Source organism: Monodelphis domestica, chromosome 2 (genome assembly GCF_027887165.1).
Source record: "Monodelphis domestica isolate mMonDom1 chromosome 2, mMonDom1.pri, whole genome shotgun sequence".
NCBI classification, from domain to species: domain Eukaryota; kingdom Metazoa; phylum Chordata; class Mammalia; order Didelphimorphia; family Didelphidae; genus Monodelphis; species Monodelphis domestica.
The window spans coordinates 43480299-43624477 of NC_077228.1; the positions used below are offsets into that span (position 1 = coordinate 43480299).

The 144179-nt window shown below is 38.2% G+C and overlaps 1 protein-coding gene across 2 annotated transcripts; it reads left to right on the forward strand.

The window, feature by feature from the left end:
• The first annotated feature begins 404 nt into the window (after positions 1-404).
• LOC100009852 (calcium-activated chloride channel regulator 1-like) lies at positions 405-52451 on the forward strand. Of its 2 annotated transcripts, XM_007480565.3 has the most exons (15): positions 405-515; positions 848-1071; positions 14799-14939; positions 15122-15269; positions 16387-16492; positions 18788-18965; positions 22335-22556; positions 23322-23555; positions 28060-28234; positions 32445-32551; positions 40299-40514; positions 41232-41493; positions 48998-49162; positions 50854-51186; positions 52016-52451. In XM_007480565.3, exons 2-15 carry the CDS (start codon positions 913-915, stop codon positions 52402-52404), a joined length of 2835 nt encoding a protein of 944 aa, XP_007480627.2. In that variant the 5' UTR covers positions 405-515; positions 848-912; the 3' UTR covers positions 52405-52451. The 2 variants fall into 2 exon arrangements, with proteins under 2 accessions (XP_007480627.2, XP_056671373.1); XM_056815395.1 differs by lacking the exons at positions 405-515; positions 848-1071 and having other exon boundaries at positions 14805-14939; positions 15126-15269.
• Positions 52452-144179: the final 91728 nt, after the last annotated feature.

The window sequence follows — 144179 nt, forward strand, 5'->3', positions numbered from 1 at the left end:
AAGACTGGATTCATAGTTTATTCAGGTTAGATCTTTCTTTCAACATCTGGGAATGTAAGGAATGCAAGTGACTAAAAAGTATATCAACAAAATGAATATTTGCTTTGTACTCTTTTTGTTCAAGATGGTCAGGGTTGGAGGCAAGTATTTTTAAAGTACCATTAAACTTATTTCTGATTCACAACAAGGAAGAAGTTGTATATTTTTAAAGGCATGGCCCAAGTCCAGGGAAAGTTGAGGTGGATAATTTGAAGAGCACATAAATAGTAGCAGAAGGGGCAGGTTTTCTAGACAAGCCTTTGGCCTACTGTGAGGAAGAGATTGTAACACCAGTATGATTGGCAAACAAATTCAAGGAAATGGAAGCTTGAAGGAACTGTCAATCAAGGAGAAAAGGAAGGAAGATTCCAAAGAAGAATCTTGTCAAGGAGGCAGTTAAAAAAGCCAGCATCTGAAACTGGTCACTTCTCTTGGGCTCTGGATTCCTGGCTCGGGACTTCACCCTAAAAAGATTGGTACATAGCTCTGAAGAACCTTTTCGGTCCTCAACAATATCCCTTCAGGGACAAAGTAACTGTAGTTCCCAGTATTGAATCTCATAGAAGATTAGGGAGCCCCTAAATTCCCTCTTTCCTTCTCCCACCTCCCTAACTTCCCTTCTTGAAGAATAACCCCCTTTTCAGAAAGAGCCACGGTGTGAGAGTAGTCTTTTGGAAATTTCTGATAATCCTCACATTGATTAGAGCCCTTAGGGCCATCTGAGAGAGAGAGACAGGAAGTGTGTGGGGGGGAAGGGGGGAGAATCCTAACTGTCCCTCTAACCTAGTTCTTGGTGTCATCTCTCCAGCACTTTTCAGCTACCTGAAATATCGTAGTGAGGGTTCTTCTATGAAGAACTGGACATAGAGAATCATGGTGCCATTTAAGATGCCCATTTTGGTCCTTACCCTGTACCTGCTTCAGGGTACAGGTGCATCCCTCATTAAGCTGAATGGCAATGGCTATGAAAACGTGGTCATTGCAATTGACCCAAATGTACCAGAGGATGAAAAACTTATTCAGCAAATAGAGGTAAGAGAGGTTTTAAATGTTTGCTTTTCAGTTTTATTTGTATTTTGGAATGTTTGAGTGTGTGAGTGTGTGTGTGTGGTGTGTGTGTGTGTGTGTGTGTGTGTGTGTGTGTGTGTGTGTGTGTGTGTGTGTTTTAAGGGAGAATCTTTTATCACTATTTTTTAATGGTAATAGATCTGGAGATTCAGTTGGCTTGCAAGTTTCATATGAATTCACCATATGATGTAGTAAGCAAGAAAACTAATACAATCTTTAAAAAAAATTTATTGATGTTTTTTGGTTTTATATTAATTAAATCAGATCTTTTCTCAGGAATAATTAAGTATTATTAATGGTAAATTCTGAGTCCCCAGATGGCCCAGAAGACAAAGACAGAGCCATTTGGAAGAGTTTGGGGAGAGGTCTTGCCATCACTACCAGAAAGAATTGCCAATCCCTTCGTATTCCCATTCCTAGTTTGGGGATCTCACAACCCACAGAATGGGTGGTTCTTTGGTCCCTGTTAGAAGTCACCGTTATCATAGTTGCACTGGACAAGGCAAAGGGAATTCTGCTTTTACCTGGCAGGTGACTGGGGAATTCCATATTCTTCTCCACCCATGACAGAAACTGAAATGACTCCTCATGCTTGTTTTGTAGTTACTCATCTGTGTTCACTTTTCCCATGGCAGACAGAGTTCTTTCCGGACACAAACTGTTTGCCTTGTGCCTTTGGCTCCCCTGTGCCTAAGACAGTGCTTGACACATAAGTGATGCTTCAGAAATGCCTGTCCCCTAATGTAGGCATTTGAGATGACATTTATAGACCATTCTAAGGGTAGCTAGGGGATCCAGGGGATACAGTTCAGGGTCCAGATTCAGAAGGATTTGGGTTCAAATCCAGCTAGATATATGATACTAGCTTGCTTCGGCTTCTCACCTGTCAAAGGACCCAGAAAAGAAAATGGCAATCCATGCCAGTATCAATGCTAAGAAGACACTACATGGGGTTATGAAGAGTCAGACATGAATGAACAACTACAATAATCCTACTGGAAGTGGTCAGGTAGAAAGAGCAAGCATCAAACCTTCATTTTACAAATAAGGAAACAGAACCAGAAAGGCTAAGTGACTTCCCTCAGATAACACAGCTAATGGCAATCAAGCATTCCTTCACTGACACAGTGACACTTCTCAGGAGTCCAGGCTTCTTGTAAGGTTTCTTGTGGGTTCCTGAATTCCTTGGCTGGCCTGGTGAAGTCTCTGGACTCCTTGGACTAATGTTTGTAAATGCATAAAAATACAGAGGATTTCTATAAAGGAAAACAAAGCTTAGTGTAAATAGGGATGTGGTGTGGTTTTTTTTCTCCTCCAAGTTCAGGGACCCTCTGAAATCTGAGCGCTCCACGTTTGAGGCTGCCATTTCTTCCAAGAGCCCCTGGGACTAAAAACAAAGAAGCAAAAAGATCCTGGGGACTGAGGAACATATTCAGAGAGATCTGACATCTTCAGAAACCTGGTTTGTTGTAGACTCAGTTCATTCTAGCTAAAAGAAGGAACTATCCAATGGCTCCAGAGCAAAAGACTGTCAGGAAGTAAAGAACATCCTGCAGCCTCCACCATTGCCACCTTCTCCACATTATCTGGATGGGCAGCATGCCCTTCTCAGAGGAGAGGGAGAGGGAGGGAGGACATTCAGAAGAGGGAAGTAGCTCCAAGAAAACAGCTGGGATCAGATTCACTCTCCCCAACCATGGCTGCAGTGGTAGAAATTATTCTGAGGCTGCAGTATAAGTAGTATAAAAGACTGTTCTGATGTTGGTGATGTGATGGGCTGCCTTCCTCTCTTTGCTGAAAATGATTTCTATAGAGCAAAAGCCCTTTGCACTCCCATAATTTATTCTAGATCCTGGACTCTGGAAAATTCATTCTTCCCACAGCAAGGATGGACTGTCTCCCTGAGTGGGCTCTATGTGCCCCTCTCCTTTCAGAAATGGACTGACTGGGGAGTAGCTGGGTAGCTTAATGAATTGAGAGCCAAGCCCAGAGATGTCAGGTCCTGGGTTCAAATCTAGCCTCAGATACTTCCTAGCTGTGTGACCCTGCGTGAGTCAATTAACCCCTATGGCCTATCACTTACCACTCTTGATTGATTCTAAGACAGAAGGTAAGGGTTTTTAAAAAAGAATTTATTGAGTCAATTTGTGCCTGTGGCTCAATGTATACATAATATATATATATATATATATATACACACACACACACTGTTGGACTTAGAACCAGGGAGAGCTAGGTTCAAATCCTGCCTAAGACACTAGCTGAGTGACCCTGGGCACGTCACTCAACCTGTCTGACTCCGTTTTCTCATTTGTAAAACATAGAAAATAATAGCAACTACTGCCCAGGGTTGGGTGAAGATCAAATGAAAGACATGACAGTCCCTGAGGACAGTCTAATGTTGAGACAACATACAAAGTATGTACAAACTATATATGGGATGGACAGGCAAAAAATAGTGAGAAGGTAAGCATGGACCCGGACTTGGGAAGATACTAGTTGTGTGACCCTAGGCTAGTCACTTAACCCCTATTTGCCCGAGTTTCTAATCTGTAAAATGAGAACACAATGGAGAAAGAAATGGCACTCCAGTAACTTTGACAGGAAAACTGTAAGGACAAGTTGAAGAGCTGGAAACAACTGAGAGAATGAATAAATGGCAACTAGAATTAGTAGAGAATTTGGACAGAATTCTTATAGAAGGTGGGAAATTACCTGGGACATGAAGGAAGCAGTCAGAAGACATAAATGAGGAAGGAGAACATCCCATAAATGAAGTATATCATGTGAACTTTAATAGATATAAAGCACTTTACAAACTTTTTTTTAAGTTTTTTTTTATTATATTTTATTTGATCATTTCCAAGCATTATTCATTAAAGACAAAGATCATTTTCTTTTCCTCCCCCAAACCCCCAGCCGATGTGTAATTCCACTGGGTATCATATGTGTCCTTGATTCGAACCCATTGCCATGTTGTTAATATTTGCATTAGAATGTTCCCTTAGAGTCTCTCCTCTGTCATGTCCCCCCAAACGCTGTAGTCAGGCAGTTGCTTTTCCTTGGTTTTTCTATTCCCATAGTTTATCCTTTCCTTATGAATGGTGTTTTTTCTCCTAGATCCCTGCAGATTGTTGAGCCTCTGTGTACAATGTTCTCCTGGTTCTGCTCCTCTCATTCTGCATCACTTCCTGGAGGTCGTTCCAGTCTCCATGGAATTCCTCCACTTTATTATTCCTTTTAGCACAATAGTATTCCATCACCAACATATACCACAATTTGTTCAGCCAATCCCCAATTGACGGGCATCCCCTCATTTTCCAATTTTTGGCCACCACAAAGAGTGCAGCTATGAATATTCTTGTACAAGTCTTTTTCCTTATTATCTCTTTGGGGTACAAACCCAGCAGTGCTATAGCTGGATCAAAGGGCAGACAGTCTTTTATCTCCCTTTGGGCATTGTTCCAAATTGCCCTCCAAAATGGTTGGATGAGTTCACAACTCCACCAGCAATGAATTAATGTCCCCAGTTTGCCACATCCCCTCCAGCATTCATTACTTTCCTTTGCTATCATGCTAGCCAGTCTGCTAGGTGTGAGGTCATACCTCAGAGTTGTTTTGATTTGCATCTCTCTGGTTATAAGAGATTTAGAGCACTTCTTCATGTGTTTATTAATAGTTTTGATTTCTTTATCTGAGAACTGCCTATACATGTCCCTTGCACATTTATCAATTGAAGAATTCCTTGGTTTTTTGTGCAATTGATTTCAGCTCTTTATAAATTTGAGTAATTAAAGCTTTGTCCGAGGTTTCTATGAAGATTTTCCCCCCAATTTGTTCTTTCTCTTCTGATTTTAGTTACATTGGTTTTGTTTGTACAAAACCTTTTTAATTTGATGTAGTCAAAATTATTTATTTTACATTGTGTAATTCTTTCTATGTCTTGCTTGGTTGTAAAGTTTTTCCCCTCCTAAAGGTCTGACATGTATACTATTCTGTGTTTACCCAATTTACTTATGGTTTCCTTCTTTATGTTTAATTCATTCACCCATTTTGAATTTATCTTGGTGTAGGGTGTGAGGTGTTGATCCATTCCTAATCGCTCCCACACTGTCTTCCAATTTTCCCAGCAGTTTTCATTGAATAATGGATTTTTGTCCCAAAAGCTGGGATCTTTGGGTTTCTCGTATACTGTCTTGCTGAGATCGCTTTCCCCCAGTCTATTCCACTGATCTTCCTTTCTGTCTCTTAGCCAGTACCAAATTGTTTTGATGACTGCTGCTTTATAATATAGTTTAAGGTCTGGGACTGCAAGGCCCCCTCATATGTGGTTTTTTTCATTATTTCCCTGGATATCCTTGATCTTTTGTTATTCCAAATGAATTTTGTTATGGTTTTTTCTAAATCAGTAAAGAAATATTTTGGGGGTTGAATGGTTATAGCACTAAATAGATAAATAAGTTTGGGTAGGATGGTCATTTTTATTATATTGGCTCATCCTATCCATGAGCAGTTAATGTTTTTCCAATTGCTCAAGTCTAAGTTTTAGATGTGTGGATAGTGTTTTGTAGTTTTGTTCATATAGTTCTTGTGTTTGTCTCGGGAGGTAGTTTCCTAGGTATTTTATTTTGTTTAAGGTGATTTTGAATGGGATTTCTCTTTCTAGTTTTTGCTGCTGAGTTGTATTGGAGATATATAGAAAAGCTGATGACTTAGGTGGGTTTATTTTGAATCCTGCAACTTTGCTAAAGTTGTTGATTATTTCAATTAGCTTTTTGGTTGAATCTCTAGGATTCTTTAAGTAGACCATCATGTCATCTGCAAAGAGCAATAGCTTAGTCTCCTCCTTGCCTATTTTGATGACTTCAATTTCTTTTTCTTCTCTAATTGCTACTGCTTGTGTTTCCAGTACAATGGTAAATAGTAGAGATGATAATGGACATCCTTGTTTCACTCCAGATCTTATTGGGAATGCACCTAGTTTATCCCCATTGCAGATGATATTAGCTGATGGTTTTAGATATATACTGTTTATTATTTTTAGGAACATCCCTTTTATTCCTTTGCTTTCTAGTGTTTTTAATAGGAATGGGTATTGTATTTTATCGAAGGCTTTTTCTGCGTCTATTGAGATAATCATGTGGTTCTTGTTGGTTTGCTTGTTGATGTAGTCAATTATATGGATGGTTTTCCTAATATTGAACCAGCCCTGCATCCCTGGTATAAATCCTACTTGATCATGGTGGATAACCCTTCTTATCACTTGCTGGAGTCTTTTTGCTAGTATCCTATTAAAGATTTTTGCATCTATATTCATTAGGGAGATTGGTCTATAGTTTTCTTTCTCTGTTTTTGACCTGCCTGGTTTTGGAATCAGTACCATGTTTGTGTCATTAAAGTAGTTTGGTAGAACTCCCTCTTTGCTTATTATGTCAAATAGTTTGTATAGTATTGGGATTAACTGTTCTCTGAATGTTTGATAGAATTCACTGGTGAATCCATCAGTCCCTGGGGATGTTTTCTTAGGAAGTTCTTTGATGGCCTGTTGGATTTCTTTTTCTGATATGGGAGTATTTATGAAAAGTATTTCTTCTTCTGTTAGTCTAGGCAACTTATATTTTTGTAAATATTCATCCATATCACCTAGGTTGGTATATTTATTTCCACATAGTTGGGTAAAGTAGTTTTTAATGATTGCCTTAATTTCCTCTTCATTGGAGGTGAGATCCCCCTTTTCCTCCTTGATGCTGTTAATATGCCTTTCTTCTTTCCTTTTTTTAATTAGATTAACCAGTACTTTGTCTATTTTGTCTGTTTTTTCAAAGTACCAGCTTCTAGTCTTGTTTATTAGCTCAATAGTTCTGTCACTTTTGATTTTATTAATTTCTCCCTTAATTTTTAGGATCTCCAGTATGGTTTTCTTCTGGGGGTTTTTAATTTGTTTGTTCTCAAGTTTTTTGATTTACATTTCCAATTCCTTGATCTCTGTCCTCCCTAATTTGTTAATATATGCACTCAGGGATATGAATTTTCCTCTAAGTACTGCCTTGGCTGCATCCCATAATGTTTGAAAGGATGTTTCGCCGTTGTCATTTACTTCAAGAAAATTATTAATTGTTTCTTTGATTTCTTCTCTAACTATCCGATTTTGGAGTATCATGTTATTTAACTTCCAATTAATTTTTGATTTGGGTCTCCATGTACCCTTGCCGATCAATATTTTAATTGCCTTGTGATCTGAAAAGGCTGCATTTATTATTTCTGCTTTTCTGCATTTGAGTGCCATGTTTCTATGACCTAGTTTTGATCTATTTTTGTGAATGTGCCATGTGGTGCTGAAAAGAACGTGTATTCTTTTTTGTCTCTATTTATTTTTCTCCATATGTCTATTAACTCTAATTTTTCTAAGATTTCATTCACCTCTTTTACCTCTTCCTTGTTTATTTTTTGGTTTGATTTATCTAAATTTGATAGTGGTTGGTTCAAGTCTCCCACTAATATGGATTTACTGTCTATTTCCTCCTTCAATTCTCCTAGTTTCTCTATTAAAAATTTGGATGCTATACCATTTGGTGCATACATGTTGATTAGTGATATTTCCTCATTGTCTATACTCCCTTTTAGCAGAATATATTTACCTTCACTATCCCTTTTGATCAGGTCTATTTGTGCTTTGGCTTTGTCAGATATCATGATTGCAACTCCTGCCTTCTTTCTATCAGTTGAGGCCCAAAAGGTCTTACTCCAACCTTTAATTCTAATCTTGTGAGTGTCAACCCGTCTCATATGTGTTTCTTTGTTATGGTAGGATTTTGGGTTCTAATCCAATCTGCTATTTGTCTACGTTTTATGGGTGAGTTCATCCCATTCACGTTCAAAGTTATGATTGTCATTTGTGGATTCGCTGGCATTTTGATATCTTCCCCTAGTTCTGACCTTTCTTCTTTAGATTTCTCCTTTTGAACCAGTGATTTACTTTAGGTCAGTCCCCCTAGTCCCCTCCCTTGAATTGCTTCCCTTTCTAGCCCCTCCCTTTTTATGCTCCCTTCCCCTCCCCCCTCTCCTTCCCTCCCTTTTTATATTCCCTCCCCCTACCCCTCCTTAATTTTACTTTCTTTCTTGTCCTAATGGATAAGATAGAATTCAGAATCTCACTGGATCTAGATGTTCTTCCCTCTCAGATTTGATTTCACTGAGAGTAAGGTTTAAGTAATTCCACTTCACGCACTCTTCCTCTCCTCATATGAGAGTTCTTCCCCTCCCCTTCCCATGTGTATCTTTATATGGGAAAGATTATTCTATCGAGTCCACCCCTATTTCTTGAAGTTAATCTTAGTATTATCGACGGTTCCCCCCTCCCTTTTCCTTTCTTTTCCCCCACTTTCCCCAAATCTTATTAATGCCCCAATCTTTCCCCATGCATGTTTCTTCTAACTACTCTTATGATGCTACAATTTATGAGAGTTACACAAACATTTTCCCCACATATTAATATATATAATTTGATGGAAATGTAGTCCTTATAGAAAAGAGATTGACTTAAAGAAAAAGATAAGATTTATCTCCTTTTCCCTTTCTTTCATATTTACCTTTTCATGTTTCTCCTGCTTTCTGTGCTTGGATATCAAACTTTCCACAGAGCTCTGGTCTTTTCTTAGCAAATGCTTGGAAATCTTCTATTTTGTTGAATGCCCATACTTTCCCCTGGAAGTATATGGTCAGTTTTGCTGGGTAGTTGATTCTTGGTTGGAGACCCAGCTCTCTTGCCTTTCTAAATATCGTGTTCCATGTTTTGTGGCCTCTTAGTGTGTTAGCCGCTAAGTCGTGTGTGATACTTATGGGAGCCCCCTTATATCTGAAGCTCCTCTTCTTGGCTTCTTGTAGGATTTTTTCCTTTTCTTAGAAGCTCTTGAATTTGGCAATTACATTCCTAGGGGTTGCCTTTTGGGGATTTAGTATAGAAGGTGTTCTATGAATCCTTTCTATTTCTATTTTGCCCCCTTGCTCCAGAATTTGGGGGCAATTTTCTTTTATGATCTCCTGTAGAATAATATCGAGTTTATTGTTTATCTCTGGTTTTTCTGGGAGACCAATAATTCGGGGGTTTTCTCTTCTCCCTCCGTTTTCAAGATCTGTGACCTTCTCAGTGAGATATTATATGTTTTCTTCTAATTCATTAATTTTTTGGGTTTGCTTTATTGATTCTTGCTGTTTTATCATCTCACTTTCTTTCATTTGCTTCATTCTGGTCTTTAGGGACTGGTATTGCTTTTCAGCTTTATCTGCCCTTCTATTGGAGGCTTCCAGCTCTTTTTCTAAATGAGCATTCTTATCTATCAGACTGCTGATCTCTTTCTCCCATTTTTCTTTCCAGGTTTCCATCTTTTGGGTGAGCTCCAGTTTGAGACCTTCCGGAGCTTGTTGATAGTTTCCATTTTGGGAGGCATGTTCTGATTTTTTTTTGGATTTCATCCTCATTCTCTTCTTTTCCTTGGGTACTTCCACCATAAAAGTTTTCAATAGTCAACTTTTTCCCCTTTCTCCCTGGAGGCTTGATTTTGGGCCATGTGAGCCATCACTTTGGTGGATTTATTCCCCTTTCCTTTTTGGTCTGGGGTCTGGGTGATATAGGCGGGTTTTCTGTGAATTTAGGTTGCCTCAGACTAGTTCTTCCCAGCCTCTGAGGTTTCTTAGAGTGCGGGGCTCCTGATCACAGCCAAGCCGCCCAGGCGTTTAGCTCCGCCCAGATAATCAGCGCCTGGTCCACCCCTGGTGTTTAGCTCTTCCCAGAGCTCAGTGCATTCACCCCAAGTACAGCTCTGGGGGTCCCTGTCATCAGTGCAGGATTCTCCTGTGAAACCACCTGAGATGTTCTTTCCTGGCAGTCCCCGGATCCCAAGAACCCTGGAGTGCCCCCCCAGACACAGACGTTCCCCTTGTCTCTCTCTCACTCACTGTCCCAATGAGTGCTCCGGTAGCTCACTCTGGTTTGGGGGGGAGGTTGAAGGGGGGGGAAGGGCAGCTCAGTTCACGTTTCTGTGCAAGCTTTCCCTCCTTCTTATTATAGTATGGAAATGTTCAAACCCCACATACCTTCACCTTTGTGGGATACTGGGGAATCCTTCTGTTCCTCCAGAGGTGATTTTTATGCTCCTTTGGTGTGGTCTATTTCATTTGGTGCCGGGGAGAGGATGCATGTGGCTTCTAGATTGCAGCCATCTTTACCCAGAAGTCCCGCTTTACAATCTTTAAAATACTATATAAATATCAGCACTTCTTAATATGTTATTACATTATTCTATTACGTTAGCCATGTAATTATTGTTTTTGTTTTGATGTTACTATATGTTTGGAGCCTAGGATAGTGTCTAGAACACACTAGTGACTTAATTAATGCTTCTGAGTAATGGATTTCTCAGGAAAGAATGGAGGCCAAAAAGTTTGGGGAACTGTTATGGTACAGTAGAGTGAGATTCCCGGCACAGGAAATTCTTGGTGAGAAATCTTCTTCTAGAAAAGTGCTCCTATTTTCTGTGAAAGAAAGGAATAATGCAATGCAGGGAAAAGGGGATGTGTGGCAGAATAAGAAAAAGCCGATTTGGCTGGGAAGGCAAGGGGCAGAATGCAGGAGGAGAATTTGAAATTCTGTTGCAGTGTTCTGACACAATTCACGTACAGCCAGGAGGACAGTGTGAGGAGGGAGATGGTCTCAGCGGTCGGACTTAGCTCTCTCTCTACTCCTGATCTCAAAGCTCCTCCTTTCGGTTATGTATCCCTGGGAGCTTCAGGCAGCAATTCCTTCATGCCAGAGACATCTTTGGACTCCTGTGAAGACTATAAACACCATCTTGACACCTTCAGGGTGCTACTTTACCTCTGCTATCATCAACCTGAACTTGTGGTGACCTGATCTGTCTGGCCACTAGTTCCTTATGCGACTACCAGATTTGTACTTCATTAAAGACTTTTTGTTGGTGGGCACAGCCTACATAGTTAGATAGAAACATTGGAAAAGAGAGAGAGAGGAAGTGAGTGTGGGTCAGAGGGATCTGGGACAGATAGATTTTAAAAGCCATGGGGATAGCTCAGTGGATTGAGGGCCAGGCCTAGAGATGGGAGGTCCTAGGTTCAAATCTGGCTTCAGACACTTCCCAGCCCTTACCACTCAGTATTGATTCAAAGACTAAAGATTTGGGGTAAAAAAAAACAAAAGCATAGGGAACTGCCTAGCCTACCATGCTTCCCAAACTCCTAATTATCCACTTTAATAAATCTACTGTTGTTTAAGAGAAGAACTCAGGTCCCATTTGTTAGAGCTCCAGGTCTCAGGGTAGTCATTTTGCCCTTAGTATAGGGAGGAGCAGCTACTACAACCTTTACAAAGCTTTTGTAAGAGTAAAAGTACCATCTTACATCTTCATTGTCCTATAACCCTTTGTTACTGTGGTAAAAACAATGGATCCCCATCTCAGATTGTTTGAATGGACAAAAATCACAGAATTACAAAGAAAATCAACTATAATTAAATTTAGTTATCAAAATATTAAAAACAAATGCACAGACCTTAGATAAAAACCCCTGATCACCCAATACAGATCAGCAATTGCTCTCACATTAAGAATTTGTTTGGGATACATAGATTAAACAACTAGAAGAAGGTCACATAAGCAAGTGTCCCCTTCTCAAGCTAGCTAGAAGGGTCAGGGCTCCCCTTTCTCAAAGTACCCTGAGTGCACTGGGCAACTCCTTGCATATATTCCATATTCCCTTATTATAATTCTTTGAAAATATAGCTCTTCCCCAACCTCTAGATTGTAAATTCCTAAATAGCAGGATCTCTATTGGATCCATCTTTCTATCCTCAGTGGTGTTTTGCAAACATTAGGTACCTCTATTATTTAACATTGTACTAGCAGTAGCAATCAGAGAAGAAAAAGAAATTGAAGGTATTAAAATTGGCAATAAGAAGACCAAGCTATCACTCTTTGCAGATGATACGATAGTCCACTTAAAGCATCCCAGAGAATCGACCAAAAAGCTAGTCAAAATAATCAACAACTTTAGCAAAGTTGCAGGATACAAAATAAACCCACATAAGTCATCAGCATTTCTATATATCTCCAATCCATCTCTGCAGCAAGAATTAGAAAGAGAAATTCCATTTAAAATCACCCTAGACAATATAAAATACTCAGGAATCTATCTGCCTAGACAAACACAGGAACTATATGAGCACAACTACAAAACACTCTCCACACAATTCAAACTAGATCTAAACAATTGGAAAAACATTGATTGCTTGTGGGTTGGACGAGCTAATATAATAGAAATGACAATCCTACCCAAATTAATTTATTCATTTAGTGCCATACCCATTGAACTACCAAAAAAACTTCTTTGTGAAATTAGAAAACAACACAACAAAGTTCATTTGGAAGAAAAAAAGATCAAGATATCCAGGTAAATCATGCAAAAAAAAAAAATGCAAAGGAAGGAGGACTTGCAATCCCAGATCTCGAACTATAGTATAAATCAGTAGTTATCAAAACAATTTGGTACTGGCTAAGGGACAGAAAGGAGGATCAGTGGAATAGACTTGGGGTAAATGACCTCAGCAAGACTGTCTATGATAAACCCAAAGATCCCAGTTTTGGAGACCAAAACCTACTTTTTGATAAAAAACTGCTGGGAAAATTGGAAGACAGTATGGGAGAGATTAGGTTTGGATCAACATCTAACACCCTACACCAAGATAAACTCAGAATGTGTGAATGACCTGAATATAAAGAAGGAAACTATAAGCATATTAGGCAAACACAGAATAATATATTTGTCAGATCTTTGGGAAAGGAAAGACTTTAAAACCAAGCAAGAGCTAGAAAAATCACAAAATGTAAAATCAATAATTTTGATTATATCAAATTAAAAAGTTTTTGTACAAACAAAATTAATGCATCCAAAATTAGAAGGGAAGCAACAAATTGGGAAACACTCTTCATTACAGAAAACCTCTGACTAAGGTATAATTACTCAAATTTATAAAGAGCTAAACCAGTTGTACAAAAAATCAAGCTATTCTCCAATTGAAAAATGGGCAAGGGACATGAATATGCAATTTTCATTTAAATTCATTAAAGAAATCAAAACTATTAATAAGCCCATGAAAAAGTGTTCTAAATCTCTTATAATCAGAGAGATGCAAATCAAAACAACTCTGAAGTATCACCTCATCCCTAGCCGATTGGCTAACATGACACCAAGAAAAGTAATGAATCCTGGAGGGGATGTGCAAAAGTGGGGACATGAATGCATTGCTGGTGGAGTTGTGAATTGATCCAGCCATTCTGGAGGGCAATTTGAAACTATGCCCAAAGGGTGATAAAAGACTGTCTGCCCTTTGATCCAACCATTGCAATGCTGGTTTGTACCCCAAAGAGATAATAAGGAAAATACTAGTACAAGAATATTCATATCTGCACTCTTTGTGGTGGCCAAAAATTGGAAAATGAGAGGATGCCCTTCAATTGGGGAATGGCTGAACAAATTGTGGTATATATTGGTGATGGAATACTATTGTTCTCAAAGGAATAATAAAGTGAAGGAATTCCATTGGAACTGCAACGACCTCCAGGAATTGATGCAGAGTGAAAGGAGCAGAACCAGGAGAACATTGTACACAGAGATCGATACCCTGTGGTACAATTGAGTGTAATGGACTGCTCCATTAATGGCAATGCAGTGATCCTGAACAATTTGGAAGAATCTATGAGAAAAAACACTATCCATGTTCAGAGGAAAAACTGGGGGAGTAGAAACACCAAAGGAAAACAACTGCTTGATTACATGGGTTGAGGGGATATGGCTGGGGATGTAGACTCTAAATGAACATCCTAGTGCAAACACCAACAACATGGAAATAGGTTCTGATCAAGGACACATGTAATACCCAGTGGAATTGTGCATCATCTGGAGGAAGGTTGGGGGGAAGGGAAGGAGGGAAAGAATATGATTCTTGTAACCAAGGAATAATGTTCTAATTTGACTAAATAACAAAATAAAACAAACAAGCAATCAAGAAATTACCTGGGGGGCAGCTGGGTGGCTCAGTGGATTGAGAGTCAGGTCTAGAGACAGGAGGTCTTAGGTTCAAATCTGGCTTCAGACACTTCCCAGCTGTGTGACCCTGGGAAAGTCACTTAACCCCCATTGCCTAGCCCTTTCCGTTCTTCTGCCTTGGAGCCAATGCACACTATTGGCTCCAAGACAGAAGGTAAGGGTTTTTAAAAAAAGAAATTACCTATAATTGACAGGGTATACCCCTGATTCTTAGTAGGTTTGTATATGGGATTAAGTCTATGTGAGTATGTATTTAACATAAGGGGATACAGTAGGGGCCAAGGTTAGACTGGAATGCTTCTTATCACCTTGGTGCTGGGTATGGATGGTTGGGGTCAGTGAAGAGGGGCATGTGTACTCTGGCTTCTTCCTAAACAACATGTATGACCAGCACACTAACAAAATAATAGTGTAAGTCAGAAGGAACAGTACAAGCATCTTCACATTTCCCCATTTTCCCTTGATTAAAATAGTATGGCCATTTTGTAGCATCAGTATTCATTGTGGAGGTAAATAACTAGTTGTTCATTTCTCCATTAGCTGTCAAGTATTCTGATGGACTTCTTTTCCCATAGGACATGATCTCAGAGGCATCAACTTACTTATATAGAGCGACAGAAAAAAGATTTTACTTCGAAAGCGTTTCCATCTTGATTCCCAAGACATGGCAGCCAAAATCAGATTATGAGAAACCAAAACATGAGACCTACAAAAATGTAAGATCCTCTAGTTCTTAATATTATTAAACCATCACTGTGACCTAAAACTTGTTTAAATAAATAATTCTCTAATATTTAATGAAAATTTTCCTGGATATTTTAATCCAAATACCAAGAGTTTTTATTATTATTATTATTACATACATATATATTTTTAAAACCTTTAAAAATATTTCTAGGCAGATATCATCATTGAAGTTCCTAATTCCCCAGGCAATGATATTCCACGAATTGACCAGTTTGGAAAATGTGGAGAGAGGGGAGAGAGAATTTATTTAACTCCTCGGATCATCCGGGGAGAAATGTTGAATGTATTTGGACCAAAAGGTATAGTTGCTAAGAGTAATATTTCATAAAATTTTCAGTATATTTAATAATCTAAATACCACAGCCTACACAGAATATGGTTCTCCTCATTTGAAAATGCTTTTTGAAATGCCCTCCCAATCTGTAAAAAAGAAATTTCGAGTATAATGCCCAAATATACATTAAATTACAAAGTCTATGTGTATATGAACATTGAGTTTTGGGATGAAGAAATCAAAGCTTTATAGAAATATATGAAAAATGCTCTAAGTGACTACAGATTAGAAAAATGTGAAGGAAGAGAGAAAAAAGGAGGAAGGAAGGAAGGAAGGAAGGAAGGAAGGAAGGAAGGAAGGAAGGAAGGAAGGAAGGCAGGAAGGAAGGCAGGAAGGAAGGCAGGAAGGAAGGCAGGAAGGAAGGAAGGAAGGAAGGAAGGAAGGAAGAAAGGAAGGAAGGAAGGAAGGAAGGAAGGAAGGAAGGAAGGAAGGAAGGAAGGAAGGAAGGAAGGAAGGAAGGAAGGAAGGAAGGAAGGAAGGAACGGAGGGAGAGAGGGAGGGATGAGAGAGAGGGAGGGAGGGAGGGAGAGAGGGAGGGAGGGAGGGAGGAATGGAGGGAGGTAGGAAGGGAGGGAGTAAGGAAGGAAGCGAGGAAGGAAAGGAGGGAGGGAGGAAAGGAGGAAGGGAGAGAGGAAGGGAGTGAGAGAGGGAGGGAGGAAGGGAGAGAGGCTGGGAGGAAGGGAGGAAGGGAGAGAGGAAGGGAGGGAGGGAGGGAGAAAGGGAGGAAGGGAGGGAGAAAGGGAGGAAGGGAGAGAGGAAGGAAGGGAATGAGAGAGGAAGGGAGGGAGGGAGGGAGGGAAGGTGAAATGTAGGCAGGGAGGAATGGAGGGAGGGATGAAGGATTGGAGGGAGGGAGGAAGGGAAGGAGGGAGAGAGGGAGACAGAGAGGGAGGGAGGAATGGAGAGAGGCCTCATCAATAACCTGTTATGAGCCAGATAATATGTGTAATCACTTAGCCAGGCTAAGTGATTTACGCATATTATTTCAGGGTCAAATGGGAGGCTTACTGAGGTGATACCCAACCAATCACTGAATTGTAGAAGTCATTATATTTTTTTTTATTTTAAATATATTCCAACAGGTAAAGTTTTAGTTCATGAATGGGCTCATTTTCGATGGGGTGTATTTGAGGAATACAATGAAGACAATCCTTTCTACCAGTTTGATGGAAAAAATGTACCAGTAAAGTATGATTATCTTCTTTTAACATTTTGTGAATGTATGACATAAGACTGAAATAATATTCTCTTTTGGGGGGATAGGTAATTTTTTAAATTTTTAAATATTTTTTAATATTTTATTTTCCCCAGTTGACATTCATTTTAAAAAATTTTAAGTTCTAAATCCTCTCCCTCTGTCCTTTCTTACTCTCCCTCCCTCTGTGAGATGACAAACAATTTGATCTAAAATATATAGGTCACTTCATTTTGAATCAGCTCACGTAAGTCTTCTCAGGTTTTTATAAAATCATTCTTCTCATCACTTCTTATAGCACAATAGTATTCGATAATAATCATACCAAAACTTGCTCAGCCAATCCCCAATTAATAGACATCCCCTCAATTTCCAATTCTTTGCCTCCACAAAAAGGACTGCCATAAATACGTTGTGCAAAAATATCCTTGTCACTTTTTTAAAAGATTTCTTTGGGATACAGACATAGGAGTGGTATTGGTGAATCACAGGGTAGCCACAGTTTTCTGGCCCTGTGGGCATAGTTCCAAATTATTCTCCAAAATGGTCGTATCATTTCACAACTCCGTCAACAGTGCATTAGTGTCCTAATTTTCTCACCAAGAGTTTTTCATTTTCTTTTCTGTCATATTAGCCAATTTGAAAGATATGAAGTGGTATCTTAAAGTTATTTTAATGTGCATTAATGATGCAGAGCATTTTTCCATAAGACTATAGATAACTTTAATTTCTCTATCTGAAAACTGCCTATTATAAACTTTGACCATTTATCAAGTAGGGAATGACTTGGAGCCTAATAATTTTAATTCAGTTGTCAATATATTTGAGAAATGAGTCTTTATCATATATTTACTGTAAAAATATTTTTCATGGCTTTCTGCTTTCCTTCTAATTTTGGCTGCACTCACTGGCCTTGCTTGTGCAAAAACTCTTCTATTTAATATAATCAAAAGTATCCATTTAACATCTTTTATTGCTCTCTATCTCAAGTGATCATAGATTCTTTCCTTAACCATCGATCTGATAGGTAAATTATTCCATGTGCTTCTGTTTTGCTTATAGTATCAGCCCCAATGTCTAAAGCATGTACCCATTTTAAATGTATTTTAGTATAGGGGCTGAGCTGTTGGTCTATGCTTAGTTTATGTCAAATTGTTTTCTAAAATTTTTTTTGTCAAATACTGAGTTCTCATCCCAAAAGCTTGGACGTTTTGAGTTTTTTAAACACTAGATTACTAGACATTTACTACTGTGTATTCTGGTCCTAATCTATTCTACAGGCTGACCACTCTATTTGCAGCCAAAACCAAATTTTTGGATACTTTCTGCTTCCCAATATAGTTGAGATTTGGTACAATAGCCTACAGTCACATTTCCCCCCATTGATTCCTTGACTATATCAAGACTTTTTGGTCTTCCATATACATTCTGTTATTTTCTTCTGGCTCTATCAAATAGTTTTTGCTGCATAAAATATGTAGCTTGATTGACATGGCAATAAAGTAAATTTAGACAGGATTTCCATTTTTATGGTATTGACTCAACTTGACCATAGGCAATTAATATTTTTCCAATTTTTAATTTTGACTTTATTTGTACTAAAACTACTTTGTAATTGTGTTCATAGAGTTTCTGGGTTTGCTTTGGCAGGTAGACTTGTAAGTATTTATTGATAGCTTTGATTACTTCATCTTTTCACATCCTTTGACCATTTACTAATCAGGGCATGGCTTGTTTCTTATATATTTGACTTATTTCTCTACAACAGAAAGCAACCTCACATTGGCTAGATGAGAGAGTTTTAAGAGACATTCTCTTGGGCACTTTTAATCTATTGAATGACTGAAATCTTATGAAGAGATCAAAGAGAAAGCAAATTGGCTTCTTAGGAAAACAGATAAAGAACTTTAGATGCCCCACTTGTTAATGGAGATGACAACACTGAGGAGCTCCAAAAGTTACTGAGAATGAGGAAGATTCCCTCTTAATTCCCCTAAAAATGACAATAAGGAGCCCGGTGCCCATCCCTTGGAGAAACAGCATTAGGGATCCCAGTAAAGCAGACCTGGCTTCCTGTAGACAGGCTAACATTGCCAACAGGGGTGCTCTGCCAAACAAAAACGGTTCTTGCTGGCTATAAGAGAAGTTTCTACTTCCTGGGTTGCTTGAAACACACTCTCTTTGATGAAGAAATGCATAGCAAGATTAACACATAGGTTGAAGTGTTTTTATGGGGAGTGACGTTAAATGGTCTAATGTTCGTAAAATCTAATCTTCATATTTTTCAGGTGTTCTGAGGGTATCACTGGTACAAATAAGGTATATACATGTTCTGGAGGAAGCTGTTCCATCAGAGATTGTTGGACAGATCCCAAAACAGGAAAGTTAAACAAAGACTGTATGTTTATACCCCATAAAGTTCAGAGTGAGAAAGCCTCCATCATGTTCATGCAAAGCATCGATTCTGTAAGTATTTGGATCATCAGTTCTGAAGTTTATAAACAGAAAATAGTCCTAATAGCTGGCATTTACTTAGTGTTAAGGTTTACAAGACACTTTGACTAGACCTTCTCTGATGCTTAGAATGACCTCATTTGCCATAACCCTCATTCCTATTTCACAGAGGAGGAAACAGACTTGCAGAAATGAAGCGAGTGGTGCCCCTGGCTAGCTCAGGGCTCTCTCTACTGCACTAGTCTGCTCCTGTAAGAAACATCTGTCCTAATGACTTAAGGCAGGCCTCTTGAGCTCAACAGCTCTCCTTAGTGAGCCAATATTTCTCTAAAAGGGAAGGCTGAGGACACTGTGATATGGAAATCACATTAAAAGACAGATATATATTAATTTAAGGTCACCAAGAAATTCAGCTATGTAATTCCTAAATGAAAACTCAAGTCAGCAGTCAACCTTTCATGGAGGTTTTAATTACAAAACAGTAGGAAGAAAGGTATGTGTGTGTGTGTGTGTGAGAGAGAGTGAGAGAGAGAGAGAGAGAGAGAGAGAGAGAGAGAGAGAGAGAGAGAGAGAGAGAGAGAGAAGGGGAGAGAAGGGAATAGGGCTTAAATACCCACTCTGCTTAGGCTGGGCCAAAGGCTCAAGGCCTTGGATAGCCGAGGCAAAGAAAAGAGATCAGTCCCTATCACTCACGTGACCAAAATGGAGAAACAGTCTGAGGGCCTCTACTCCAAGCACCAGGATCTAACCAACAACATTCTCCTCCACACAGGAAGTCGCAGCACTCCTCAGCTCTCTTCTACCTCACTTCCTGTGTATCTCCTGTGCCAATGATGGCTCTAGCTTAACCCAGTACCGCCCAGAGGTTTGTCCCCTTTGCACATGTCTGTTGAAGGTCATATTCTCAAATAATTAAATCTTGAGCTTTGCTGCAGCCCTTCCTAAATCCTTTTACCCTGAGTAGGGTAGAGATTGTAGTTTCCAAGACCTGATTCTGTCATTCCAAGTATCTCTGTTGTTATTGATCAGGAAATAGCCAAATCCCATCCTCTAATGAATGGTTTGAGGGAGAGATTAGGTTTGGATCAGCACCTCACACCCTACACCAAGATAAATTCAGAATGGGTGAATGACTTGAACATAAAGAAGGAAAATATAACTAAATTAGGTGAACACAGAATAGTATTCCTGTTAGAACTTTGGGAAGGGAAAGGTTTTACAACCAAGCAAGACTTAGAAATAGTCACAAAATGTAAAATAAATAATTTTGAATACATCAAATTAAAAAGGTTTTGTACAAACAAAACGAATGTAACTAAAATCCAAAGGGTAGCAACAAATTGGGAAACAATCTTCATAAAAACCTCTGACAAAGGTTTAATTACTCAAATTTACAAAGAGCTAAATCAATTGTACAAAAAACCAAGCCATTCTCCAATTGATAAATGGGCAAGGGACATGAACAGGCAGTTCTCAGCCAAAGAAATCAAAACTATTAGTAAGCACATGAAAAAGTGTTCTAAATTTCTTATAATTAGAGAGATGCAAATCAAAACAACTCTGTGCTATCACCTCACACAGATTGGCTAACATAACAGCTAAGGAAAGTAGTGAATACTGGAGGGGATGTGGCAAAGTAGGAACACTAATTCATTGCTGGTGGAGTTGTGAATTAATCCAGCCATTCTGGAGGGCAATTTGGAACTATACCCAAAGGGAGATAAAAGACTGTTTGCCCTTTGATCCAGCCATAGCACTACTGGGCTTGTACCCCAAAGAGATAATAAGGAAAAAGACTTGTACAAGAATATTCATAGCTGCACTCTTTGTGGTGGCCAAAAACTGGAAAATGAGGGGATGCCCTTCAATTTGGGAATGGCTGAACAAATTGTGGTATATGTTGGAGATGGAATACTATTGTGCTCAAAGGAATAATAAAGTGGAGGAATTCCATGGAGACTGGAACAACCTCCAGGAAGTGATGCAGAGTGAAAGGAGCAGAACCAGGAAAACATTGTACAAAGAGACTGATACACTGTGGTACAATCGAAGGTAATGGACTTCTCCATTAGTGGCAATGCCGTGTCCCTGAACAATCTGTAGGGATCTAAAAAACACTATCCATAAGCAGAAGATAAACTGTGGGAGTAAAAATACCGATGAAAAGCAACTGTTTGACTACAGGGGTGGAGGGGATATGACTGAGGAAAGACTCTAAATGAACACTCTAATGCAAATACCAACAAATGGAAATGGGTTTGAATCAAGAACACATGGGATACCCAGTGGAATTGCGTGTCGGCTGTGGGTGGGGGGGAGGGAAGAAAAGAAAATGATCTTTGTTTCCAATGAATAATGTTTGGAAATGACCAAATAAAAATTAAAAAGAAAAAAAAAGAATGGTTTGAACAGGGTTGAGTAGTTTTGAAATCCATAAAACAAAGTCAGAACATAAGAGAACATCACCATCCAACCTCTTATTTCCCTCTATCCCTCACACTCACATACTGTGGCCCATTTCTTTTTAGTTAGAATCTCAAAATTCGTCTAAATCTCCCATAAATCTCTAAAATACATAAGCAAATTTGGGGCTCTGGGGGGGGATTCTTTCTTGGTGTTATGGGGAGCTGTGAATCTTAAAAACTACTCAGACTATACTTAAGAAGATTTGATTTAGCTATTTCCTTATTGTAACAATGGAGATACTTGGTCTAACAAGAATCAGGAATGTCTTGGGAACTTTACATTACTCCACCCATACATAGAGATACCTTAGGGGAAGATAAAGTTGTAAACTCCTGATTGAACAATGATGGTACTTATCTCATACCTTACAGTGAAGCTAAACCTTAAACTAAGTCTATTTTTAAATCTAATACACTACCTGTAAAAGTTAAATTAATCACCCAAAGGTCAAGTAACTCACAAAAGGCAAGTTTAACAAAGAAGTGTGAAGTACTCAGAAGATATAATGTAGCCAGAGAAGGTGAGAACTAAAGAGTGGTGAGAACTAAGAATGGGCAGCCCTGTGAAAAAGTGTCTACTGTGATTGATAAGCATGAAAATTTAGGGGAGGTGATATAAGAGAAGAGTTTTTCAAATGAATAATTTTTTTTGCACTAAATGATACTGCTAGTTGGATTATTTATGTAGGTGGTTTATCAAAGACAGTTCTTTCCTTTTTTCTCTCATGAACCCATCAACAATCCGATGAAGCCTTTGGACTCATCAGAAATATGTTTTAAATGCATAAAACACTTCTGCTGACAAAGACAGTCAATAATATTTGAAATAGTTATAAAAATATCCTTTCAAAATCAAGTTCATGTACCCCAGAATAAGAAGCATGTATTTATTTATAATGCTATTGGGGCTTTTTAGGTGGTTGAATTTTGTACAGAAAAGAACCATAATAGATTTGCTCCCAATCTTCAAAACAAGATGTGCTACCTCAAGAGTACATGGGAAGTGATTCAGGATTCAGAAGACTATAAAAAATCAACTCCGATGATGGCAGCAGAACCACCCAAGTCCAGATTCTCACTGAAGCAGATAGGAGAAAGAATCCTGGTTTTAGTTATAGATACGTCTAGAAGCATGAAGGTAAGCCAAACCAGTCCCATTCTCATGGATGCTGGAAGAATATACCTGCAACATATGCTGGCCTCATAGAGTCTTGGGCTTGTCAAAAATCATATTGATCTCATGATTTAAATGAAAGTACAGAACAAGGAATCATTCACCACTCACCAAGTTTCCCTCTAAGCCTTCATATTCATACTCCTCCCTCTCCTCTTCTCACACACTTTCTCCAACTAGTGTTCATGGCCAATTAACCTTATCCCTAAATACAGATGACATTTTCATAGATAAAGAAGGTCTAAATTAAGAATTTGCTCCTTGGTTAGTTTTTCAGACTATGAATATCTATAATCCTCATTACCAAACATTCCAATCAATTTTGTATGACTTCATATTTTCCTTCTGTTTATTGATGATTTTTAAAAGGCGTCATGCACCCTACCAAAAAAATGCAGTTCACATTCCATACTTTAAAAAACCTATAGCTTCTTTAGTGTGGGCATTGTCCCCTCCATCTTACTCTCCCCACTGGTCACAATAGCTTTAGTAGTCCTCCCATAGAATTTCTTCATTAATGTAATATAGCAGATAGGGCTTTGACCTTTCAGTCAGGAAGATCTTGGTTACCTAGAATACTTCAAAGCTTGTGTTCCATTGTCCTAACCTTGGGAAGCAGAGTCTCCACAGTCCCTGGAATTCAACATCAGAGCTTAGTCCCTTCTGCTACAACTTCCTTATAAATAACAACTTGACAGCTTATGAATTTGACTTGTGTTTTTTGTTCAGGTTGGAAACCGGCTGAATCGACTAAGGCAAGCCTTGCAATTCTTCCTGCTTCAGATCATTGAAAAAGGATCATGGACTGGAATAGTCACATTTGACAGTTCAGCCACTATACAAAGTGAACTGATGCAAATAGAGTCTGACGTTCAGCGGAAGACACTCATTTCAAGGTTACCTACTGTTACTATTGCTGGAGGAGGAACACACATCTGCTCTGGACTCAGAACAGCATTTATGGTGAGAGCATCTACCCTTCACTGTCTCTATTGTAGTAGAAATTTTTAAAGTGGGATTTCTGTTCTGAATATCTCTCATATGTCTTCTGTCTAGTATAATTTGATACATCTAAAAAGTGAATATATTTCCAGGGGGAAAAGAATATTGGCAAATGATGAAATCAAGAAACTCTAGTTAAATACTGATTAAGCTTTTAGTATGTGGAAGGAGATAGTTTTATATATATATATATATATATATATATATATATATATATATAGACTCAACTTGACCATAAGCAACTATATATATATAGTAAACAGAACAATTAACTTGGAGTCAGAAAGAGCTGATTTCAAATTCTGCCTCAGAAATATACTATGTGACCCTGCACACTTAATTTGTTTAGGCTTCAGTTTCCCCATTAGTATAATGGCAGAAAAAGAACTGATGACCTTTGAGGATTCTTCTAGATCTTCTAGATCTAAATCTTCAATACCGTGACCCATACTACCTATGGGAATGTAAAACCAATGATAATGGCACCATGCACAGTATATAATAAAGTCCATGATATATAGCAGAAACTAAGGCAGTCCTAGGCCCCAAACAATGCAACAATGCAACCACCAGGACTGGTTCGATGAGAACAACACCACTATTGAAGACCTGTTGAGCAAAAACAACAAAGCCTTTATGGAGTGGCAAAATAACCCAAACTCTGCTCCTAAAAAGAACAGATTCAAATCTTTCCAAGCCACGGTGCAGCGTGAGATCAGGAAGATGCAAGACTGATGGTGAGAAAAAAAGGCAGGAGAAATCCAGCACTTTGCTGATACGAAAAACTACAAACAATTTTTCAGTGCCCTCAAGACTATCTATGGGCCATTAAAACCCACCACCACACCCTTGCTATCCTCTGACGGTGACACTCTCATAAAAGATAAAAAAGGCATCAGCAACAGGTGGAAAGAACACTTCAGTCAGCTTTTCAACCGACCCTCTTCAGTCGACCAAAGCGCCCTTGACCAGATCCCCCAAAACTACACCATTGAACAACTTGACGTCCCTCTTTCAATAGAGGAAGTCCAAAAAGAATTTAAGCAAATGAGTGCAGGCAAGGCACCTGGTAAAGACAGGATCCCAACTGAGGTGTACAAGGCCTTAAATGGAAAGGTGCTCCAGACATTCCACATAGTGCTGACCAGCATATGGGAAGAGGAAGACATGCCCCCAGAACTCAGAGATGCCTCCATCGTAGCCCTATACAAGAACAAAGGCACACAGCAGCCTGTGACAACTACAAAGGCATCTCACTACTCTCCAGTGCTGGAAAGATCCTCACCCGTGTAATACTCAACAGACTCCTGTCATCTGTTTCAGAGCAGAACCTGCCTGAATCACAATGTGGCTTCCAACCAGATCGTAGCACTATCGACATGGTCTTCACCGTGAGGCAAATGCAGGAAAAATGCCTTGAGTAGAACCTGAGTCTCTACATTGTCTTCATAGACTTGACAAAGGCTTTCAACATAGTGAACAGGACACATTGTGGGTGATTCTTAGCAAGCTCAGTTGACCAGCAAAATTCATCAAACTGATCCAGCTCTTTCCTGTCGACATGACAGGGGAAGTCCTATCTGGTGGAGAGCCTTCCGATCACTTCAACATCTCCAATGGCATGAAACAAGGCTGTGTCCTCTCTCCGGTACTCTTCAACCTATCCTTAACCCAAATATTACGACATGCTGTGATGGATCTAGACCTGGACGTCAACATCAAATATGGGCTGGATGGCTCACTATTCGACCTTCGCCGCCTGACTGCAAAACTGCAAAAACAAAGACAACAGAGAGACTCATCCTGGAAGCTCTCTTCGCAGATGACTGTGCTCTCATGGCTCACCAAGAAAATCATCTCCAAACCATTGTGGACAGGTTCTCCACAGCAACAAAACAGTATCGCCTGACTATCAGCCTCAGCAAAACAGAGGTGCTGTTCCAAGCCGCACCAGGGAGGCCAACTAAGCAGCTGTGCATAACTATCGATGGCCCGCAGCTTTCTAAGGTCAACACTTTCAAGTACCTGGGCAGCACCATCACCAACAACGAGTCCCTAGACCACGAGATCAATGCCAGGATCCAAAAGGCCAGCCAGGCACTCGGGTGCCGGAGCTCCTAAATCCTCCAATATAGAGGTGTAAGCACTGCGATGAAGCTCAAAGTGTACAACGCAGTGGTCCTCAGCTCGCTCCTGTAAGGTTGCGAGACATGGACACTGTACCAGAAGCACATGAAACAGCTGGAGCAATTCCACCAATGCTCTCTGCAGTCAATCATGAGGATCCGATGGCATGACAATATCACTAACCAGGAAGTCCTCGACAGAGCCAACTCCACCAGCATCGAAGTCATGGTCCTCAAAACCCAGCTACGATGGTCTGGACCCGTCATCTGCATGGACCCACAGCAAATACCAAGACAGGTATTCTATGGTGAACTGTCAGCTGGACTCAGGAAACAAGGCCGACTAAAGAAAAGATTCAAGGATCAGCTAAAGTCAAAGTTGAAGTGGGCTGGCATTACACCAAAGCAACTAGAACCCACTGCCTCTGACAGAAGCAGCTGGCGAACCCACATTCACCATGCCGCCACCACCTTTGAAGATGAGCGACATCGATGTCTTGCCGCTGCGCGTGAACGCCGACACCAGGCCACAACCGCACCTCCCGTAACAACTGGTGTCCCAGGCCCCATGTGCCACAAACTCTGCACCTCAGTCTTTGGTCTTCAAAGCCACATAAGGGTGCATCAATAGATGAAACTGCACAAAGACAATTGTCATTCTTGGTCACCGAGAGACTACTACTAGGCTAGCATGGCAACCAGGTAGTGCAATGATCCTGAATCTAGGCTCCATTCTGACAAAGCCAGATATTTCTGGTTCTATTAACAATGATTCCATTGAGACAAAGAGCTGGTAGTCATCCACTTACAGGATATTACCACACACAGCCAAGGGGTGATGAACTGATTGCTCTACTAGCACTCCTGGGGGCTTTCCTCCTTCTGTTGCACTAATACTGTCTAAAGACTTATCTTGAAATGAAATAAAATTATAGAACCATTTCAGTAATCATCAAGTTCAACCACCTCATTATACCAACAAGGGTCTAAAAAAGAAACAGTGAGTTGATGGATAGGAATTGGTCATACCATGCATTATATTTATATAGCTTCTCAAAAATTACATGCGAAGCCTAGAGTCAACTTTAATTTTGGATATACAGCTAAAAAAAGGTATAAACACTTAAAGTGATTCCCACATTTGTCTTCAGAGGGAATAGGAACTTTGAGTACTTAGTCTTCTCAAGGTTAATCTGAACTTTGGATTTGGATAGTCTTCATTCAGTTTTTCATGCCCTATCAATATCCTAGGGTAAAAGATAAACTTGAGACCTACAGTAAGCTGTAAACCTTGTGTCTAACCTGATGGAAGAAATTCCAAATGAGAGATGGAAGAGAGAAAATTGGAGCACCATACACATTGCTTTCGGGAGTGTCCATGCTGAGAAGGTGGAAATAGGGGAGTAGAAACAGTAAAGAATCCATCAGAGATGTAGAAGAGCAAGGTTGAAATAGTGTTATAGAAAGCCAAAAGGAGAGAAGAGTATATCAAGAAAGATGGGGGTTAAAAGGTCTAGAAGGATGAAGACTTTCAGGTCATTGATGACTGGGGAGGTACAAACTTCAAAAGAGCAGGAGCACAGATAGAACCCACTGATTGTACGGACTTGAGTGGTATCAGAGTGAAGGTTATGAAGCTTAACAATGAAGGAGAAGAAAGAGAGAGTCTGAGCCTGTGGCCCAAATATAGCATTCCATGGGACAACCTAATATTCGTAGAAATGGAGGAAGAAATTAACAGAGAGGACACCAATGATATATGAGAGGGAAAGCAAGAAGTAACAATAGAGTAGGGTGCCGGAGGAAAGGGAAAGGAAGGGATCAAGGGAAAAATGGAAGGGTTGGCTTTGCTATCACAGCACCTCTGTTTCCTCTCAAACAGGAGAGGGGAAATGGGTGAAATACCAGAAAACATGTCAAATGTTCAATTCTTTCAGCAAAATAAGAGATGATGTAATATGCTGGGGTTAGGAAATATGGATGTGAAGTTGGAGTCTCAAAAAGTTAGGAAAATTGTGGGAACAGATATTATGAAGAAGTCCTAGAGAATCAAGAAAGAGTAAATTAGACAAGTATAGGAAAAGTCTGGTTGGAATCCATATGGCTTACATTCTAAGGGAAACTGGGACTATGATCTCAAGACTGTGTACTTTCTGGCTCAGTTTCTAAAGGTCCCACATTCCCATCTGAGGACAGCAAGGCAGGAAGATCCTTATGGATTTCCTGAGCTCTTCCCTTTATTTCCTTCTTTAATTTCTGGCCTGCTCCACTCACTAAGGGCTATCTGGCAACACTAATAAGTCTATTTACCAATACCTGGAATGAATCTGTGTTTTCAGGTAGTTAAAAAGAAATTCTTAACTAATGGTTCAGAAATGGTCCTTTTGACTGATGGAGAAGACAATACAACCAACACATGTTTTGAGGAAGTGAAACAAAGTGGAGCCATTATCCACACGATTGTTTTGGGACCTTCTACAGAGAAAGGCCTGGAGAAATTGTCAGAAATGACAGGTAAATATAACCTGAAGAAAAGTTTTCTTTAGTAGGCATGGAATGATCAAACCTCCCCTCAAGTTCTCCCCTAGGATCTGCAGGTGACCCAGGGTTTCTGAAGGCTAGAGAAGTTGGGCACAAGATCTGGAAGGTCAGTTAATAAGTCAGCCAATAAATATTTAAATGTCTACTATGTGCCAGGCACTATGTTAAGTGCTTAAGATACAAAGAAATGCAAAAGTCAACCCCTGCCCTCAGAGTGCTCACGGTCTAACGGGGATATAGTAGAATGTAAAACATTTAGCAAAACTCTAAAGGGAGAGGGTAAAGGAGAGGAAGATGCCCAAAATAGAGGCATGATGAAGTCCAAAGGAATAGAGTCTGCTGGGAAATGAAGAGATGACTGGCTTGGGCACCATAATTCAATGAAAGATATAAGAGGAGCTCTCTGCTCTATACCCTTCCATATATGCCTTCCATACCCTATCTCTTCCCATCGGAGAGAAGGAATACTCCCCGGACTGATGAAGTTTGAGTTCCAGGGTAGAAGTTACCTTGCATGATGATGGGGAATTACAAAACAACAGTCTTACCAAATTGGAGATCCTCCATATGAAGTCCAAAAATAGCCTGAGGGTCTGCCATCTGAGAACATGCTGCAATACATTCAGAGAGAGGCTCATTTCTGTTTGCTCCTGATATACTCCCCCACCCCAATAAGTCTCAAAGGCTGTCTGCCCAATGAGAGAATTACAGAGTCTGATAGCTGATCTTTGAGATATATTAAAGACTATCTAGTACAACCCATACCCAAGAAAGGATTCTTCCAACCACTGTCATCCAATGTTTACTTAAAGCCATTCATATGGGAAAAATGAAATACTTCTGAAAAACCTATTCCATTTTTGACATTTCCTCATCTCAAGACAAAAATCTGTTTCTATTTATCTCCCACTCATTATTCCTAATTCTGGTCTTTGTGGCAGTAAAATAATCTAATCAAGGCAGCTAGGTGTCTCAGTGGAGAACCAAGCCTGGAGGCAGAAGGTCCTGGGTTCCATTCTGAACTCAGACCCTTCCTTGCTATGTGATTCTGGGCAAGTCACTTATCTCCAACTGCCTAGCCCTTACCACTCTTCTGCCTTGGTAACAATAATGTGTATTGACTCTAAGACAGAAAGGTTTCAAAATAATAATAACCAAATCTCTGTTCTAATTGGTAGCCCATAAATATTATCCACGTCAATCACCCAGTTTCTTCTACTGATTTTCAGCATCCTAGTGATCTTTCTCCTACAGATCTCTAGCTTTTTAATACCCCTAAAATGTGTTTTGAACTCGACTCAATACCCTGGGATCCTCTGAAGAGAGTAAAGTAGAATAGCTATTGCTTCCCTAGTATTAGACACTAAGTTTAGCCCAAGATCCCATTAACTTTTCTGACTGGTACATATCTCATTGTTGACCCCTATTGAGTTTGCGGTCTACCAAAACCCTCCAGAACTTTTTCACATGAACTGCTATCCTTTCCTATCTTATACCTGGAATTTGATTTTTTTAACCCATACATAAACCATAATATTTCTCCCTTTAACATCTTCATGATAATCCAATATTAGATTTTAAATATTCATTCCAACGTGTCCAAGCACCTTTTCTATTTCTGTCTCATTCAACTTGAGTAGACTTCCCAGCTTTCTGTCTGCTGCAAGTTTGAGAAGTATGTCATTGATGGCACTGATAAAGTGTTAAGCAGCAAAGAGCTAACTAAGTACATATCCCTGGGGCTTTCCTACAGAGACCTCCTTTCAAGTTGTTTCAAATACAATGGATCTACAATGGATCCATGATCTAACTGATGTGAGTATTGCTCCCACCCCCAGACACCGATTGCAAACTATCCATGCCTATCTGTCTATGCCTTTCCATAATGTTGTCACAGGGATTCTTCCTAAGAAGCTAAAGAGCTTCTTAAAGCTATCTGAACTTCATATGGATATCATTACTCAGGCTATAAATAGGGGTAACTGATATCACCACATGATTAGCTTATCATCTTTTTTTGTTGTTGTTTATACATTCCTTTCATGACATTTTTTACATTAGTTCTCCATTATTCTTCCTTATTTATAATGCATTAGAGCCCAATGATGCCTACCATGAAATCTAAGTTGTCACCAAACCTTCACAGTGACTTTTGGGGTCCAGTCATTCAACCAGCTCTAAATTGTGTTAAACCATATTATCATATCACATCTATCATTTACCATGTGATCTTTCAGAAGAAATTTGTATCTGGGCCTCAGTTTCCCTGTTAATAAAATGATTGGGTTCTTGTTCTAAATATATAGTCTAACCTAAATCACTCCATCTTATCCAGAAAAAGGACAAAATACACTTTGTCTAAGGCTCTGAAAAAGTCTCTATAACAGTGGCTAACCATCTCTCTATAAAAGGAAATACGGTTAAGTAGCCATGATTTTCATAAAGTCATCATGCTGCCTCATAGTAATTTCTTCTTCTTTCTCCAAATATACTACCCTTAACTTTAATAATGAGCTTGAGAATTTTTCAGGAGTAAGAGTAAAGTCAATGTAAAACTCATTGGATCCCAGTCTGCACAACAGTCAACACATATTAAATGCCCACTATATGAGAGGCACACTCAGAGCTGTAGAGAATTTAATGACAAAAAATGAAACAATCTCAATTTTGATTGAGCTTATATTCTACTGAGGGTGACAACAAAAATATATAATGGAAGAGTATTAAGTGAATGAATGTGAAGGTATACCCAACAGTTCAATACAAGTTAACTGGATAAGGAGGGTGCTAATAGTTGAAGGCATGAGGAAAGGATTTAGGCACAAGATGGTACCTGAGATACATCTTAAAGGAAGGCAGGGAACCTATGAAAGAAAAAGTGAATTCTAGACAAATGGGATCTTCAACAAAAAGTTATGAAGACAGGAGATGGACTGTATGAAACAGAAGAGAAGGTGAGTTTGGCCAAATTGCAGTCTGTATGAGGGGAAATACCATGAGGAGACTGGAAAAATATTTTGAGTCAGATTGCAATGGACCTTCAAAATTTAGCAGAGAAGTCAACAGTCAGATCCCAATTACTAGAAATAATTAATCCTTTGAAATGGTTGCATGGATTCAAATTTGCAATTTTGAAGTTGTAATTTAAGTTATAATATGGTAATTGGCGCCAACCCAATGAAATAGTTATTACTAGTACAAATAATGAGAATGTTTATGTATTGATTGGAAATGTTAGCAATTTACCAAATTCCTGGATCTCCAACATCTTATATTCTGAATCCTTATTTTGAAGATGACTCTAGGATCTCAAGGATTATGTCAGCTGAGTACAAATTCAAACAGGTTCTAGGAAGATAGAAAGGCTTTGAGTGAGGACTTGATTATGGGTGATATATTCTCCAATGATTCTGATTCTTCAAGATGCTGATATTCTTTCTGTCTATCTCTCTCTGTGTCTTTCTCTCTGTCTCTGTCTCTGTCTCTGTGTCTCACTCTCTCTTTCTCATTCTATCATTCCCTGAATTTTCCTATTTGGCCACATGTAGTTTCTTTTGTCTCATACCTCACTCTTATGTCCAGGAGGGAATGTAAGATCTATGTGGATTAAGTACTATTTCACTGTTGCAGATTTCTCTTGAAAAAGTAGAGGCTTAATGATTGTTGGTAGAACTGAAATGAAATGAGCAGCATTCCTAAAACTGGAAAGACGAATCACCAGAAGATTGTCTACTAAGCAATACATTTTTCTGGCCATAGCTACTAATTAAAATATCTACTGAGACATGGAGAGGAGTCCTACATAGTTGAACTGATGTATTCTTAAAGAATTAAGGTTCACAAAGCTCAATTATGAATGAAATGTGTAAACTGATTTAAATTACGGATTTTATGACACTATTTTGGCTCATTAGGCATTTTTGTCTCTTCTCAAGGCCTCAGTTGAATTCCAGATCAATGAGATTTTAATGTGTATAAAAGTAGGAAATATTCACAAGACTGAAAATTTTGCATTGACCTTCTAAGTGGGAGGCTGCAGGGGGCAGCTGGATGGCTCAGTGGATTGAGAACCAGGCCTGGAGATGGAAGGTCCTGAGTCCAAATCTGGCCTAAGTTCAAAACTGTTAATTTGTCATTAAACTGCGCCAACATATGAATTTCTAGTAATATAATTCTACTTTAGGAGGTATGAAGACAACCGCTACAGACAATGTCCAGAACAATGGACTCATTGATGCATTCAGTGCCCTCTCGTCAGGAAATGCAGCCATCACTCAAAGGTCCATCAAGGTCAGTCTCAATTTCTCATTTCTATGTTCATGTTACGTATACGTTATCGTATTCTAAAATCAGAGATTTAGAGCTTAGAAGAACTTTTGAGGTTCATAGAATCATGCATCCTACATATAGAGTTGGAATGATCTTCAAAGGTCAAAGTAAAACCCAACATTTTATATGTGAGGAAACTGAGCCAAATGGACTTGCTTAAGGTCACAAAGGTCATGCGTGGTCACGATGTGATATGAAATTTAAATACTCTGACTCCACATTCAGCAGGATGGTTGTGATATTAGAATCATGAGGGACTGAAAGCATAAAAAGAGTATTTCTTTATATATATGTGTATATACACACACACAGACACACATATATATATTACATATATATATATATATATATATATATATATATAACAAGTTTTATTCATTAAGCATCTACTCTGTACCAGCCACAAATGTGCAAAAATTAGCTCATTTTATCTTCTCAACAACCCTGGGAGGTAGATGCTATTATTACCCCCATTTTTAAAGATGGGGAAACTGAGGCAGAGATTAATAATTGTTGAGGGCCAAATTTGCATTTAGGTCTTCATGACTCCAACTCTAGAGATATACTACAGTGGTACCACCTAGCAGCCTTTAGGCTGTAGGCTTTTCCATTGGCTATCCAGTGTAAGCAGAAAAGTCTTGCTTAAAGTGCTTTTGCAAAAAAGGGCCAAGAATACCATGACGCTAATTCATATGTTGCTCTAAGTATCCTCTGACATAGGGCACAAACCCTTCTCCCAGCCTGCTTTAACTAAGTTATACAGACTTGGTGGCTCCTTCCACAGCCTTGGAAGTTAGCAACACTAAATTCCATTGTGAATGATGCATCGTATCTCTCCACGACTTACCTCCATCACCATGCCACTCCTGAACCATAACACCACCTTCACTGGTTCCCTCTATTGGATCTCTAGCTATAGCATGGGTTTTCTACAAATCCAAATTGTTTTAGCACCTTGAAGGCTATCTGAATCCATGGCCAACAGTTAAATCTCTTTCAGGGATCTAAAAGGCAGGATTTTCCAACTAGAGATTAAGATGAGAATGGATGTCAGAGAAAAATCCGTTCAAAAATAGCACATGTCCAGTTTCATCATTATGCTATACCTTATTGGGATTATTATCAATAATCAAACAACAAATATTGATTCAATACTTACTATGTGTCAAGCATAGTCCTAAAAATGGGTATATATAAAAGAAAATAAAACTGGCCCTGCCTGCTGTAGAAAAGGAAATTTTGAACCTTAGATTTCATTCTCCAGAAGTCCTTGGTATTTCCCAGAATTCCCTGTGACCTCACCAATGTGGAGATGCAGGAGAGGTTATAGGGAGTTCTGGGAAATACCAAGGACTTCTGGGGAATGAAGTCTAAGATTCAAAATCTCCATTTATGCACTGCAATGAGCTTACATTTAATTAAGAGAAACAACATGATCTAAATACAAGATATTTATACAGTAAAAATAAGATAAAGGGGAGAGGGAGGCATTGGGAGCTGGGCTGGATGGAAAGAAACAGGTGTTTATTAACTGCGTACAAGGTGCCAGGCATTGTGCTCAATAGTGGACAACATGATAGGAAGATGATATCCATGGTAGACCATGATCATGTCTGGCTATAGGACGTAGTAGGTTTCTCAAACGGGGACAACCCAGTCCTGGGCAGTACCCTCAAAACTGAGCACCTTACTTCCTTCAGGGCATGATTTAGTTCCAACCCCCACCCCAAGGAATTTTTTTTAAACTTGTTTCTTCCTTACATCACAATTCCCAGGTATTTCTATCCCCACCCTTGAGTAGTCTGAGATTTAAATTAATGTCCAATAATTCCAAGTATTATATTTTATAAAATTCATTAGTAATCATTTGAAGTAGAAGAAATACAAATAGAACCACAAAGCTTAAGTATGACCAGGTGAGTCAACTTTCCTGCCAAGCTCTCCCCCCAGACCTTTTCCAGGAAGATTGAGGGGCGGGGTTACATGAAAATATATCCTCCCTACATTAGCAGGTAGCTAAACTAGTATATGGGATGCAGGGAAAGGGAGTGCTGGGGAGCAAAGTCTAATTACATAGTAGGCATCGATTGACATAAAAGATATATGCATAAGTAAATTGTGTCTGTGGTGTTTCTAGTTATCTTTTCTTTTGCTGGACGTAGGCATTCACAAGTTCTTCTTCAAACATTCATTTTGCAAATCTCAATTTTTACAAGTTGTACATCATGTTCTCTTGGTCGTACTTGTTTCACTCTTCATAATTTCACATAGTTCTCTTTTTGTTTTTGTTTTAAATTAGCCTATTAGTCATTTCTTCTGGCACAATAGTATTCCATCACAATCTTAGGCCACAACTGGTTCAACTATTCCTCAGCTGATAGACGTCCCTTCCAAGTTCTTTGACACCACAAAGAGAGCTCCTATAGATATTCTAGAATACATAGGTTCTTCTTTTCTCTTGGGACACATCAGTGGTTAACTGGGTCTAAGAGTATATACATTTTTATAACCCTCTAGACATAATTCTAGCATGATTTCCAAAATGGTTGGATCAATTAGATTTAGATTTTACAAGTATTGATTAGGAAGGCTGGGGCTACAGTGGATAGAGCACTGAGCCTGGAGTCAGGATGAACTGAGTTCAAAGTTGGCCTCAGCTGTGTGTCCCTGGGCAAGGCATCCCTGGGCAAGGCACTTAACTGTCTACGTCAGTTTTATCACCTGTAAAATGACCTGGAGAAGGAAATGGCAAACCTCTCCAGTATCTCTTCCAAGAAAACCCAGTATGGAGTCAGAAAGAGTTGGATATAACTGAACTACAAAAACAAAGAATTTATTAAGCAACTGCCATGTACCACATACTATAACAGTGAAAATGAGGGGGCCAAATTGTGGCAGGTAGAAATTAGTTTCTCTCTAGAAGTATTATATTTTTAGAGGTTTATTGAAGATTAAAATATGAAGAAAATACTGAATGATGAATAATGAAAGCACGCAGGCCGAGAGGCCCAATTCAGTTTCACTTACATCATGAGAGACGTGTCTGCTTGGAAGGGGAAACAGGAAAAGAGACCCAGTAGCTTTTACAGAGATGTTATATAGAAATTTTGACCCACCAAGTTGGAAATCTCAGTGAGATTAGAGGGCATTCTGGGATCTAGCAAGGACTTCTGGGGATTGAAGTCTGGAGTTCAAATCTCCACTTTTACCATACTCTTCTAAGCACTTTACAAATATTCTCATTTGGTCCTCAAAACAATCTTGTGGGGATAGATATTATCAAGATCCCCAATTTATAGTGGCAGAAACTAAGGAAAACAAAGGATAAGTCACTCACCCCGGGTCACACAGCTAGGGCTGAAGGCAATCTGAACTCAGGTTTTACTGACTCCAGGTCCACATCTCTATTTCCACGTTTTTATCTTGTTCCTTCCCCATATAAGTGTCTATACCAGTCTTTAGAGTGAAATAGGACAGGCAAGGTCAAAGACTCTTGGGGCCATAATACTAGAAAGCTTTTTGTGGAGAAAGAACAATGGTTTAGAAAATCTCTCCTAATAATCAGCAAGAAAAAAGTTAGGAGCATGAGTCAGGCCACAGGTAGTCAGCCTAAGTCTACCTACTTTCTCTGCCCCATCAGTTAGAGAGGATAACAATGGGCAACAGAGAAGATGGCTCCAGCAGAGTAAGGTGTCATGGTGACAGGACAGGTCAGAGATTCAGGTAGTCAGGTATCAAGACCAGGGGACTCTGATAACAGGCAGCAGGGTAGTTAAACACAGGAGCTATGATTTGGAAGAGGAGGAGGTCCTCTAAACTCTGAGAGGACAAGTGGGAATTTAGAAGCAGCAAGATGAAGTGGTGCCTAGAGGGCTGGATGTCGAGTTCAAAAGACCAGAGTTAAAATCTTACCACAGGTATTTACTAGCTCTGTGCTTCTGAGCAATTCACTTAACCTCCTGTGACTCAGTTTCCTCATCGGTTAACTGGAGGTTATATAGGGCCTATAGGGCCTACTTCAGTGGGTTGTTCTGAGAATCAAATCTAATAACTTAATGTAAAATACTTTACATGGTATTTAAGTAGATTTTGTTGAAGGGATATGGGAGAGACCAAGGACTATACCCAAATGAGTCACTGATGTTTCAGAAAAACTAGACTAACATCAATACTCTGAATAGGCCGAAGGCCTTCTCTTATACATGGGAAAAAACCAGGTAGTAAGTCAGTCAATAAGTATTTATTAAGCACCTACTGTATGCCCCTTACTGTGCTAAGCCTCGGGACACAAAGATATTGAAGTCTCTAAGTCCAAGGAGCCAACAATCTAATGGGGGCAACAGCATGCAAACAAACAACAATGTATAAACTAGATCTAGATATGGCAAGTAGGAGATAATTGCAAAGGGATAGTAGTAGGAATGAGAGAGACAGACCTTTAAGCTATGGAATGTTAGCTGAAACTTGAAGGAAGTCAGGGAGGCCAAGAGGTGGAGGAGATAAGGAAGGAGAGCATTCTATCCAAGAGAGGCAGTGAAAATGTTCAGAATCTAGAAATATTGTTCCGTACAAGGAACAACAAGGAGACCAGTGCTGGCTGGATTGCAGGTACATGGTAGGGTCAGGGCATGGGGTGGGAAAGTATAAGAAGACTGGAAAGTTTGAGGGACAGGAGAGGAATCAGATTACAAAGGACTTTACAAGCCATGGGGAGCATTTCACATTTGATCCTGAGAGCAAAAGGAGTCACTGGAGTTTACAGAGTTGGAAGTGACATCATGGAATTAATTTGAAAGCAACCTGGCAAATGGAGAAATGTAAAGGAGGCAGACCCATGAGCAGGCTACTGCTATAGTCCAGGAGTGAGGTAATGAGGACATACACCATGAGCCCGCAGTGTCAGAGGAGAGATGGGGGCATATGTGAGAGATGTTATCAAGGAAAATTTGACAACACATTGGACAAAAAAGAGAGAACGGATAGAGGCAAAAACATAAGTTGTGAGCCTGCGTGACTGAGGGAAGGGTGTAGTTTCAAAGAGGGTAGATTTGGGGGGAAAATAACAAGTTCAATTTTTGACATACTGAATTTAAGATATCTACGGAACATCCAGTTTGAGATATCTAATAGGAAGCTGCAGAAACAAATCTGGACGTCAGCAGAGATATTGTGTTTGGATAATTAGATCTGAGAATCATCAGCATAGATAATAATTGAATCCATGGAAGCTAAGGAGATCTTTAAGTGAAATGGTCTAGAGGGAGAAGAGAAGGCAGCCCAAGATAGTCATGATGAACAGGCTTGACCTGGATAAAGATTCAGCAAAGGAAACTGGGACAAATAGGTGGGAAAGGTAGGAGAAGAACTAGAAGAGAGTAGTATGAAATACCAAACAAAAGAAAATATTAAGGAGGAGAAGCTGATCAATAGTGTCAGTGGCTATATAGGGAGATCCGAAAGGCTGAGGACTGGGAAAAGGTCATTAGAATTGGTGATCAAGATGAAAGGGACAATCAGCATTGGAGAGTGGTTGCAACTGAATGATGAAGCTGAGAGTCAGACTGTAGAGAATTGAAAAGAGGATTAAAAAAAGGAAGCAGAAGCACCTCCTGTAGACTGCCTTCCCAGGGAGTTTGACTGTAAAAGTGAGAAGATGTATGAGATGGTTGTTCACAAGGAAGTACAGATCAAGTGATTGTGTTTTTGAGAATAGGAGAGCCCCTGGTGTGATTGTAGTAGAGAAGGAGCCAAAAGGACAAGGATCCAAGCAGATAAAAAGAGAAGGAAGATAAATAAGAGTGGGAATGATGGTGGGGAAACACTGCTTGAAAAAACAAGATGGCACTGGATTTCTTGTGTATTGGAGAAGGGTTTTGCCTTGGAAAACAGAAGGGCCACCTCTTCTTGTGAGACACAAGTAAAGGAGATAGAGGTATAAAGTATCTGCGAGATGTGGCAACTCAACCAGAGGAGGAGGGAGAAAGTAGGAACTCTCAATCAATTCCCTTTTTATTCAGGGAAACATGAGGCAAGATTTTCAGAGGAGAAGGCAAGTTAGAGGAAAGCATGAGAGGCTTAAAGAGAGATGGAGTCTGCTGAGTGGGACAAAGAGTTAACTGGTGAGATATAAAAGGCCTGATCAGGCCACACCCTTGAAGCAGGGGGTTCAGTGGAAAGAAATCTGGATTTGGACTCTGCCAATGCCTTCCCTCTGAGACTATTTCCCATTTGCACTACAAGTATCTTTGATAGGAAGGTTTACTTTGCATGTTGTTCCAACCCCTTAATCATAATATGAGCTTCTTGTAGGCAGAGACTACTCCAAATTTTGAGTTTTCATTCATGATATTCCTTCCACCCAACAAAAGTGTTACCTGTCTACTGGTGAGAAGCTGATTCCACATCAGGGAGTTAAATTCAAGAAACTGGATAGATGAGTTTTATCTGTTCTCCACCTATTGTGGAGAAAATCTGATTTAGAAGGGAAGTGGAATAGAAAAAGGACACAAAAGGAGTGGAAGGAGAGAGAGAATGAGCAAAACTTGAATATTGCCTTAGACTAAAACGAAGGAGTCTCATTTAGTCCTTTCTTGCATGTCCTTTGTGCTAGGAATATTATTCATGCACATTTGGGTAACCATGACACCTGTCTTCTCCTAATGGATGCTAACCACAGGGAACAGGAAAGGACCTCTGATTTAATTGGTAAAGGGACTCTAAGATTTAAATTAGTTGAAGGCCTTAAACTGTTGAATTTAAAATTATTGGGAGACAGGGAATATAGAACAACTATGAATATGCCCAAGTCAACTGGGTTTTATAGAGATTTTAATTAATAATACAATGATTAATCAGAGAAAGAGAGAGAGTAAGAAAGGAATAAGTATGAAGGGCCTCAAGCCAATATGGCCTAGACCTGAGTCTTAAGAGAGAAAATCAGTCAGTTTTTTATTACTCACCACAAGATCTGTCTAAGCAACTATTCTAGTGACACCAGGCCAGCATCATCTCAGCTGCTTTTACCAGCTCCCTCCTCCATCTGAATGTTTCAGAATCACTCCTCAGAATGAGTCTTCCTCAATCTGAATGATTCAGAATCCCCCAGATCTTCTCTGAGCTCTTATTTTTAAGGGCAAAATCTCCTATATTACCTCCCCTAAGTTCTTCCATCTACCAATCACTGTTGATGTTTCCAAAGGACAGCCGATTTTGAATTCACAGCTGAGTAGATTTAATCTCTTTAGTTAGTCAGAAAAAAATGCTACTGTGTCTACTAATTTCATTAATAGAAAACCTCTGAATAAGTTTTCACCTTTTAGGTCTAAGTACTTTTAAGTACTTTCATTGTTTAGCAAGGAGTTTTCTGCCCTAAACCAGTCTTAAGTACGGGTGGAGTAGGGATACTCCCAAGGCAAGGAGTTTTCACATTCAAGTAGAATTCTCACTATCTGTTAGGGAATTATTTCAAGTAGGGAATTGGAGGAATCCTCAATGTGGAGTAAAATTTTTAACATTCATAAGTCTGTGAAATTTTAAGGTTTACAACTCCCAGCTGAGGCAATTCCCTTTACCAATGTTGGTTGGAAAAGTCTCTGCAATTTGTACTCTTCTGCTCATTGACACCTCCTTCAGATTAACTGTTATATGACTTGTTGATGTGGTTTTTTTTTTGCTCAGTTACTAAATGTTTTATTCATTTTCTTAACAGCTTGAAAGTAAGGGAATCACTCTGACAAATGAAGGCTGGATGAATGGCACAGTTATTATTGACAGCACAGTAGGAAAAGACACTCTATTTCTTGTCACGTGGACAGCACAACAACCTGAAATGTTTGTCACGGATCCCAGTGGCAACATATATAAAAATTTTGCAGTGGAAACAAGCTCCCAAATGGCATACCTCCAAATACCAAACACTGCCCAGGTGAGGACCCAGCTTTGTTTCTTGTGTTTTCTTAAAACTCTGAGAAAATGAAGTGAAGACTTTCATGTTAGGATTCCAAGTATTCTTGAGTGACAATAGAGGTTTTGTTTGTTTTTTAGTGTATTTTTATAATTTGAAACCCCACAGTTTTATTCTATATGTTCTCATAGAAATTTTACAAATTGAACAAAAAAAGTAAAGGCTTAAAAAAATGAAGCAAGGAAGGAACTGTCAAATAGGTGTCAGAAGGGCGGGAACTAGGCTGGAGCACATGGGAGATAAAAAAGACAGGCCTGGAAGTTATAGAAACTTTTTCTGATTGCTGTGAACACTTAGGTTATTCCCCCCTCTTCCATTTCTCTGTCCAGAATTTGAGATCTCCTGTGTCCTACCAACTGAAATCTTTGCCTTGCTTCTAAGAAAAAAGGATTATGGCAATGGCATATCTTTAAGATCACATTTTCCATAGCAAAAGTTTCAACAATAATTGCATTATGCATATTACAGGGAAAGTTCTAGTCTAGATTCCCTTCTCATAAGATCAGAAATGACCATCATAGCTTATAGAGAAGCAAAGTCATATAAAGTCTCTAATCTTCTTGAATTTCATTGTATATATCAGATATCACCTTAAGATAGATAGTGGATAATAGAGAAGGTAGGTAAGGCAGGTCATAACATAGTTTTGCTTTAATGAATTTCTATTGCATTTTTCAGGTTGGAATTTGGACTTATAGCCTGAAATCAAGTGCACAAACCCTGACTCTGACAATAACCTCTCGTGCTGCAAATCCTACTGTACCCCCCTTCACGGTGGACTCTAGAATGCATAAAGACACCAGCAGCTTCCCTAGCCCAATGATTGTTTATGCAGAAGTTCGTCAAGGATCCTTGCCTATTTTAGGAGCCAATGTAACAGCTTTCATTGAATCGGCAGATGGAACAACAGTGACACTGCAACTCCTGGACAATGGTGCAGGTAATTTATCCACCACAAAAACTTCCAGCTTCTTTCTCTTTTTAGAAAAAAAAAATGTGATGCTTTTTTATTGCATGCAAACTCCAAAATGGTGCATCTCCAAATATCAGATACTGAAAAGGAGAGGAATCATCTTTGTCTCTTCTCTTAATTATTTTAGAAAATTGCTGCCTCTGTGCCACCTAGATTAGTATGATTTTCTGAAAACATTTTCAATAGAATAGGCTAAATATTAGATTTGTGATTTCACTGATATGGGTAACTCCCATATAATGAAACTCCCTTTTCATTTGCTGGTTTGCCTCTTCTCCACAACTAATTGTCTATGACATTTAGAGTTTAATGACTTAACCAAGATCACAAGACATGAGACAATTATATCTCCAAAATGGTACTTGAACCTATGTGTTCCTACTAAAAGGCCAGCTCTCCATAAACAATACCATGCTGTCTCTTTAATGATTTAAATTTGATAAATCTGATTGCTATTGTTCATCATTCTTTATCTCAAACTTTTCCTAATGTACAGGAAGGATGCAGTTTCAACTAAATGACTCCTATGGTCTTTTTTTTTTAAAATATATTTTATTTGATCGTTTCCAAGCATTATTCGTTAAAGACATAGATCATTTTCTTTTCCTCCCCCCCACCCCCCATAGCCGACGCATAAGTCCACTGGGCATTAGATGTTTTCTTGATTTGAACCCATTGCTTTGTTGATAGTATTTGCATTAGAGTGTTCATTTAGAGTCTATCCTCTGTCATGTCCCCTCAACCTCTGTATTCAGGCAGTTGCTTTTTCTCGGTGTTTCCACTCCCATAGTTTATCCTTTGCTTATGAATGGTGTTTTTTTCTCCTGGATCCCTGCATGTTGTTCAGGGACATTACACCGCCACTAATGGAGAAGTCCATTACGTTCGATTATACCACAGTGTATTAGTCTCTGTGTACAATGTTCTCCTGGTTCTGCTCCTCTCGCTCTGCATCACTTCCTGGAGGTTGTTCCAGTCTCCATGGAACTTCTCCACTTTATTATTCCTTTGAGCACAATAGTATTCCATCACCAACATATACCACAGTTTGTTCAGCCATTCCCCAATTGATGGGCATCCCCTCGTTTTCCAGTTTGGGGCCACCACAAAGAGCGCAGCTATGACTATTTTTGTACAAGTCTTTGTGTCCATTATCTCTTTGGGGTACAGACCCAGCAGTGCTATGGCTGGGTCAAAGGGTAGATATTCTTTTGTCGCCCTTTGGGCATAGTTCCAAATTGCCCTCCAGAATGGTTGGATCAATTCACAACTCCACCAGCAATGAATTAATGTCCCTACTTTGCCACATCCCCTCCAGCATTCATTACTTTCCTTTGCTGTTATGTTAGCCAGTCTGCTAGGTGTGAGGTGATACCTCAGAGTTGTTTTGATTTGCATCTCTCTGATTATAAGAGATTTAGAGCACTTCTTCATGTGCTTGTTAATAGTTTTGATTTCTTTATCTGAGAACTGCCTATCCATTTCCCTTGCCCATTTATCAGTTGGAGAATGGCTTGATTTTTTGTACAATTGATTTAGCTCATTATAAATATGAGTAATTAAACCTTTGTCAGAGGTTTCTATGAAGATTTTTTTCCCAATTTGTTGTTTTCCTTCTGATTTTAGTTATATTGGTTTTGTTTGTACAAAAGCTTTTTAGTTTGATGTAGTCAAAATTATTTATTTTACATTTTGTGATTCTTTCTATATCTTGCTTGGTTTTAAAGCCTTTCCCCTCCCAAAGGTCTGACATGTATACTATTCTGTGTTTACCCAATTTACTTATGGTTTCCTTCTTTATGTTTAAGTCACTCACCCATTTTGAATTTATCTTGGTGTAGGGTGTGAGGTGTTGATCTATTCCTAGTCTCTCCCACACTGTCTTCCAATTTTCCCAGCAGTTTTTATCGAATAGTGGATTTTTGTCCCAAAAGCTGGGATCTTTGGGTTTATCGTATACTGTCTTGCTGAGGTCGCTTTCCCCCAGTCTATTCCACTGATCTTCCTTTCTGTTTCTTAGCCAGTACCAAATTGTTTTGATGACTGCTGCTTTGTAATATAGTTTAAGGTCAGGGACTGCAAGGCCCCCATCATATGTGTTTTTTTTCATTATTTCCCTGGATATCCTTGATCTTTTGTTCTTCCAAATGAACTTTGTTATGGTTTTTTCTAAATCAGTGAAGAAGTATTTTGGTAGTTCAATGGGTATGGCACTAAATAGATAAATAAGTTTGGGTAGGATGGTCATTTTTATTATATTGGCTCGTCCTATCCATGAGCAGTTAATGTTTTTTCCATTTGTTCAAGTCTAGTTTTAGTTGTGTGGCGAGTGTTTTGTAGTTGTGTTCATATAGTTCCTGTGTTTGTCTTGGGAGATAGATTCCTAGGTATTTTATTTTGTCTAAGGTGATTTTGAATTGGATTTCTCTTTCTAGTTCTTGCTGCTGAGCTGTGTTGGAGATATATAGAAAAGCTGATGATTTATGTGGGTTTATTTTGTATCCTGCAACTTTGCTAAAGTTGTTGATTATTTCAATTAGCTTTTTGGTTGAATCTCTAGGATTCTTTAAGTAGACCATCATGTCATCCGCAAAGAGTGATAACTTGGTCTCCTCCTTGCCTATTTTAATGCCTTCTATTCCTTTATCTTCTCTAATTGCTACTGCTAGTGTTTCTAGTACAATGTCAAATAGTAGAGGTGATAATGGGCATCCTTGTTTCACTCCTGATCTTATTGGGAATGCATCTAGTTTATCCCCATTGCAGATGATATTAGCTGTTGGTTTTAGATATATACTGATTGCTATTATTCATCATTCTTTATCTCAAACTTTTCCTAATGTACAGGAAGGATGCAGTTTCAACTAAATGACTCCTAAGGTCTTTTAAAATTCTATTGTATTAAATACCTGGCTTATATTCCAGGAGAAACATGTGTTTGCTAAAGTCTTGGTTTGTTATAAGAAAATACTGAGGAGCAGAACTCGGGAATCCTGCCAATAATGCCCTCCAACCCAAAGAATCACAGAAACTCAGAGTAGGAAGGGAGCTAAGAGTGGAGACAAATGAGTTATATAACCTGTACTTGAACAGGATTCTTCCTGAATTATCTGAAAATTATTTGGAATTCACTATGAAATCTCCCAGATTCTCTGAACAGGACTGTACCATAATTAAAAAGAACATATCAAGTATTTGCTTGAATACTCTCAATGAGATGGGAATCACTACTTCTGTTCCATTCATGGATTTCCTGAAAGCAAACTTGTATGGCCCTCTCCATGATTTTCACCCATGACCTCTGAGGCAAAGCAAACTAATCCAAATCCTCTTCTGTATTACAGGCCTTCAAATATCAGAAGAATTCTATCATAGCCCCTCAATTGTACCTCTTCTAGGCTAAGAATCCTCAGGCCCCTATATGAAATGATCTCTAGACCCTTTATGGATCTTATTGCCCTCCTTTTGGAGGTCTCCAACTTACCCATCTTTCCTAAAATGTATCACTCAACATTAAAAACAAGACTTTAGATTTGGTCTGAACAGAGTAAAATAATCCTGTTACTTATCCTGGACACCGTGTCTCAAAATACAGCCTCAGATTGGAGCAGCATTTTCTGCTGCCTTATTACATTTTTTCAGGATAAGATTGTTCATTCATTTTTCCTCTGCACTGGTTTAAAATCTTTTCCTCTATGATGCTTTTCCTCTGGGCTAGAAAGTTGTCTTCTTCTTTCTGTGGTGTGCTTGACTGCTGGGATCTCGTTGTCTTAAACATTATGTGTCACTATTGTTTCTTTATGGTGTAGTTTTTTAGGTTAATCAGTTTTTGTTTTCATTTCTGTTTTCATTTCACAGTGCTATCTTTTGTGTAGCTATCTTCATATTCTATGTCTGTTACAGTGGTATCGGATTTTTCTGGTTTTATGTGGGAACAGTGGAACCATGAATCTCTCCCTGAAATTTTTGAAGCTGTTGGGGTAGTAAGCAATACTTTGTGTGGTCCAGTCCATTTTATGTTTGTAGCCAATTTCCTGTTGAAAAATTTTAAGTATACTTTGTCTGCTGGTTTGATGTTGTGGAAACTGTAATCCATGGGTACTGTTTGTTTTATCAAGCCCATTTCATGCAACTCTGCTATTCTTGTTTGTAAAGCTTGTATATATTTTGTTAAAAGCTTATATATATATATATATATATATATATATATATATTTTAAATTGGCAGTCTTCCCCCTATCATTGCAATGTAAGCTGTTTTACAAGTCATTCCTTGCCAAATTGCATGTCCATATAGCATCTTAAATGGAGACATGTGAAGATCTCTACTGGGTCTTGTTCTAAGATGGAACAGAACTAATGGTAGAATATCATTCCATTTTTCGTTTGTTTCTGCACAAAATTTTCCTATCAATAATTTGATGTCTTTATTTAATCTCTCCACTTGCCCTGAACTTTGGGGATGATATGGTATCTGGTATGTTGCTTGTATTCCTAGATTTTTATAAATATCATTGAGTATTGAGTGAGTAAAGTGACTCCCACGGTCTGAGTCCAATTTTGTGGGAATTTCAAAACTAGTTATAATTTCTTTTAAAGGGATTCTGACCACAAATGCCACATTGTTCTTTTTGGCAGGAAAAACTTCTGGCCATCTAGTAAGTCTGTCTAGGATAACAGGGCAATACTTAAACCTTTTGTCTTTTGGCATATTGATAAAATTTGTATGCATTCAAATGGAAAATATACTAAGGGACAACCACCTAACCTTTTGGTCTTATAAACTCCCTGATTGGACTGCATACAAATTTTACATTTTTGACAGACTCTTATGACATATGCGGATATTCCTGGTGCAGTTCAAAATCATCTCACTGAATCGATAACGGCTTGGGTTCCATAGTGTCCTATTGTTAGGGGTCTTAGAGTTACCATCTTGGATTTTAGTTTTGGTATTCTTTGTTTTTCCCTGTTGCGCCCATTAGTAGTAGTATCTCGGTAATCGAGGATGACGATTGTCTTTGTGTGTTTTCATCTTTGTTGTATAGATGAGTGTGCACAAAGACATTTGTGCGTGAAAGAGATTTAAGTAGAAAATTCGTTGCACAGAGACAGTCCCACTCAACGTTGGAAGGCTGGGTCCAATGGCAGGAAAAATCGTTAAAACTGGAGACTTCCTCAGCTGCATTGGGTGGCCATGTTGTCCTTTGAGCTCCAACACGCCCTAAGCGCTCCACAGTGCTTTGCTGTGTCGCCATCTCAGCTGTTGAACCTTCTTATTGGTTTCTTCCGTATGTTCAGACGAACAAGTCTTCACATGCTGGGTGAGCAAAGCCTTGGTTCACCAGGGGTCTACGACCCGATGGCTACCTTCACAAGGTTTAGCCGGCCTGTCGAAGCCGTTGCCCAGGGTATAGCCGCTGCCACATGCTAGCAGCTACTAGGAACCACAAGTGAGAGCCCCCATTATTTGAACATAATTTGTGATTCCACTGTCTTCAGGAGATGTTTTTGAAACAGATTTAGTTGCCCCCAAGTTCTTTATCCATGACTGAATTTCCCGTTTGTTGTAGGCATTAGTTATACTGTCCTGTTCAACTACTGAGAAATTCAATATATGAAGAGGTCCTTCTCTAGCTCCAAATTGTGTTGTAATGTCAGATCTATGGTTTCCTATGGACATGTGATCTTTAGCTCCTGTGTGTGATCTGTAGGGGATCATCACCGCTTCCTTGGGCAGTTGTAAGTTCTCAAGAAGTTGCATGATGACTTTGGCATATGCGATCTCTTTGCCTGCACTTGTCAAAAATCCTCTGTTTACTAAGTTCATGAATTACTGAGAATGCATACTGGTAATCTGTAAAGAAAAGGAATTGGGGAAAAAATGCATTGACATATAATTAGAGGGTACAAAAAGGAAAAATAAAACTAAAGACTAGATAGAAGAAATCCAATTAGATAATGATGTCACAGAGATTAGAGAGAAAATTTTTGGAACAGTGGAACAAGATACAAAGAAAGGAGAAGGAACAGATCGGGCAATAGTCCAAGTCCCAGGATAAAGAGACCTCCAGAACAACTATCACTCTCCAGACACCCCTCCCCCCACCAACTATCATTGTTGTCCATCAATTTCACTCTAACCTTCCAACTGTTGTTTGCTCCAACTCAGCGCCAGAAAATCCAGAACTTGATTCAGTTTTCCTTTCCATGCTTCTTACATAGTTGAACACAACATATACACAGAGAGGTAAATGCAAAGTATATGCATGGTAAGTTCAAAGAAATTTGGGTGTGGGAGAGGATAGGAAAATAATTAGCAAGTCTGGGGAATCTGGAAAGCCCCTGTGTAGGAGATGGGACCTGAGCCATGCTTTCAAGGAAGTGAGAGAATTCAAGAATCAAGGGACGGGAGGAAGAACATTCCAAAAATGGGGAGGAACAGGGAGGCACTTGGGCGAAGGCGAAGAAGTGAGAGATTCAAGAATTCAAGAAAGATTCAAAAATATACATACATACATACAAATATACATACATATATACACATATATATAAGGAATTGATAACAATACTCTAACATGAGGTGGAAGAGATCAACAAGTATTTTTTAGAGTTTGGGGCAGATGAAGCTCTGAGAGGACAGTTGAAGATTTTTGCACAGTGAGGTGAAGTGTTTAGATCTGTGTTTTAGAGGTGTCTATTTGGCAGCTGTGGTGTAGATTGACTGCAGAGGAATGATAATGAAGCCAGTGAGACCAATTAGGAGGCTATTATAATCATCCAAATGCCTGAATTGGTCAGTGGCTATCTGAGCAGGAAAAAAAAAAACTGATGTAAGAGATGATATAGAGTTGGAATTGATAATACTTAGCAAAAGACTGGATCTGGAGAAAAGCAAGAGACATGGGTACAAATCCTGTCAATTATAGTTAACAGTTCTTTGTGGAAATTTCATTTATTTGATCTAAGTTTCAGTGTTCTCACTTGAATAAAGGGTATAACAATATTTCTCCTCAGGGATATGCTGATAAATGTCTAAGAATTGGTTCTCTGGGTGACAAAGTATACACAACATACTTCTAGGTCTAATCTCCATCACATTTTTATCTAGACAATCAATAAAACGAGAAATAAAACCTTGATTGTTAGGCATTTCCAAGGGGTAAATACTCACACTTAAAACTTATCAGTCAGTTATCTCTAATACAAGTTGACTTGGGCACATCAGTGTTTTATGACTTACCTGACAGAGTTGTTAGGAGATTCCAATGAGACCATATTTCTTAAATAACCTTTAAAAACTTTGAAGCATTTTAAGAATATGTGTGTCTGTGTGTCAAAATAGCATACATGTAAATCCACACCAATATGAAGAGTCTATTAGTGTCTTCCTAGGTCTAACTGTAGTTTTGAGAATTTACATATCCATTCATCATGAAGCTGAGTATTAACGCCTTTATTTCTACACTAAGGTGCTGATTCTTTCAAGAATGATGGGGTCTACTCAAGATATTTCCTAGGCTATAAAACAGATGGTCAATACAGCTTAAAAGTGAGAGCCCTGGGAAGAACAAACACCCAAAGGTCAAGATCCCAAGTGAATAGAGCCATGTACGTACCAGCCTGGATAAACCAAGGTAAGGAAAACCTCTTAGCAATTAGAGCATTTCTGCAATGAAAGCCACTGCCTCAGAAATGAGAATCAACCTCACAAGGGGTTCCCCATCACTATTAAATCTGAATACCTAAGTTTAAGTGGGCTCTTTTCACATAATGTGGTACATGGCCACTCGGGCCCCTTGCAACTCTGAGATTCTGCAATTCTACAATACAGAGGTTATTTATAAAGTGCATCTTACTTTACTTCAAATATGTCTAAATTCCACAGACCTCTACAAATAAAGAAATCTGTCCCAGTGTATATATAACTGGTAGAAAAATCAGGATTTTAAGGCACAAATATTCCAATATTGCCCAGACACAAATTCCTGAGTAGAAGCAGAAAGATTAGGACTAAGTATCACAATATCTCAGAACTGGAAGGGATTTCCAGTCTTGTAGTTCAACCCAATTCTGAAACAAGACTACCCCGTCTACAATATACTACATAGACTCTCTGTTTGAAAAAGTCTCTAGTGATGGAGAAATCCATTGAAAAAGTTCATTCTACATTAGAATACCTCTAACTGCTTCATATGCTCCTTTGCAACTTTGGGGTTGTAGCTTCTTTTTACCCTCATTGAGCAAAATAAGGTCAATTTTTGACATGTCCCTCTTACCCACCAACAGGAAGAGAACAGGAAATTATTAACACAAATTAGCAGAAAAAATGGGCAAAGGAAGATCTGCCATTGATGATGGCATGGCCAATATAAGGTTTCTAAGCAAGATGAAAGTGGATCGTATGGATATTCAGAACATAATAAATGATACTGAACTGTCCCTGAGAATACTGGAAATCACTTATTCTAGAGGTCATGCCCCAGAATAATTATTCCAAGCAATTGATTTTTAACAAATCGTTACTTCCTTGAAATTCCATGGAGTTCATCAGCCATATTGCTGTATTTGCTTCAGAGCCAATGCAGCCATCAACAGAAATCTTCTCCCTTGGTCAAAAATTGTGGGGACTGAAGTGTAATAGGGTATGGTAAAACACTGGACAAGAGTCTAATAATAACTACAGCTGTATCAGGAGACCTGGTAGCTCATCTTCCCTAGAGTTCTGCCCCATGGGAGTTAAGGGAGAATGTAGATTATAACCTAGCAATGGTAGTGTGGGATTGGATGTGCCATATGGTAGAGCAGTATGGTGGAGAGACAAGAGATGTAGAGACAGTAGACTATGTGGAAGAAATGAGTCCTCGCAAGAAGAAAGGACATCCATGTGGGAAAGAAATATGTCCTCTGAATATCAGCATTCTGGGCCAACAAACTGCTTGTCCCATACTATGAATGGCTTTGCTTATAAGAAAAGTTATTTTGTATGTAGAAAGATAAAGGGCAAAAAAGTAATAACTGCTAACATTTATTTAGTGCTTTCTGTGTGCCAGTAGCTTTACAAATATTATTTCATTGTATTCTCACAACTCTGGGAAATAAATGCTATTATTAACCCCTTTTTACAGTTAAAGAAGCTGAGGCAGATAGAGGTTTAGTGATTTGCCCAGGGTCACACAGCTGGTGTCTGAAGCTACATTAGAGCTCAGTTGGGCCCAACTCCCAGCTCACCTCCATTCTGAGATAACAAATGACAAAAATTCATAGCAATTGTGTGGAACTGACCATCAAAGGCAAGATTATTGTCATATTTTTTTCCTTCATGCAGGTCAAGTCCAAGTTAATAAACCAGAACCTACAGTTAGTCCAGGTATGCCTCAAACTGGTTTTAATACAGTAGCCTCAGGAGGTTCATTTTACATATCAAATGCTCCCAGTTCTATGCCTTCTCAGCCTTCTCAGCCTTCCCAGCCTTCTCAGCCTTCTCGGCCTTCCCAGCCATCTCGGCCTTCCCGGCCTTCCCGGCCTTCCCAGCCTGATGTGCTTGATACGCCTGATGTATTCCCGCCAAGTCGAATCAGGGACCTAGATGCTAGTGTTGAAAAAGGTCACATTCCTCTGACCTGGACAGCCCCCGGGGATGACTTTGATACAGGACGAGGTAAGTGCCCCATTCCGTTTGGATTCAGAACCAAGGAGACACACTGGCAATACAGAAAAGTAGAAAACCCACAAAATGAAGGCTGGGCTATGAAGAACAAAATTAACAGATCCAGAAAACAGTGATTTAAAAACCAATTATTTGGCTAACTGAACAGATCTGATTTGAGGATGAGTTATTCCAGAACTCTGAAACAAACAGTTGAGGTTAGCTGAGCCCTGAAAAATAAAAGTTTAACTTGGAAAACTGCTAAGGAAATAATTCAGAGATATATCTCTTAGCACATCAGAGCAGCTGTGTGGGAAAGGTCTGAGAGGGGATACAGATGACCATGATTGGAGAATTACACACTCTAGTAGGCCTGTGCCCTTTCCTAGGTTATAGCTTTGAAGATACAGAGCAATGGAGGCTTTTGGGGTAACTCTAACAACTACTTACAGGTGGGCATCCCAGCCCAATTCAGTTCTGTTAGGTCCTAGCAGGGACTTCTAAACATTAAACACTGCCTCTACACACAGGGAGATATTTTTCCTCTGGCCAGTCAAATGGACCAAAGGCTAGATCCAGTTCTACTTAAAGGGAACTTAAGGTCAAATTCCCTGGCCAATGAAGAGTTTTCAGCTAGTCCGTGTTTACTACTAGTCTATATGGTAGATTCAAGTACTTTTTAGGTACATTTAAGATTCAGTTTCCCTCGAAACAAGTAATTCTTGCTTAGTTTGACCACTTGGCTTATTTCTGGACTCTGTTTAACAAACTTCCCAGTGAATAATACCCTGTTTGCCCTGTATGGTCTATGGTCCTGAACTAACAATCTCTTCTCTTTTAGCTGATCGGTATATTATAAGAATGAGCAAAGATTTACCTACCCTAAGCTCATACTTTGATTCTGCTCTTCAAGTGAATACTGATAACCTCATTCCAAATTATGCCAACTCCAAGGAAGTCTTCGTGTTCAAACCAAAAGGCCTCAGAATAGAAAATGGCACCGTCATCTATCTGGCTATTAAGGCTGTTGATAAAGCCAACTTGATGTCTCCCATCTCCAACATTGCTCAAGTATATATGTTCACTAGTTCTCCAAAAGATCAAAATGATTCCAGTCCTGGTACTAGCATTTCAATAATAGTGCTATCTGTGGTTGGCATCCTTATAGCTATTGCTATCATTGCATGTGTCATAGTGTATCTTTTGAGCAATACAAGAACACAAGACTAAAGATGGAATAATTATAATATCAGTACAAAATAAAAGGATTCTCTGAATTTTGTAGACTACTTATAAATTTGTACATAAACTTAAAGCAAACTATGCGGCTAACATTAAATGAATAAATGGATTAACTAAAACATTTGAAAATGTATTGAAAATAAATATATAAACATATAGTCACTTCATTTATTAGCTGATAATTTTATTTTACAGGAAATAACATTAATTTTTCATATTTGTGCCTGAAGGTATATGTGTGTGTGGATTAGAAGTGATGTAGGAATTAAGAAATAAAATGATAACTAATCTGAAGACAGGAGATAAATGCTAAATAATTGTTCTCTTTGCTGAGTTCACTAGGACAGTTTTGAAGAAACTGGGAATTATTTGGAAGTTAAAAAGGGGGTGTTTCAGCCAAGGAAGCCATGAATAGAATACCTGTAATAGGAAGAAACTGCCCTCCCTCCCAAATGGGCCAATCATTGAATTTGCTTTATCCCCAAATCTACTGGAGCAGTTGGATTCCTGGTAATCTTCTCACTGTTTACCAGCAAAGTCAGACTGACAAAATAACTATACAAAGGAAAGTAGGTATTTTAATGGAAATTATCAGAATAAAACAACAGAATCAAAAGGTAGCATGGAGTATGGAAGAAGTTCAGAATTAGTGAATCAGGGGAATCCTGATTCACAAGGGTCCTTACACCTGAACTATAAGAGGAAGGAAATCCATGCCCTTAAACTGGTAGCTTATTTGAGTAGTACTCCTGTACTAGTGAGAACAAGGTGAGAAAGGGACTCATTCTCCTACTTCCCATCGAAACGGCTTCTATCTGTGACATCACAGTGGAAGGCAAATTTGGGGGCTCCTTATAATAAATACTCTCTAAACATACACAGGTGAGTCTTATGTAGATAGACACTGAGTCCATCAATAAGCCACACTCAAAGCTTCTAGACACAAAGTTGCTAAATGCCGAAATTTGTTCCCACTGGCACTGAAAATCGAAACAGACTTTAATCCTATCAAATAACCGAGAAGTTCCATTATTATGATGAATTGGAGGCAACTGAGAACACAGTTGAGAGAGAGCTCAGGGCATGGAATCAGGAAAAACTGAGCTCAAATCCTGCCTCAGACACTTCCCAGCTGTGTGACTGGCCAAGTCTCTTAGCCTCTGTTCATCTTGATTTCTTCATCTGAAAAACTGAGCCTAATAATAGCATCTATCTCCCAGGTTTCTTCAGAGGACCCAATGAGATAATACCTATAAAGCACTTGGAAGCACTATATAAATGTTAGCTATAGCTACAGCTAAATGAATAACTCACTTACATAGTATCTTAACCTTTGCTAATAGTTGAAAGAGAAGCATATTTTAGAATAATCAATAATAGTTTCAATTCTATATTATCAGAATATGATAAAGTAAGAATAAGATAAACAAATCACAGAGTTGACCACTGAATAAATCTGGTTTACCATAAGGTTAATAGCTATGAAATCAAAGAACCTAGATTCCAATGCATTCTAACTAGACCACTCTCTGCTTGGCCTTGCACAAATATCTTCACCTCTTTGAGCCTTCAACTTTCTAATCTGTAAAATGAGGGGATGGGCAGTTTCGAATAGATAGTGCTAAATCGTAAAGTACCATAAACGACCATTGTAGTAGTTCCAATTTGGTGTTTAATTGGGAATTTAAATTATATTCTTTTTCAAGTTTTTTAAATTGCATTCTTAGTTCACTGACCTGTTCTTTCTCTTGCTGGTATAAGCATTCAGTTATACATCTTCTTCTAATTACTGCCTTTGCCTCATTATTATCATTCTCTTTAATGAAACTACTTATTTGGTCTTTAACCCTCTCATCCCTTAGGATCAAGTTATTTAGCCTTCAGTTAGTTTTTACTTTGTATTTCCATGGTCCCCAATTCTATACACAATTTTTATTATGGTCTAGAAAGGATGCATTCATAGTTATGCTTTTCTACATCTAACTATGATGTTTCCATGTCCTGATAAATGGCTGACTTTTGTGAAAGTACCATGGCCTACTGAGAAGGTATTTTCCTTTTCTGGCAGATTGAGTGCAGCATTTCAATAGCAGGATCTTTCAGGATTTTAAGTAGTTCACCTGGAATTTTGTCTCCTCCCCTAGCCTAACTGTTAGCAATGCTTCCTAAAAGGTCACTTGCCTTCATTCTCTCTAGAGCAGTAGCCACACCACTATGGTTATTGGTGATCTTCCTTGAATAATTCTTCCCTATGTTCCTGCCATCTCTTCTTAACCTCTTTGGTTTCCGTTCAGTCCCGATCATTTTTGCCTCTTATCATGCCCATTTTTGCATGAAACGTTCCCTTGATTTTCTTGAAGAGATTTCTTGTCTTTTCCATTCTATTATTTCTTCTATTTCTTTGCATTGCTCACTTCAGAAAACTTCCTTCTCTCTCCTTGCTAGTCTCTGGAATTCTACTTTCAGTTGAGTATATCTTTCTGTGTGGAGTAGAATGGGGGGGGGGCTCATTCTCTCATGAATCACTCTAATGAGCAGATAAGAGACTTTGTAAGATGCTGGCAGAGCTCATGTGGCTTATTCAGGAGGGGGCTGGGGGGCATAGAGTAAGGGAGCACTATCTGGAGAGAACTCTCAGAAAGCAATGCCCTCAGGGGAGAGTGGGGTGGGGAGGGGAGAGAGCAGGAGGAGAGCAGGAGAGAGAGTGTGTGAGGGAGTGAGGGAATGACCTCTGTCTGGAGACACCTCTCAGAAGCAATGGCCATTGATGCTCAAATTTTCTCAGAATTTCTAGCGATTCAACACAATACCTTCTCCTCTTTCCCACCATCTGTGTGTGACATAATGCTTTTCTTTGTCTTATTTTTTATCTTGTTTTCCTCTATCCTCCTTAAGTTTTCCCAACACTTCCAAGTTATGGAAATTTCCTTAAAATATGGAAAATTCCTTAAGGTTGCAATTTCTCAGTTGCATCAAAACTTAGACTTGTTCAGGCTGAAACATTTAGGACATGTAGTCAAGATTTTAACTTATAAGTTTAAGATTTCTCTCATGGAAATTAGGACACCCAAAATCTTTCCCACAGGAACCAAAAGAAGGAGGGGCATCTCTTAGTCATATTAGAAAAGAGTATGTTAAAGGTCTATATTTAGGTATGAATATATATGAAATTGCTTGGGGAGGGGGATCTCTCTACTCTTCATAAGGAGAGACTGATATCTCCCTAGAAAAGGGCACCTAACTCACTAATTTTCTATAGGAAGTTGCCAATCTATGATTATTAATGTATACTGGGGAATAATGCACAATTCCATCCCATACATTTCCTTTCTCCTTTCAGTTTCTTGTACTTGCTTTTCTCATCCATTATAAAGCATCATCAGAAAGCTATTTTGGTTTCTTGCTCTTCTTTTCCTTTGGGATGTTTTCTGTTGCTGCTTCCCATACAATATTGTGAACTTCTGGCCACAGTTCCTTAGTGTGATAGAGACAGGAAGAGAGAGAGAGGTTTTGCAGGACAAGCCAAGATGCAAGAGGCAAGGATGGGGACCTGTCTGTCAATCAGGAAGAAGGTTCCAGACAGAATGTTCCCAGGAGGAGGAGAGGCAGTTGAGCCTGACTGGAAGAGAAGAAGCTGAGAACTGGTCCCAGTTAGCTTCTGTCCATGACCTTGTAGGGCTGGCTTGGTTTGGGGCTTTCTGATCAAGGGGAAACCTCTACACTCTCTGAGATTTGACTGACCAAGAGTTGGAGGAAAGCCAAGCTGAAGGAGAGATTTTTTTGGTGGCTTGGTGAAAAAGAAGATTTTCAACAGCTGTCCTTCATCCATCTCTCTAACTCTCTCTGTCACAGTTTGTGACTAGACTGCTCTCTCAAACCCTCAATTTGCCCTCATTTTAGATTAGGGACATCCTCATCCCTCTTACCTCAGTTTCCAGTCATGTTATCCCAATAAACCCCCTGACTTGAAATGGAAAAGAAAAGAGTACCTTTATAGTTCACTCAGGGGGGAGGGAAGAAGCCAAAGGCTTCAAGAAGAACTGGGAGGTGAGGGAGGCAGGAAGGAGAGGGTTGGAAAATGGAGGGAGTGAAAAGGAGGAGGTGGTTAGGAAATAGATTGATCCATCAGTCATTGGTAGGGATCAGTAGGCATTCCTCAGAGCAGTCCCCCTGTGTGGCAGCTTCCCTGTACTAGCATCCCTCAGCATTTCTCATTCCTACCATCCATCACAAATAAGCAGCTTCAGGTTCCCTTAGCAGCTCTCTCTATTCATGAGCCAGAGTACAGGAGTCATTGCATCAAGAAACAGTTTCCTCAGTTTACATTCTCTATTTCATTAGGTATTTTAATTACTACATCTAATTCCTTAAATCTTTATATGAGGTATTATTTAGGTCAAACGTGAACAGACTGATGGTTTTCCCTTCTTTCTTTCATTTAAATGAGTTTTGCCATAAGGAGTTCCTTATTTGAGTCACAGTCAGTTTCAGGTTTTTTTTTTATATTTTATTTGATCATTTCCAAGCATTATTCATTAAAGACATAGATCATTTTCTTTTCCTCTCCCCGAATACCTGGGGGTCATCTCCCCTCTCTCCAAATATCTAAGGGAAAAGGGGCAATGGTCTCAGGTTTCTGTAGCTTCTTCAGAGCAGAGCTGAGAATTGTTGTAGAGTTGTCCCTGTCTACTGTTAGGAGAGAGAGGTATTGACTATAGGCAATGTCCAGGGCTTTAGGGGCGTGTCCTTAGTGCATGCATGGGTCCTAGGTAGGTGGGGAACAGCTTGGAGATCTGAAGGATGTCCTGTAACTGCTTCCCCTGATTGGCGGACAGGTCACAAGGGGGAGAGTCAGCTCCTAAGAGAGAAGTGTAGAAACCAGGACTAGGGCAAAAACTAGAACACCAGATAGAAACAGAGAAAATCAGTACAATAGCAATTGGCATTACACATTTGCATTTGGGTATCTTAGCCAACAGACTTTTTCAGAAATCATCTTCTGACAGGAATAGATGCCTGAGTTGAAAGAATATCCTTTTGCAAAGCACACATTAACTATAACCATCTATATACACTTGAGTAACAATATTTTATGGATGTATTGCTTACCTTAGATTCTGGGAGAAATTCAAAAAAACTTTGAGCTATAGATTCAAGCTCAAAGTCCAAACTTCAACTGTGGAAAATTAAGGCTACAAATACAAGTCATCTATGAATAAACCTCACCTACATCTCAATGTATGTTCCCTAACAATTTAAGAATTTTCAATTATTAAGGTTGTTTGAGGCAATGGAAACTGTAATATTACAATTTGCATTATGTGCTAATTAAAGGAAAAGGCAGGGAAAAGATTTCCTCATGTCTCAAAGGACAAAGTGAGTGGTTTCATGTAGCAGCTGTAAAGATTAAAATTTAGGAATATGGGGAGACTGAGGCAGGTAGAAATTTGTTTCTCTCTACAAGGAGTATTATATTTTTTTAGAGGTTTATTAAGAATTAAGGATTAAAGAAAATACAGGATTAAGAAAAAACAGGTTTCTAGGCCAGAGGCCTAGACAAAATAACCTCACATCATGCAAGAGACGCCTCTGCTCCAAAACGGAAGTCCAAAAGAAGGAAAAAGAGCCAGAAGAGACCCAAAACCTTTGTCACCAGTATAAATCCTTCCTCAATCTCGGCCCACCTCAGAATTCCCGTGAGATTACAAAGCATTTTGAGGAAGTGGAGCAAAGGCTTGTGGGGATTGTACTCCAGAGTTCAAGTCCATTTTTTATACAGCCTAGATATTCAGAAGAGGTCCATTCCCAGGTGACACCAGAACATGCCTCTGCACCACCCCAGGACATTCTCTGTCCTTGGTGTGCTTTGTCACCATTAAATCCCAGAAGCCCTAATCAAAATAATCAACAACTTTAGCAAAGTTGCAGGATACAAAATAAACCCGCATAAGTCATCAGCATTTCTATATATTTCCAACATAGCTCATCAGCAAGAACCTAGAAAGAGAAATTCCATTCAAAATCACCTTAGACAAAATAAAATACCTAGGAATCTATCTCCTGAGACAAACACAGGAACTATATGAACACAACTACAAAACACTCTCCACACAACTAAAACTAGACTTGAACAATTGGAAAAACATTAACTGCTCATGGGTAGTGTTAGATTTAAAATAGTTTTGAGTGTTAAATAGTTGTAGATAAGAGAGTGGGAGCCATAAACTGTGATAATTAAAATATTTTGGAGCAAGGGAAATATATATATATATATCAATTATGACTACTGAAATATGTTTTCTACTGTGTCTTGGTTTTATATAAATATAAAATGGTCACCAGGGAATATATTCCCAATTTATGAATATGCCCAAGCCAACTGGGTTTTATAGAGAAATTTAATTTATAATACACTGATTAATCAATAGAAAAAGAGAGAAAGGAAGAAAGGAATAAGAATGAATAAATCAGTCAGTTAGTTTATCACTCACCCAAGATCTCTCTAGGTAAGGCTTCTCATGCCAACCTCACGCTCCACCTTCAAGAGAGCCTCCTTTCAAGAAATGTTTCCAGAGAATTCTCCTCCTTCAGAGCCAGCCTTCTCTCCTGGTCCTCCCACAGAGCAACCTCCTCAGTCCTCCTTCAGAGCCACCTTGCTCAGAGCAAAACCTCTCCTCCTCCTCTCCTCAGACCCCGCTATCTTTAAGGAAACCATCTAAGTCCCCTCCCCTCAGTTCTCACATTTACCAATCACTGTAGATGTCTCCCCTGTGCCAATGCTGGCTCTGGCTTAACCCAGGACCGCCCAAAGGTCTGTTTCCTTTGCACATGTCTGTTGTAGGTCATATTCTCAAATAATTAAATCTTGATCTATGCTGCAGCCCTTCCTAAATCCTGTTAGACTGAGTAGGGTGGAGATTGCAAGTTCCAAGACCTGGTTCTGTCATTCCAAGTATCTCTATTGTATCAATTCTACAATCAATCATGACTCAAAGAACTTCCTGTTCTATGTTTAAGCATAGGTCAAGGCCCTTCCCATTGTTTAGCAAAAAGTTTCTGTCCTAAATTAATCTTAAGAAGGGAGGAGAAGGACCCTCCCATGCCAAGGGTTTTCACATTCCAATAGAGTTCTTCCTATCAGTAGGAAATTTTTTCCAAGTATGAATTTCCCAATGGGGAAATTTCCAACATTCATAAGTCTAAGAAATTTTAAGGTTTACAGTAGGATGAGCCAATATAATAAAAATGACCATCCTACCCAAACTTATTTATCTATTTAGTGCCATACCCATTGAACTTCCAAAATTTTTTACTGATTTAGAAAAAAACAAAACAAAGTTCATTAGGAAGAACAAAGGATCAAGGCTATCCAGGGAAATAATGAAAAAAATACAAAGGAAGGGGGCCTTGCAGTCCCAGATCTCAGACATATTACAAAGCAGCGGTCATCAAAACAATTTGATACTGGTTAAGAGACAGAAAGGATGATCAGAGGAATAGACTCAGAGTAGGTGACCTCAGAAAGACAGTATATGACAAACCCAAAGATCCCAGCTTTGGGGACAAAGACCCACTTTTTCATAAAAAACTGCTGGGAAAATTGGAAGACAGTGTGGGAAGGATTAGAGCTCACACACTACAGCAAGATAAATTCAAAAAGGATGAATGACTTGAACATAAAGAAGGAAACTATAAGAAAATTAGGCAAACAGAGAATTCTATACATGTCAGACCTTTGGGAAGGGAAAGATTTTAAAAGAAAGCAAGACTTAGAAAGAGTCACAAAATGCAAAATGAATAATTTTGATAACATCAAATTTAAAAGTTTTTGTACAAACAAAACCAATGTAACCAAAATCAGAAGGGAAGCAACAAATTGGGAAGAAATCCTCATAAAAACCTCAAACAAAGGTTTAATTACTCAAATTTATAAAGAGCTACATCAATTGTACAAAAAATCAAGCCATTCTCCAATTGATAAATGGGCAAGGGACATGAATAGGCAGTTTTCAGATAAAGATATCAAAACTATAAATAGGGACATGAGAAGGTGTTCTAAATCTCTCATAACTAGACAGATGCAAATTAAAACAACCCTGAGGTATCACCTCACACCTAGCAGATTGGCTAACATGACAGCAAAGGAAAGTAATGAACGCTGGAGGGGATATGGCAAAGTTGGGACACTAATTCACTGCTGGTGGGGTTGTGAACTGATCCAACCATTGTGGAAGGCAATTTGGAACTATGCCCAAAGGGCAATAAACCACTGTCTGCTCTTTGATCTACCCATAGCACTGCTGGGTTTGTACCCCCAAAGAGATAATAAGGAAAAAGACTTGTATAAGGATATTCATAGCTGCTCTTTTTGTGGTGGCCAGAAATTGGAAAATGAGGGGATGCCCATCTATTGGGGAATGGCTGAACAAATTGTGGTATATGTTGGTGATGGAATACTATTGGGCTCAAAGGAATAATAAAGTGGAGGAATTCCATGGAGACTGCAACAACCTCCACAAAGTGATGCAGAACAAAAGGAGCAGAACCAGGAAAACAGTGTACACAGAGACTGACACATTGTGGTACAATCGAACGTAAAGAACTTCTCCATTAGTGGCAATGCAATGTCCCTGAACAATCTGCAGGGATCTAGGAGAAAAAAACACTATCCACAAGCAGAGGACAAACTGTGGGGGTAAAAACTCCGAGGAAAAGCAACTGCTTGGCTACAGGGGTTGAGGGGATATGACTGAGAAGAGACTCTAAATTAACACTCTAATGCAAATACCAACAACATGGAAATGGGTTCAAATCAAGATTACATATGATACCCAGTGGAATCACATGTCGGCTATGGGATAGGTGTGTGTGGGGGGGGGAGAAAATGATCTTTGTCTCCAATGAATAATGCTCAGAAATGACCAAATAAAATAATGTTATTAAAAAAAATCTCAGAAGCCTTCTTTTGCTTTAGAAGACAAGTCTCACCCAGGTCAGCTGAGAGAAATGCTGCTTATCGGCAGTTCAGAAACAAATCTCCATACCCTCAAACAAGCTTTTCTGATCATTTACCCTCTCTAAGGATTCCTTAAAGCCTATGAGTCTACATTATAGCAGTTATTCTTACATATTTTGGCAATAAGTTACACATCGCACTTTAGTCACAAAACCTGAAAAAAAAAAACATGAGTGCTGAATTGAGTAGCTCCATAGTAATATTAATCAGAGCTGTGTCATCTCCTGGACATAGGCCCTCTGAAAGACTAAGACAAGGCCATACAGGAATCACTTCAGAGTAACTGTTGTAAACCTCAAAATTTCTTAGACTTATAAATGTTGGAAATTTCACCATTGGGAAATTTCATACTTGAAAAATTTCCTATTGATAGTGGGTCTTGACTATTGGAATGTAGACCCCATTGGCATGGGAGGTTCCTTCTACTCCCTTTTTCAGATTACTTTAGGACAGAAACCTTTTGCTGAACAATGGAAAGGACTTTGACCTATGCTTAAGCATAGAACAGGAATTTCTTTGAGTCATGATTGATTTTAGAATTGATACAATGGAGATACTTGGAATCAATCTCCTCCCTATTCAGTCCTAACAGGATTGAGTAAGGGCTGCAGCCTAGATCAAAATTTAATTATTCCAATCTCTACCCTACTCAGGTTAACAGGATTTAGAAAGGGCTGTAGCAAAGGATCAAAGATTTAATTATTTGAAAATATGACCTTCAACAGACATGTGCAAAGCCAGACCTCTGGGCGGTCCTGGGTTAAGCTAGAGCCTCCATTGTCACAGGGAAATCGATGGACAGGTGATTGGTAGATGTGAGGACTGAGGGGAGGTAACTTGGATGGGTTGCTTAAGGATAGGGGGGTCTGAAGACTCGAGGTGGTGGTGGAGGAGTTTGTCTGAGTGGTGGGAGGTGCTCTAAGAAGCTTGCTCTGAAGGAAGCTGAAGGTGGGGGCCTCTGAGACTGTTTCTCCATTTTGGTCACGTGAGTAATAGGGACTGATCTCCTTTCATTGCCCCAGCTATCTAAGGGCTTGGGCCTTTGGCCCAGCCTAAACAGAAGGGGTATTTAAGCCCTATTCCCTTCTCTCCCCTTTTCTCTCTCTCTATCTCGAATTCCTTTCTTCCTCCTATTGTAATTAAACTCCATAAAAGATTGACTGCTGACTTGAGTTTTCATTTAGGAATTACAGAGCTGAATTCCTTGGCGACCTTAAATTAATATATATCATTCTTTTAAAGTGATTTCCTTGTCAAATTGTGGCTGACCACACGGGAGTCTAAAGAATCTTCTCAATAAAACTTCTGAAATTCCTTGCTTTTTTACTATACCATCTCACCACTTAGTCCCTCTTTTTTTTTTTTTAACAAAAAACTTGGCTTAAAGACACAGCTGCTAGAACACGTGAGTATAAAAAACTTTTTCTCTTTTCTCTTTTCTCCTTAAGTTAAATTGGAATCAGCAGTTTTTTTTCTTTTTCTTCCCTTTAATCTTAAGGGACAGCTGGGTAGCTCAGCGAATTGAGAGCCAGCCCTAGAGACAGAAGGTCCTGGGTTCAAATCGGACCTCGGATACTTCCCAGCGGTGTGACTCTGATAGACAGAAAACAGCTGTTTTAAATCTCAGCAACAGGACTCTAAAGTCCTGGCTGGAAGAGCTGTTTCTAAATATCCTTTCCCTTAAGGAACAACTTCCTGGATTAGGGAAAAAAAAAAAACAACCCTGTGGAAAGTTTGTTGCTTTGCCCTGCTCCCCACATGTTTTGTGAAATTACAAAATATATATATATATATAAATGAGTACTACATTCTTTGACAATTATATGGCAGCTGAAGAAGTAGGGGCATTGAGGAATGCAGGATACCTCCAAATTTTTATATTAATAGGTACTGTCATTTTTGTAATCCTCAATACTATATTTAGAGATGATAAAATAAGAAAAATTGAGGATAAAATGCAAGCCCAATTAGAAGATCTAAAAAGTTTCTTACAGGATCAATTGGCAAACAACCACTCTACCAGAAACAGACCTGTTTCTGAACCTTTGAATGAGGAAATTTCCTTCCCTGAAATAGAGATGGAAAACACCTTCCCTATAGCCCAGTTAACAGACTGCTTCTCTCGTGTAGTGCAAATCTTGTCTGAATTTAATCCCCAAAACCCTTCCCCTGCAATCCCAGCTTCTCATGTTCCTTCTCCTACAGAAAACCAAATTCCAATGCAAGGGAGATCTTGTCCTCCTAGAGAAACCTGTCCTTGTCAAACTGACTCACAGGTACAAAATTCAACTAGAGGCCTGTTTCCTCTAAGAGAAGTACCTGAAATAGGACGGAATGGGGATGTGGTGACTTTAAGACATAGGATACCATTTACTCCCCAAGAAATAAATGAATTTACACGAAATATCCCCACATATGAACAAGATCCTTTTATAGTAACAAAAAAGATGGGAGACATATTTTTTCAGTATAATCCTTCTTACAAGGACGTTGAGAGCTTACTACAGGCTTTTTTAAGTGAACATGAAAAAAATAAAATAATTGCTCATGTCAACAAAACCCGGGGGCGTAATGCAGCACATTGGCCATCTCAGGATCCCGAATGGGACTATAACAATCCTGTGGATTATCTACAACTATACCTTTGTAGAGAGGCCATCCTCATGGCCATGAAGGAATGTGCAGACAGTACAGATAAGTGGATGGAACTGGAAAAAATTAAGCAAAAGGAAGAAGAAACACCCTCCAGATTTATGGACAGAATTATCGAGTTTGGGGACAGATATTTAGATTGGGACTTAACTTAAGAGAGTAGTTTAAGACAAGTTAGAAGAATCTTTGTAAACAATTCTTGCAAAGCAATTAAGAATTATTTTAGAACACAATGCCCAAGATGGTCAGATATGGACCTTGAAGAATTGCGAAAAACAGCTATATATGTTTTAAAGGGAAACAAGGAAAAGGAGGAAGAAAATAATGATAACATAGAGGAAATAAAGAAAAAAATGAGATATTTAATAGTTAGGATGACTAAATTAGAAAGTGGGCATGATAATGAACCAACGACAATTGCCCCTCTCCAGAAATCCAATTATCAATCCATTACTTGCCACTTCTGTGGGAAGAAGGGCCACAATATGATGGAATGTAGAACCTTTCTTAAGATGTTTGGAAGGAATACACAGTTTAATAATAGTTTTAGAAATAATAACTATAGAAATGATGATAATGGTTATAGAAACCAGAATTATAGAAATAGGAATTGGGAAATTAATGACAATGTTCCAATTAAAAGAAAATTATAATGATAATGAACAACAACAATATATGAGAAATGGAGCTCGTCCAAAAAATACTCGAGGTACTAATGACCCTCAGAGAGGTGCCCTTCAGGGGGGTGCCCAAGGAATATCCCAAACACAATGATGGTGTCCGGGGGGGGCTGGGGCACAGGAATCAGAGGATACAACCTTTGATTTCCCGGACCCTGATGTCCTACTACCCGTTGTCCCTATCCACTGCCCTCTCCATACTAATGAACCCCATGTTACCTTAAAGGTGGGTAACACCTATTATGATTGTCTATTAGACACCGGAGCTTCCTGGTCTGTATTAAAGAGAACACCTGATTTACAGTGTTATTCTATTGGCTCAGAGAATGTAATGGGAGTATCAGGAATAACCCAGAGTTAAAAGACTTCCTCCTAGAATGGTGTCTGTAGGACCCCTAGAGGTACAACACTCCTTCCTTTTGATGCCTGACTCCCCTTTAAATTTGCTGGGGAGGGACCTTCTATGCAAACTCAGAGCCACAATAACCTGCTCCCCAGATGGCTCATTATCATTATATTACCAGAGGAATCTTTAAATTTACTCCCTGTACTTCTCTCGGAAAACCAGGAGGCAAAAGAGCCTTCCACTTTTGAAATACCTAAAGATATACTGGAGTCTCTTTGGGCCACATCTTCTTCCGATGTAGGCTTACTTAAATCTGCTGTTCCTGTGCAGATAAAAACTAAATCTAGCCCACCTCCTTACATCCCTCAGTATCCCCTCTCAAAGGAGGCAATTGAGGGTATTACACCAGTTATTAACTCATTAATAGAACAGGGAATAATAATCCCTTGCAAATCTGAATACAACACGCCCATCCTGCCAATTAAAAAACCAAAAAGAGGGCCCTATGGCAAGCACCTCTATAGATTCGTACAGGATCTAAGGGCAGTGAATAATCACGTTATAAAGAGATACTCCGTAGTTTCTAACATACATACTATTATTTCATCTATTCCTAGCATAGCTACATACTTTACAGTGGTAGACTTGTGTTCAGCTTTCTTTTCCATACCTATACATGAGAACTCCAAGCATATTTTTGCTTTCTCCTGGAAGGGCTCACAATATACCTGTTGTCGGCTGCCACAGGGTTATGTCAAAAGTCCGAGCTTATTTGAGCAAATTTTGAGCCAAGACACAGACAATATAACATTTCAAAACAGCAAATTAATAAAATATGTAGATGATCTACTTTTGGCTTCAATAGATGCAAAAACATGTCAAGAAGATAGCAAACACCTTCTTTTGGAATTGTACAAAAGAGAACATAAAATCTCTAAGGATAAAGTTCAGTGGTGTCTCCAAAAAGTAGAATATTTGGGATTCATCTTGACTGCGGGTGCTCGTTATATTTCTCCAAGACAAATTGAGAATATTCAAAAATTGAATGTTCCTACCACTAAGAAACAGTTGAGAGCAATTTTAGGAGCAACAGGGTTTTGCAGACAATGGATTCCTTGTTATGGTGAAATTACTAAACCCCTTATAGCATTAACAAAGGATTCGGTTCCTGAACCCCTCAAATTAGAGCCTGAAAACCTGTCAGCTCTAACAGATCTAAAAAAGGCTATCATGTCTGCCCCTGCTCTAGACATCCCAGATTACAACAAGCCATTTACTTTATATGTGCATGAGCGAAGAGGAGTAGCCACTAGCATGTTAACTCAGACTTTGGGACCTTCTCAGCGCCCAATTGCTTATTATTCTGCCCAACTGGACCCAGTAGCAGCAGGAGCACCACCATGCCTTAGAGGAGTAGCTGCTACAGCCTTACTAGTAACAAAAATTGTTGATTCAGTATTCGGATGTCCATTAACAATAATATCCCCACATGAGATAGAAGCATTATTGATAAAACATAGAACACAGGCATTCTCAGATTAGAGAATTACAAGGTATGAAATAACCTTATTAAATAGTGAAAACATTACCTTGAAGCTCTGTTCAACTCTTAACCCTGCCACCTTGCTTCCAGATTTACCTACTTCAGGAGAACCAGTACATTACTGTGAAACATTAGTGTCTATGGCAGAAAAGCCTCGAGATAATCTCTTGGACACTCCCTTAGACAATGCAGATCTGATTTTATTTACCGATGGTTCCTCTTTTATGAGGGATGGCATACGTTACACTGGAGCTGCCGTAGTCTCAGAATTTGCCACTGAATGGTCAGCTTCACTACCTTCTAACATTAGCGCTCAAGGAGCAGAACTCATAGCTCTGAAACAAGCTTGTATAATTGCCAAGGATAAAAAGGCAACAATTTATATGGATTCTAGATATACTTTTGGCATTTGCCACTCAGTTGGAATGCTATGGCTCCAAAGAGGATTTTTAACCTCAGCTGGAAAATCTATAGCTAATGTAGAAATTATTAATGAAGTTCTTTCTGCTCTCCAGCTTCCTGAAGCCCTAGCTGTAGTTCATTGTTCTGCCCATACAGTTGGCACTGAGCCTGTCTCTAGAGGAAATGATCGAGCAGATGCCGCTGCAAAGCTAGCAGCCATAGAAGAACCTGAATTAATTTTAACATTAACTACTACTAATGATTTAAATTTACCACTTTCCTATAATGGAACGGAAGTGGAAAAATGGACACAAAAATTTAAAGCAAAACAAATTAGTGGAGTATGGGTGTCATCTGAAGGAAAACCCCTGCTCCCTAGAAGTTTCTATAACCAAATTTGCCAATCTATTCATAAAAATGGTCATTTTGGCACCCAGGGCATCGTGGACTCTGTCAAGAGAGTATGGATAGCCCCTGGTATAACTACTATAGCCTCTAAAGTATGTTCAGCCTGCCCTATTTGCCAGGCATATAATCAACATGCATATCGTGGAAAAGCCTTTGGGGGACGTCCTCTGGCTTACAGACCTTTTGAACATCTACAGATAGATTTCATAACAATGCCAAAGGCTGGACGTTATAAATTTTGTCTAGTAATTGTAGATCAACTAACCAGATGGCCGGAAGCATTTCCTACGACCTGAGCCACAGCAAATTTTGTTGCAAAGATACTTTTAAAAGAAATTATTCCTCGTTTTGGCCTACCAGCACGTATTGACTCTGATAGAGGTAGTCATTTTACCAATTCTGTCTTAAATCAAATATATTCTTGCTTGGGGATAACTCCAAAATTCCATGTTCCATATCACCCCCAGAGCTCAGGCCAAGTGGAGAGGATGAATAAAGAACTTAAGACTATGATTGGCAAATTATGCACTGAGACCCATTTAAAATGTCCCGAAATTCTCCCTCTGGCCCTATTTTATCTTAGAAGCAGGCCTAGAGGAGACTTACATATTTCACCATTTGAGATGCTTTTTGGACATCCGCCTATACAGGCTAAGCCTTTCTCCCCGGCTTATACATCGCTATTAGGGGGAGATATTACTATTGCTTCCTATATACAGGAGTTACAGCACAAACTACGTGAACTTCATGAATCCGGAGCTGCAGTACAAGCTGGACCATTAGACTTTTCTCTGCATGACCTGAACCCAAGAGATAAAGTTTATATCAAGAATTGCAAGCGAACTGGAGCAACTCAACCTTCATGGGAAGGACCATTCCAAATATTATTAACTACTCCAACATCTATAAAGATTGGAGAAAGAGACTCTTGGATTCACTGCTCACATGTGAAGAAAGCATCTTCTGCTGAGACTGATTGACTCTATCCTATCTTATGAATTGTGACTCTATCTTATCATAAGAATTGGAGATAATAATCCATAGACAAATGGATGCTGTTTTTTTTTCAAGAATATATTGAATTACTGATTTTTCCTTATTTTTTCTTATTTCTTTTCTTTTATTTTTTGATCAAAATATTTGATTTTTTTTCTCATTTTTTTGTACTGAAGGTACACATAATTAATACTAATATTATTTTTCCCTGCAGTAATACAAGTTAATATATATACTCTTGCTCTAATATCAATATATGCCTAAAAGCTTTAAACTATGGGAACCTGCCATTTATTGATAAAATATTATAGGACTGTGATTAATGTTTGTGTCTGATTCCAGGAAAAGGGATAAAAACAAGGAGCACAGACTAAACCTGAATAGTGCCAATAGAGCACACATGAAATATTAAAGTGAGACTCGAGGTTGTGACGCTTAACTTATGTTTAAGTCGTAGGACTTCCTTGTATCTACACTCTTTTCGAAGTACTCAAACAAGTACAAAGCTTGACTATCATGCTGGCTCCCTATATCCCTGAGGAAAAAATCAGACAAGGGAATGACATTTCCCCATCAAAAGAGAATTCTAATTCTTTTCTTCTTACATTATGGCAACTTCCTGTAGTCTTGGCTACAAATGGCTAAGTGAAATATTACTGCATTCTGTCCTACATACTTGTGGGATAGAAATTACTTTAAACTGGACCTATACAAGGTCTATTTTGAATTTTTCTTATGTTTTTGATTATTTTTCTATTCTTTTGATAATTGACACATACACCCCCATAACTGAACATTGCATTCTGAGCTAAACTTGATATTTTTTTTAAATACTTACTTCAGGGGGGATTGTATTTTAATTTAAAATCTAAGAAATTTTGAATTTTTTTTTGTTTGAGATTGTATTTTTATTAAAAAAAATCCAAGAATTTTGTTTTAAATTTTACTTTTATAAAAAATTCAAAGATTTTGATTTTGTTCGAGAAAAGATCTTCAAGAAAGAAGCTTGAAACTTTTATATCCAGAGAATGAACTGTTGCAGAAAGATGCCAAAACCCTACACTTCATCAAGAAGATCAAGAATGAACTTTGGATGTGATTGATTGGACTGAAATTTTGATTGAACATTTATTGTAACTGTACACATTTATGCCAAAAGGGACTGCCCCTAATTTGGCTTTCTGTCAATGCGCCTAGCAAACATTGGTTTTACTTTCTTTTCTTTTCTATTTCCTCTCTCACTATTCTAATTTCTCTTAGAAAATTGAATATTGTGTATACCTTTAGTTAGAAGTGAATTTAGAACTACAAAATGATTATGTTAAATGATCAATGGGGAGACTAGTCTCCCAATGATCATCAGGGGGGATTGTAAACCTCAAAATTTCTTAGACTTATAAATGTTGGAAATTTCACCATTGGGAAATTTCATACGTGAAAAATTTCCTATTGATAGTGGGTCTTGACTATTGGAATGTGAACCCCATTGGCATGGGAGGTTCCTTCTACTCCCTTTTTCAGATTACTTTAGGACAGAAACCTTTTGCTGAACAATGGAAAGGACTTTGACCTATGCTTAAGCATAGAACAGGAATTTCTTTGAGTCATGATTGATTTTAGAATTGATACAATGGAGATACTTGGAATCAATCTCCACCCTATTCAGTCCTAACAGGATTGAGTAAGGGCTGCAGCCTAGATCAAAATTTAATTATTCCAATCTCTACCCTACTCAGGTTAACAGGATTTAGAAAGGGCTGTAGCAAAGGATCAAAGATTTAATTATTTGAAAATATGACCTTCAACAGACATGTGCAAAGCCAGACCTCTGGGCGGTCCTGGGTTAAGCTAGAGCCTCCATTGGCACAGGGAAACTGATGGACAGGTGATTGGTAGATGTGAGGACTGAGGGGAGGGAACTTGGATGGGTTGCTTACGGATAGGGGGGTCTGAAGACTCGAGGTGGTGGTGGAGGAGTTTGTCTGAGTGGTGGGAGGTGCTCTGAGAAGCTTGCTCTGAAGGAAGCTGAAGGTGGGGGCCTCTGAGACTGTTTCTCCATTTTGGTCACGTGAGTAATAGGGACTGATCTCCTTTCATTGCCCCAGCTATCTAAGGGCTTGGGCCTTTTGGCCCAGCCTAAACAGAAGGGGTATTTAAGCCCTATTCCCTTCTCTCCCTTTTTCTCTCTCTCGATCTCGAATTCCTTTCTTCCTCCTATTGTAATTAAACTCCATAAAATATTGACTGCTGACTTAAGTTTCCATTTAGGAATTACATAGCTGAATTCCTTGGCGACCTTAAATTAATATATATCAGTCTTTTAAAGTGATTTCCTTGTCACACTGTCCAGAGAAATTAAAGACTCATGTGTGATTTTCCCACATCATGTACATTAATTCTATATATTATCCCTAAGTTAAGGATCCAAGCATGAGAGCAGAACATCTATCTGTTCTCTTTTACCTCCCTATGTGTTTCCTTCTCCATCTCTCTTTCTCTCTATCTCTCTGTCTCTTTCCCAAACACTGATTAAAAAGCAGAACAAGACTTCCATTCTTCCTTACAAATCTGCATACTCAAGCTTTATGGACTTTTGATCAAAGTCCCTTTCTTCATACCTTCCCATCTTTTCTCACTTGCTTAAGTCAAAGAAACATACAGTTGTATCACTTCAATTGTTAGTCAGTAACCCAAATGAATTCTGATTTAAGAGATTACATCAGTTATAAATTTCATTTCAGAGTACAAATTGGTAAACTGAGGAAACCACTGAGTATTGAACAAAATCTATGGTATAGGTTTACAATGAGCTGATGTTTACATCCAAACAATACTTAAACACATATTTTAGCAGCAACTCACATAAAAATCATAAAATTCTGAGCAAACATTTTTCACATATATGCCATTTTTAACATCCTACCCAGTCCTTGGCTACTATGTGCCACAAATATCTCTATACAGATCAAAAATGTTAACAAAATATCAACCAGCATATTCCCAAAATTCATGTGATGTAACTTATCAATTACATATCACTCAACTCATTTTATCATTCTGGGCATGGAATGTTTGCATTGAGATTCCACAGCTCCAAACTTGAGCATCTTAAAAGCTCCAAAATATACATTTAAAATATACTCATCTTTAAGTTCTATCACACAGTGATTGTCAACATTTTTGAGATCCCTATTTCAGTGCCTAAGTATCAGTGTGGAACAAGTATCACCACTTCCTTCTCCTTCCTGTGTGCAAAGAAGGGGTTAATAACTTCTGAGCAATTGATCCCAAGGCTGCTTGGCTTTTATTTATTTATGTCCCATCCTTCTTTAACCAGTGAGCTTACTATAATTTAAAATGTTGAATGCATCAAACCCCCTTTCAAAATAATTTACTCTCAGTGGATTTCAGTTTGAACTCCCCACTTCCAAATAACTTTGATTAAAACTTTTAGCAATCTCTCAGTGTATCCAAACTGAAGTGCAAAGCATTTACCTGTACTCCTCTCAGACCTCTGTCTAAAGTAGAATAGAACCTCCAGTTTAGTTTTCTTTTAGCTCAAAACATTGCTACATTCCTGATTAAATTCCATCAACATTATTACAATTTATATCTATTTCATACTAGAATTCATACTATCAGTCAGTATCTCTATTCCTTACTCTTATTGCAGTTGAACACTTCAAAAAACGAATCCAGACACCCCAAAATTCAATTATTAACTTATATAGCTAGGTTATAAGATATAAAGTTATTTCCTTTCACATACAGGTTCTTCTTTGACAATCAAACAAACCTCATTACAAACATAGTTATGTGAGGTTAGTGATGAGTGGACCATCCTTAGGTTTGTCCTCAGGGGTTGGTTACTTTCACATGTACTTAATCACATCTCCCTAGTTAGCTACATGTTACCTGGCATTCCAGCCTGACCTCTTTGATATTCCTGAAGCTCCTTTTGTTTCCCAACCTTCCTAATTCTCATTCTTCAGCTAATTGGAGTCCATTCTGTGGCCTGCCTAAACTGCTTGACCTCCTGAGGGGGAGGGGGCTGGGTCTGTTTCCTAAAAAATTGTAGGAAGGGATAGATCTGCTTTATCTACTTCAATTTTATTGTCTTTTCTTATTGGGATTACTTCATTATTTCTTCTGGCTTCTCCTCTTTCCCATTATTGTAAGTAGAGGAAAGACACCATATGGAATTGTATTTAATCCTCATGCTAAGCCCTCTTGATTTCAGGGCTGGTTAAATTTGTCTTGTTAAGGACATACAGTTTACATATGATATACCCCTCACCTATGTAGGTGGAAAACTTAATTCTCTTCATCATACAAATGCATACATATTTTGCATTCACTCAGCATTACTAATTTCCAGCATTTGGTGTCTGAATACGTGTTCATCTCTAGATTACAAATTCCTTTCTATGCGTTTTGCACATTTTTAAAAAACAATTCATATAACCTTGGTCAAAGACAACACTGTTCGAAAATTCCCTCCTTTGCAAAGTATCAGATTCTTAGCACTTATATCATTAAATCCCATGCACAGATGAACCACTTTAAAAACTTCTTGTGTGTCACGTGACTTCTACTTCTGACAGCACATATTAAAATAACATCTGATTTGAAAAACCCCAAGTTTAAATTCTAGAATAAGTTCTTCTCAACAACATAGCAACTTTTTCTGGATGACTTTTATATCTATAAAGTGGCCAGCACAATTTCTGTCCTTATAGAATAAACATTCCTCTCTGGGTCAGGCTTGCTATCAATCACATTGAGACAATCCTCAATTCACTGAAACCATTATGCATTGCAAGATCTAACAAAAGAACCCTCTAACCAGGAGTTTCTGTGCTCACTAAAAATCTGGCAAAATTTTGCATTTACTTTGCAAACAGATACCACAATACACTACATTTGTAGCGTATCAAAATCATTGGCAATTCTGCAAGTTGCTTGCATCAACCCACAATGAGGAGAAACTCACAACCTCCAAAAGTTACCCAAATCTACTTTGAAAAGGATCTGATTGACTTCCGGTTAAGATGGCGGCTTAGAGAAAGCTAAAGCTCAGATCTCCGGAAAACCCTTCCCGACCAATCTCAAACGATAAGCTCCTAAGGCGCCGAAATTCAAAACGATCAACAGCACAGACCCTGGGAACCCTCCTCCTGGACCTGGACCCGGTTCAAAAGGTACGGCTCCCCTTAAAAGCCAGAACCCGAGATCACTCGGACCTCAGGGGTAGGAGCGCAGAGTCCAAGGCTCCCGGAAGCCGCAGCCCAGCCGGCTCAGAGAGCAGGGTCCTCGGAAACAACAACCCTCAGGGCCTTCTACAGTCCTGGTGAAAGTTACTGCCTGGGGCTTCCGCTGCAGAGAGCTGGTCTAAACAACAGCAACCCTCAGGGCGGGCAAGACAGCCTCACGGGCTGGATCCTGCTATCCAAGTCTCAGTGAAAGTCTGTGCTCTCGGAGCTTGGGGAAGCGGCAGCCCATCCCCCCGCAGGCCGACGAAACAGCCTCACAGCCAGCGATTCTGAAGGCAACTTCCGGAAAGCGGGGGGGGGGGGGGGGGGGGGGGGGGGGGGGGGAGAGTGTGGCCTCGTGGTCCGACCCTTCCATTCCAGTTCCAGTGAGGCATATTCAGTATAACCCAGGGAAAGCCCATAGAACTATCTGCCCAGGACTGCCTCTGAACACCAGAAAGAGACAAGAAAAACTAATCCTCCACATTCAGAGATGACAAACTCCACAGAACCACAGAAGCCCCAAAATACCAAGAAAAATAAGAAGAAAGGGGCGACTTTGGACACATTCTATGGAGCCAAAATACAAAATACAGAGCAGACAGAAGATAATATAAAAGAAAATGCTCCAAAACCTTCCAAAGGAAATGGAAACTCTCCACAAACCTATGAAGAATTTGAATCAGAAATGACCAAAAAGATGGAAGCCTTCTGGGAGGAAAAGTTGGAAATAATGCAAAAGAAATTCACGCATCTACAAAACCAGTTTGACCAAACTGTAAAAGAAAACCAGGCTTTAAAGGCCAGAATCAGGCAGCTGGAAGACAACGATCGTGTAAAAGAGCAAGAATCAATAAAGCAAAGCCAAAATACCAAGAAATTAGAAGAGAACATAAAATATCTCACCGACAAGGTGATAGATCTGGAAAATAGGGGGAGAAGGGATAATTTAAGAATAATTGGACTCCCAGATAAGCCAGAAATAAACACCAAACTGGACGTGGTGATACAAGATATAATCAAAGAAAATTGCCCAGAGATTCTAGAACAAGGGGGCAATACAGCCACTGACAGAGCTCACAGAACACCTTCTACACTAAACCCCCAAAAGACAACTCCCAGGAATGTAATTGCCAAATTCCAAAGCTATCAAACAAAAGAAAAAATCCTACAGGAAGCCAGAAAAAGACAATTTAGATATAAAGGAATGCCAATCAGGGTCACCCAAGACCTTGCAAGTTCTACTCTGAATGATCGTAAGGCATGGAACATGATCTTCAGAAAGGCAAGAGAGCTGGGTCTCCAACCAAGAATCAGCTACCCAGCAAAACTGACTATATACTTCCAAGGGAAAGTATGGGCATTCAACAAAATAGAAGACTTCCAACTTTTTGCAAAGAAAAGACCAGAGCTCTGTGGAAAGTTTGATACCGAAAATCAAAGAGCAAGGAATACCTGAAAAGGTAAATATTAAGGAAAGGGGAAAATGTTATCTTCTTCTTTTACTCAAACTCTCTTCTATAAGGACTACATTTATATCAACCTATATATACTAACATGTGGGGAAAATGTAATGTATAAATAGGGGGTAAAGAAAGACCAAATAGAATAATCATTCTCACACAAAGATTCACATGGGAAGGGGAGGGGAAGAAAACTCCTATAAGAAGGAGAGGAAGAGGGGGGGGGGGGTTACTTAAACCTCAATCTCAGGGAAATCAGCTCTGAGAGGGAAAAACCTCCAGATCCATTGGGATCTTGAATTCTATCTTACCCAACAAGGGTAAGGAGAAGGGAAAACCAAGGGGGGGAGGGGGAGAGGGAGAACAAAAAGGGAGGGTAAGAGAGGGGGGAGGGGGAGGGAACAAAAAGGGAGGGACTAAAAAGGGAAACATCAAGGGAGGGGACAAGGGGGACTGTTTCAAAGTAAATCACTGGACTAAAAGGTAGAGCCGAAGAAGAAAAGGTTAGAATTAGGGAAGGCAATCAAAATGCCAGGGAGTCCACAAATGACAATCATAACTTTGAACGTGAATGGGATGAACTCACCCATAAAACGTAGACGAATAGCAGAATGGATTAGAATCCAAAACCCTACCATATGTTGTCTTCAAGAAACACACATGAGGCGGGTTGACACCCACAAGGTCAGAATTAAAGGATGGAGTAAGACCTTCTGGGCTTCAACTGATAGAAAGAAGGCAGGAGTGGTAATCATGATATCTGATAAAGCCAATGCAAAAATAGACCTGATCAAAAGGGATAGGGAAGGTAATTATATTTTGTTAAAAGGGACTATAGACAATGAGGAAATATCATTAATCAATATGTATGCACCAAATAATATAGCACCCAAATTTCTAATGGAGAAACTAGGAGAATTGAAGGAAGAAATAGACAATAAAACCATACTAGTGGGAGACTTAAACCAACCATTATCAAATTTAGATAAATCAAATCAAAAAATAAATAAGAAAGAGGTAAAAGAAGTGAATGAAATCTTAGAAAAATTAGAATTAATAGACATATGGAGAAAAATAAATAGGGATAAAAAGGAATACACCTTCTTCTCAGCACCACATGGCACATTCACAAAAATTGACCATACATTAGGTCACAGAAACATAGCACACAAATGCAGAAAAGCAGAAATAATGAATGCAGCCTTCTCAGATCACAAGGCAATAAAAATAATGATTAGTAATGGTACATGGAAAACCAAATCTAAAACCAATTGGAAATTAAACAATATGATACTCCAAAACCGTTTAGTTAAAGAAGAAATCATAGAAACAATTAATAATTTCATCGAGGAAAATGACAATGGCGAAACATCCTTTCAAACCTTTTGGGATGCAGCCAAAGCGGTAATCAGAGGTAAATTCATATCCCTGAATGCTTATATTAACAAACAAGGGAGAGCAGAGATCAATCAATTGGAAATGCAAATGAAAAAACTGGAAAGCGATCAAATTAAAAACCCCCAGCAGAAAACCAAATTAGAAATCCTAAAAATTAAGGGAGAAATTAATAAAATCGAAAGTGATAGAACTATTGATTTAATAAATGAGACAAGAAGCTGGTACTTTGAAAAAACAAACAAAATAGACAAGGTACTGGTCAATCTAGTTAAAAAAAGGAAGGAAGAAAAGCAAATTCACAGCATTAAAGATGAAAAGGGGGACAGCACCTCCAATGAGGAGGAAATTAAGGCAATCATTAGAAATTACTTTGCCCAATTATATGGCAATAAATACACTAATTTAGGAGAAATGGATGAATATATACAAAAATACAAACTGCCTAGACTAACAGAAGAGGAAATAGAATTCCTAAATAATCCCATATCAGAAATTGAAATCCAACAAGTCATCAAAGAACTTCCAAAGAAAAAGTCCCCAGGGCCTGATGGATTCACCTGTGAATTCTATCAAACATTCAGAGAACAGTTAATCCCAATACTATACAAACTATTTGACATAATAAGCAAAGAGGGAGTTCTACCAAACTCCTTTTACGACACAAACATGGTACTGATTCCAAAACCAGGCAGGTCAAAAACAGAGAAAGAAAACTATAGGCCAATCTCTCTAATGAATATAGATGCAAAAATCTTAAATAGGATACTAGCAAAAAGACTCCAGCAAGTGATCAGAAGGATCATTCACCATGATCAAGTAGGATTCATACCAGGGATGCAGGGCTGGTTCAACATTAGGAAAACCATCCACATAATTGACCACATCAACAAGCAAACTAGCAAGAATCACATGATTATTTCAATAGATGCAGAAAAAGCCTTTGATAAAATACAACACCCATTCCTATTAAAAACACTAGAAAGCATAGGAATAGAAGGGTCATTCCTAAAAATAATAAACAGTATATATCTAAAACCAACAGCTAATATCATCTGCAATGGGGATAAACTAGATGCATTCCCAATAAGATCAGGAGTGAAACAAGGATGCCCATTATCACCTCTATTATTTGACATTGTACTAGAAACACTAGCAGTAGCAATTAGAGAAGATAAAGGAATTGAAGGCATCAAAATAGGCAAGGAGGAGACCAAGTTATCACTCTTTGCGGATGACATGATGGTCTACTTAAAGAATCCTAGAGATTCAACCAAAAAGCTAATTGAAATAATCAACAACTTTAGCAAAGTTGCAGGATACAAAATAAACCCACATAAATCATCAGCTTTTCTATATATCTCCAACACAGCTCAGCAGCAAGAACTAGAAAGAGAAATCCCATTCAAAATCACCTTAGACAAAATAAAATACCTAGGAATCTACCTCCCAAGACAAACACAGGAACTATATGAACACAACTACAAAACACTCGCCACACAACTAAAACTAGACTTGAACAAATGGAAAAACATTAACTGCTCATGGATAGGACGAGCCAATATAATAAAAATGACCATCCTACCCAAACTTATTTATCTATTTAGTGCCATACCCATTGAACTACCAAAATACTTCTTCACTGATTTAGAAAAAACCATAACAAAGTTCATTTGGAAGAACAAAAGATCAAGGATATCCAGGGAAATAATGAAAAAAAAACACATATGATGGGGGCCTTGCAGTCCCTGACCTAAAACTATATTACAAAGCAGCAGTCATCAAAACAATTTGGTACTGGCTAAGAAACAGAAAGGAAGATCAGTGGAATAGACTGGGGGAAAACGACCTCAGCAAGACAGTATACGATAAACCCAAAGATCCCAGCTTTTGGGACAAAAATCCACTATTTCATAAAAACTGCTGGGAAAATTGGAAGACAGTGTGGGAGAGACTAGGAATAGATCAACACCTCACACCCTACACCAAGATAAATTCAAAATGGGTGAGTGACTTAAACATAAAGAAGGAAACCATAAGTAAATTGGGTAAACACAGAATAGTATACATGTCAGACCTTTGGGAGGGGAAAGGCTTTAAAACCAAGCAAGATATAGAAAGAATCACAAAATGTAAAATAAATAATTTTGACTACATCAAACTAAAAAGCTTTTGTACAAACAAAACCAATATAACTAAAATCAGAAGGGAAACAACAAATTGGGAAAAAATCTTCATAGAAACCTCTGACAAAGGTTTAATTACTCATATTTATAAAGAGCTAAATCAATTGTACACAAAATCAAGCCATTCTCCAATTGATAAATGGGCAAGGGAAATGGATAGGCAGTTCTCAGATAAAGAAATCAAAACTATTAACAAGCACATGAAGAAGTGTTCTACATCTCTTATAATCAGAGAGATGCAAATCAAAACAACTCTGAGGTATCACCTCACACCTAGCAGATTGGCTAACATAACAGCAAAGGAAAGTAATGAATGCTGGAGGGGATGTGGCAAAGTAGGGACATTAATTCATTGCTGGTGGAGCTGTGAACTGATCCAACCATTCTGGAGGGCAATTTGGAACTATGCCCAAAGGGCGACAAAAGAATATCTACCCTTTGACCCAGCCATAGCACTGCTGGGTCTGTACCCCAAAGAGATAATGGACACAAAGACTTGTACAAAAATATTCATAGCTGCGCTCTTTGTGGTGGCCCAAAACTGGAAAATGAGGGGATGCCCATCAATTGGGGAATGGCTGAACAAACTGTGGTATATGTTGGTGATGGAGTACTATTGCGCTAAAAGGAATAATAAAGTGGAGAAGTTCCATGGAGACTGGAACAACCTCCAGGAAGTGATGCAGAGCGAGAGGAGCAGAACCAGGAGAACATTGTACACAGAGACAAACACACTGTGGTATAATCGAACGTAATGGACTTCTCCATTAGTGGTGGTGTAATGTCCCTGAACAACTTGCAGGGACCCAGGAGAAAAAAACACCATTCATAAGCAAAGGATAAACTATGGGAGTGGAAACACCGAGAAAAAGCAACTGCCTGAATACAAAGATTGAGGGGACATGACAGAGGATAGACTCTAAATGAACACTCTAATGCAAATACTATCAACAAAGCAATGGGTTCAAATCAAGAAAACATCTAATGCCCAGTGGACTTACGCGTCGGCTATGGGGGGTTGGGGGGGGGGGAGGAAAAGAAAATGATCTATGTCTTTAACGAATAATGCTTGGAAATGACCAAATAAAATATATTTAAAAAAAAAAAATCTTAATGCTCCATGCTAATGTGAGCTCTCACTACTGGCCCAGTAAAAAAAAAAAAAAAAAAAAAAAAAAAAAAAAAAGAAAAGGATCTGATTGTTAGGATGATTTTCCTTACATCAATTTGAAACTTGCTCTTTTTAGACTGTTTTACTGAGGTGACTTGTTCTTAAAGAGTAGTAATTTTTCAACCTCTAATATTATACAAAATCAAAGGGTAAGGATTCCTTTACTGAAATAAAAAGGAATCCACCCAAACCTGAAACTGAGAAGGGAGGTCAAGATAAACAAGAACACTTCTGCAGAATATCTTCAGGGCATTCAGTTGTGGCAAAAATATTCCAAATGACCACAAACCTGATTTTTTCCCACCATATAAAATCACCAACCTTGAAGCTAAAACTAAAGGAGACAATATTAATCTCACACGGACAGTTCCGGGAGATGACTATGATCACAAATGAAGTAACTCTGAAGTTCACATTTGATTTAGGGGAAAAGGCCAAATTCAACTTAACAGGCATCATCAGCTGCATGTAAGGCAATGTGCTATATATTGGAGATACAAAAAAAAAATGCCCCAAACACTCTCTGTCCTTTTGAACTTTTTTCTACTAGGACTTACAGCATATACAAAGATCAAATCAAAGCATATGAAAGGTAATTTCAAGAATGAACACAGATTCCAGAGCTAAGAGGAAATCATAGGCATCAATAAATGTGTCAATAAAAATCCTCTCCAGAATATAACTTTATTTTCACTCTTCTTTTCCATCTGTAGTCCCTCAGTTACCTTTCAAGGGCCCATTAAGTAAAAGAATTAACACAGGTGAATAAGCTCTCAAAACAAGGTAGACACTATTCATAGCTCTTGCAAGCTCTTCTAAGAACTGTTTCTCACCCACAGGTTCACTCTTCCAGTCTAAGGGCACTTCCTGGGCTTTATACTAGAAAGGAAACTTCTCAAAGCCCTATCCCAGTTAAGAGATAACTAATTAAGGAATCAATAGTAACTGCTCCTTTCCAAACTAATCATTAGCATTCTGCAAGCGACTAGCAACAATAACAACAAAAGCAATAGAAGAGAAAAAATGCACAATATATCATCATCAACACCAAACATCTATAATCTAAACATACAAGGTCAACATAAACAAATTAAAGACAGAAGAAAGATATACTGTTCACAGATACAGATTGGCCAGAATACATATGTAAATAAGGAACTGAAATGAATACAAAGGATGAAAAAATATCATTTCAATTCCAGAAGATTAAAAATCTTCTGAACAAGCAAAATTAATTTAGCTAGACGGAAAAAAAAAATTACTGTAGTATGTTTCTTTAATAAGGATCTGATATCCACGACACATACAAATATCTTAAGACCAAGAAAAAGAAGAGTGGATGTGAATGATTTCTTAATCTTGTCTCACATCTGAAAGAAGAGACCAAGAGGAAAGGTATTATTGAAATGCAATAGATCCTATGCACCAATTTTCCAAAAAGAGAAGAGTCTACAAACTCTACGTAAGTGACATTGATTACACTTCCTAGGAGTATTCAAGAATGGGTTATTGATGAGATGATTAATGAACATCCCCGGAAAAGGAAGCATGATCACAAATAGCTTCAGAGAAAATGCCAGGAGATGGGATCAAGTGTTTGACATCCTGTCAATTGGCAGTGGGTTCAGATTTGTTCTGCATGGTCCCAAGGGAGAGAACTAAGAAGACAGTAAAAGCAGCAGACATGATTTAAGTTTCCTGGGGAAAAACAAAACAAAACAAAAGAAAACTCTTCCTGACAACATTCCAGACTGCCCTGGATTGCCTGCAAAACAGAGGAGTTCCTCACTTTGGGGGTCTTCAAGCAGAGACTAGATGACAACCTGTAAGGGCCCTGCAGAGCAGATTTTTACCCACAGTGAGGCTAGATTCCTTGATCTCAAGATTCCCTTCCAGCTAAGGGAAACAGTGACTGTAGTCAGGAAGACCCGAGTCTAAATCCAACCTTGGACACTGAGTAGCTGTGGCCCTGGAATCATCGTGCCTGTCTGCCTCAGTTTCCTCAACTATAAAATGGGGATATGACCAACACTTAACTTGCCAAGTTGTTGTGGGGCTCAACTATCTATAAAGGGCCTGGCATAAGGAAGGCCTATATCAAGCCTATTCCTTTCAGCTCCCAGGCGTTTCCAATTCTGAAAATACCTGAGATAAACTCATGGCTCATTCCTGTCACTGTCTCTTGACTCCTCAAACTCCCCAGGCCCTCTTAACTGTGCAGTCTTCTCTCCCAAGGATTCTTACCTGTCCCTGTGTGATCCTGGGAAAGTCAAAGGAAAGAGCCATTTGAAGATCCTTTAGCACCCCAGGCCTGCCGTCACATGTCAGGCCCATAGTCACCTTTGGGGAGAGCAGGAGGGGCAGAATGGATTTGGTGGAGTACGCCTGTACCTAGGTGGTGCCTGAGGCATGCCTTCATTCCAGGTCACTGCTTAAAGACTGCTTTTTCCAGCTTTTAATCCAAAAATTAACTACACCTGACAAGGACCCAGCCTGGAGGGTGGGAGGTGAGAAGAGCATCTCGACAAGCACTAGGAGATGTCAGAGACCTGAAGAGCTGAGCTCTTGGACTTCTCGCGAGAGATGGGGAGATCTCAGCATCCAATGGGCAGGTCGATCTGACCTCACAAGACAAGTGAAATCTCAGCTGCCAATGGGTAGGTTCCTTTCACTTCTCTTCTCCTTGAAAAGTCCTTTGAATCTATGAAAACTACTTTCCTGTTTAACCATAGAGTTTGTAATAAGTGCATCCGATGTGCCACGTACTGTGCTTAGTACAGGAGAGCAAGGGAGGACGCATTAATTAAGCACCTCCTGTGTGCCAGGCACTCTGCCATATGCTTTATAAATACCACCTCTTATCTTCACAATAATAATGATGACAATAATAGTAACTTTTTATGTAGTGTTCCTATGTGTCAGGCACTGTGATGTGTGCTTCATACCTATCTAGTTTTATCTTATGGATACTGATAATAACTAACATTTTACATAGTCCCTCATTTGCTAAGCATTGCACTACACATTTTACAACTATTCTGTGCTAATAATAATAATTAGCAATCTCATCTAGGACTTTTGGTATGTGCCTGTTCCTATGCTGCATACTTTTAAAATAATATACAATTTGATCCCCATTACAACCGTGGCTAGTCATGTGGCTAGGAAGCCACTGAGACTGTATTTGAACTTCCATCCTCTAAACTAAAAGCTGCGACCATATAGCTCATAGTTCAAAGAATGAGCTGATTCCTATTTGCAAAGGGCTTGTGTTTTAATTAGGAAGATAAATACATTTATAAGCATATATAGTGAGAACAAACATTCAGAACAAAATTCAAAGAACTTAAATAGAAGGTATTTGAAATGGGGGGGAGGCATTAGCAGATGAGAAGAATTAGAGATGGCTTCATATAAAAGTTGGTATCTTAGCTATCTTGAAGGAATACGGGGAGTAAATGAGGAAGTGAGAGGGAATGCATTCCAGACATAAAATGTGATGTAAGAAGGAGAAAGAATCAGGCATGAAGAATAGAATCTTGGTTTGACTGGAATATAGAGGGCAGGAAGAAGAGCAGTATATAATGAATCTGCAAGAATGGGCTGGAGTCAGTTTGGAGAGAGCTTTAAAAATTAAACAAATAAGTCCATTTTCTCTTAGAATCAATGGAATATCACTGGAGTTTCTTGAAGAGAAGATTAGATGGCACTAAAGGAAAATTATTTGGGTAGCAATAGAGTATGGGGTGGACTAATGAGAGACTTGAGGCAAGGAGACCAATTGGGAGTTGTTATTAGTCTTGGTGAAAGAGGATGAGGTTCTGAAAGAAGATAAGTGGAGAGAAGGGATAAGATATGAGAGATCGTGTGGAAGTAGAAATTATATTATTTGGCAATTCATTAGTTATAAGGAATTAAGAAAAAAACACAGTTAAGAATAATGCTAAGACCAAAGGCCTTTAAAAGAATGCATGCCCTTTGATCCAGCAATATCACTGCTAGGTATGTATCACGAAAGAAATGATAAAAAGTGGTTGTGCAAAAATATTTATATCTGTTCTCTTTGTAGTGGCAAACAATTGAGGAAAATTTGTGGTATATGATGGTGATGGAACACTATTGTTCTATAAAGGAATAATGAACTGCTTGATTTCTATATGAACTGATGTGGAGTGAAAAGACCAGAACCAGGAGAACATTGTACACAGTAACTGAAACATTGTAGAGTGATCAAATGTGATCGACTTTGCTACTAGTAACAATGAGATGATCCAAGAAAATGCTGAGGGACTTATGAGAAAGAATGATATCCACATCAAGAGAAAGAACTGTGAGAGTGGAAATGCAGAAGAAAAACATATGATTTATCAATTATTTATATGGGTAGATGACTTGGGGTTTTGGTTTTACAAGATTATTACAAAGGGGGTTGAATCAAGATGGTGGTGTAGAGGCAGTGAAAGTTCAAACCTCTGAAAACCCTTCCTTACCTATTACAAAATGAATGCCCCTAGGGGACTGAAAATCAAACCTAACAACAGGACAGAGCTGTTGGACTGCTGGACTCAATTTAAAAGGTATGCTCCCCAAAAAGCTGAATTCGAGAACACTCGAGTTTAAGGGGAAGGAAGAAGAAAGGTCCAGGACGCCTCCCCCACCTAGAGCACTGAGCCTCCAGTGGTAGCTGGAACCTCTGGGTGGGCAAAGGTGCTGGTCTGGAGGGAGTACCATGAGGGCAAAGCTGTGCCAGGCTCAGAGCTTCAAACACAGGTGGTGGGGAAGCAGTTGAAGAAAAAGTACAGAGTGGACAGCCTAGTTGCAGGAGCAGAGACACTCCATATTCCCCCCCCCCCCTTTCCAAGGTTTTGGCCTCAGGGCACATCCAGCTCTGCAACACAGCTGGGCTTAATCTCATCAAAGCTTTCAGAGGGTAGGGAAGCTCAAGCTCCCCCACAGACTGTGCTGAGAGATTTGCTGACTAAATTCCAAAGGTGAAGGCTGACAGAAAAGCCCAAAACCACAGATCCAACACAAAATGAGAGGATCAAAAGCACAGGCAACTACAGGGAGTAAAGAAGGGGTAAATATGAGCAGACAACAGCTTCTATACAGGCAGTGAACAAAGAGCAAATGGAACAGAGAAGGATGAATGAACACCAAGCAAAAACACAGAAATTCCAGCAAAATGGATACAAGCTTTGGAAGAACTCAAAATACAATTCAAAACACAAATAAGAAAGGCTGAAGATAACTGGGAAAGGGACTTTAAAAAGCAAAATACGGTATCTGGAAACAGAAAACAGAATCTTGACAGCCAAATTTAAACACCTCGAATATGAGGCAAAGGAGATGAAAGATGAGGCAAAGAAAATGAAAGATGACCTCCAAAGAAAATAAGACCAGAAGGAGAAAGATGACCAAAAAAACAGGGATGAAAGGTATTCTTTTTTTTTAATCTTTTTCTTTTTAATTTTATAATATTTTATTTGATCATTTCCAAGCATTCTTCATTAAACACAAAGATCATTTTCTTTTCCACCCCTCCCACCCCCCATAGCCGACGCGTGGGTATCACATGTGTTCTTAATTCGAGCCCATTACCATGTTGTTAATATTTGCCTTAGAGTTTCGTTTAGAGTCTCTCCTCTGTCATGTCCCCTCAACCACTGTACTCAGGCAGTTGCTTTTCCATGGTGTTTCTACTCCCACAGTTTACCCTCTGCTTATGAATAGTGTTTTTTCTCCTAGATGCCTGCAGATTGTTCAGGGACATCGCATTGCCACTAATGGAGAAGTCCATTATGTTCGATTAAACCACAGTGTATTAGTCTCTGTGTACAATGTTCTCCTGGTTCTGCTCCTCTCGCTCTACATCACTTCCTGGAGGTCGTTCCAGTCTCCATGGAATTCCTCCACTTTATTATTTCTTTTAGCACAATAGAATTCCATCACCAACATATACCACAATTTTCTCAGCCATTCCTCAATTGAGGGCTTCCCATCGTTTTCCAATTTTTGGCCACCACAAAGAGCGCAGCTATGAATATTCTTGTACAAGTCTTTTTCTCCATTATCTCTTTGGGGTATAGATGCATCAGTGCTATGGCTGGATCAAAGGGTAGACATTCTTTTGTCGCCCTTTGGGCGTAATTCCAAATGGCCCTCCAGAATGGCTGGATCAGTTCACAACTCCACCAGCAAGGAATTAATGTCCCTACTTTGCAACATCCCCACCAGCATTCATTACTTTCCTTTGCTATCATGTTAGCCAATCTGCTGGGTGTGAGGTGATACCTCAGAGTTGTTTTGATTTGCATCTCTCTGATTATAAGAGATTTAGAACACTTCTTCATGTGCTTATTAATAGTTTTGATTTCTTTATCTGAAACTGCCCATCCATGTCCCTTGCCCATTTATCAATTGGAGAATACCTTAGTTTTTCTGCAATTGATTCAGCTCTTTATAAATTTGAGTAATTAAACCTTTGTCAGAGGTTTCTATGAGGATTGCTTCCCAATTTGTTGTTTCCCTTCTGATTTTAGTTACATTGGTTTTGTTTGTACAAAAGCTTTTTCATTTGATGTAGTCAAAATTATGTATTTTACATTTTGTGATTCTTTCTATGTCTTGCTTGGTTTTAAGGTCTTTCCCCTCCCAAAGGTCTGACATGTATACTATTCTGTGTTTACAAAATTTACTTATGGTTTTTTTCTTTATGTTTAAGTCATTCACCCATTTTGAATTTATCTTGGTGTAGGGTGTGAGGTGTTGATCTATTCCTAATCTCTCCCACACTGTCTTCCAATTTTCCCAGCAGTTTTTATGGAATACTGGATTTTTGTCCCAAAAGCTGGGATCTTTGGGTTTATCGTATACTGTCTTGCTGAGGACGCTTTCCCCCAGTCTATTCCACTGATCTTCCTTTCTGTCTCATAGCCAGTACCAAATTGTTTTGATGATTGCTGCTTTGTAATATAGTTTAAGGTCTGGGACTGCAAGGCCCCCGTCATATCTGTTTTTTTTTTCCCATCATTTCCCTGCATATCCTTGATCTTAAGTTATTCGAAATGAATTGTGTTATGGTTTTTTCTAAATCAGTGAAGAAGTATTTTGGTAGTTCAATGGGTATGGCACTAAATAGATTAATAAGTTTGGGTGGGATGGTCATTTTTATTATATTGGCTCATCCTATCCATGAGCAGTTAATGTTTTTCCAATTGCTCAAGTCTAGTTTTAGTTGTGTAGAGAGTGTTTTGTAGTTGTGTTCATATAGTTCCTGTCTTTGTCTCGGGAGATAGATTCCTAGGTATTTTATTTTGTCTAAGGTGATTTTGAATGGGATTTCTCTTTCTAGTTCTTGCTGCTGAGCTGTCTTGGAGATATATAGAAAAGCTGATGACTTATGAGGGTTTATTTTGTATCCTGCAAATTTGCTAAAGTTGTTGATTATTTCACTTAGCTTTTTGGTTGAATCTCTAGGATTCTTTAAGTAGACCATCATGTCATCTGCAAAAAGTGATAACTTGGTCTCCTCCTTGCCTATTTTGATGCCTTCAATTTCTTTTTCTTCTCTAATTGCTACTGCTAGTGTTTCTAGTACAATGTCAAATAGTAGAGGTGATAATGGGCATCCTTGTTTCACTCCTGATCTTATTGGGAATGCACCTAGTTTATCCCCATTGCAGATGATATTAGCAGATGGTTTTAGATACATACTGTTTATTATTTTTAGGAACGACCCTTCTATTCCTATGCTTTCTAATGTTTTTAATAGGAATGGGTGTTGTATTTTATCAAAGGCTTTTTCTGCATCTATTGAGATAACCATGTGGTTCTTGTTGGTTTGCTTGTTGATGTGGTCAGTTATGTGGATAGTTTTCCTAATATTGAACCAGCCCTGCATCCCTGGAATGAATCCTACTTGATCATGGTGGATGACCTTTTTTATCACTTGCTGGAGTCTTTTTGCTAGTATCCTATTTAAGATTTTTGCATCTATATTCATTAGGGAGATTGTTCTATAGTTTTCTTTCTCTGTTTTTGACCTGCCTGGTTTTAGAATCAGTACCATGTTTGTGTCATGAAAGGAGTTTGGTAGAACTCCCTCTTTGCTTATTATGTCAAATAGTTTGTATAGTATTGGGATTAACTATTCTCTGAATGTTTGATAGAATTCACAGGTGAATCCATCAGGCCCTGGGGATTTTTTCTTAGGAAGTTCTTTGATGGCTTGTTGGATTTCATTTTCTGATATGGGATTATTTAAGAATTCTATTTCTTCTTCTGTTAGTCTAGGCAGTTTGTATTTTTGTATATATTTATCCATATCCCCTAAATTGATGTATTTATTGTCATATAATTGGGCAAAGTAATTTTTAATGATTGCCTTATTTTCCTCTTCATCGGAGGTGCTGTCCCCCTTTTCATCTTTGATGCTGTTAATTTGCTTTTCTTCCTTTCTTTTTTAAATTAGATTGACCAGTACTTTGTCTATTTTGTTTGTTTTTTCAAAGTACCAGCTTCTTGTCTTATTTATTAAATCAATAGTTCTATCACTTTCAATTTTATTAATTTCTCCCTTAATTTTTAGGATTTCCAGTTTGGTTTTCTGCTGGGGGTTTTTAATTTGATCGCTTTCGAGTTTTTTTTATTTGCATTTCCAATTGATTGATCTCTGCTCTCCCTAGTTTGTTAATATATGCACTCAGGGGTATGAATTTACCTCTGATTACCGGTTTGGCTGCAACCCAAAAGGTTTGAAAGGATGTCTCTCAGTTGTCATTTTCCTAGATGAAATTATGAATTGTTTCTATGATTTCTTCTCTAAGTAAACAATTTTGGAGTATCATATTGTTTAATTTCCAATTAGTTTAGTTAAAAAAGTGTGTAGCAAGTTCTCAATGTCCTTGTAAGACGGATTAAACTGAAAAAATATGTCTCCCATCTTTTTTGCTACTAGAAAAGGATCTTGTTCATATGTGGGGATATTTTGTGTAAATTCATTTATTTCTTGGGGAGTAAACGGTATCCTATGTCTTAAAGTCACCACATCCCCATTCCATCCTAGTTTAGGTACTTCTCTTAGAGGAGACAGGCCTCTAGTTGAATTTTGTACCTGTGGGTCAGTTTGACAAGGACAGGTTTCTCTAGGAGAAACATGAGGAACTGGGATTGCAGGGGAAGGGTTTTGGGGATTAAATTCAGTCAAGATTTGCACTGCACAAGAGAAGCAGTCTGTTAACTGGGCTATAGGGAAGGTATTTTCCATCTCTATTTCAGGGAAGGAAATTTCCTCATTCAAAGGTTCAGAAACAGGTCTGTTTCTGGTAGAGTGGTTGTTTGCCAATTGATCCTGTAAGAAACATTTTAGATCTTCTAATTGTGTTTGCATTTTATCCTCAATTTTTTCTATTTTATCCTCAATATTTTCTATTTTATCCTCAATATTTTTTTATTTTAGCATCTCTAAATATAGTATTGAGGAGTACAAAAATGACAGTATCTATCAATATAAAAATTTGGAGGTATCCTGCATTCCTCAATGCCCCTAATTCGTCAGCTGCCATATAAATGTCAAAGAATGTAGTACTCATTTATATATATATATATATATATATATATATATATATATATATATATATGTATATATAGTAATTATTTCTCTAACAGTCTTCACAAAACACATGGGGAGCAGGGCAAAGCAACAAACTTTCCACAGGTTTTTTTCTAATCTAGGAAGTTGTTCCTTAAGGGAAAGGATATTTAGAAACAGCTCTTCCAGCCAGGACTTTAGGGTCCTGTTGTTGAGATTTAAAACAGCTGTTTTCTTTCTAACTTTCAGAGTCACACAGCTGGGAAGTATCTGAGATCTGATTTGAACCGAGGACCTTCTGTCTCTAGGCCTGGCTCTCAATCCACTGAGCTACCCAGCTGTCCCTTAAGATTAAAGGGAAGAAAAAGAAAAAATGCTGATTCCAATATAACTTAAGGAGAAAAGAGAAGAGAGAAAAAGTTTTTTATACTCATGTGTTCTAGCAGCTGTGTCTTTAAGCCAAGTTTGCTGTTTAAAGGGACTAAGTGGTGAGAAGGTAGAGTAAAAAGGCAAGGAATTTCAGAAGTTTATTGAGAGAATTCTTTAGACTCCCGTGTGGTCAGCCACAATGTGACAAAGAAATCACTTTCAAAGACTGATATATATTAATTTAAGATCGCCAAGGAATTCAGCTGTGTAATTCCTAAATGAAAACTCAAGTCAGCAGTCAACCTTTTATGGAGTTTTTAATTACAAACAGGAGGAAGAAAGGTATTAGAGAAAGAGAGAGAGAGAGAGAGAGAGAGAGAGAGAGAGAGAGAGAGAGAGAGAAAGAGAAGAGAGAGAGAGAGAGAGAGAGAGAAAGGGGAGAGAAGGGAATAGGGCTTCAATACCCCCTCTGTTTAGGCTGGTCCAAAAGGCCCAAGCCCTTAGATAGCTGAGGCAAAGAAAAGAGATCAGTCCCTATCACTCACATGACCAAAATGGAGAAACAGTCTCAGGGGCCTCTACCTCCAGCCTCCTTCAGAGTAAGCCCTCCTCTCAGACCTCTCCAGGAGCTCTCCCTCTAGCACCTCTCTCCTCTCAGACTCCTTCAGAGCAAAACTTCTCAGAGCACCACCTCTCAGAGCAAAACCTCTCGAACTCCCCCAGTCCTCAGACCCTGCTATCTTTAAGGAAACCATCTAAGTTCCATCCCCTCAGTTCTCACATCTACCAATCACTATCCATGTCGTCCCTGTGCCAATGGTGGCTCTAGCTTAACCCAGGACCACCCAGAGGTCTGCCCCTTTGCACATGTCTGCTGAAGGTCATATTCTCAAATAATTAAATCTTGATCCTTGTTGCAGCCCTTCCTAAATCCTTTTACTCTGAGTAGGGTGGAGATTGTAGTTTCAAGACCTGGTTCTGTCATTCCAAGTATCTCTATTGTATCAATTCTAAAATCAATCATGACTCAAAGAAATTCCTGTTTTATGCTTAAGCATATGTCAAAGCCCATTCCATTGTTTAGCAAAAGGTTTCTGTCCTAAAGTAGTCTTAGGTAGGGAGGAGAAGGATCCTTCCATGCCAAGGGGTTTCACATTCCAATAGAGTTCTTACTATCAGTAGGAAATTTTTTCCAGTATGAGATTTCCCAATGGGGAAATTTCCAACATTCATAAGTCTAAGAAATTTTAAGGTTTACAATAGGCAATGAGGAGACCAAGCTATCACTCCTTGCAGATAATATGATGGTCTACTTAAAGAATCCTAAAGAATCAAGTAAAAAGCTAGTGGAAATAATCAACAACTTTAGCAAAGTTGCAGGATACAAAATAAAGCCACATAAGTTAGCAACATTTCTATATATTTCCAACACATCTCAGCAGCAAGCATTAGAAAGAGAAATTCCATTTAAAATCACCCTAGATAATGTACAATACTTAGGAATCGCTCTGCTGAAACAAACACAAGAACTATATGAACACAACTACAGAACACTCTCCACACAATTAAAATTAGATCTAAACAATTGGAAAAACATTGATTGCTCATGGGATGGACAAGCTAACATAATAAAAATGACAATCCTACCCAAATTAATTTACTTATTTATAGTTAGTGCCATACCCATTGAACTACCAAAAGACATTTGTACTGAATTAGAAAAACACCATAACAAATCTCATTTCAAAGAACAAAAGAGCAAGGATATCCAGGGAAATCATGAAAAAAATGCAAAGGAAGGAAGCCTTGCAATCCCAGCTCTCAAACCCTACTATAAAGCAGTGGTCATGAAAACAATATGGTGCTGGCTAAGAGACAGAAAGGAAGATCAGTAGAATAGACTAGGGGTAAATGACCTCAGCAAGACAGTCTATGATAAGCCCAATGATCGCAGCTTTTGGGACCAAAATTCACTAGTTGATAAAAACTGCTGGGAAAATTTAAAGACAGTATGGGAGAGATTAGGTTTAGATCAACATCTCATACCCTACACCAAGATAAAGTCAGAAAGGATGAATGACTTGAATATAAAGAAGGAAACTGTAAGTAAATTAGGTGAACAGAGAATAGTATACATGTCAGATCTTTGGAAAGGGAAAGATTTTAAAACCAAGCAAGAGCTAGAAAAAATAAAATAAAAATGTAAAGTAAATAATTTTGATTGCATTTAATTAAAAAGTTTTTGTACAAACAAAACCAATGCAACCAAAATTAGAAGGGGATCAACAAATTGGGAAGCAATATACTTAACAAAAACCTCTGAAAAAGGTCTAATTACTCAAATTTAAGAAGAGCTAAATCGATTGTACAAAAAATCAAACTATTCTCCAATTGCTAAATGGGCAAAGGATAGGAATAGGCAATTTTCACTCAAAGAAATCAAAACTATTAATAAACACATGAAAAGTGTTCTAAATCTCTTATAATCAGAGAGATGCAAATCAAAACAACTCTGAGGTATCACCTCACACCTAGGATATTGGCTCACATGACAGCAATGGAAAATAATGAATGCTGGAGGGGATGTGGCAAAATTGGGACATAAATGCATTGATGGTGGAGTTGTGAATTGATCCAGCCATTCTGGATGGAAATTTTGAACTATGCTCAAAGGGTGCTAAAAGACTTTCTGTTCTTTGATCCAGCCAGCCAGAGAACTGGGGGGTTTATACCCCAAAGAGATAAGGAAAAAGACTTGTACAAGAATATTCATAGCTGTACTCTATGTGGTGGCAAAAAAAAAAAAGTGGAAAATGAGTGGAAACACTTCCATTGGGGAATGGCTGAACAAGCTGTGGTATATGTTGGTGATGGAATTCTATTGGGTTCAAAGGAATAATAAACTGGAGGAATTCCATGGGAACTGGACTGACCTCTAGGAATTGATGCAGAGCAAAAGGAGCAGAACCAGGAGAACATTGTACACAGAGACTAATACCCTGAGGTACAATTGAATGTAATGGACTTCTCCATTAGTGGCATTGCAGTGATCCTCAACAACTTGGAGGGATCTACAAGAACACTATCCATATTCAGAGGAAAAACTGTGGGAGTAGAAACACTGAAGAAAAACAACTGCTTGATTACATGCGTTGCGGGGATATGATTGGGGGTGTAGACTCTAAATGAATATCCTAGTGCAAACACCAACAACATGGAAATAGGTTCTGATCAAGGACTCATGCAAAACCCAGTGGAATTGCACATCAACTATGGGAAGGGTGAGAGGAGGGAAGGGAGGGAAAGAATAGATTCTTATAACCAAGAAATAATGTTCTAAACTGACAAAATAAATAACTCACAATGAAAAAAAAATTAGCAGAGAAAGGGGAAAAAGGATTATTACAAAAATGAATTATGTGGAAATAGGTATCAAGTGATAATACATGTATAACCCAGTGGAATTGATTGCCAGCACCAGGAGGCAGGAGGGAAGAAGAAAGGGAGAGAACATAAATTATGTAGTCATGGAAAAATATTTTACAATACATTTTAAAATGTAAAAAAATAAAAGAATGCTAAGGCTAAGAACCTGGAAGAATGGAAGAATGTTGATGCCTTTGAGAGAAGTAGAGAATTCTGGGAGGAGGTTTTCTCATAGCAGAAGCCAATCACTTAATCAGACAAATGAGAAAAGCTGTGGATGGATGGAGTTCAAAAGGAGTTGTCAGATGAGAATGATGTGGATATACAGACCCTACCTCAAATTTATTAAAGATTGTATAGAGAAAAATGAAATATTGTGATATTGTGTCAAGAGAGCCAGCCTCAAAGCCAGGAAGACCTAGAAACAGTTCACTTCTCTGTCACATTCTAGTTTTGTGACCCTTGGCAAAACACTTACCCTTAAAAGACTCCAAGACTAGCAATTGTTGAGAAGGCACTGATGTGCATTTGTAGAGAAAGATTCTCCCCTAAGAATCCCCTAAACCATAAAATCACTCACCTACTTCTATTTCTATGTGTGGAAAATGGAAATGATAACAAGTTACAAATGATTTTTTTTTTAAAGCAAGCCCTGGAAGAATAGCAGGAACCCCAAATCTCCAAATGATTTGGGACTGACAATTCAAACTACAAAAGGATTTTTTAAAAGCTGTATTAAAAGCAAAAAGAAGATGGAAAGAGACAAAGGAAAGGGATGATAATAATAAACATTGGAGAGAAGGCAGAACTGTTAAATCTGGAGAGTGATTCCCATACCAGGAAGAATGGGGGGAAAAGTATTTAGCAGGAAGTTGAAAATTAAGGTAACTTTCAGGGTACTTTGCTGTGTTCAATATTTCCAAGTTACAGGCCAGAATAAACTATATTCCAAGTAGTACCAAAACAACAACAACAACAACAACGGGTAAATGGAATTTCTCAGCTGCTTGCTTATATTCTGACCTTCAACAATCATGGAAAACAGAGAGATATCACAGTTCTGCACAATGGTAGATATTCCAGTTTTTATTTTTTAATAGAAGAGGGTCATGTTTGCTAACTACAAAATATAGACATAAGAGGTATTCCTAACAAATTCTACAATGTATTATGATGAAGCAGTGGGGTCATGAGCCATTAGGAAGGGAAGTGATCATGAAGAAAAAGTATGGGTTTGTCAAAAACAGGTCTTGGGGAAACTGTAATCCCCCCCCCACTTTCTTTGCCAATTATCTTACTGGTCTAAGAAGAAAACTCTTGAGGAAATCTCTCTATGAGGTTGATTCCTGAATTCTAACTTGGAATTTAGGATTACCCAGGAGAAAATCCTCGAGGCTGATGATCGGTATCACTAGCCCGTGTCCTGTGCTCAGAAATGAAAACAGAAAATGAGGTCGAATAACTGTAGTCTACGTGAATAAGGACATACTATTTGCTTACACTGTGCTTCTCCTGCAATTTGCCAATTTTTTCTTCTGAGGGTGTTGAAGGAAAAAAAGAAATTCTCTCCCAACTTCTTGCTATACTCTGGAAATCCAGGAAAGGAGGCTTAATGGAAAACAATCCAAGTTGATCTCCAATTCATTTTTCTATGCAAAGTGCCGGAGGAAAAGCAACATTTCTGATGAGTATTTGAACAATCATGCCTCAAAGAGAGACAGAAGATCAAATCTCAGACTCTGAAATCTAAACAATAAAGCTTGAGGGAGTATACAGAACCTGGTTTCCTGCCTAATACTGTTTGTATCTTTATGAAAGAAGATATGTTCATGCTAAGATAGTCTACGTTCAGACATTGTCTGTATTCCCCTTTTTAAAAAATGATCTCATTTGAATCTTTTTAAATGTATTTTTAAAATTTATTTGCTTATTTGTTACCTTAAACATTCCCAGGTATCTCCCTCCTTCCCCTCTTCACACTAGAGAAAGCATCATTTGGCAAAAAAAAAAAAAAACAAACAAAAAACGTATATATAAAAATATTCTTTTTATTAGTTCTATTAGTTCTTTCTCTGGAGGAGGACATAGACAAGTTATTCTTCAAATAATATTTCTGTTGCTATATATACTGTTCTCTTGGTTCTTTTCATTTCACTCTTCATCATTTCAAGGAGGTATGTATCCCCTTCAGCTCCCTCACCTTTCTCAGTGGCAACATTTCCCAGGAACTTTCTCCTTGTTATTTTTCCTTCCCAAAATCCTCATTCGGTTCTTTGAGGGCAGGTAATGTTAGCCTATAGTATTGAGGGAAAGCTATTAGGCCTGAGAACTTCTACAAAGTGTAGCTCCAGAGGGAATGCTTGCTTCCTCTTGGTGAATAAGTGATTAAGTTCTCTGGTAAATATATACATATATACTAGTAGAGTGAGTATAGGAAATAAAATAATCAAATAAATCAATAACACTACAGAGATAGCAAAATCTATTTCAGGAATTTATACTCAGGTTTGGGCCCCGTAACAGGGACCTGTATCCCTAGATACAGCTGCCTGGAAATCCATGAACCCTAAAGGAAAAACAGCAGGGGTGGTATTTGGCGGAAGCAATGTTAAAACACTATTATTTGGAGAAGATAGAAAATAATGAAAAATCATCAGGTCGGTAGGTGGAGTGTCATGAGCAGGGAAGACCAAGAAGGCCAGTGCTACTGGGCTATAGAATACCCAGAGATGCGTTTTAATAGGGCCATTGATCAACAAACTGTAGCATATCCTGAGCAGGACAACAAGGAAAATGTTGAAACTTAGAGTCACGTTATATGAAAATCAGGGCGGATAGCAGGGTAAATCCAACTAAGATTTTATGATCCTTGAGAATCAGCCAAACTCTGTATCAACATTTACAGGGGTAAGAGTATTAGTCAATCAGAGAATAATAGAAATTGAAATGTGGGAGGAAGGGAAAGCATTGTCTGCCAGTCACTTCAGTGAAGGTACCAAGGCTCTCTCTGCCACTCTAAGGCTGGTCCATTATGTCATATTTGCAGAATTAATTAAATGAGGATGAAAAGAGAGAGAACTGCCTGAGGCCTCTTCACAGTATGAGTTCCAGGAATCTGCTATGCCGTACAGTGTGACTCTGTGTTTTCCTAAGTTTTATGTGTCCCAGGGAAGTCTTGTATTCCAGGCTGTACTATAAGTTGCCCCCATGCCTTGGGAATAAGGAATACTTGAGGTTTTGGATTATATTCTCGTTGTAAGTTCACAGAATCTGTTAGGAGAAACCACAGAGGCCGACTATTCCAACCTAAATCGAAGGAAGATTTCCTCTATAATATTTCCAACAAGTGGCAATCGAAGCTGTGCTTCCCTGAAGGGAAAACTATGATCTCTGAAGGGATTTCTTTCTACTTTGGGAAAAGTTCTAAATGTCACAGAGTCTTGCAAATAAAATGCATAAAAGGTAAACAGCTGTGTATACTCTGAGTAAAATAAATCTATTAACAGTGTTGCATATAACTGTTATTTTTTTTGCTATATACATTCTTTTTTCTTTTTTAAATTAATTATTTTTCAGTTACATGTAGAAACAAATTTGACAATTGTTTTCTGACATTTTAGGATTCAAAATTTCTCTCTCTCTCTCCCTTCACCCCACTCCAAAAGGCAGTAAATATTCAGATATAGGTTATCATTCATGCAATACATATTTCAATATTGCTCCTGTCATGATAGAAGACACTTATCACATGCACAATAAAAATCTCATGACAGAAATAAAGTGGAAGATGGTGTGCTTTGATCTAAACTCAGACTCCAGTGTTTCCTCCTTTGCCTTTGGACAGCATTTTCATCATGAGCACCTTATGGTTATCTAGGAAATGTGTTTTTCTGTTAAAGGTTTCATCTTTCTCAGTTGACCATCACATATTTCTGTTACTGTATAAATTCTTCTCCTGGTTTTGTTCACTTCACTTTCTATCAGAGCAGGTTTTTCTGAATTCATCCTGTTTATCATTTCTTATGGCAAAATAATATTCCATTACAACCATATACAACTTGTACTTCCATTCCCCAAGTGATGGACAAACTCTCAGTTTCTAATTCTTTTCCACAACAAAACCTGCTAACATTGTTTTGGTACAGATGGGGCCTTTTCCATGATCTCTGATTTCTTTGAGATACAGATTCAGTAGGGGTATTTCTAGGTGAAAGAGTAGACAAAATTACTCTCTAAGATGGCTATATCAGTTCACAGTACTACCAACAGTGTATTAGTTTCCCAATTTTCCCAGATCTCTTCCAACATTTATCTTTTTCCTTTTTGGTCATGTTAGTCAATCTGGTGAGTATGAAGTGATATCTCAGAGTTGTTTTAATTTGCATTTCTCTAATCAAAAGTGATTTGGAGCATTTTTAGATGATTATGGATAATTGTAATTTCTTCTCTGATAACTGCTGGTTCATATCCTTTCACACTTTTTTCCAGTGGGGCAATGCTTTGCATTCTTATAAATTTAAGTCAGTTCTCTGTCTATTTGAGAAATGAGACCTTGGAGACACGTACTATAATTTTTTCCCAAATTTGTTGTTACCCGTGTATTCTTATTGCATTGATTTCATTTGTATGAACACTTTTTTATTTAATAGAAACAAAATTATCTTGTTTGGTTAGAAGTTCTTCCCTTATCCACAGATCTAACATGTAAACTTTTCCATTTCCCCCTAATTTGTTTATGGTGTTGCCCTTTATTTCTAGATCACGTATCTATTTTTTATTTTATCTTGGTGTATGGTGCAAGATGTTGGTCTATGACTAGTTTCTTCTATACTGTGTTCCACATTTCTAGCAGTTGTTATCAAATAGTGAGTTGTTTTCCCAAAGCTTGGGTCTTTGGCTTTATTGAACACTTAGTTGCTGTGGACATTAACTACCATGTGTTGATTAGTGAATTGCATTAGTAGAGGGGGTTCTTGCTTCATGAGTCCCCTATGCCAATGAAATCCCAGGTTCAAGCCTTGTTCCTATTCTAATTTTGGAGAAACTGCACCATATATAGGAAGAACCAATCATGTCAAATTTGTCCACTGAAATTTTGGATAATTTCAGAGGATATTCTGACCTCTGGGGTTGACAAAGCCCATAAGCCCTGAACTGAATCCAAATTTCTGTTTATAATGTCGGCTATTTTTTTTTCCATAGGCAACTGAAGTATATATATTGTTCTGCTGGGCACACAGTGAATTCTGCCAGTATTTTAAAAGCAATCTTTTCCATTTAGGTAAAGAATTATGGCCTTCAACAGCAAACTAGAACATGACATACAGTACATTTATCAAGGTACCATTATCCATTCATTTTATTCTCAGTTAAAACACAAAGAATAAGGAATGAGGAGGGGCAATTCCTGACCAGTCAGGACAAGTTGAAAGCATTTATTAACTGCCTAATAATGTGCCAGGCACTGTGGTAAGTGCTAGGAATGTGAATAAAAGCAGAAATAAAGAGTCCATGCCCTCCAGAAATTTACATTCTATTGGGGGATGTTTAAATGTTGGGGTAGGGGGAGGAGTGAAGGAACTAGAAAGACGGTGGAAAAAGTCTAGAGATTATTAAGTGGAGCCAGGAGAGGAATAAAGTCATGGTTGGCCTGAGAACTTTCCTTAAAAATGGAGGTTCTGAGAAGAATTCATCAATCAAAGGAAGGGACCATAGATAGGAATATAATTCCAGGTTAGAGACCAAAGGGGCAGAATGAGCTTCCAGTGTGGAAAGGCTGTTGCAGCATGGCAGAGGAAGTCTTGATAGTGAATTCTGGAGAAAAGTGAATATTTAACCCAATGAATACTTCTCACTAAGTTAGTCTTCTTTTGAAGTTCCGGCATACATTTTACATGTGTCCTCCATGTTTTTCAAAAAATTGTCTTCAACAAACTGTTCTTCTTCATGTATATGTTCACTTATATGACTAAGTTATGGGTCATTGCCTTTAAATCAACACTGAAAGTCTCAGTAAGAGAATTTAGAGGCAGCTCTCAGACAGCGCACCTGAAGAACCACCAAGTAGGCTACTTCTAAGGTGAAGAAAATTCTCAATTAGAGAAAACCTCTGTAGCCATCATTTGAAATAAATTGGTATAAAAATATCTCATTTAGCACTATCTTTTGTTCTGTTACAAGGAAATCACTTTTAAAAGACTGATATATATTAATTTAAGGTCGCCAAGGAATTCAGCTATGTAATTCCTTAATGAAAACTCAAGTCAGCCGTCAACCTTTTATGGAGTATTAATTACAAACAGGAGGAAGAAAGGAATTAGAGATAGAGAGAGAGAAAAGGGAGAGAAGGGAATAGGGCTTAAATACCCCTTCTGTTTAGGCTGGGCCAAAAGGCCCAAGCCCTTAGATAGCTGGGGCAATGAAAGGAGATCAGTCCCTATTACTCACGTGACCAAAAATGGAGAAACAGTCTCCGGGGCCCCCACCTTCAGCTTCCTTCAGCGCAAGCTTCTCAGAGCACACCTCAACCACTCTGACAAACTCCTCCACCACCTCCCCGCCTTCAGACCCACCTATCCTTAAGGAAACCATCCAAGTTCCCTCCCCTCAGTCATCACATCTACCAATCACCTGTCCATCAATTTCCCTGTGCCAATGGAGGCTCTAGCTTAACCCAGGACCGCCCAGAGGTCTCTGGCTTTGCACATGTCTGTTGAAGGTCATATTTTCAAATAATTAAATCTTTGATCCTTTGCTACAGCCCTTTCTAAATCCTGTTAACCTGAGTAGGGTAGAGATTGGAATAATTAAATTTTGATCTAGGCTGCAGCCCTTACTCAATCCTGTTAGGACTGAATAGGGTGGAGATTGATTCCAAGTATCTCCATTGTATCAATTCTAAAATCAATCATGACTCAAAGAAATTCCTGTTCTATGCTTAAGCATAGGTCAAAGTCCTTTCTATTGTTCAGCAAAAGGTTTCTGTCCTAAAGTAATCTTAAGAAGGGAAGAGGAGGAAACTCTCATACCAATGGGGTTCACATTCCAATAGCCAAGACCCACTATCAATGGGGAATTTTTCAAGTATGAAATTTCCCAATGGTGAAATTTCCAACATTTATAAGTCTAAGAAATTTTGAGGTTTACAGTTCTTCCATTATAAAGTCTCAAAAGTCCATTCTAATAGAGTATATAGCCCTCTCTCTGGGAAGAAGGATCTCCTCTCATCTAAGCTGGCTATGCTTCAGAGAATTTCCAAGTTTTAAGTGTATAGTTATGAGCATTGTTATAAGTGAAACACCTACATAACTTGTAGCAAATCTCAGAAAGGAGAGAGAATATTTAGAAGAGAGTAATTTATAGCGTCATATATTGCTGATATATACAATGCAAATATATATACATATCATAAAACCAACTCATATTCTTATTTATTACTTCAATGGTTCTCTTACTTTCAATTTTATGAATTTCCCATTTGATTTTTATAATTATCAATTCATCCTTCAATTGGGGATATATTAGTTAGTTTTCTATATTATTTAGTTGCACACCCAATTCATTGATCTTCTTTTTCTCTATTTTATTAATATAAGCATTTAGAGATGTAAAATTTCCCCTAAGTATTGCTTTGGCTGTAACCCATGAATTTTTATGTGGTCTCCTCATTGTTATTTTCCCTAATGAAATCACTGATCATTTTAAAAATCTGTTCTTTGACCCACCTCTCTTTAAGAATGAGATTATTCAGTTTCCAATTAATTTTTTATTTGTTTTTCCCCGGATCTTATTTATTGTGATTTTTATTGTGCTATGATCTGAAAAGGATGCATTTATTATTTCTCCTTTTCAGCATTTGGTTGTTTACTTTTTATTCCTTGATACAGGTCACATTTTGTGTAGGTGCCATGTACTGCTGAAAAGAAGATATATTCCTTTCTATTCCCATTCAACTTTCTCCAAAGATCTGTTAGTTCTAACTTTTCTAAAATTTCTTTTACTTCCTTGACTTGTTTCTTGTTTATTTTCTGATTCAATTTATCTAGATCTTAAAGGGGGAAGTTGAGGTCTCTCACTAGAATAATTTTCATGGTTTTTTCTCTTACAATTTAACCTCATTGAATCCCTTAAATTTTCTCTTTACTATTTATTTATTTATTCTTCTCTTAAATCTTGTATTTGAACACCAATTTTTCTGTTTAAGTCTGGTCTTTTCATCACAAATGTTTAGAAATCTTCTATTTTATCAAATGACCATTTTTTTCTCCTTTAAGAATATACTCAATTTTGCTGGGTAGGTAATTCTTGATTGTAAGCCTACATCCTTTGCATTCTGGAATATCATATTCTAAGCCTTCTAAGCCTTTAATAAGGAAACTGCTAAATTCTATATAATCTTTACCATAGTTCCATTATATTTGAATTGGAGGTCTTGGATTTAGCTATAATATTGCTAGAAAATGTCATTTGGTGATTTACTTCGGGAACTGATTAGTGGATTCTTTCTATTTCTATCTTACCCTCTTGGTTGAGAATTTGATTGCTGAACAATTTGCTTTGAAAGGGAAAGCAGGGAAAGGGTTATAACACTGTTTGACTTTAGGTAAGAGTCAAGGTTATTCATCAGTCATGCATTGACAATTGTACTTCACAAAACCTTCCTTGTCTTTTCTCTTGAGTGGTGGATACAGTTCAATAATCTGTCAGAAAAATACACCTGAATTCAAAACTCAAAAAATAATATTAGTTGCAATCTCAAAAGCTTTTACCTTAAACATCAAATCTCACAATTGCAGCTTAGAGCTGAAAAATTTCCAAATTTACATATGTTACAGATAAAGAGTGGTTGCCTTAAACTGTGACTGTGAAAATATTGTTTCAAGACTTTGAATTGCCGAAACTGTAAGGATAATTTTTAGTGTCTTGATTTTATATCAAAATAAAGTGGTCTCCATGGGAAAAATTCCAAAATATTAAATATACCCATCAGCTGGGTTTTATGGAGATTTTAATTAATTCAATGAAGGAATTAAGAAAAAGGAGAGAGAGAGAGAGTAAGAGGAAATAATGGGAAAGGGGCCTGAGCTTTAAGAGAGATCAGTCAGTCCTTAATCCACTCACCACAAGATTTGTCTCAAGCAAGATTCTAGTATTCAGAGAGACCCAGATACTCCAACTAGTCTGAGCTCCAACTCAGCTACCAAGGCTGCACTTCCTTTCAGCCACTGAGACAAAGATCAGCCTCCAATTCAGGCTCCATCGCTGAATTTAGTTCAGAGGCCTTTGTGACCTCCTTTTAAAGAGAATTTTCTCCTCTGTCACCTCCTCTAAGTTTTCACATCACCAGTCACAGTAGATGTTTTCATAGGACTGACCATTCTTAATTCACACCTGAGTAGACTAAAACTTTTGAGTAATTCACACCTGAGTAGACTAAAACTTCACACCTCTTTTGTTAAGCTTGTCCCTTGCAAGTTTGCAAGTTGCCTGAGCTTTTAGTGATTAATTTGACCTTCATAGGTACTTAGCACCCTTTTGTATTAGATTTAAAAATAGACCTAGCTTAAGGTCTTTTGCCTCACTATAAGTATGAGTTAAGTACTTTTTCATTGTTCAGTAAGGAGTTTACAACTTTATCTTCCCCTAAAGTATGCTTAAGTATGGGTGGAGTAATGTAAAGTTCTCACATACATTCCTGACTAAGTACCTCCATTGTTTAAAATGGGGAATAGCCTTAACCAAATGTTCCAAGTTAGAGTCTGAGAAGTTTTAAGATTCACAATATGAGAAAATTTAAGATTCACACATGCACTATGAAAAGATTTGATTTGACAAATTATGATAACCAATTTTTCTTTCCAATAATTTTCTGGACTCTTTTTGAGTTTTGTAAATCTCGAAATTTCTCAGACTTGTGAATGTTAAAAATTTCCACATTGAGGAATCCTCCATTGGAACAAATTCCCTACTGGAAACATTCTCCATTTTGATGTGAGAACTTGCCAGGATCAGAAATGGGAGGACCTCTACTCCACCCGTACTTAAGACTGCTTTAGGGGAGAAAACTCCTTGCTAAACAATGAAAGTACTTGGACCCATGCTTATAATAAGGCAAGGAGTTCTTTGAGCCATGCCTGTTTTTAGAATTGATACAATGGGATGCTAGGTACCTATAAAGGTCGGGCAGGTTTTCTCTTGATGGGATTAGTCAACTCAGCTGTGTTTTCTCTGGTTCAGACTTACTGAGGGGATTAGTCGACTTAGCTGGAATTCAGATGGGCTGTCTTTTAGAAAACATCTATGGTGATTGGTAGATGGAAGAACTGAGGGGAGGTGACATAGGGAAAAAACCCCTATATAAGAAAAGGAATCTCTTGAGCAAGGGATCCTTGGATCCTTGGAGATAGATCCTTTTGGAGGAGGCCCTTTGAAGATCTCTTGAGAAGAAGTCCCTTGGGAGGCTGACTCTGGCTGGAACTCCCTCTGGGGAGACTCTGTTCCCCAGACACTCTTGCTTAAGACAAATCTTGTGGTGAGTGATGAAAAACTGACTGATTCTCTCTCTCTCTTAAGACTCAGGTCTAGGCCATGTTGGCTTAAGGCCCTTCATACTTATACTTTTTTTTTCTCTCTCTCCCCTTCTTTCATTGCTCATTGTATTATTAATTAAAATCTCTATAAAACCCAGTTGACTTGGGTATATTCATAATTGGGAATATATACCCTGGCAACCACCTTATATTTGATTTAAAACAAGACACTGTAGTGAAAACATTTTCTGCGGTCACAATTTACTCACCCACTCTTATATCTAGCATAATTTATATCTCCCACTATTTTATCTCAATACAGTTTACAACCTCAACAATTTTAATTATAACAGTTTATGGCAACCATTTTAACTCTTACAGTTTCAATACTCACTGACAATACTTAAACTATTTGACAATTCTTCCCAATTTATACCAAAAAAAAGGGTTAATTAATTTGTTGGGAATTAAATTTCCACCAACATTATTTTGATTAATGATGACTGGTATAACAGGAGCTAATTAGGGACTTGGAAGAGAAGCAACATTATCCTAATATATAACATAATATTTTTATATATTGTCATAACCAATTTACCTTAAACTTTTAGTTTATAGCACAAATCCTATATCATTGCAAATAAACATGATCAAATTCTAACAAATTGCTTCTACATATAGTTTAAACGTAAACACATATTTTTGGTTTTTTAGAATCATGCTTGCACGAAGTATCTGTCTTGATAAAGCTCAATATATAACAATTTTGTCAAAAATCCAATACTTATGACATGTTAATTGGGGATTAATAAGAGTCCCAGTGGTCTAAAGTCATTGTTGAAATAATTTTTGAATGTGCTTTGTTTGTTTAAAAATTTGTACAATTTGCATTTTGTATAGACACATTCTGGATTTTCCCCCATAATGTTTTATAATCTTAATTTTTCTGATATTTCCATATAGGTATTTAAGTAGTTTGTTTATTTGCTATTGATATATATTTATATATACCATTTTTCAAATGTATGTTTATTTTTTACTTTGGTTGCAGTATTATTTTTATATCAGATTAAAATTTAATGAAGCTAATCCTAGGGAATCAACCAAAAAGCTAATTGAAATAATCAACAACTTTAGCAAAGTTGCAGGATACAAAATAAACCCACATTAGTCATCAGCATTTCTATATGTCTCCAACCCAGTTCAGCAGCAAGAATTAGAAAGAGAAATTCCATTTAAAGTCACCTCAGACAATATAAAATATTTAGGAATCTATCTGCCAAGACAAACACAGGAACTGTATGAACACAACTACAAAATACTCTCCACACAATTAAAACTAGATCTAAACAATTGGAAAAACATTGATTGCTCATGGGTGGGACAAGCTAACATAATAAAAATGCAGAGTGAGAGGAGCAGAACCAGGAGGACATTGTACACAGAGACTGATACACTGTGGTACAATCAAACGTAATGGACTTCTCCATTAATGGCTTTACAATGTCCCTGAACAATTTGCAGGGATCTATGAGAAAAAAAAAAAACTATCCTCAAACAGAGGAAAAACTGTGGGAGTAAAAACACCGAGGAAAAGCAACTGTTTGACTATAGGGGTGGAGGGGATATGATTGAGGAGAGATGCTAAATAAGCACCCTAATGCAAATACCAAAAACAAGAAAATGGGTTTGGAGCAAGGACACATGTGATGCTAACAGGAATCGGTGTCAGCTGGGGGGGGGGGGGTATGGAGGGAGGAAAAGAAAATGATCTCTTTTTCCAATGAATAATGTATGAAAATGACCAAATAAAATAATGTTTTAAAAACTAAAAAAAAATTAATGAAGCTGCTAATTAACCCCTTAGGTTTTAAATTAATGTTTACTCTGGGGAAGTGGTTAATAAATTTATAGGAAGCTCTAAGTCTTTTGCAATATTATCTAAAAGTGTCCTGATTGTAATTTATTTTGGCTTTCTATCTTAGTAGGTATATGTTGCTTGGGAAATGAGGAAAAATATACTATCATAAACTTTGCATGCTTTAACCTTGATATTAAATTATTCTCAGTGGGTATTGATTTAAAACTTCAGAACTTTCAAATGGATACTTTGGAATATTTTTACATAATTGATTAAATTTCACCAATAATATTCTCATCTAATATTTGTTGCACATACTTTGAAAACAGCTTTGTATCCTAATTAAATACAATGCTATTTAAATTTCCAATTTGTAACACACCAAATTCTTAACACATATATATATAATTTCATATTTCCAAATTTGAGACCATACTGTTTATTAAGCAACCAACATAGCACTTCTCAGAAGCTTTGCTGCTCATCTGCTTCTTTTAGACAATAAGAAAAAACTTTTTTGCATCAGGCTAGCTATTAGATACATTTAATCAATTCTCAAATTCAGTTTTGCCAAGCATTTTTAATTGAAAATTTTATTTAATTAATTTAGAATATTTTTCCATGTTTACATGATTCATGTTCTTTCCCTCCCCTTTCCCCTCCCCACTCCCATAGCCAACAAGCAATTCCACTGGGTTTTGCATGTCATTGATCAAGACCTATTTCCATATTATTAATACTTGCATTAGGGTGATCACTTAGAGTCTACATCCCTAAACATATCCCCATAGACCTATGTGTTCAAGCAGTTGTTTTCTTCTGTGTTACTACTTACACAGTTCTTTCTCTGGATGTGAATACCGTTCTCTCTTATAAGACCCTCAGAATTGTCCTGGATTATTGCATTGCTGCTAGTAGAGAAGTCCATTACATTCAATTGTGCCACAGTGTTATCTGTCTCTGTATATAAAGTTCTCCTGGTTCTGCTCCTTTCACTCTGCATCAATTTCTGGAAGTCATCCCAGTTCATATGGAATTCCTCCAGTTCATTATTCCTTTCAGCACAATAGCATCCCATCACCAAAACATACCACAGTTTGTTCAGCCATTCTTCAATCGAAGGGCATCCCCTCATTTTCCATTTTTTTGCCACCATAAACAGTGCAGCTATAAGTATTTCTGTACAAGTCTTTTTTCCTTATTATCTCTTTAGGGTACAAACCCAGCAGTGCTATGGCTGGATCAAAGGGCAGACAGTCTTTTAGCGCCCTTTGGGTATAGTTCCAAATGGCCATCCAAAATGGTTGGATCAATTCACAACTACACCAGCAATGCATTAATGTCCCAATTTATTACTCTCCTTTGCTGTCATGTAAGACAATCTGATAGGTGTGAAGTGGTACCTCAGAGTTGTTTTGATTTGCATTTCTCTAATTATAAGAGATCAGAACATTTTTTGATGTGCTTATTGATAGTTTTGATTTCTTTATTTGAAAATTGCCTTCTCATGTCCCTTGCCCATGTATCAATTGGGGAATGGCTCTCTTTTTTGTACAATTGATTTAGCTGCTTATAAATTTGTGTAAATCGACCTCAGTAAGAAGTTTTGAATATATAGATTTTTTCCTAATTTGTTACTTCCCTTCTAATTTTGATTGCATTGGTTTTGTTTGTACAAATACTTTTTAATTTAATGTAATCAAAATTATTTATTTTACATTTTGTAATATTTTCCAACTCTTGTTTGTTCTCAAAATCTTTCCTTTCCCATAGATCTGACAGGTATACTATTCCATGATCACCTAATTTATTTATAGTCTCCTTTTTATATTCCAGTCATCCACCCATTCTGAATTTATCTTGGTGTAGGGTGTGAGATGTTGATCTCAACTCAATCTTTCCCATACCGTTTTCCAATTTTCCCAGCAATTTTAGTCAAATACTGGATTTTTGTCCCCAAAGCTTCACTCTTTAGGTTTATCATACAATGTCTTGCTGAGGCTATTTACCCCAACTCTATTTCACTGATCTTCCCTCCTGTCTCTCAACCAGTACCAAATTGTTTTGATGACCACTGCTTTATAGTACAGGTTAAGATCTGGTACTGCTAGGCCCCCATCCTTCACATTGTTTTCATTATTTCCCTGAATATTCTTGATCTTTTGTTCTTCCAAATGAACTTTGTTATTCATTTTTCTAATCCAGTAAAAAAGTTTTTTGGTAGTTCAATGGGTATGGCATTAAATATGTAAATTAATTTGGGTATGATTGTCATTTTATTATGTTAGTTCATCCTACCCACGAGCAGTCGATGTTTTTCCAATTGTTTAGATCTAGTTTTAATTGTGTGGAAAGTGTTTTGTAGTTATGTTCATATAATTCCTGTGTTTGTCTTAGCATATAGATTCCAAAGCATTTAATATTGTCAATGGTGATTTTAAATGGAATTTCTCTTTCTAACTCTTGTTGCGGGGAAGTGTTGGAAATACATAGAAATGCTGATGATTTATGTGCATTTATTTTGTATCCTGCAACTTTGCTAAAGTTGTTGCTTATTTCCATTAGCTTTTTAGTTGATTCTCCAGGATACTTTAAGTAGACCATCATATCATCTGCAAAGAGTGATAGCTTGGTCTCCTAATTACCTAATTTAATACGTTCAATTTCTTTTTCTTCTCTAATTGCTACTGCTAATGTTTTTAATACAATGTTAAATAATAGAGATGATAATGTACGTCCTTGTTTCATTCCTGATCTTTTTGGGAATGCTTCTAATTTACCCCCATTGCAGATGATGCTTGCTGATGGTTTTAGACATATACTGTTTATTCTTTTTTAGGAAAGGCCCTTTTGCCAAACATTTTTGATAAGTCATTCAAATCTGTAATCATTATACATTACAAGTCCTAATAAATAGTTTTTTCACTATAACTTTTGTACATTCTTAAATTTAGCTAAATTTTATTTTTAATAGGTAACCAATTATCACAATGAATTAAATTATATTGTACCCACAATGCATATTGAAATCATTAGCAAATGTTCAAAGTTATATATCAATATTTAATATTGAATCTAATTAAAAATCAAATCAAATTATGGGATCAAATTTCCTCCCCCTCCTTTTTTTGTTCTGATCTTTTCTCTTTCCCTTCCTCAGGGGCCCATTTTTTTAACCCTAACCTTCCATCTTGGAGTCAATACTGTGCATTGGTCCTAAGGCAGAAGAGCGGTAAGGGCTAGGCAATGGGGTTCAAGTGACTTGCCCAAGGTCATACAGCTGGGAAGTATCTAAGGCCAGATTTGAACCTAGGACCTCCAGTCTCTAGGCCTGGCTCTCAATTCACTGTGCCACCCAGCTGCCCCCTCTCAAGAACCCATTCGAGAAAAGAGAGAAGAAAAAATACAGAACATATGTTTTTGCCTTTGTTCTCTGTTGATATTTTGTAATTGTTCAATGAATTATCCCTTTCTTGTCTTTATCATTTCTACCCCCTTGTGGTCATCAAAGAGGGCAGGGAAGAGATGTCTAACAATTTTGTATATTTGTCCTTTATGTGTAACCAATTAAATTATCTAAAAGTTTAGGAGATTCAAAAATCCATAAAATTCACCAAAAAATGTTGCTCTTAAATTTCCCACACAGCCTCTGTCTGTCTCCTCCATTTCTTCTGTATCAAACTGAAGACAGCAGAGAGAAGGTCACCTCTTTTATCTGAGGATTGTTTTTCCCAAGATGTAACCCTCCCATTGTGCATGGACAAAAACCACACGGACAATACAGAAATATTCTGTATACTTCATACTCTCTCTGGCAACATGGAATATAGAACATAGACTTATCACAAACAGATGACATACAGAAAACAGAAAAAAGCTTTCGTATTTATGTTCTATTATATGTGTTTGCTGATAGTGAAGTTCTCTAAATGCTACCATTCACAAATTAGATTGTACATCAAACCCCAGTCTACTACAAAGACTCCTCAGCAAAAGCCACAATGAGATGAGCAAGATTTGGCCTAACCAACAAGAGAGATAAACAAAGTAGATGAAAAACTCCCACTCCCCTAACATGCTGATGGATTGGCAATCCATTACATCACCAGCATATGTATTTAGATAGCTGCTGCAGAACAACAGTGATTCTGCCCGGAATTGTGTAGGAGCAGAGTCCAGGCCGAAGTTCATTTGGAAAACTGTTCAGTGTTTTTAATGGTCATCAACTGTTTGCTATAGAAAAAGTCATTTATTTAAAACTGTATTTTCTTGTCATTATTCCGTTATTTCAGCCACATCTGATTCTTCATGACTCCATTTGGAGTTATCTTGGCAAAGATACTAGAATGGTTTGCCATTCCCTTCTCCAGCTTACACTTGAAGAAATGGAATCAAGCAGGGTTAAATGACTTGCTCAAGGTAACACAGCTAGTGTCTGAGACTGAATTTGAACTCACGTCTTCCTGACTGAAGGCAGTGGCTTATTGGATTGAGAGGAGGTCTTGGATTCAATTGTGGCCTCAGATACTTCCTAGTTGTATGACACTGGGCAAGTCATTTCCCCCCCCCCCCCTTTGCCTAGTTCTTTTTGTTCTGCCTTGGAACCAATATAGAGTATGTATTCTAGAACGCAAGATATGTTTTTATCTTAAAAGGAAAAAGAGGGTGGGAAGAAAAGGATGAAAGACAACTCATATTAAGAGCAATTGGAAAGATTTCTTATAGGTGGGATGTTAGCTAGACATGAAGGAAGCCAAGAGGAGATGAGAAAGGAGAACATTCCATACACGGAGGATATCATGTAAAGGTGAACTGATATAAAACACTTTCCAAACTTTGAAGTGTTATGTAAATGTAAAAGATGCTATGTATAAATATATACAAATCCTATATAAAAACTTTTCTCAGAAGATTATTGCATTTTTCTATTATCTCTATAGTTATTATTATTATAATGTTGTCTTTGTATCCTCAGAGCCTAGGATAGCATATGAAAACATCAGTGACTTAATTAATGCCTATCAATTATTGATTTCTCAGAAAAACATGGACAACCCAAAAATATCTCACACTACCAATTCTAGTTTCTTGTCAGTAGACTAATGGGAGAGGTTTCTGTTTCTGGGGTGAGGAAAGGACCTGAAACTTTTACTGTTTTTAGGGTCTGTAATTATTTTTTCACTAAAAATTTCAATTATCTCAGTGGAGTTCTGGACGGTATTCTGGTGCGAAGGAGTGAGATCAGAGGTACAGGAAATTCGTAGTGAGAAATATCCCTCTACAAATGTGCTCCTATTGTCTTCTTTGCCCTGTGAACCCTTTGTTACTAGGGTTAAACCAAAGGATCCTCAGCTCAGGATGTTTTAAATGCATAAAGGAAACCAATTATAGTGAATTTAGTTATCAAAGTATTAGAAGACTTACGGGTAAAGATGGCTGCCATCTAGACGCCACAAGCTTCCTCTCCCTGGAACCAAAAGAAATAGACCACACCAAAGGAGCATAAAAATCACCTCTGGAGGAACAAAAGGACCACCCAGTAACCCACAGAGGCTAAGGTACGTGGGTTTTGAACATTTCCACACTATAATAAGAAGGAGGGAAAGCTTGCACAGAAACGTGAACTGAGCCACCCTTCGCCTCCCCACCTCCCCCACCAAACCAGAGTGAGCTACCTGAGCACTCAATGGGACAGAGAGTGACTGGGGAACATCTCTGTCTGGGGGGGCAATCCAGGGTCCTTGGGATCCGGGGACTGCCAGGAAACAAAGTCTCAGGGAGGTTTCACAGGAGAATCCTGCACTGAGTACGGTGGACCCCCGGAGCTGTACTTGGGGCGAATGCACTGAGCTCTGTGTGGAGCTAAACATCAGGGGCTGACCACGCGCTGATCATCTGGGTGGAGCTAAACAACTGCTTGGCTTGGCTGTGATCTGGGGCCCCGCGCTCTAAGAAACTTCGGAGGCTGGGAAGAACTAGTCTGAGGAAAACTAAACTCACAGAAAACCGGCCCATATCACCCAGACCCCAGACCAAAAAGGAAAGGGGAATAAATTCACCAAAGGGATGGCTCACATGGCCCAAAATCAAGCCTCCAGGAAGAAAGGGAAAAAGGTGACTATTGAAATCTTTTATGGTGGAAGTACCCAAGGAAAAGAAGAGAATGAGGATGAAATCCAAAAAAAAAAAAAATCAGAACATGCCTCAAAAAATGGAAACTATCAACAAGCTCTGGAAGATCTCAAACTGGAGCTCACCCAAAAGATGGAAACCTGGAAAGAAAAATGGGAGAAAGAGATCAGCAGTCTGATAGATGAGAATGCTCATTTAGAAAAAGCGCTAGAAACATACAATAGAAGGGCAGATAAAGCTGAAAAGCAATACCAGTCACTAATGACCAGAATGAAGCAAATGGAAGAAAGTGAGATAATAAAACAGCAAGATTCAATAAAGCAAAGCCAAAAAATTAATGAATTAGAAGAAAACAAAATATCTCACTGAAAAGGTCACAGACTTGGAAAACAGAGGAAGAAGAGACAACCCCCGAATTATCAGTCTCCCAGAAAAACCAGAAATAAACAATAACCTCGATGTTATTCTACAGAAGATTATAAAAGAAAATTGCCCGCAAGTTCTGGAGAAAGGGGGCAAAATAGAAATAGAAAGGGTTCATAGAACACCCTCTATACTAAACCCCCAAAAGACAACCCCCAGGAATGTAATTGCCAAATTGAAGAGCTTCCAAGAAAAGGAGAAAATCCTACAAGAAGGCAAGAAGACGAGCTTCAGATATAGGGGGCTCCATAAGGATCACACATGACCTAGCAGCTAACACACTAAGAGACCACAAAGCATGGAACACAATATTTAGAAAGGAAAGGGAGCTGGGTCTCCAACCAAGAATCAACTACCCAGCAAAACTGACTATATACTTCCAGGAAAAAGTATGGGCATTCAACAAAATAGAAGATTTCCAAGCATTTGCTAAGAAAAGACCAGAACTTAGTGGAAAATTAGATATCCAAGCACAGAAAGCAAGAGAAACATGAAAAGGTAAATATGAAAGAAAGGGAAATGGAGATAAATCTTAACATTTTCTTTAAGTCAAACTCTCTTCTATAAGGACTACATTTACATCAAATTATATATATTAATATGTGGGGAAAATGTTTTGTGTAACTCTCAAAAATTGTATGCATCATCAGAGTAATTAGAAGAAACATGCATAGGAAAAGATTGGGGCATTAAGAAGATTTGGTGAAAGTGGGGGCAAAGAAAGGGAAAGGGAGGGGGGGAACCATCGATAATACTAAGATTTACTTCAAGAAATAGGGAAGACTTAATAGGATAATCTTTCCGATAAAAACATACGCATGGGAAGGGGAGGGGAAGAGCTCTCATATGAGAAGGAGAGGAAGAGAGCGAGAAGTAGAATTACTTAAACCTTACTCTCAATGAAATCAAATCTGAAAGGGAAGAACATCCAAATCCAGTAAGATCCTGAATTCTATCTTACCCTACAGGGCAAGAAAGAAAGGAAAATCAAGGAGGGGGAGTGGGGAGGGAGTATAAAAAGGGAGGGAAGGAGAGGTGGTAGGAGAAGGGAGCATAAAAATAGAGGGGCTAAAAAGGGAAGCATATCAAGGGAGGGGACTAGGGAGACCAACATAAAGTAAATCACTGGTTCAAATGGATATAGCTAAAGAAGAAAGGTCAGAGCTAGGGGAAGATATCAAAATGCCAGCAAATCCACAAGTAACAATCATAACTTTGAACGTGAATGGGATGAACTCACCCATAAAATGTAGACGAATAGCAGAATGGATTAGAATCCAAAACCCTACAATATGCTGTCTTCAAGAAACACACATGAGGCAGGTTGACACCCACAAGGTCAGAATTAAAGGTTGGAGTAAGACCTTCTGGGCCTCAACTGACAAAAAGAAGGCACGAGTGGTAATCATATCTGATAAAGCCAAAGCAAAAATAGACCTGATTAAAAGGGATAGGGAAGATAATTATATTTTGTTAAAAGGGACTTTAGACAATGAGGAAATATCACTAATCAACATGTATGCACCAAATAATATAGCACCCAAATTTCTAATGGACAAACTAGGAGAATTGAGGGAAGAAATAGACAGTAAAATCATATTAGTGGGAGACTTAAACCAACCATTATCAAATTTAGATAAATCAAATAAAAAATAAATAAGAAAGAAGTGAAAGAAGTGAATGACATCTTATAAAAATTAGAATTAATAGATATATGGAGAAAAATAAATAGGGATTAAAAGGAATACACCTTCTTCTCAGCACCACAAGGCACATTCACAAAAATTGACCATACATTAGGTCACAGAAACATAGCACACAAATGCAGAAAAGCAGAAATAATAAATGCAGCCTACTCAGATCTCAAGGCAATAAAAATAATGATCAGTAATGGTACATGGAAAACCATATCAAAAACTAATTGAAAATTAAACTATATGATACTCCAAAATCATTTAGTTAGAGAAGAAATCATAGAAACAATTAATAATTTCCTTGAGGAAAATGACAATGGCGAGACATCCTTTCAAACCATTTGGGATGTAGCCAAAGTGGTAATCAGAGGTAAATTCATATCCCTGAGTGCATATATTAACAAACTAGGGAGAGCAGAGATCAATCAATTGGAAATGCAAATAAAAAAAACTCAAAAGTGATCAAATTAAAAGCCCCCAGCAAAAAAAAGAAACTAGAAATTCTAAAAATTAAGGGAGAAATTAATAAAATAGAAAGTGATAGAACTATTGATTTAATAAATAAGACAAGAAGCTGGTACTTTGAAAAAACAAACAAAATAGACAAAGTACTGGTCAATCTAATTTAAAAAAGGAAGGAAGAAAAGCAAATTAACAGCATCAAAGATGAAAAGGGGGACAGCACCTCCAATGAAGAGGAAATTAAGGCAATCATTAAGAATTACTTTGCCCAATTATATAGCAATATATACACCAATTTAGGTGATATGGATGAATATATACAAAAATACAAACTGCCTAGACTAACAGAAGAAGAAATAGAATTCTTAAATAATCCCATATCAGAAAATGAAATCCAACAGGCTATCAAAGAACTTCCTAAGAAAAAATCCCCAAGGCCTGGTAGATTCACCAGTGAATTCTATCAAACATTCAGAGAACAGTTAATCCCAATACAATAGAACCATTTGACATAATAAGCAAAGAGGGAGTTCTACCAAACTCCTTTCATGACACAAACATGGTACTGATTCCAAAACCAGGCAGGTCAAAAACAGAGAAAGAAAACTATAGACCAATCTCCCTGTTGAATAGAGATGCAAAAATCTTAAATAGGACACTAACAAAAAGACTCCAGGAAGTGATCAGAAGGGTCATCCATCATGATCAAGTAGGATTTATACCAGGGATGCAAGGATGGTTCAATATTAGGAAAACCATCCATATAATTGACCACATCAACAAGCAAACCAACAAGAATCACATGATTATCTCTATAGATGCAGAAAAAGCCTTCGATAAAATACAACACCCATTCCTATTAAAAACACTAGAAAGCATAGGAATAAAAGGGATGTTCCTAAAAATATTAAACAGTATGTATCTAAAACCATCTGCTAATATCATCTGCAATGGGGATAAACTAGGTGCATTCCCAATAAGATCAGGAGTGAAACAAGGATGCCCATTATCACCTCTACTATTTGACATTGTACTAGAAACACTAGCAGTAGCAATTAGAGAAGAAAAAGAAATTGAAGGCATCAAAATAGGCAAGGAGGAGACCAAATTGTCGCTCTTTGCAGATGACATGATGGTCTACCTAAAGAATCCTAGAGATTCAACCAAAAAGCTAATTGAAATAATCAACAACTTTAGAAAAGTTGCAGGATACAAAATAAACCCACCTAAGTCATCAGCTTTTCTATATATCTCCAACACAACTCAGCAGCAAAAACTAGAAAGAGAAATCCCATTCAGAATCACCTTAGACAAAATAAAATACCTAGGAATCTATCTCCCCAGACAAACACAGGAACTGTATGAACACAGCTACAAAACACTCTCCACACAACTAAAAGTAGACATGAGCAATTGGAAAAACATTAACTGCTCATGGATAGGATGAGCCAATATAATAAAAATAACCATCCTACCCAAACTTATTTATCTATTTAGTGCCATACCCATTGATCTACCAAAATATTTCTTTACTGGTTTAGAAAAAAACCATAACACAATTCATTTCGAATAACAAAAAATCAAGGAAATCCAGGGAAATAATGAAAAAAAAACACATATGATGGGGGCCTTGTAGTCCCAGACCTTAAGCTATATTACAAAGCAGCAGTCATCAAAACAATTTGGTACTGGCTAAGAAACAGAAAGGAAGATCAGTGGAATAGACTGGGGGAAAACGACCTCAGCAAGACAGTATACGATAAACCCAAAGATCCCAGCTTTTGGGACAAAAATCCAGTATTCGATAAAAACTGCTGGGAAAATTGGAAGACAGTGTGGGAGAGATTAGGAATAGATCAACACCTCACACCCTACCCCAAGATAAATTCAAAATGGGTGAATGACTTAAACATAAAGAAGGAAACCATAAGTAAATTTTGTAAACACAGAATAGTATACATGTCAGACCTTTGGGAGGGGAAAAACTTTACAACCAAGCAAGACATAGAAAGAATCACAAAATGTAAAATAAATAATTTTGACTACATCAAATGAAAAGGCTTTTGTACAAACAAAACCAATGTGTCTAATATCAGAAGGGAAACAACAAATTGGGAAGCAATCCTCATAGAAACCTCTGACAAAGGTTTAATTACTCAAATTTATAAAGAGCTGAATCAATTGTACAAAAAAATCAAGCCATTCTCCAATTGATAAATGGGCAAGGGACATGGATAGGCAGTTCTCAGATAAAGAAATCAAAACTATTAATAAGCACATGAAGAAGTGTTCTAAATCTCTTATAATCAGAGAGATGCAAATCAAAACAACTCTGAGGTATCACTTCACACACCCAGCAGATTGGCTAACATGATAGCAAAGGTTAAGTAATGAATGCTGGAGGCGATATGGCAAAGTAGGGACACTAATTCATTGCTGATAGAGCTGTGAACTGATCCAACCATTCTGGAGGGAAATTTGGAACTATGCCCAAAGGGTGATAAAAGAATATCTACCCTTTGATCCAGCCATAGCACTGCTGGGTCTGTACCCCAAAAAAGATAATGGACAAAAAGACTTGTACAAAAATATTCATAGCTGCGCTCTTTGTGGTGGCCAAAAACTGGAAAAAGAGGGGATGCCAATCAATTGGGGAATGGCTGAGCAAATTGTGGTATATGTTGGTGATGGAATACTATTGTGCTAAAAGGAATAATAAAGTGGAGGAATTCCAAGGAGACTGGAATGACCTCCAGGAAGTTATGCAGAGCGAGAGGAGCAGAACCAGGAGAACATTGTACACAGAGACTGATACACTGTGGTATAATCGAACGTAATGGACATCTCCACTAGTGGCGGTGTAATGTCCCTGAACAATCTGAAGGGATCTAGGAGAAAAACACTATCCAGAAGCAGAGGAAAAACTGTGGGAGTAGAAACACTGAGGAAAAGCAACTGCTTGACTACACCGGTTAAGGGGACATGACAGAGGAGAGAGAGAGAGAAGAGAGAGAGAGAAAGGGGAGAGAAGGGAATAGGGCTTCAATACCCCCTCTTTAGGCTGGGCCAAAAGGCCCAAACCCTTAGATAGCTGAGGCAAAGAAAAGAGGTCACTCCCTATCACTTATGTGACCAAAATGGAGAAACAATCTCAGGGGCCTCCACCTCCAGCTTCCTTCAGAGCAAGCTTCTCAGAGCACAACCTCTCAGAGCAAAACCCCTCCAACCTCCTTTAGAGCTACCTCGCTCAGAGCAAAAAACTCCTCGACCTCCCAGTCCTCAGACCCCACTATCTTTCAGGAAACCCTCTCAGTTCCCTCCCCTCAGTTCTCACATCTACCAATCACTGTCCATGTCTTCCCTGTGCCAATGATGGCTCTAGCTTAACCCAGGACCGCCCAGAGGTCTGCCCCTTCGCACATGTCTGTTGAAGGTCATATTCTCAAATAATTAAATTTTGATCTATGCTGCAGCCCTTCCTAAATCCTGTTAGGACTGAGTAGGGTGGAGATTGTAAGTTCCAAGACCTAGTTCTGTCATTCCAAGTATCTCTATTGTATCAATTCTAAAATCAATCATGACTCAAAGAAATTCCTGTTCTATGCTTAAGCATAGGTCAAAGCCCTTTCCATTGTTCAGCAAAAGGTTTCTGTCCTAAAGTAATCTTAATAAGGGAGGAGGAGGACCCTCCCATGCCAAGGGGGTTCACATTCCAATAGACTATCAGTAGGAAATTTTTCAGGTATGAAATTTCCCAATGGTAAAATTTCCAACATTTATAAGTCTAAGAAATGTTAAGGTTTACACTCTAGAGACAGGATCAGTGCCACCTGTATGGGCAGAGCAATGAACTGCAGCTAGGACTTTAGGCAGCTGTAGAGCAGAAAGAACTTCATTAATAATCTCTGCATTACCTATATATTTTCCATCTGAGGTTAAAAATCCTCTTTGGAGTCATAGCTTTCCAACTGAGTGAAACATGCAAAAAGTATATCTAGAATCTGTATAAATTGTTGCCTTTTTATCCTTGGCAATTATACAAGCGGGCTTCAGAGCTATGAGTTCTGCTCCTTGGGAGCTAATGTTAGAGGGTAATAAAGCTAACCATTCAGTGGCAAATTCGGAGACTACGGCAGCTCCAATGTAGTGTATGGCATCTCTCATAAAAGAGGAACCATCGGTAAATAAGATCAGATTTGCATAGTATAAGGGAGTGTCCAAGAGATTATCTCGAGGCTTTTATGCCATGGACACTAGTGTTTCAAATTGTGAAATGGTTCTCCTGAAGTTGGCAAATCTGGAAGCAAGGTGGCAGGGTTAAGGTTAGTACAGTGTTTCAGAGTAATGTTTTCGCTATTTAACAATGTTATTTCAAATATTGTAATTCTCTGATCCGAGAATGCCTGTGTTTTATGCTTTGCAATAATGCTTCTACCTCATGTGGGAACATAATTGTTAATGGACATCCCAATACTAGATCGACAGTTTTTGTCACTAGTAAGGCTGTAGCAGCTACTCCTCTAAGACATGGGGGTGCTTATGCTGCTACTGGGAACAGTTGGGCAGAATAGTAAGCAATTGGGCGCTTAGAAGATCCCAAAGTCTGAGTTAAAACAACAGAAGCTACTCCTCTTCACTTATGCACATACAAAGGAAATGGCTTGTTCTAATCTGGGATGCCTTGAGTAGGGGCAGACAGGATAGCCTTTTTTAGCTCTGATAGAGCTGGAATGTGTTCAGGCTCTAAATTGAGGGGTTCAGGGACAGAATCTTTTCTTAGTACTATAAAGGATTTAGTAATTTCCTCATAGCAAGGAATCCATTGTCTGCAAAACACTGTTGCTCTTAAAATTGCTCTCAACTGTTTCTTAGTAGTAGGAGTGCTTAAATTTTGAATATTCTCAATTCATTTTGGAGAAATATAACGAGCACCAGCAGTCAGGATGAATCCCAAATATTCTACTTTAGGGAGACACCACTGATCCTTATCCTTCGAGATTTTATGTCCTCTATTGTGCAATTCCAAAAGAAGGTGTTTACTACCTTCCTGACATGTTTCTGTGTCTGTTGAAACCAAGAGTAGATCACCTATATATTAGATTAATTTCCTATTTTTTAATTCTTTTTTTTTCATTTTATTTAACATTATTTTATTTGGTCATTTCAAAACATTATTCACTGGAAACAAAGATCTTTTTTCTCTTCCTCCCACCAACCCCCATCACCCTTCCCTCTCCCATAGCTGACGCACGATTCCTCTGGTTATCACATGTGTTCCTGTTTTTAACCCATTTCCATATGGATGGTATTTGCATTAGAGTGTTCATTTAGAGTCTCTCTCCCTGTAATCAGGCAGTTGCTTTTCCTCATTGTTTTTACTCCCACAGTTTATCCTCTGCTTGTGGATAGTATTTTTTAGATCCCTGCAGATTGTTCAGAGACATTGCATTGACACCAATGGAGAAGTCCACTACCTTCGATTGTACCACAGTGTATCAGTCTCTGTGTATAATGATTTCCTGTTTCTGCTCCTTTCGCTCTGCATCACTTCTTAGAGGTTGTTCCAGTCTCCATGGAATTCCTCTACTTTATTATTCCTTTTAGCACAATAGTATTCCATCACCAACATATACCACAATTTCTTCAGCCATTCCTCAATTGATGGACATCCCCCTGTTTTGCAATTTTTGGCCACCACAAAGAGGGCAGCTATGAATATTCTTGTACAAGTCTTTTCCCTTATTATCTCTTTGGGGTACAAACCGAGCAGTGCTGTAGCTGGATCAAAGGGCAGCCAATCTTTTATCACACTTTGGGCATAGTTCCAAATTGCCCTCCAGAATGGTTGGATCAATTCACAACTCTACCAGCAATGAATTAATGTCCCTACTTTGCCACATCCCCTCCAGCATTCATTACTTTCCATAGCTGTCATGTTAGCCAATCTACTAGGTGTGAGGTGATACCTCAGAGTTGTTTTTATTTGCATCTCTCTGATTATAAGAGATTTAGAACACTTTTTCATGTGCTTATTAATAGTTTTGATTTCTTTGGCTGAGAACTGCCTGTTCGTGTCCCTTGCCCATTCATCAATTGGAGAATGGCTTGATGTTTTGTACAATTGATTTAGTTCTTTGTACATTTGAGTAATTAAATCTTTGTCAGAGGTTTTTATGAAGATTGTTTCCCAATTTGTTGCTTCCCTTCTGATTTTGGTTACATTGGTTTTGTTTGTAGAAAAACTTTTTAATTTTATGTATTCCAGATTATTTATTTTGCATTTTGTAACTCTTTCTAAATCTTGCTTGCTTTTGAAGTCTTTCCCTTGCCAAAGGTCTGACATCTGTACTATTCTGTGTTCGCCTAATTTTCTTATAGTTTCCTTCTTTATGTTCAAGTCATTCATCCATTTTGAATTTATCTTGGTGTAGGGTGTGAGGTGTTGATCTAAACCTAATCATTCCCACACTGTCCTCCAATTTTCCCAGCAGTTTTTATAAAATAGTGGATTTTTGTCCCAAAAGTTGGGTTTGCCATATACTGTGTTGCTGAGGTCACTTATCCCGAGTATATTTCACTGATCCTCCTTTCTGTCTCTTAGTCAGTACCAGATTGTTTTGGTTACCGCTGCTTTATAATATAGTCTGAAATCTGGGACTGCAAGGCCCCCTTCCTTTGTATTTTTTCTTCATTATTTCCCTGGATATCCTTGATCTTTTGTTCTTCCAAATGAACTTTGTTATGGTTTTTAATAAATCAGTAAAAAAAAATTTTGGAAGTTCCATGGGTATGGCACTAAATAGATAGATGAGTTTGGGTAGGATGGTCATTTTTATTATATTGGCTTGCCCTACCCATGAGCAGTTAATTTTTTCCAATTTTTCAAATCTAGTTTTAGTTTTGTGGAGAGTGTTTTGTAGTTGTATTCATATAGTTCCTGTGTTTGTCTCGGGAGATAGATTCCTAAGTAATTTATTTTGTCTAAGGTAATTTTGAATGGGATTTCTCTTTCTAGTTCTTGCTGCTGAGCTGTGTTGGAATTATATAGAAATGCTGATGACTTATGTGGGTTTATTTTGTATCCTGCAACTTTGCTAAAGATGTTGATTATTTCAATTAGCTTTTTGGTTGAATCTCTAGGATTCTTTAGGTAGACCATCATGTCATCTGCAAAGAGCGACAATTTGGTCTCCTCCTTGCCTATTTTAATGCCTTCAATTTCTTTTTCTTCTCTAACTGCTACTGCTAGTGTTTCTAATACAATGTCAAATAATAAAGGTGATAATGGGCATCCTTGTTTCACTCCTGATCTTAATGGGAATGGATTTAGTTTATCCCCATTGCAGATGATATTAGTTGATGGTTTTATATATATACTGTTTATTATTTTTAGGAACGACCCTTCTATTACTATGCTTTCCAGTGTTTTTAATAGGAATGGGTGTTGTATTTTATCAAAGGCTTTTTCTGCGTCTATTGAAATAATCATGAGATTTTTGTTGGTTTGCTTGTTAATGTGGTCAATTATGTGGATGGTTTTCCTAATATTGAACCAGCCCTGCATCCCTGGTATAAATCCTACTTGATCATGATGGATGACCCTTCTGATCACTTGCTGGTGTATTTTTGCTAGTATCCTATTTAAAATTTTTGCATCTATATTCATTAGGGAGATTGGTCTATCATTTTCTTTCTCTGTTTTTGGCCTGCCTGGCTTTGGAAATAGTACCATGTTTGTGTCATAAAAGGAATTTGGTAGAACTCCCTCTTTGTTTATTATGTCAAATAGTTTGCATAGTATTGGAGTTAGCTGTTCTTTGAATGTTTGATAGAATTCACTGGTGAATCCATCAGGCCCTGAGGATTTTTTCTTAGGAAGTTCTTTGATGGCCTGTTGGATTTCATTTTCTGATATGGGATTATTTTAGAAATCTATTTCTTCTTCTGTTAGTCTGGGCAATTCATATTTTTATAAATATTCATCCATATCACCTAGGTTGGTATATTTATTGCCATATGGCAGAGTAGTTTTTAATGTTTGCCTTAATTTCCTCTTCATTTCAGGTGAGATCCCCCTTTTCATCCTTGATGCTATTAATTTGCCTTTCTTCTTTCCTTTTTTAAATTAGATTGACCAGTACTTTGTCTATTTTGTTTGTTTTTTCAAAGTACCAGCTTCTTGTCTTATTTATTAAATCAATAGTCCTATCACTTTTGATTTTATTAATTTCTCCCTTAATTTTTAGGATCTCTAGTTTGGTTTTTTTCTGGGGGTTTCTAATTTGTTCATTCTCAAGTTTTTTAATTTTCATTTCCAATTCCTTGATCTCTGTCTTCCCTAATTCGTTAATATATGCACCCAGAGATATGAATTTTCCTCTGAGCACTGGTTTGGCTGCATCCCATAGGGTTTGAAAGAATGTCTCGCCATTGTCATTTTCCTCAACGAAATTATTAATTGTTTCTAAGATTTCTTCTCTAACTAGCCAATTTTGGAGTATCATATTATTTAATTTCCAATTAATTTTTGATTTGGCTCTCCATGTACCCTTACTGATTATTTTTTATTGCCTTGTGATCTTAAAAGGCTGCATTTATTATTTCTGCTTTTCTGCATTTGAGTGCCATGTTTCTGTGACCTAGTGTATGATCTATTTTTGTGAATGTGCCATGTGGTGCTGAAAAGAAGTTGTATTCCTTTTTGTCCCTATTTATTTTTCTCCTATATCTATTAACTCTAATTTTTCTAAGATTTCATTCACCTCTTTTACCTCTTTCTTGTTTATTTTTTTGGTTTGATTCATCTAAATTTGATAATGGTTGGTTCAAGTCTCCCACTAATATGGTTTTACTGTATTTCCTCCTTCAATTCTCCTAGTTTCTCCATTAAAAATTTGGATGCTATACCATTTGTTGCATACATGTTGATTGGTGATATTTCCTCATTGTATATACTCCCTTTTAACAGAATATATTTACCTTCCCTATCCCTTTTGATTGGGTCTATATTTGCTTTGGCCTTGTCAGATATCATGATTGCAACTCCTGCCTTCTATCAGTTGAGGCCCAAAAGGTCTTACTCCAACCTTTAATTCTAACCTTGTGAGTATCAACCCACCTCATATATGTTTCTTGAAGATAACAGATGGTAGGGTTTTGGGTTCTAATCCAATCTGCTATTTGTCTACATTTTATGGGTGAGTTCATCCCATTCACGTTCAAAGTTATGATTGTTACTTGTGGATTTGCTGGCATTTTGACATCTTCCCCTAGCTCTGACCTTTCTTCTTTAGCTATATCCATTTGAACCAGTGATTTACTTTGGGTCAGTCCCCTTGATATTCTTCCCTTGATATGCTTCCCTTTCTAGCCCCTCCCTTTTTATGCTCCCTTCTCCTACCACCTCTCCTTCCTTCCCTTTTTATACTCTCTTCTCCCTCCCCCTCCTTAATTTTCCTTTCTTTCTTGCCCTATTGGATAAGATAGAATTCAGGATCTTACTGGATATGGATGTTCTTCCCTTTCAGATTTGATTTCACTAAGAGTAAGTTTTAAGTAATTCCACTTCATGCTCTCTTCCTCTCCTTCTCATATGAAAGTTCTTCCCCTCCCCTTCCCATGTGTATCTTTATATGGGAAAGATTATTCTATTAAGTCTCCCCCTATTTCTTGAAGTAAATCTTAGTATTATCAACAGTTCCTCCCTCCTTTTCCTTTCTTTGCCCACACTTTCACCAAGTCTTCTTAATGCCCCAATCTTTCCCTATGCATGTTTCTTCTAACTACTCTTATGATGCATACAGTTTTTGAGAGTTACACAAAACATTTTCCCCACATATTAATATGTATAATTTGATGTAAATGTAGTCCTTATAGAAGAGAGTTTGACTTAAAAAAAAAGATAAGATGTATCTCCTTTTCCCTTTCTTTCATATTTACCTTTTCATGTTTCTCTTGCTTTCTGTGCTTGGATATCTAATTTTCCACTAAGTTCTGGTCTTTTCTTAGCAAATTCTTGGAAGTCTTTTATTTTGTTGAATGCCCATACTTTTTCCTGGAAGTATATAGTCAGTTTTGCTGGGTAGTTGATTCTTGGTTGGAGACCCAGCTCCCTTGCCTTTCTAAATATCATGTTCCATGCTTTGTGGTCTCTTAGTGTGTTAGCCGCTAAGTCATGTGTGATCCTTATTGGAGCCCCCCTATATCTGAAGCTCCTCTTCTTGGCTTCTTGTAGGATTTTCTCCTTTTCTTGGAAGCTCTTCAATTTGGCAATTACATTCCTGGGGGTTGTCTTTTGGAGATTTAGTATAGAAGTTGTTTTATGAACCCTTTCTATTTCTATTTTGCCCCCTTGCTCCAGAACATGTGAGCAATTTTCTTCAATAATCTCCTGTAAAATAACATCTAGATTATTGTTTGTCTCTGGTTTTTCTGGGAGACTGATAATTCAGAGGTTGTCTCTTCTTCCTCTGTTTTCCAAGTCTGTGACTTTTTCAGTGAGATATTTTATGTTTTCTTCTAATTCATTAATTTTTTGGCTTTGCTTTATTTATTCTTGCTGTTTTATGATCTCTCTTTCTTTGAGTTGCTTAATTCTGGTCATTAGGAACTGGTTTTGCTTTTCAGCTTCATCTGCCCTTCTATTGGATGCTTCCCACTCTTTCTCAAATTGTGCAGTCTTATCTATCAGACTGCTGATGTCTTTCTCCCATTTTTCTTTCCAGAAAGTTTCCATCTTTTGGGTAAGCTCCAGTTTGAGATCTTGCAGAGCTTGTTGATAGTTTCCTTTTTGGGAGGCATGTTCTGATTTTTTTTGGATTTCATCCTCATTCTCTTCTTTTCCTTGGGTACTCCCACCATAAAAGTTTTCAATAGTCACCTTTTTCTGTTTCTTCCTGGAGGCTTGATTTTGGGCCACGTGTGTCATTCCTTTGATGGTTTTATTACACTTTCTTTTTTGGTCTGGGGTCTGGGTGATATGGGCGGGTTTTCTGTAAATTTAGGTTGCCTCAGACTAGTTCTTCACAGCCTTCTAAGTTTCTTAGAGCACTGGGGCCCTGATCACAGCCAAACTTCCCAGGTGTTCTGCTCCACCCTGATAATCAGCATGTGGTCACCCCCTGGTGTTTAGCTCTGCCCAGATACTCAGCTCAACCACCCAGAGTACAGCTCCGTGGTCCCTGTTCTCAGCACAGTATCCTCCCATGAAACCGCCCTGAGATGTTGTTTCCTGGCAGCCCCCAGATATCTTGGACCCTGGAGTGCCCCGCCCCCAGACAGAGATGTTCCCCACTCACTTTCTGTTCCAGTGAGTGCTCTGGTAGTTCACTCTGGTTTGTTGGGGGAGGTGGGGGGGAAGGGTGGCTCAGTTCACGTTTCTGTGCAAGCTTTCCCTCCTTCTTATTATAGTGTGGAAATGTTCAAACCCCATGTACCTTCGCCTCTTTGGGGTACTGGGGAGTCCTTCTGTTCCTCCAAAGGTGATTTTTATGCTCCTTTGATGTAGTCTATTTTGTTCAGTGCCGGGGAGAGGAAGCATGTGGCATCTAGATTGCAGCCATGTTTACCTGGAAGTCTTCAATTTACTATTTTTAAATGTTATATTATCTGTGTCTTGGCTCAAAATTTGCTCAAATAAACTCGGACTTTCCACATAACCCTGTGGCAAATGACTCCATGTATATTTTTGAGCCCTTCCAGGTGAAAGCAAAAATATGCCTGGAGTTCTCATGTATAGGTATTGAAAAGAAAGCTGAACACAAGTCTACTACTGTAATGTATGTAGCTGTGCTAGGAATAGAGGAAATAATAGTATTTATGTTAGAAACTACAGAGTGTCTCTTTATAATGTGATTATTTACCGCCCGCAGATCCTGTACGAATCTATAGAGGTACTTGCCATCAGGCCTTCTTTTTTGTTTCTTAACTGGCAAGATGGGCGTGTTGTATTCTGATTTGCAAGGAATTATTATTCCTTGTTTAATTAATGAGTTAATAACTGGTGTAAATACCCTCAATTGCCTCCTTTGAGAGGGTATACCGAGGAATGGAAGGAGGTGGGCTAGATTAAGTTTTTATCTGCACCGGAACAGCAGATTTAAGTAAGCCTACATCGGAAGAAGATGTGGCCCAAAGAGACTCCGGTATATCCTTAGGTTTTTCAAAAATGGGAGGCTTTTTTGCCTCCTGGTTCTCCGAGAGAAGTACAGGGAGTAAATTTAAAGATTCCTCTGGTACTTCCAATGTTAAGGAACCATCTGGGGAGCAAGTTATTGTAGCTCTGAGTTTGCATAGAAGATCCCTCCCCAGCAAATTTAAAGGGGAGTCAGGCATCAAAAGAAAGGAATGTTGTACTTCTGGGGGTCCTACAGACACCATTCTAGAGGGAAGTTTTTTAACCCTTTGGGTTATTCCTGATACTCCCACTACACTTTGTGAGTCAACAGAACAACAATTTAAATCTGGTACATTCTTCAATACAGACCTTGTTGCTCCAGTGTCTAAGAGACAATCATAATAAGTATTACCCACCTTTAAGGTAACATGAGGTTCATTAGTATGGGGAGGGCAGTGGATAGGGACAACGGGTAGTAGGGCATCAGGGTCCAGAAAATCAAAGGTTGTATCCTCTGATTCCTGTGCTCCCCCCCCAGACACTTTCATTGTGTTTGGGATGTTCCTTGGGAACCTCCCTGAGGGTCATTAGCACTTCGACTACTTTTAGGTCAAGTACCATTTCTTATATATTGTTGTTGGGTATTATAATTTTCTACATTTTGAGCATTGTCATTATTTTCCCAATTCCTATTTCTATAATTTTGGTTTCTTAAATTATTATTTCTATAGTCATTATAATTATTTCCATAGTCATTATTATAATTTCTAAAATTTCTAAAATTTCTAAAATTCTGCTTTCTATGACCATTATCATCATTTCTATAGTTATTAGTTCTAAAGTTGTTATTAAACTGTGTATTCCTTTCGATCCTCTTAAGAAAGGTTATACATTCCATAATTTTGTGGCCTTTCTTCTCATAGATGTGGCAGGTTACTGATTTATTTGTGAACTCCTGCAAAGGGGTTATGCTCTCTCCCTTATTTTTCAATTGTCTCTTTAGTATTTCAATTTCTTTCTTTAAGTCTTCCACTAACTTATTGCCTTCCTCAGGTCTTTTTATACGACCCTTATAAACATAGGTTGCTACTCTCCTCAGTTGTTCAAGGTCCATCGAGTCCCAATTAGGACAGCTAGTTTTAAAGAAGTATCTTACCACTGAACAACGATTCTCAATGAATTGCCTATGTATTTGTCTAATGTCTCTTTCTCTGGATAAATCAAGGTCCATATATGTATTTCCTACATCAATAAGTCTGTCCATAAACTGGGAGGGTATTTCATCAATATCTGGTCGGGTTTTTTCAAATTTTGACCATTTTTCAGGTCTATCAGAGGAAGCCTCATGGCTGTCAATAATGCTTCTCTGGCCTGGTTTAGTTTTATGTGATCTAGTTCAACATTGGGGTTCCAATGTGGATCTTCAGTTGGCCAATAATGTCCTCTTCTACCTCGTTTTTGATTAGCCAGAGAGACGATATCATTTTTCTCTCTCTTTGTCAAAAATGTCTCTAACAAATTCTCAACATCCATCCAAGTGGGGTCAAAAGTTCTGAATATGTTCTCTAATTTTTTTATAATTAATATTGGTTCTTCCTCAAATAATAGAAGATCTTCCTTAAATTTATTTAAATCCTCAGGGCTAAAAGGTGTATGATGTCTTACAGATACCAAGTTTCCATTTTTATTAAAAGTGGGTACTTCCCTTAAAGGAAACAACGTATCTGAATTATTTGGTACTCCTGTTTCTAGGCTTCTTGCTCCATTCTCAGTGGGGTAAATATGAGAAATAGAAGAGTTGGGCACATTGAGGGAGAGGGATTGTTGTTGTTCCATAGTGCCAGAAAGATCAGAGATAGGAAAGATCTGGGAATTGAATTGAGAAGGGTGGGAAGGAGGAGCAAAGGAAGAAGTGTTAGTAGCTGGGGGGAAAATGCAAAGGTGTTAGGGTTGGAGGAATGAGTAAGGTGTGAAGTGGAGGCATTAGGATCAGAAGCATGGGTGGTATGTGAACTTAGAGTGGATTGTATAGGGTCGGAAGCATGGGTGTAGTGTGTACTTATTGTTGAGGGTGTGGGGTCGAAAGCATGAGTAGTGGGAGGAGTGGGTTGGTTAGAACTAGAGTTTTCTGATGCTGGTGGGGCAGGGGGAGGGGTGGATTGGTTAGATTTAGGGTTTGCTGAGGCTGATGGGGCAGGGGGAGGGGTGGGTTGGTTAAGAGCAGGGAGTTCTAAGGCTGAGTTGGCAGGGGGAGCAGTGGGTTGGCTAGGAGGGTTAGTGTTTTTCATAAAATCTATGAGCTCCCCCTGACTTTTCTCTATAAGCTCAAGCCGAGTATTTAGTTCTACAATTTGTTGAATATTAGAGGGAGCAATTGGTTGGTTTGACTGAGAAATGAGTTCTTCAAGGAGATCCAATATTAGAATTACAACAATTAAAAACTCAAGGGAAAGTAGTATGTCAATTAGATTTTGCCAAAAGTTCCATGGGAGGAGCCCTTTCAGAGAGACAAGGTATTCTGTATTTACAAGATTGGTCATGGAGCTGATAAGCCAGCTGTTAAGTAAGTTGCAGACCAATGCTTGTACTAAAAAAAAGAGCAAAGTATTTATGGAAAAGCCAGTTGTTAACTAAGTTCTGAACTGGCTGTAACTCCATATTTCTCAAGTAAACACGTGGGGAGCAGGACAAGGCCAAAACTTTTCCAGGTTTCCCTTAATTCTAATTTAGGCAGTTGTTCCCTAAAAGAAGGAGAATCATTTTTTTTTTTACTCACCCACTCTTGCAGCTGTATTCTTCAAGCCAAATTAGCAATGTTAAAAAAAAAAACAAAAATGACTGATAGAGCAAGTAATAAAGAGAGAAAGGAAAGAGATTTCACAGAAATTTTTGAGGGTTTTCTCACCAACTTCGTGGTCAGCCATAAACTGTAACAATTAAAATAGTGGAAGCCATAAACTGTGGCAGATAAAAAAGTGGTTGGCTTAAATTGTGAACACAGAAAATATGGTTTCAAGACAGTGTCTTGTTTTAAATCAAATATAAGATGGTCGCCAGGGAAAAATTCTCAAATATTAAATATACCCAAGTCAGCTGGGTTTTATAGAGATTTTAATTAATACAAATGAGGAATTAATTAAAGGGAGAGAGAGAGAAAAAAAGGAAATAATGAGAAAAGGGCTAGACCAGCCTAGGCCAGCATGAGCCAGCCTAGGCTGAAAACCCTAAGAGAGAGATCAGTCAATCTTTTATCAATTCACCACAAGATTTTTCCAAGCAAGATTCTAGTGTTTAGAGAGACACCAGTTCAGCTTTGACCAGCTCAATCTCCAGAGAGATTTCTCTGAGAGGGAGTCCTGTCCCGAGAGAGGCCCTCCAATTCAGCTTTTCCCAGCTGAATCCCCTGAAACCTCTTTTTGACTTCCTTTTAAAGAGAATTTTCTCCTATGTCACCTCCCCTAAGTTTTCACATCTACCAATTACAGTAGACATTTTCCAAAGGACAGACCATTCTGAATTCACACCTAAGTAGTCTAAACTTCTGAGTAATTCACACCTGAGTAGACTAAAAACCTCTGAGTAAGTTCTCACCTTTTTGCCCTTTGCAAGTTCACAAGTTGCCTGACCTTTATAGGTACTTAGCACCCTTTTGTATTAGATCTAAAAATAGGCACAGCTTAAGGGCTTTTGCCTTAGTATAAGTATGGGTTTAAGTACTTTTTATTGTTCAGCAAGGAGTTTACAACTTTATCTTCCCCTAAAGTATGCTTAAGTAGGGATGGAGTAGAGTTCCCACATTCCTGATCAAGTACCTCCATTGTTTAAATGGGGAATGGTCTTAATCAAACCTTATGAAGTAGGGTCTGAGAATCTTTAAGATTCACACCACTAAGGTAGCTAGAACAAGGGTCTTCAATCAGATAAGACATCTTATAACCTGGGAAGTCACACAGTCCAGGACTCCTACTGAATTACACAAAGTGAGGAATTTATATAGAAAGTAAAGGCATTAATTAGTTAGTTGAACTCACTGGAGTGTGAATGATGAAGATGTGCTTGATGTTTTGATTTCTTAAGCTTGTCTTCAGCTTCAGAGTTCTGATTTGGGGTGATTGACAGGAACTCAAGGATTTAGTATTTGGTCTAGGACTCAGGCCAATCTGGGGGTTTCTTGCAAATTAGGCTGTCATGTCCCTTTTTGGTCAAAGTGATTCAGTCATTGACCATAGCATAGAACAAAAGGCAGTGTCCTGGGGAGCCTGAGAGAGAAACCTCTGGCCACCAAAGCTGTGAGGGACCTCATGTAGAAATAGCTTCCAGGGGCACTTCCCTTCAGCAAGTAGGATTTACAAAGGATAACACAGATTGACAAGTTTTACAAAAGAAAAAGAATCTATCATTTCCCATAGTCCATTCTGTCTTTAGGTCTATGGTAGATTTCCGTGATCTGTGTCCTCCCAGGAATTCTCTGGAAATCTCTACAACTTCTTTGCTGAAAAGGAAAACATGAGAAATCAATAAACAGATTCTCAAAAGGAATTGATAACTCCTTGGGCTTTTGCTTAAGTGCATATCAGATATCCATTATGATATTTGAAAGCTGAGAGCATTTATATGTAAAAATTTTAGTTTCAAAACAAATTAAAATTCTCAAAAAATGAATTAAATTCAAAAATTAAAATTCTTATTTCCCCTTGAGGAGAATGAGATGCTCAGGCTCCAATACGTTTTCTGAAAATCTTCAGCTATCAGATTGAGAAAATGATCACATTCTGGAATTTTACATAGATAATGAATACATAATAATTTACACAAATTTAGAAAAGATCTCTGGTCAAATGTTGCAAGTCTCTAAATTCAGAGATATTAGCTTATACTATTCATAACAAAATAAGTCATAACCTATTTGAAACTTTCCTACTCTTGTTAGATTTAAGGACTAGCTTTTTCCTATTCTAATTTTCCTTGTTCTCAAGGCTGAATCATTTGCCTTAAACCTCAAAAACAAAACAAAACAAAACAAAACAAAACAAAACTTTGCTCAGGTTAGGCTACCAAGAGAATTCTCAAGGAAATAGATTATAGTAGTAGTCTCTTGGTGACCGAGAATGACTATTGTCTTTGTGGGTTTTCATCTATTGATGTACCCTCATATGGCTTTGGAGTCCAAAGGCTGAGGTGCAGAGTTTGTGGCACATGGGGCATGGGACGCCAGTTGTTACAGGAGGGGCAGTTGTGGCCTGGTGTCAGCGTTCATGCGCAGTGGCAAGACAATCGACATCACTCATCTTCAAAGGTGGTGGCGGCATGGTGAATGTGGGTTCGCCAGCTGCTTCTGCCAGAGGCAGGAAGTTCTAATTGCTTTGGTGTAATGCCAGCCCACTTCAACTTTAACTTTAGCTGATCCTTGAATCTTTTCTTTGGTTGGCCTTGTTTCCTGAGTCCAGCTGACAGTTCACCCTAGAATACCTGTCTTGGTATTCACTGTGGGTCCAGGCGGATGACGTGTCCAGACCATCGTAGCTGGGTTTTGAGGACCATGACTTCGATGCTGGTGGAATTGGCTCTGTCGAGGACTTCCTGGTTGGTGATTCGGTCCTGCCATCGGATCCTCATGATTGACCAGAGAGAGCGTTGGTGGAATTGCTCCAGCTGTTTCATGTGCTTCCGGTACAGTGTCCATGTCTCACAACTGTACAGGAGCGAGCTGAGGACCACTGCGTTGTACACTTTGAGCTTCGTTGCAATGCTTACACCTCTGTGTTGGAGGACTTTGCAGGGCAGCTGCCCAAGTGCCTGGCTGGCCTTTTGGATCCTGGCATTAATCTCATGGTCTAGGGACCCGTCGTTGGTGATGGTGCTGCCCAGGTACTTGAAAGTGTTGACGTTAGAAAGCTGCGTGCCGTCGATTGTAATGCACGGCTGGTTCGTTGGCCTCCCTGGTGCAGGTTGGAACAGCACCTCTGTTTTGCTGAGGCTGATAGTCAGGTCAAACAGTTTATAGACCAAGAAAAACATCAAGGGAGTTCTATAGCCAGCCCTGGGACATTTGCTGAGTAAAATCTAATGGGTAAATTAAAGGAAGAACAAAGAAGATACTTAGCCATCTTGGTGAAGTCCTTTACCACCTGTTTGTAAGGAGTCCTTGCACAAGTGTCTTCTTTGGATTTATTCCAGGTTTCAGCTGTAGAGTGACACATTCTGGAGGTTGGCTGCCTAGAAAATAACTGGGGCATGGGATGTTTAAAGATCCACATCCTTTGAATGAATCCTTTGCTAATAAGAGGATCACTATGCTTTTTAAAAAAAAATAGCTTAAATTGTAAACTCACAGCATTCAGATAAAAAAATCCCTAGAAAAACTCATATTACTTGTATCATTTTAAAAATCAGCAGCACTTTCCACATTCACAATACTATAAGCTATAAAGAAAACACTAAATTATAAGGTTATAAATGTAAAATATAAATCAAGGCCTTTCTCTTGACTCCTGCTGGGCAATCTTTTAGATCACAAATTTTATATTGTCTCCTTTTGGGGAATCAACAGTTAAGTACAGTTTTAAACATTAATGACTAACAATTAAATCAGAGGCATTTAAAATTATTATTGCAGAGAACTCCATTTAAGAAATACTATTTGAGCAAACCCCAGAATTTAAGTTCTCAAGCTTCTATAAACAGAAACTTTTTTTAAACAAACCATTATCACAAAAATCTTGTTATAGCATATTGTGGGGAACTTTTCTTTCTTTATTCTTGGTGGTCCACAGCAGTTATATTAAGCATAATTTCAGAATATGGAATTCAGTTTAAGATGGATTTATAACCTTAAAATAAACCCTCAGTCTTAAGGCCAGCAAAATCAAAAGTAGATTGCAAAAAAGGTCACTTTTATGATTAAATGAACTCTATTTTCACCAAAAGTACTTAGAGTTAAATTTGGTTAAATTCTGTCAATTACCTAAGCATGTGCCAGCACCAAGTCCATCATCTAAAAGTAGAGCTATTCCCTCAGAGGGTCCTCATGAGGGATCTGAAATTACCCATGACTCTAACCGACTCCTGATCAAAGAGCAAATAACTCCAGCCAAACAGACTTTTTGAGTTCAGACTTTAAGAGTTCATTCACCTAAGCTGACCTGCAAGTTGAATGTATATAATGAGTTCTTGCCAGCCACTTGTCCAAAGGTCACCTCAAGCAAGCAGCCTGGTGGGGGATTTCAGATGCCCCCTGGGGACTCTAAATATGTCAACCTGTAAATAAATCAAAACTATCAAAGTTCTTTAATCAGAGCAGACAGATTATAATTTGGGAAGTCACACAGGCCTACAGTCCATAGTCCCAGATGATCTGCACAAAATGGGGAATTTATATAGAAAGTAAAGGTGTTAATCAGTTAACTGAATACTCTGGAGTTTGAATGATTAAGAAGTCCTTGAAGCTCTGATTGTCTTCAGTTCTAGCTTTGGCAATTGATAGGTACTTGAGTATTTAGTGTTTGATCTAGGACAAAGACCTTTTTGGGAGCTTCTTTCAAAGATGGATGTGTGTGTGTGTGTGTGTGTGTATGTGTGTGTGTGTGTGTGTGTTGTTTTTTATATGTTTACCAGACTGCAAAACATTGACCCTAATGCTTTATGAAAGCAAATTTCCTAAAGACATATGTATATGGATGTGTCCTTTAGGTGGGACTTATTAATGTAAAATTACAATTATTTTTGCATTTGAAGCATATCTGTTTTCCTAAGTACTCTCTCCATGAGTTTGAAAAATCTCTTTATTTGGAGATCCTTAACTTGGGGTCCATCAATTTTTAAAAATATATTTTTTAATAAATGTATTTCCATATAACTTGTTTTCTTTGTAGTCCTGTGTCTTTGTATGTGAGATGGTTAAGAAAATCTGCCTTTGAACGTGTCCTCAGGGTTTCCAGTGGTCAGAAATTTCATCAGCTTGGAGTCAGCTAATGAATGAATCTGAGGTAGGTTCTCAGAAAACAGACATCTAGGCCACCAAAGGGCCCTTGCTTGAAGTCTTTCCAGCTTGGGAGAACTTGTTATAGTTTTAATTGTACTGGCAATGAATTGGGGTGGATGGAGTATTCGAGGAGGACCAGTGTCTCTGGACAAATGTTGTAAAGTCTCCAGACTAACAGATGCTAAGTTATACTACTCTTCATATAAAATAAAACATAACTGATTTGAAACTCTCCTATTCTAGTTAGAAGTGAGGACCAGCTTTTTCCTTTTCTCATTTTCCCAGTTCTCAAGGCTGAATCATTTGCCAACCCTAAAAAAAAAAAAAGAGTAAAACTTTGTTCAAGATGAGCCCTTTCCATGGCTTCTCATCCACTGTGTCCAGCTCTCCCCTGTGGCTCCAAGAAGCTGTAGTAGGGCAGCAGTCACACCGTGGTCAGTGTGAGGATGATATTAAAAAATAAGTATTTATTTTATTAGTTTAGGGATAAGAAGTAAAGTGACTGCTTGAGAAAAGAACTAAAGTTTGAAGCAGAGCTGAAAGAGTGTGTTAATTTCAACTGCTGACAGTTATAACTGTTTTTCTATGTCAATTACTCTCTGGCAGTCGGCAGAGACACATTCAGAGACTCTCTCAGGGCTGGAAGAGGGAACACCTTTGCCTCTCTCCATGTCTGAGGGAAAGCTCTGAAGGAGCTCGGTGTTTTCTTTTCCCAACTTGGGAAACATTATTGAATATCTATTGTGGTTTTTATAGATTGTTTAACTCTGAGGAGATCAAAGCAAAACCTGGTCTTTGGTTTAGACTCTGAATCTACTAAGACACAGAGTCCTAACTTGATTCTTGTTGAGATTCATCCAGCTAACCTTTGCTATTTTATAATTTGAAGGCAAAGTTAAGATTTATAAGGATAACCGTGGTAGTTTTAATTTAGATAGTATAAATTTGGGTTAGTCAGATGAGGGAGGATTAGTGTAGCCTGTGAAACACAGGAGAAGCTGTTTTTTTGTGGAACCTTGGAGTTTATTTGGGTGGATTTAGAATCCCTTAGAATTAGAAATCCTTTATTTATCCTTATATATTTCAATAAATATTTTATGTTTATAATAAGAGTCTCTTTGGCATCCTTGCGCCTGTCCCTGAAGGGAAGTTCACATTTGAGCTCCACTTCATCACTGAGGATACTTTTGATTACCTCTATCAAAAGTGTCCAAACAGTTTGAACCTGATTGGTGAGTTAAACAGTTTTAATCAGTTTTTCTATCTACTTTGTATAGCTCGCTATTATCATTTTTTATTTATTTTTACATCAGCCACCTCAAACTTGATAGTAACTGAGGGGATGCCCCTCCCTCACAGAATGAGGGGATGAAGCATGGCTCGTTCCAGTGGCCATGAAGGTGGCTGTGGTAGGTGCTGTGGAGAGTTCTGGAGTTCATTGACTCTCCCTGCTCAGAAATGCAGCCTTTCCTGTTACAGTTTGCCCAAAAGTGTGGCTGAAAGGGGATGTTGTTATCGCATCACTGTTAGCTGGAGCTAGTTTGGAGGGTCTCCTTTCTGTAAACAAAGACTGGCTAATTATTGCCATCCCCCCAAAGATAAAGCCCAGCCTATCTTTGAGCCATTCTTGTCTCTGATCTTCCCTAAGTGATGACTAACCCGTGGATCATATTTGGGTCGTTCTGATTTTTCAGTTGTGACAAGGAAATCACTTTAAAAGACTGATATATATTAATTTAAGGTCGCCAAGGAATTCAGCTATGTAATTCCTTAATGAAAAGTCAAGTCAGCAGTCAACCTTTTATGGAGTTTAATTACAAACAGGAGGAAGAAAAGTATTAGAGAGAGAGAGAGAGAGAGAGAGAGAGAGAGGGAGAGAGAGAGAGAGAGAGAGAAAGAGAGAGAGAGAAAGGGGAGAGAAGGGAATAGGGCTTAAATACCCCCTCTATTTAGACTGGGCCAAAAGTCCCAAGCCCTTAGATAGCTGAGGCAAAGAAAAGAGATCAGTCCCTATCACTCACGTGACCAAAATGGAGAAACAGTCTTAGGGGCCTCCACCTCCAGCTTCCTTCACAGCAAGCTTCTCAGAGCAATACCTCTCCCACCCCTCTCTCAGTCCTCAGACCCTGCTATCTTTAAGGAAACCATCCAAGTTCCCTCCCCTCAGTTCTCACATCTACCAATCACTGTCCATGTCTTCCCTGTGCCAATGATGGCTCTAGCTTAACCCAGGACTGCCCAGAGGTCTGTGGCTTTGCACATGTCTGTTGAAGGTCATATTCTCAAATGATTAAATCTTGATCCTTTGCTGCAGCCCTTCCTAAATCCTGTTAGGACTGAGTAGGGTGGAGATTGTAAGTTCCAAGACCTGGTTCTGTTATTCCAAGTATCTCTATTGTATCAATTCTAAAATCAATCATGACTCAAAGAACTTCCTGTTCTATGCTTAAGCATAGGTCAAAGCCCTTTCCATTGTTCAGCAAAAGGTTTCTGTCCTAAAGTAATCTTAAGAAGGGAGGAGGAGGAACCTCCCATGCCAATGGGGTTCACATTCCAATAGAGTTCCCACTATCAGTAGGAAATTCCCTACAAGCATGAAACTTTCCAATGGTGAAATTTCCAACATTCACAAGTCTAAGAAATTTTAAGGTTTACAATCCCCCCTGATGATCATTGGGAGACTAGTCTCCCCATTGATCATTTAACATAATCATTTTGTAGTTCTAAATTCACTTCTAAGTATAGATATACACAATATTCAATTTTCTAAGAGAAATTAGAATAGTGAGAGAGGAAATAGAAAAGAAAAGAAAGCAAAACCAATGTTTTGCTAGGCGCATTGACAGAAAGCCAAATTAGGGGCAGTCCCTTTTGGCATAAATGTGTACAATTACAATAAATGTTCAATCAAAAGTTCAGTCCAATCAATCATATCCAAAGTTCATTCTTGATCTTCTTGATGAAGTGTAGGTTTTCAGCATCTTTCTGCAACAGTTCATTCTCTGGATATAAAAATTTCAAGCTTCTTTCTTGAAGATCTTTTCTCGAACTAAATCAAATCTTGAATTTTTACAAAAGTACAATCTTAAACAAAATTCAAAATTCTTGGATTTTTATAAAAATACAATCTTAAACAAAAAAATTCAAAAATAAAAAAATTCTTAGATTTTAAATTAAAATACAATCCCCCCTGAAGTAAGTATTTAAAAAAATATCAAGTTTAGCTCAGAATGCAATGTTCAGTTATGGGGGTGTATGTGTCAATTATCAAAAGAATAGAAAAATAATCAAAAACAAAAGAAAAAATTCAAAATAGGTCTTGTATAGGTCCAGTTTAAAGTAATTTCTATCCCACAAGTATGTAGGACAGAATGCAATAATATTTCACTTAGCCATTTGTAGCCAAGACTACAGGAAGTTGCCATAATATAAGAAGAAAAGAATTAGAATTCTATTTTGATGGGGAAATGTCATTCCCTCGTATGACTTTTTTTTCTTCGGGGATATAGGGAGCTAGCATGATAGTCAAGCTTTTTACTTGTTTGAGTACTTTGTAAAGAGTGTAGATACAAGGAAGTCCTACGACTTAAACATAAGTTAAGCGTCGCAACCTCGAGTCTCACTTTAATATTTCTTGTGTGCTCTATTGGCACTATCCAGGTTTAGTCTGTGCTCCTTGTTTTTATCCCTTTTCCTGGAATCAGACAAAAACATTAATCACAGTCCTATAATATTTTATCAATAAATGGCAGGTTCCCATAGTTTAAAGCTTTTAGGCATATATTGATATTATAGCAAGAGTATATATATTAACTTGTATTACTGCAGGAAAAAAATAATATTAATATTAATTATGTGTACCTTCAGTACAAAAAATGAGAAAAAATTCAAATATTCTGATCAAAAAGAAAAGAAAAGAAATAATAAAATTAAGAAAGAAAATCAATAATTCAATGTGTTCTTGAAAAAACAGCATTCATTTGTCTATGGATTATTATCTCCAATTCATATGATAAGATATAGTCACAATTCATATGATAGGATACAGTCAATCAGTCTCAGCAGAGGATGCTTTCTTCACATGTGAGCAGTGAATCCAAGAGTCTCTTTCTCCAATCTTTATAGATGTTGGAGTAGTTAATAATATTTGGAATGGTCCTTCCCATGAAGGTTGAGTTGCTCCAGTTTGCTTGAAATTCTTGATAAAAACTTTATCTCCTGGGTTCAGGTTATGCAGAGAAAAGTCTAATGGTCCGGCTTGTACTGCAGCTCTGGATTCATGAAGTTCACGTAGTTTGTGCTGTAACTCCTGTATATAGGAAGCAATAGTAATATCTCCCCCTAATAGCGATGTATAAGCGGGGGAGAAAGGCTTAGCCTGTATAGGTGGATGTCCAAAAAGCATCTCAAATGGTGAAATATGTAAGTCTCCTCTAGGCCTGCTTCTAAGATAAAATAGGGCCAAAGGGAGAATTTCGGGCCATTTTAAATGGGTCTCAGTGCATAATTTGCCAATCATAGTCTTACGTTCTTTATTCATCCTCTCCACTTGGCCTGAGCTCTGGGGGTGATATGGAACATGGAATTTTGGAATTATCCCCAAGTAAGAATATATTTGATTTAAGACAGAATCGGTAAAATGACTCCCTCTATCGGAGTCAATACGTGCTGGTAGGCCAAAACGAGGAATAATTTCTTTTAAAAGTATCTTTGCAACAAAATCTGCTGTGGCTCGGGTCGTAGGAAATGCTTCCGGCCATCTGGTTAGTTGATCTACAATTACTAGACAAAATTTATAACGTCCAGCCTTTGGCATTGTTATGAAATCTATCTGTAGATGTTCAAAAGATGTGTAAGCCAGAAGACGTCCCCCAAAGGCTGATATGCATGTTGATTATATGCCTGGCAAATAGGGCAGGCTGAACATACTTTAGAGGCTATAGTAGTTATACCAGGGGTTATCCATACTCTCTTGACAGAGTCCACGATGCCCTGGGTGCCAAAATGACCATTTTTATGAATAGATTGGCAAATTTGGTTATAGAAACTTCTAGGGAGCAGGGGTTTTCCTTTAGATGACACCCATACTCCATTAATCTGTTTTGCTTTAAATTTTTGTTTCCATTTTTCCACTTCCTTTTCATTATAGGAAAGTGATAAATGTAAATTATCAGTGGTTGTTAATGTTAAAATTAATCCAGGTCCTTCTATGGCTGCTAGTTTTGCAGCGGCATCTGCTCGGTAATTTCCTCTAGAGACAGGGTCAGAACCACCTGTATGGGCAGAGCAATGAACTACAGCTAGGGCTTTAGGCAGTTTGAGAGCAGAAAGAACTTCATTAATAATTTCTGCATTAGCTATGGATTTTCCAGCTGAGTTTAAAAATCCTCTCTGGAGCCATAGCATCCCGACTGAGTGACAAATGCCAAAAGCATATTTAGAATCCTTATAAATTGTTGCCTTTTTATCCTTGGCAATTATACTAGCTTGTTTTAGAGCTATGAGTTCTGCTCCTTGAGCGCTAATGTTAGAAGGTAGTGAAGCTGACCATTCAGTGGCAAATTCTGAGACTACGGCAGCTCCAGTGTAATGTATGCCATCCCTCATAAAAGAGGAACCATCAGTAAATAAAATCAGATCTGCATTGTCTAAGGGAGTGTCCAAGAGATTATCTCGAGGCTTTTCTGCCATGGACACTAATGTTTCACAGTTATGTAATGGTTCTCCTGAATTAGGTAAATCTGGAAGCAAGGTGGTAGGGTTAAGAGTTGAACAGCGTTTCAAGGTAATATTTTCACTATTTAATAAGGTTATTTCATACCTTGTAATTCTCTGATCCGAGAATGCCTGTGTTCTATGTTTTATCAATAATGCTTCTATCTCATGTGGGCACATTATTGTTAATGGACATCCCAATACTAAATCAATGGTTTTTGTTACTAGTAAGGCTGTAGCAGCTACTCCTCTAAGGCATGGTGGTGCTCCTGCTGCTACTGGGTCTAGTTGGGTAGAATAATAAGCAATTGGGCGCTGAGAAGGTCCCAAAGTCTGAGTTAACACACCAGAGGCTACATCTCTTCGCTCATGCACATATAAAGTAAATGGCTTGTTGTAATCTGGGATGCCTAGAGCAGGGGCAGACATGATAGCCTTTTTTAGATCTGATAGAGCTGACAAGTGTTCAGGCTCTAATTTGAGGGGTTCAGGAACCAAATCCTTTGTTAATGCTATAAGGGGTTTAGTGATTTCCCCATAGCAAGGAATCCATTGTCTGAAAAACCCTGTTGCTCCTAAAATTGCTCTCAGCTGTTTCTTAGTGGTAGGAGCACTCAATTTTTGAATATTCTCAATTCGTTTTGGAGAAATATAACAAGTACCCGCAGTCAAGATGAATCCCAAATATTCTACTTTTTGGAGACACCACTGAACTTTATCCTTAGAGATTTTATGTCCTCTGTTGTGAAATTCCAAAAGAAGGTGTTTGCTATCTTCTTGACATGTTTTTGCATCTGTTGAAGCCAAGAGTAGATCATCTACATATTTGATTAATTTGCTATTTTTAAATGTTATATTGTCTGTGTCTTGGCTCAAAATTTGCTGAAATAAGCTCGGACTTTCAACATAACCCTGTGGCAGCTGACACCAGGTATATTGTGAACCCTTCCAGGTGAAAGCAAAAATATGCCTGGAGTTTTCATGTATAGGTATGGAGAAGAAAGCTGAACACAAGTCTACTACTGTAAAGTATGTAGCTGTGCTAGGAATAGATGAAATAATAGTATGTATTTTAGAAACTATGGAGTGTCTCTTTAAAATGTGATTATTCACTGCCCTTAGATCCTGTACGAATCTATAGAGGTGCTTGCCATCAGGCCCTCTTTTTGGTTTTTTAATTGGCAGGATGGGTGTGTTGTATTCAGATTTGCAAGGGATTATTATTCCCTGTTCTATTAATGAGTTAATAACTGGTGTAATACCCTCAATTGCCTCCTTTGAGAGGGGATACTGAGGGATAGAAGGAGGTGGGCTAGATTTAGTTTTTATCTGCACAGGAACACCAGATTTAAGTAAGCCTACATCGGGAGAAGATGTGGCCCAAAGAGACTCCGGTATATCTTTAGGTATTTCAAAATTGGAAGGCTCTTTTGCCTCCTGGTTTTCCGAGAGAAGTACAGGGAGTAAATTTAAAGATTCCTCTGGTACTTCTAATGATAATGAGCCATCTGGGGAGCAGGTTATTGTGGCTCTGAGTTTGCATAGAAGGTCCCTCCCCAGCAAATTTAAAGGTGAGTCAGGCATTAAAAGGAAGGAGTGTTGTACCTCTAGGGGTCCTACAGACCCCATTCTAGGAGGAAGTCTTTTAACTCTTTGGGTTATTCCTGATACTCCAATTACATTCTCTGAGCCAACAGAATAACATTGTAAATCAGGTGTTCTCTTTAATAAAGACCAGGAAGCTCCGGTGTCTAATAGACAATCATAATAGGTGTTATCCACCTTTAAGGTAACATGGGGTTCATTAGTATGGGGGGCAGTGGATAGGGACAATGGGTAGTAGGACATCAGGGTCCGGGAAATCAAAGGTTGTATCCTCTGATTCCTGTGCCCCAGCCCCCCCCCCGGACACCATCATTGTGTTTGGGATATTCCTTGGGCACCCCCCTGAAGGGCACCTCTCTGAGGGTCATTAGTACCTTGAGTATTTTTTGGACGATCGCCATTTCTCATATATTGTTGTTGTTCATTATCATTATAATTTTCTTCATTTAGAGCATTGTCATTATTTTCCCAATTCCTATTTCTATAATTCTGGTTTCTAAAGCTCTTATTTCTATATTCATTATAGTTATTTCCATAGTCATTATTATAATTTCTAGAATTCTGGTTTCTATAACCATTATCATCATTTCTATAGTTATTATTTCTAAAGCTATTATTAAACTGTGTATTCCTTCCAATCATCTTGAGAAAGGTTCTACATTCCATCATTTTGTGGCCCTTCTCACAGAAGTGGCAAGTAATGGATTGATAATTGGATTTCTGGAGAGGGACAATTGTCGTTGGTTCATTATCATGCCCACTTTCTAATTTAGTTATCCTATCTTTTAAATATCTTATTTTTTTTTTCATTTCCTCCATGTCATCATTATTTTCTTCCTCCTTTTCTTTGTTTCCCTTTAAAACATATATAGCTTTTTTTTCGCAATTCTTCAAGGTCCATATCTGTCCATCTTGGGCATTGTGTTCTAAAATAATTCTTAATTGCTTTGCAAGAGTTATTTACAAAGATCCTTCTAACTTGTCTTAAACTACTCTCTTTAGTTAGGTCCCATTCTAAGTATCTGTCCCCAAACTCGATTATTCTATCCATAGATCTGGAAGGTGTTTCTTCTTCCTTTTGCTTAATTTTTTCAAGTTCCATCCACTTATCTGTACTGTCTGCACATTCCTTCATTGCCTTGAGGATGGCCTCTCTACAAGGATATCGTTGTAGATAATCCTCAGGATTGTTATAGTCCCATTCGGTATCCTGAGATGGCCAATGTGCTGCATTACGCCCCCGGGTTTTGTTGACATGAGCAATTATTTTATTTTTTTCACGTTCAGTTAAAAAAGCCTGTAGTAAATTCTCAACATCCTTGTAAGATGGATTATACTGAAAAAATATGTCTCCCATCTTTTTTGTTACTAGAAAAGGATCTTGTTCATATGTGGGGATATTTCGTGTAAATTCATTTATTTCTTGGGGAGTAAACGGTATCCTATGTCTTAAAGTCACCACATCCCCATTCCGTCCTATTTCAGGTACTTCTCTTAGAGGAAACAGACCTCTAGTTGAATTTTGTACCTGTGGGTCAGTTTGACAAGGACAGGTTTCTCTAGAAGGACAAGATCTCCTTTGCGTTAGAATTTGGTTTTCTGTAGGAGAGGGAACATGAGAAACTGGGACTGCAGGGGAAGGGTTTTGGGGATTAAATTCAGTCAAGATTTGCACTGCACGAGAGAAGCAGTCTGTTAACTGGGCTATAGGGAAGGTGTTTTCCATCTCTATTTCAGGGAAGGATATTTCCTCATTCAAAGGTTCAGAAATAGGTCTGTTTCTGGTAGAGTGGGTGCTTGCCAATTGATCCTGTAAGAAACATTTTAGATCTTCTAATTGTTTTTGCATTTTATCCTCAATATTTTTCTATTTTTATCCTCAATATTTTCCATTTTATCCTCAATATTTTTTATTTTAGCATCTCTAAATATAGTATTGAGGAGTACAAAAATGACAGTACCTATTAATATAAAAATTTGGAGGTATCCTGCATTTCTCAATGCCCCTAATTCTTCAGCTGCCATATAAATGTCAAAGAATGTAGTACTCATTTATATATATATATATATATATATATATATATATATATATATATATATATATATATATATATATATATATTGTAATTATTTCTCTAACAGTCTTCACAAAACACGTGGGGAGCAGGGCAAAGCAACAAACTTTGCACAGGGCTTTTTTTCTTAATCTAGGAAGTTGTTCCTTAAGGGAAAGTATATTTAGAAAGAGCTCTTCCAGCCAGGACTTTAGGGTCCTGTTGCTGAGATTTAAAACAGCTTTTTTCTATCTAACTATCAGAGTCACACAGCTGGGAAGTATCTGAGATCAGA

Bases quoted from the DNA above. Each gene is read 5' to 3' on its own strand.
- LOC100009852 (XM_007480565.3), top strand. From the start codon at position 913: ATGGTGCCATTTAAGATGCCCATTTTGGTCCTTACCCTGTACCTGCTT. The intron at 18,966-22,334 runs GTAAGTATTTGG...GGGGCTTTTTAG, and splicing joins TCATGCAAAGCATCGATTCT to GTGGTTGAATTTTGTACAGA. The intron at 22,557-23,321 runs GTAAGCCAAACC...TTTTTTGTTCAG, and splicing joins ATACGTCTAGAAGCATGAAG to GTTGGAAACCGGCTGAATCG.